We start from the raw sequence: 106,780 nt of genomic DNA on the forward strand, positions 1-106,780 counted from the left end.
AATTTTTTTTATTCAAATTTTGCTAGTTCTATAAAATTTTATTTGAATAAAGTTAAATTTTTTTATATACATTTAATTTTTAATTTTTATTATTTAATATTATTATTTATTATTTTTTTACTTGGCATTATTTTATTTGTTTTGTTTCGCTTTATTTTATTTTTTATTCTTAGTTTTCCCTACTTCTTTCCTTTTGTTTTATTTTATTTCTTTTTGTTTTTGATTTTTGGTTAATAGAATTTTCCTGATTGCATAAACATTTATTTAATTTAGTCGTTAGGCGGCCGCCGTAGCCGAATGGGTTGGTGCGTGACTACCATTCGGAATTCACAGAGAGAACGTCGGTTCGAATCTCGGTGAAACACCAAAATTAAGAAAAACATTTTTCTTATAGCGGTCGCCCCTCGGCAGGCAATGGCAAACCTCCGAATGTATTTCTGCCATGAAAAAGCTCCTCATAAAAATATTGCCGTTCGGAGTCGGCTTGAAACTGTAGGTCCCTCCATTTGTGGAACAACATCAAGACGCACGCAACAAATAGGAGGAGGAGCTCGGCCAAACACCCAAAAAGGGCGTACGCGCCAATTATATATATATATATAATTTAGTGTAATTTAATTTTACTTTAGTTATTAAATTTTTCATATTTTTTTGGGTTTTTTTCTTTTTGTTCTTCATTTTCTTTATTTCGCTTTATTTAATCTTTTATTCCCCATTTTTTTTATTATTCATTAATTTTTCATATTTTCTGTTCAATATTTTTTTAAATCTTTCCTCTTATTTTTTTATTTCGTTGTATTTTATTTTAATTCATTTTCTTGTTTTTTGTTTTTTGGAATTTTGCTAATTGTATAAAATTTTATGTATTTTATTTTATTTTTTTTGATATTTTTTCTTATTCTTTTGTCGTTTGCTCTATTTTATTTAATTGTTTAGTCTTTTTTTTTTTTTTGTTCAATTTTGTTAATATTTCCCTTTCTTCCCTTTTTTTAATTTAATTTTTTTTTATTTAATTTAACTTTAGTTCACTCAAATAACCATCCGCAAATACGGCACCCTGTAACCGCATTAAATTGCCTAACCGCCTGCCGCCTGACTGTCGCTCAGAATTCAATTTGCTCATTCCGGAAATTTCTGGACAGCTGCCATACATCTCCGCTTGAAAGATGCTTGGAAAACTACCCATCTACACAGAACGTTTGGTTCTGGAACCGTAAATTCCAGCTCCTATGACTTCTGGAGTTTCCTTTCAAATGCAGTCTACTCCAGTTTAACTATTATTCAGTTCAATTCTGAACTTCTTTTCGAATTTGATGACTTTAGTAATATCAATTCTTGGTAGTTTCCATGTTTTTAGATGATATTTCTTGTACATACAAATTCATACAGTATACAGTATTGGCCAAAAGTATTACTCACCCCATTAATTATTGAATTTTTCGTTTTGAAAACGGAATTAGTGATCGTTTATTATTAAAGCAGTACAAATAAAAGAAATTAGTGGTATTTAGTAGACGGACCCTTTGCTTTGATAACAGCAGCAGACTTCTGGGGCATGCTGCATTTGTTTTCCTTGTTCACTCCTCTCGGGAGCATAGAGCCTCGACAAGACTCAGTTTTACGTTGATTTCGTTAATCTATTTTGATTTCTGACTGGGTAGGTGATTAGCCTGCCGCTGCCAGTCCTAAATAGTGGGAATGCCCACCTGTCATTGCTTAGGAACATCGCCTTCTTACTACTTGGAGCCCCATCTATGTTTCACATTTTCTGCCAGAAAGATCGCACAGATGGTTGAGGACTTCGCTAAATTTGGTGTGTCTGCGCTATTACGCAATTGCCCGCTTCCTCTTGCTGGCGCCACTAATGCATTGTGTAACTGCGTGTTTTTCTTTGTTTTTGCTTATTTTACCAGGCACAATGCAAATAATGCACTGACTATTGTGCGCGAGTGAGGATGGAAAGGATAAGTTTGGGTTTGAGAAGTGAATGTTTGAAAATGTTTTTGGAATGGAAAATTATTAGAAAGAAGGAAAGTCGGTAAATTTGAAAAGTGCGTGGATAGTGCTTCCCGTGGGATTCGAACCTACAACCTCTGGGATGGCAGGCTAATGCACTTACGCTAGACAACTGAGGCCGCTGCTGTGTGCAAGCTTTGAAAATTCGACTCTACTTATGGCGCTCCATATTTTTTTGTCTAAATTTATACAAATCACAGATTTTTTTATTTACATTTATAACAAAGCTAAGGCGCACAATCAATTAAATTGCACTACCCGAAAAACTCTGCGGCATAAAATAACTCCGAAAATAAGGAGAATAAAACAGACACGAATTTTCAAAAAACACAGGTTTATTTGCACAAAAGAACAGTGCTTTATCAATAGGCAACATTGGGCATAGAAGGGTTAAAATATATATGCACTGGACGATATAAGTTAAGTTTCAAAGAAAACCCAATTTTTTTTCTTTACTTAAATTACAGCACTCATTCGCTTTCAGTTTAAAAAATATAAATATTTTACTTAAAACACAAAAACACTTCACCAAATTACCACTTCTTCATATCTCACATCTTTTTAAGTAAACTATGCATTAAGTGTTTACTTATGTTTTCCCATTTAAACACATTTTTATAAATTTTAAATTCTTTGCGTATTATTCATATTTCGAATTCCTTTTTTATTAGTAAAATTTAGTTTCCTTTACCGTTTTCTTGTGCGTCAGCTTGGATTTGAAGTATCCCTATGTAGCTTAAAGAAAACAGCAAAATGGCGGCTTTCATTTTTCAAATTATTTTTTAAGTTGAAGGTAGAAATTTTCAACTCCGTCCAGCACTGACAGACTCTTTTTCACGACTCGAGCTGCAAAATAACAAGTAAGCCTCTTTTAATGGCACTCGTTGGCTTCTGTGCTCTGCACGACTTACAGGGTGCGTATACTTTTAATGGGGCACCAATATGAATTGGTTAATTAAACACTAAAAAAAAAAAAATGGTTAACTAAAAAATTATAAAAAAAACGGTTAACTAAAAATTTTTAAATTTATGAAAAAAGTTCATAATTTAAAAAAAAAAATCATAATTTCAATTTTTTTTTTAATTTCAAATTCACTTTAGAAAAAAAAAGAGCAACTGAATAGAGCATAGTTTTTTGCTCTACATTTTGCGGAATTATGAGTTAGTTTAAATTTTGAACGAACATACAATTTCATATTGGTTTTATTTAGATGTCCACAGCTGTAAATTTATAAATTGTATTTTATTTTGAATTTTTGCTTTATGGATTTTTTTAATTATTATATCTTTTGCTCTATTTTATTTTATATTATTCAAATTTTTTATTATTATTACATAATATTTAAGTTTATTTTACTTTTATTGTAATTTTAGTTTGTTTTATTTATTTTCTTTTGCTCTATTTTATTTTATATTATTCAAATTTTTTATTGTTATTACATAATATTTAAGTTTATTTTACTTTTATTGTAATTTTAGTTTGTTTTATTTATTTTTTTTATTTTATTAATTTTTCATTTTTTTGTTATTGTATTTATTTTATTCTTTTTTTCCTTCTTTTATTGGAATTTTGCTCATTTTATAAAACTGTATTTTATTTATTTAAGTTTATTTTATTTTACTTATTTTATTATCAATTTTTTTGCTTTTTATTTTTTTATTTCGCTTTATTTTTATATTCTTTATTAATTTTTCTGTTCCTTATTTTAATTTTTTATTCTTATTTTGTTGTTTTTATTGGAATTTAGCTAATTTTCTAAAGTTTTATTCAATTAAGTTTCGTTTTAATTTATTTCATTTCAGAATTTTTTTCTTTTATTGGATTTTATTTAATTTTGTAAAATTTTATTTATTTATATTATTTAATTTTATTTAATTCATTCAAATTAGTTTAATTATATTTTTATTTATTTATTTCGCTTTTAATTGATTTATTATTATATTACTTTTTTCATTATTGGAATTTGTTTAATTCTTTAAAATTGTATTCAATTTATTTTAATTTTAATCAAATTTTTTTACTTCATTTTTTCTTCTTCATTTTTTTATTCAATTTAGTAAACATTTTTTATTTTCACTATTTTCTTTTTTCACTTTATTTTATTTTTGGTTCTTCTTTTTTTAGTTTTTCATTAATTTTTCATTTTTTATGTTTTTATTTTACTTTTTATTTTTATTTTTTCTTTTGTTTTATTTTATTTTATTCCTTTTTATTATTTGTTTTCTTTTATTAGATTTTTACAAATTTTCTAAAATTTAATTAAATTAATTTCGTTTCAATTTAATATATTTTATTCATTAATTGGAATTTTGTTAATTTTGTATAATCGTATTCAATTTATTTTAATTTTATTCAAATTTTTTTACTTAATTTTTTTTGTTCCTTATTTTATTTTATTTTATTTTATTTTATTCTTTATTCTTCATTAATTTTTCATTTTTTCTGTCCTTTATTTAATTTGCTCTTTTCTAATTTTTTCTGCTTTTATTGGAATTTTGTTAATTTTATAAAATTGTATTTACTTTAATTAAGTTTATTTTAATTAATTAATTTAATTTTTTTTTTGTTTTTTTTTATACCTATATTTTTTCGCTTTTTTTATTTGTTATTCTTCATTAATTTTTCTTTTTTTCTGTTCATTATTTCATTCCATTCCATTTTTTACTTTATTTCATTTCATTTTATTTCATTCAATTTTTTTTATTCAAATTTTGCTAGTTCTATAAAATTTTATTTGAATAAAGTTAAATTTTTTTATATACATTTAATTTTTAATTTTTATTATTTAATATTATTATTTATTATTTTTTTACTTGGCATTATTTTATTTGTTTTGTTTCGCTTTATTTTATTTTTTATTCTTAGTTTTCCCTACTTCTTTCCTTTTGTTTTATTTTATTTCTTTTTGTTTTTGATTTTTGGTTAATAGAATTTTCCTGATTGCATAAACATTTATTTAATTTAGTCGTTAGGCGGCCGCCGTAGCCGAATGGGTTGGTGCGTGACTACCATTCGGAATTCACAGAGAGAACGTCGGTTCGAATCTCGGTGAAACACCAAAATTAAGAAAAACATTTTTCTTATAGCGGTCGCCCCTCGGCAGGCAATGGCAAACCTCCGAATGTATTTCTGCCATGAAAAAGCTCCTCATAAAAATATTGCCGTTCGGAGTCGGCTTGAAACTGTAGGTCCCTCCATTTGTGGAACAACATCAAGACGCACGCAACAAATAGGAGGAGGAGCTCGGCCAAACACCCAAAAAGGGCGTACGCGCCAATTATATATATATATATAATTTAGTGTAATTTAATTTTACTTTAGTTATTAAATTTTTCATATTTTTTTGGGTTTTTTCCTTTTTGTTCTTCATTTTCTTTATTTCGCTTTATTTAATCTTTTATTCCCCATTTTTTTTATTATTCATTAATTTTTCATATTTTCTGTTCAATATTTTTTTAAATCTTTCCTCTTATTTTTTTATTTCGTTGTATTTTATTTTAATTCATTTTCTTGTTTTTTGTTTTTTGGAATTTTGCTAATTGTATAAAATTTTATGTATTTTATTTTATTTTTTTTGATATTTTTTCTTATTCTTTTGTCGTTTGCTCTATTTTATTTAATTGTTTAGTCTTTTTTTTTTTTTTTGTTCAATTTTGTTAATATTTCCCTTTCTTCCCTTTTTTTAATTTAATTTTTTTTTATTTAATTTAACTTTAGTTCACTCAAATAACCATCCGCAAATACGGCACCCTGTAACCGCATTAAATTGCCTAACCGCAACTGATAATATCAAACATTTATTTATCGGAGATTTCCAACTTCTTTTTTCTCTTCTTATTTTTGCGCGTTCCGCATTGCAGCTCAATTGCAAATTAAACAAATTAATCAGCGCCCACAGTTAATGTTTAATCAATTTTGTAACAAAAACAACAAAAGTGAAAAATCCCACTTAAGCTATAGAGATGTAAAGCAGCGAAAAACTTCACTTTTAATCTGGTGGCCTATCACGCCGAGCCAATATTTGACATGATAGCTCTCGATCAACTTAACGAATGCCACTGCGTATGACGAACATCAGACTCAGTTATGTAGACCGTCAATCAATAATAATTACATACCTAATATGTGTACCGTTATACCATATAGCAATCAATATTTGAAACAATTAAAATGAGTGAAAGGAAATAAACTACAAATGTACGAGTAGAACGAAATTTATTCATCGAGTAATCAGTGGGGTGTGGGTATAGATATTAATGTCGGTATGTGCGTGTGTCGAAAGGATTACTGCACAAAATGCTGATGACTATCGTTCAGCCCATATGAAATTATTAATGATGTGAACTCGAAACAATTGCTAGCATGCGAGCGACAAATTACGTGGGAACGCTGGCCAGTATCGTCGAACAGAGCGAAGGAGAGAAGTACAGGAGTTATGAATGATTGTAGGAATTGGATTTATTTAATTGGAGAATAGCTAACTCATACAAATTTTATTTATTTCATTATTTATATACACACTTGACATTGCTGAACTCTTATAAATATAATATAAAAATATGTGTGTAATGTGCTGGTATGAAGGTATACGAGTACTACATACTGAAATTCCTACGGAAGATAATCACGTAGACGATACATACATTTATACCAATATATAAAAGTATATCGGGAATAAAGAAATTCAAAACTTGTATACATAAATTTTATGTTATTTATATAATAATTCCACCATAGTTCCCTTCACCAAAAAAGCTACGTTCCATTTGGCCAAACCCACCTCATGAGCGACGAAAATCAAGATGTGAAATATCTGGGGTGCCTGTACCTCTAACAAAAGGCGCCAAGAGAATCCAAGTTCTTCTCCACCTAGGCTTTCCTCTTCCTCTGCGACCACCAGCTGGTGTCACATCGAACACTTTCAGAGCCGGAGCGCTTGTATCCATTCAGACGACATGACCCAGCCAACGGAGCCACTGAATCTTTATTCGCTGATTTTGGTGTTAACAATGGAAGGCAAAAAAAGAAAAAATTCGGTATTCTTTTACGCTGTATCGCCCGTAGTATCGCCAAGGAGCTAAAGATCGACCATAAAACAATTCAGACGCTAGCCAAACCAAAACCAACAGCAAGGAAAGTTGCTTCCGTATGGCCAAACACTAAATTCAAATCTCTACTGTCAACAACTAGACCATTTGAAGCTAGCGATTGACCAGAGTTAGCCAACAGAAAGGTGCTGTGTAGTGACTCGCCAAAAACTCCGAGAGTTTGGTTGGGAAGTTTTAATGCATCGACCATGTAGTCCGGATCTGGCACCAAGCGACTACCACCTTTTTCTCTCATTGCAAAACTTACAAACTGATAAGAAATTGGTTTCATGAGAGGATTGTGAAATTGGATTACAAGAGTTTTTCGCCGATAAGGACCAAAACTTCTATAAGAGAGACATATTTAAAATGGCAACAAATTATGCAACAAAATAGTGCATATTTTATTATTTATTAAATATCTTAAATAAAGTTTTAAATCTTAAGCGAAAATAATGGAGTTCGCGTATACTCGTTTTCACAGTGCAAATATATTGGGATGTGGAATAAGTTCGTAGCGTGTTTACCCAAAACTTTTATTTAAACAAAAAACAATAATTATATCAATAAGTTAATCAATTTATAAATTTCCCGCTGCTGTTTACAACGTTTTCCCATCTCTCGACCAATTTGTTGATGCCGTTCCGCCAAAAATCCCCTGATCTGGGTCAAAGAAGTTATTGATCCAATTTTTAAGAGCCTCTTTGTTATCGAAGCTAACGCCCTTCATATGGTTTGACAGGGAGCGGAAAAGCTAGTAATCGGGACCTACCATTCCAACTCTTAGAGTGCGGCTTTGACGACTTGAGCAACATGGGGCCTAGCGTTGTCGTGAAGCAGTAGGGCTTGGTCATTTCAATCAGGTCTTTTCTGTCGAATAGCCTCATTCACGCGGTGTAGCTGAGAAATGTAGAGCTCCTTGTTGACCGTGGTATTCTTTTTGAGCATTTCTTAGTGCACCACGCCCACCTAGTCTCACCAAACACATATCAAGATCTTTTTTTGATGAAGATCCGGTTTGACTCTCGGCTTTGGCGTATTTCCTGGAGCCACCCACTCCTTTCTTTGAGTCATATTGTTGTATAGAACGATTCGGTACAAAAAACGCTGTTTATGACCGCGTCTTGCTCAATTGCGGGCGAGATGCTGAGAGGCAATTTGAAGGTGACTTTCCTTCTTTTTTTCGTTGAGCTCGTGTGGCACCCAGGCTCCCAATATTGTAGTAAATCCCATTGCATGAACGTGATTGAGAATCGTTTTATGGTCACAGTCATTTTTTCCGCCAATTCACGATTGGTTTGGCGACCGTTCTTCGCCTTCAAAAGTGATTTGAGACGTTCTTCACGGAATTCAGAAGCCCTTCCGTTCCGCTGCGACATGTCATCCACGTCAAAGTCGCCACTTTTGAAATTTGCAAACCATTTCCGTGCTGTAGGCTCGCCTAAGACACCTTTTCCATACACGCCGCAAATGTCCCGGGCCGTTTCGGGAGCTTTTTGATCGCGATGAAAAGCAAAGAAAAGCAGGAATCTAAAATGCTGATTTTTGCCTCTTGGGTATTCCATTTCTATGCCTCAAAACTAATAAAAAATTAAATAGCTCAAAAATATTTGGTGCGCAACTAAGTTCCCGCCGGCAGTATGTGCTAGTCGATTCTAACATAACCTAACTAAACGTCATAAAACAAGCGTAGACATATAGTAAACAAACTGCTTCGACACATTAGTGATTTGGTTTTAGTATCATAGGTATACTTTTGGTTTTGTGAAAATGTCTGATTTTGTGCCGAATAGTCGTCATTTGCGGCAAGTGTTGATTTTCCTCTTTCATTCGAAAAAAAAACAGCGGCTGAAGCGCATCGAGAGGTACAATAAGTTTATGGAGTTTTACAGCAATCCAAAGAAAAGAAAGTAATGGGGACTGCTCGGTCATGCTTCTGCGTCGTCGCCTCGGCCGAATATTCACGCTGCAAAGGTTATGCTATGTATTTGGTGGGACCAAGTTGGTGTTATTTATTATGAACTGTTAAAACCAAGCAAAACTATCACTGGGTATCGACTCGTATCGACTTCAATTGATGCAATTGAGCCGAGCACTTCGCGAGAAGCGGCCGCAATACGCGGAGAGGCATGAAAATATGATTCTACAGCATGTCAACGCTCGGCCTCACGTTACCAAACCCGTTAAAACCTAGCTGAAATGGGAAATCCTACCCCACCCACCATATTCTCCAGATATTGCGCCGTCCGATTATCCCCTGTTCCGATCGATGGCACATGGTCTAGCTGACCAGCAATTCCTTTCATATGAAGACATCAAAAAATGGCTTGATCAGTGGATAGCCTCAAAAGAGCACTACCAGGAAGATGGAAAAAAGTAGTAGCCAGCGATGGGCAATACTTTCAATGATACACTTGTAACCATTTATCCAACATAAAGTTGTATTTTTATCCAAAAAAAACAGCGAGAACTTAGTTGCGAATTTATTCTATCGAATGAATACTTACCCTTTCCCAAACAGCAAGCAAATCGTTGTATAAAAGAGAAAATTTGAAAACGCTATGAACTTATTCTCCAACCCAATACATAGGAAGAAATTTGTCTATGTACAATCGACTTTCGTTTAATTTGGATAATTTGAAATTATGCTTGGTTATTTACTCTTATGCTTTGTGTTAGCATTTAGTGGATTTTTTTGGCTAAATAAAATAGTATTTAGCAGCTTTTTCAAATGTCGCTTTTATTTTCAAGTAATTTTTGTTTTAATGTAATTTTCGTCGATTTTTAAGGCGTTTTCGTCATATTTTTAGCAAAACTTTCGGACTTTTTTAGGTCACCAAAATTCAAGTCAAGGTAGTGGCATGTCCCCATTAATTGATTGCTTGCTTCGAACATAGCAACAGATATTTCCGATTATCCTCACGTTATATATAGGTATATATATATATAATTGGCACGTACACCCTCTTTGGGTGTTTGGCCGAGCTCCTCCTCCTATTTGTGGTGAGCGTCTTGATGTTGTTCCACAAATGGAGGGATCTACAGTTTTAAGCCGACTCCGAACGGCAGATATTTTTATGAGGAGCTTTTTTATGGAAAATAAAGAAATACACTCGGAGGTTTGCCATTGCCTGCCGTGGGGCGACCGCTATTAGAAAAATGTTTTTCTTAATTTTGGTGTTTCACCGAGATTCGAACCGACGTTCTCTCTGTGAGTTGCGAATGGTAGTCACGCACCAATCCATTCGGCTACGTACCGCGTATCGGTTACATATGACGTTATCGGTTTACATATGACTATCAGAGTACACAAACAATGCACTCATAATGCAGTCATGTAGGTGTAGAACTGTTTACACACAAATACAAGTAGAAGATGCATGTGTGTGTAAGAGTAAATGCAGGTGCATTACCGTACATAGCCTCTCGAAAGAGCTATAAATATTACCTCTGCCAATGGCAGATAATTTACATCAATTATATTACTAATATAGAAACATTTTAAAAATTATCTATAGGAAAATTTATAAACTTGTAAAGGTTAGCTTGTACACAATCCAATGGCAAACCATCCGGTCAACCTAATCAGGGCTAACTGATATTCGATAAATACAAAACAAATAAAATTCTAGTAATAAAAGACTGATAGAAAGGGCTGTTAGTCATGCCCTATTTTTAGGAAAATGAGGTATTCGATTGAATGTATCCACACAAAGGTAGGCAAATCGGTTTTCTTTCTCGATATTCAAGGTGAATGTAACAATATTACATTGGGATCTAACCACCGCAGAGACAGATTAGTCGACTGTTAATCTTGCCGAGGAAAAAGTAGGAATGTTTCGTAAGGAATCGCTTAATTAAGAAGAAAAACAGCTAAAATCCCAAGATGATTGATTATTAGGTTTGCCCAATAACTATGGTGAAAACTAAAATTGTGAGGGGAACTTCGGCTGCCACCTAACGAGCGCGATGCGCCAGTCGAGTTCTGCACGATCATTTCACATGTACTCGTATTCACACACTCGTCAAATCTGTCGTCAGACGGCATCGAAGTGACATTGTGTTAATTTTTTTTCGTATATCACTAACACATTCCTAGTACGAGGGGTGCCTTTTATGTGTCGGGACTAGAGAACAAAAACAAATTTTAATCATCGAAAATCACTTTATTGTTTTTCAAAATATTCTCCATGAAGATCTATACACTTTTGCATGCGCTTGAACCAATTGTCGAAGCACTTTTGCCACTCTGAATGAGGTACCTCCAAAACATGCATTCTGAATGCCGCAACCGCTTCTTCAGGCGTCGAAAAACGTTGACCTCTCAGTTTGTTACGTGTTTGTGTACGGGAATAAAAAGAAGTCATTCGGTGCCAAGTCAGGACTATACGGCGGGTGACCCATTAATTCGATGTTTTGGGTGATCAAAAATGCAGTTGTTTGAGCCGATGTGTGAGAGCTCGCATTGTCCTGGTGAAGAGTGATCCGTCTTGGCGATTGGTTTTCTTAATTTCTTGGAAGACAACTGGCAAACAAATGGTTGTGTACCACTCAGAATTTACTGTTCTGCATTGTTCTAGTGGTACGGTTGCGACATGCCCAGTTTTTCCGAAAAAACAGGCGACCATTTGCTTGGATGTGCTTCGTGCGCGAACAACTTTTGTTGGATTTGGCTCATCTTGAAACACCCATACAGTCGACTGCTGTTTACTTTCGGGCTCATACGCGTAAATCCATGATTCATCACCTGTCACGATGTCATAGACGTGTTTCGAAGCCCCGCGATCGTATTTTTTTCAGCATTTCCTTCGACCAATCGACACGAGCCTTTTTTTGAGCGATTAACAAATTGTGTGGGATCCAACGAGAACAAATTTTTTGACAGTCAAATATTTATGCAATATTGAATGTATGCTGGTCCCACTAATGCCTAAGATTGTCTCAATCTCACGATAGGTCACATGACGATCTTGCAATATCAGTTCGCGCACAGCAGCAATGATTTTTGATTTTGATTTTGGACGACCTTCACGAAATTCGTCTTGGAGTGAGCTACGATCACGGTTCAATTCCCCATACCATCGACAAACTCTGGTCCTTAATGGAGCTTCATCGCCAAAAAATGAATTAAGTTCATCCATGCAATGTTGCTGAGTTAATCCACGTCGAAAGTTGTGAAAAATAATCGCACGAAAATGTTCACGATTTAATTCCATTTTTGGACCGAGATGAATCTTTTAAGTTACTGTAAACAACACAAATAGCGCTGGTATTGCAAAACGTTCTGAGTACGTAAAAGCCAAAAAATGTCAAACTTTGCGATACAGCTGTCAGTTGCCAGATTGCAACACCAGGGTTACCAAACCCCGACATATACAAGGCACCCCTCGTATTTTCGTAAGCAAACTGATTGGTTGCCGGCCTACGTCAACCCATCTGCTAATTCTGTCAAATTCGCTGAGAGCCAGCTAACGATCTGATATTGGACACACCATTAAAAATCTTTTCCTAATGGCTAAAAGCGGCATCTCTGGGGCTGGAAGTTCATTTCCTAGACCATTAAGCTTCATGGTGAAAGAATTTCTGCCTCATATCAAGTGGTGAAAAGGGAATTTATCTCTCAGGTTAGTGAGATCTACAATCTGCATGTTTTGGTTAAGCGAATAGGTAGGAATTGCGCGGAGCTGAATCTTCAAAACACAACTAGTCCTGTTCGCGGGGCGATATAGTTACAGAACTCCATAACTTTATGGTGTTTATGCTCGAGTCTAGGCTAATCCTCTTAATTCCTGTAAGAGTGCGATTACTTAGTAAAAGCTGGAAGGTACTACCGCAGATTATAGATGGGATAAATACAGCTGTTGTAAAATCCATTCTCACTTGTAATGAGTAACGCCTAGCACCAAATCCCAACTGCTCGAAAGTATCGCATTCACTTCGGTCAACATTCAATGAATGAAAAAAAGGAATTTACTTCGGTCATATGACCGTCATAATATTTCCTGTAGGTGCTGTCCAGATGAGCTAGAAAAGATGTACGATTCCTCCACATATCGTATAATGCATTCAGGTTTCTGAAGAGTCACTTCTTCGAGCATTTGGATTTTTCTTCTTCTTCTTGATTGGCGCGATAATCGCTTAAGCGATTTTGGCAACATTTGGATTATTTAAGCAGAATCTCGCTGGAGAGATTAATTGACTTCGCCAAAGAATTGGGATGGTGCAGTACATGGAAGCAAGGGACTGGGAAAGCCTGGCTATCACAATAAGCTTCTGTCACATCGAAGACAGAAGAGTCCTACAAATTGCGGTTTTTTTATTGTCGTTGGTAAATATTTCCTATTTGTTTTGATTGTGCCGGTGAGGAAACAATTCATTTTTAGCAGTTCTTCAGCAAGGGGTATGCTTGTATAATACCTGTCGGTATACATATGATAATCTTTAGCATTAGGAACATTGTCCAATAGTTTTCTGTACGGTCTAAAGGAATTCTGCAACTGACAGGCAGATCAGGTCTTATGAGATTTTCAGAAGTAATACTGCCGTAATAAGGCAAAACCGAATAAACATAACCAGTAGTTGAGTCGGCCAGAACGTAAATTCTAATTCCCCATTTAGTGGGTTTAGCTGGATTATATGTCATAAAACATATTTTCCCCTTAAATTTTATAACGGATTCATCAACGCAAATCGACTGATACGGTATAAAATGTTCGGAAAATTTTGAGTTGATGTATTGTAAAAATTTATTAGCTTTTTGAATGCGAGTCCTTAAGCACGTATTTCTACTACTACTGGTGCATTTTTGTGTAAATGAAGCATCCAAAATATTTGCTGGAATCTATCTCGGGTAAATACGTCTGAAAAGAATGGAATTTTACTGGTGAACTTGGTACACCAATATTCCTGGAGATTTGTAACCGGCATGGTTCCCATATTCAAGATCACTCCGATGAAGGCCAGAAATTCTTTCCGATTAACATCACTCCATGTATTCCATATTGATCTCCTTGACAATTGCCTTCCACGCAGTCTTGAATTTGCGTAATCATTTGTCTCTTTTATTATGGAATCAATCAATGTATCCGTAAAATATAATTGAAAAAAATCTAACGGTTCTTTTATATCGTTGGAAATTTGTGGTCTGGCAATTCGAGGTGAAATATCGAAATCCATAGGAGATGGAATATTATCCACTTCCGAAACATCCATCCATTCGTAATTTCCAGTTGAATCTGTTGTGTCTTCTATATTTCCTTCTGTATCACTTTCAAATCCCTCAATATCACTTTCAATTCTCGGTATGTGTCGTCGTATTGCAGGAAATATATCACTATCATTAGAATCGGATTCATGGCTTAGTTCAATATTGTCTGCTTCATCACGGCCAAGAGCGTCTATGTTATTTCTGTAATGTTCACCATGAACTTCGAATTCTAATTCGTCGCTACTACTTTCAATATCACTATAATTTTCACAAATTTTTCTTTTATTTACCATATCGGGGATATAAATATGAATTCAAAATATAAAAACAACAGATAAACTAGAATCTGATATACACTCTACTGCTGAATAACACGACTTAACTCACTTGCATCCAAGTGCGGAATGCGGAATGTTGCTCAAACCGCGATTGTGTGCTGTTATCGAGAGCATAACAATCTGCGAGCCGCGACCGTTATTTGTCACCAACAGCGAAATATCCTATAACTAATTTTTGCGATTTGTTTTTGTTCTCATGTTAAAAACTGAAAATTATTTCCATTGTCTCCGTAGCGGAGCCCTCGACTTTGAAGACAAATTTTAAAAGGCTCCGCTCCGGAGCCCTCGAGTGCAAAGGGTTAATAAATGAATCTGTCGAAAAGACGCAAACGTTGATTTTTTTCCTGACGCAGCTTTTAAGCGGACACGGATGATTCAAAAATATCTGCATCGCCTAGACTTGACTGGTAGTCTTTATTGCCCAGAATGCTTGGACGAAAATTGATTAAAGGCTAAGGAATGATGCTAAATGAGCGAATCAGCAAGAACAACTACTATATTGATAAAAATGCAGCAAGACGAACAACAGACGGATGTATGCACTTCTATTCCGATCCATTTTCAAATTTAGGAATCAATTCTCCCTACTACCACCTGGTTTCCACTCGACTTCTTACCTTATAAATTTAAAAATTTGCTCGCTGTTGTTCTTTTTGCAGCTTAAACATTTCCCATACAAGAACGGGAAATGCTGCTGGAATGACAGTAACGTAGAACCGACTGCCTATGGAATCTTAAAAAGAACTCGTCGTAAACTCTGGTTTACTTCAATTAGAAGATGTGCTACAACATAAAGAGTCTTTACTAACCTCGGTGGCCTCGGTAGTCTAGCGTAAGGGCACTAGCCTGCCGTCCCAGAGGTTGTGGATTCAAATCCCACGTAAAGCACAGTTCTCATACTTTTCTAAAACTCCCTGTTTATAAAAAAAAAATTCTCATTCCTCAAACCCAAAAAGTTATCCTTTCCATCCTTACTCCCGCTCAATGGTCAGCGCATTATTTGCGTTGTGGCTGCTAAAACAAGCAAACACAAAGAAAAATACACAGTTACTCAATGCATCAGAGGTGCCAACAAGAGGAAGCGGGCAATTACGATAATAGCGCAGACACCACAAATTTAGCGAAGTCCTCAACCATCTGGGCGATCCTTCTGGCAGAAAAATGTGAAACACAGATGACGCTCCAAAGAAGTAAGAAGGCGTTGTTCCTAACCAACTATAGGTGGGCATTCATTCCCACTACTTAGGACTGGTAGCGGCAGGCTAACCACCTACCCTATCAGAAATCAAATAGATTAACGAAACCAACGCAAGACTGAGTCTCCCGAGAAGGAGTAAACAAGAACAAAAAAATTAACTTAATCATATAAGTTCTTAATTAATTAATGTATATACCCCAATTACCGTCTTCCATGATTTCTAGAAAACTTAAATTCATATCACATTATAATATATATTTGATTTCTTCAGCTTCTAGATAACAGTTCAATCACTATAATACATATTTTTGCCATTCTCTTATTGCGGTGTTCATTTTTGTATCAATTAAACAATCCTTAACAAATTTCCAGCTAACGACAATAGCACAACTGTTTATTTCAAGGGCGACAAGGCAAGTCATTTCCGCTCCCGAAGTTAACAACCAAGGAAACAGTTGTTAAGCCCAAACATTACGCCACATACTTATCCATAACCATACCATTCGTAGAAAATATAAAAATAACTGCACATGTAAATACGTATATACCATAGAAATTAAACTCACATTGAATTTCAAATAAGAGTCCACATAAAAGATCACATTATGCAGTTAAACCAGAGAACGCAGCTATATATAATGGTTTAACTTCCTCTTCTATGATCAGTCAGCGTCTAGCATTCAAGGTGTTTGGTCGTCATAGGTGCGCTATCGTTGTGTTATTCAGTGCGGGTTGTTCCGTTATATTTTTCTCTTCTTTGATTAACTAAAAGCATTGCATTATTTATTTCTAATAAAATATAAATCATAGTTTTATTCGGATTTGGTGAGTTTTCCTAATAGTGATAATGCCCCCCGGGGCAACTGATAACCGGGAGAATCGCTTTGCTTTACTCGCAAGTGATACCCCACGCAAGAAAAAGAAATTAAGTAATGGTTCATCAGTTAACATTCTCCCTGAATTATGGAGTGTTCCTGTGGCAGATCCTAAGTTTCTGGTCTTATCCTGCAGTGATGAAAATAAAAAAATTTCAGAATATTCATGTTTTGCCGTCCATAAGGCAATTCAGCTTATCAGTAAAGAGGTAAAATCGATCTCCGAACTTAGGGATGGTAACCTTGTGCTACTGGTAAAGGACAAGAAAACAGCACAAAAATTTTTGTCTACCACGCAATTACAAGGACTGTGTCGTGTCGCATTTTCATTTCATTCTTCACTCAACATCACCAAGGGGACAATCTATGCCCCTTATCTTAATAAAATGTCTGATGAAGAAATTATGAATGAACTCAGCAGCCAAGGTGTTACTTCTATTTATAAATTCAATAAAATGTTCAATGGAAAACTAACTCCCAGTGGTGTTATCCTACTATCTTTTGATTCTTACAAATTATTATACCTGACACAATTAATGTGGCATGGCATTCTGTAAAAGTTAGGGAGTGCATTCCTAATCCCATGCGGTGCAAACTGTGTCAACTACTTGGTCACACCGCAAAATGGTGCAAGAACCCACCAATATGTGTTAAGTGCGCACTACCTCCACATCAACCAGACGATTGCACTCGAATTATGTGTGCAAACTGTTCAGAACAACATCCTTCATGCTCCAACGAATGCAAAAAATTTAAACAAGCTAAAGAAATCTTAGCTATAAAAACAAAAAATAAATGCTCCATGATGGAGGCTAGAAATATCCATCGTAAACAAAATAAGAGTGGGAGTCCACTTAATTCTTCAATATCCTACGCCGCTGTCCTTTCATCAAAAGAAACTCCAAATGCCACAACTACCCAAAATACCTCTACTGCATTTTCATTAGCAGCAACCTCGCGTGCTCATCTTGCACAAAGTACCTCTACTTCTAAAACAATAGTAAACCAAGACAACAACTACATTAAATCACAGAATACTAAATTAAATAGCTCTCCAAATCCAAGAGTCTCCAACGATCAAACATTTCTCTGTACAAGCAACAACTTAGCTAATCAACAACATAAAGAAGAGAATGCTTCTCTTGTAAATTCAGAAAGCAGTAAAGACACCCAGTCGGACATAGATGATTGTATTCCTAGTTGTTCTCGTGACAAAACCAAAGCTATAACTGACAACAGCTTCAATAATTGTATATTCTCACCACCTTCATCTATAGATAAAGTTCTTTCTCTTACTCAGTCATCTAATTTGTCATAATATTCTGATAAATGATGCACAAAATAGTAAATTTCCAGTTACAAATAATTCTCTCAATAATTTCATTTTGTACCAATCACTATGTTAACTTTCTTGCAATGGAATATTAACGGCTTTTTTAACAATTACGATGAGCTTGTTCTACTTCTTTCAGATTTTAAACCCGATCTTGTAGCTTTACAAGAGACCCACCTTGCAGTTTCCAATAATCCTTCGCCTCCTTCGCCTTACACTGCCTATTTCCATAACTCAAGTATCACGAATAGACGCGGGACTGGTGTCCTTATTAAAAAAGGTATTTGGCATAAAAGAATTTATATTCAAACAAATTTAAACATTATTGCTTTTGAAATTAAAACCAATATAACCTTAACGGTGTTATCTGTTTATTTTCCACCTGGTATAGATTTCGATATGGGCGAGTTTAAATCAATTCTGACTTCACTACGTCATCCACTTATTCTTTGTGGAGATGTCAATGCCTGGAGTCCACTTTGGGGTTCTTCCACACAAAACAAGAGGGGTAAAGCAATTGAAGATCTAATTGTCACCCAAGATTTAATTGTCTTAAACGATAAATCTCCGACACACTTTTCCACACGTAATTCATTCACGTATATTGATGTTACGATATCCTCCAGCAGCATTTACCCACTCCTTTCTTGGAGAATTCTAAATAATCTTTATGGTAGTGATCACTATCCAATTATTTTCCACTTAAATTGTGAAAGGAGAAGTAAGACCGGTCACATACCAAGATTTAAAACCGATAAAGCAGACTGGTCAAAATACAGGTTTCAGTGCGACGAACAAAGTCAAATCCACCCTCTTAGTAATAATATGAATAAGGAAGCTAGTTCTATTAAAAAGATTATCCTCAGCGCAGCTACGTCATCCATTCCTCAATCCCGTCCCTACTTTCATAAAAAATGTGTCCCCTGGTGAAGCAAGGAACTTGCCGAGTTACGTACAATAAAGCAAAATGCATGGTATAATTTTCAGCGCATACGCTCCAACCAAAACCTTGTGTCATATAAGGCAGCAAATGCGAAGTTTAAACATTTTGCAAAAAGGGCAAAACAAGAATGCTTTATCAGCATCTCTAGCAATATCAATCCGTCATCCTCTCCAAAAAAATATGGAAAAGTATCAAAAAGCTGGCGGGCTCCTATAGCAATTTTACTGACCCACAACTTAATATAAACATTGGTCTGAGTACTCAGATAACAGAAATTTTTCTCGTGAATTTATTACACAAAAATCCAGAATTTTAAATGAAATATATTGTGCACCACAAAATCTCACTCACTCTGCAAGAGAGATTGACAATCCCATCACCATCCAAGAGTTTGATCATTTTGTTAACCAGGCCAGAGGCTCCGCTCCTGGTTACGACCGCATTAGTTACTCCATGGTTAAAAATCTACCTGATTCTATTAAAACTAGGTTATTAAAACTATACAACTCCATTTTCGCTTCTGGTATCATACCACAAAGTTGGAAATTTGCTTGTATATCACCTATTCCAAAGCATAACAAATCAGCAGATAAGCCGTCCAACTTTCGCCCGATTTCCTTATTGCCATGCACCAGCAAGATTTTAGAGAAAATAGTTGCTAACCGACTAATGTGGTTTGCGTCCAAAAATAAATTTTTAAGCCCCAGTCAGGTTGCCTTTAAGGGGGGGTAGGGTCACAAAATCGAAATTTTTTTTCTTCACTCATCTTATAGTAAATCATTTCAAGAATGTTGTGTCAAAATTTTAAGTGGATCGGAGCAGAACGTCATACTTTAACTGAAAAATTCGACTTTTTTAGTTTCAGATGATTCTACGACGAATGCCGATTGGCACCGCAGAGCACCTCTCGAAAAACATATCTCCAAAAAAACTCTGTCATGGGCTTATTTGTCAATATTTTATCTATACTAATATTATAAAGAGGAAAACTTTGTTTGTTTGTTTGTTTGTTTGTAACGAATAGGCTCAAAAACTACTGGACCGATTTTAAAAATTCTTTCACCATTCGAAAACTACATTATCCAGGAGTAACACGAATTACATTTTATTTTGGAAAAAATAGGGTTTCGTAAGATATTTGGATTTTTCGGACACAAATTGAAAAAAATCTTATATATAAAATAAAGTCAACTTTTTGTGTGTGTTCGCTAACCGGCCGTGTCTGCACCGAATTAAACCAAACTTACACACATTGCTAAGAAGGTATTGAAGATGGTTTCCGTATAGTTTGGATACCTATTGGTGGATAGGGCTCGAGATATAGGTCAAAACGTGGACCCGGGTAACCTTCGGATGTGTATGTACAATATGGGTATCAAATGGAAGCTGTTGGTGAATGCTTTAGTTCAGAGTATTTTTCATGCCGCTCGGAGATAGAGACCAAAACGTGGACCCTAGAATGTGTTTGTACAATATGGATATCAAATTGAAGCTGTTGGTGAATGCTTTAGTACAGAGTATTTTTCATGCCGCTCCGTGACTGGGGTCTCGAGATATAGGTCAAAACGTGGACCCGGGTAACCTTTGGTTGTGTATGTACAATATGGGTATCAAATGAAAGCTGTTGATAAGTGCTTTAATACGGGGTAATTTTCATACCTATTGATGACTAGGGTCTCGAAATATATGCCAAAACGTGAACCCGCCGTGTCTTTGCACCGAATTAAACCAAACTTATGCACATTGTTAAGTAAGTATTGAAAATGGGTTTCGTAAAGTTTGGTTGTAATTCGGAGCACTGGCAACGGGTACAGCGTTCTTTTGAGCCAGCCATAACGTCGCTTCCTTTTTTAACGCTTGGGACGGAACTGAACTGTGAAATTGACAGTGTGAGTTACAATGAGTCAATATTTCTTTCTGATTTGGATGCCATAAGGAAAAAACGTAAGTGCAACATGTAAAAATTGTTTGTGAATTTTTTTGGAGTGGATTTTGGAACAGTGAATAATTTCTTACGAAATTTGAGAATTTAATGTGAAATCCGAATGAAATTATGTGTTCGTGGAAAAAACAATTTTTTTGGTTTTTTTTTTTTTGAAAAATATAAATGGATAATGGTTAATAAAGCTCCAATGCTTAATAAAACATATAAATTGAAACGAAAAATTCATGGATGATCAGGAAAAAAGACGATTGTTTATTCATATGCGTTGATTTGAAATTTAAAAACAATCTTCTTTTTTCCTGATTTTCAATTTATATTTTATATTTACTCAAAAACAAATAGAAAAACAAAAAATATTGTTTATGCCAAAGCGCTTGAATAAAGAATAAAGAAATAAATAATATGAAAACCATATATTTTCTGTTCTAAACCATATCTATTCTATTTTAGTGTGCCCAGCGAAGGGGCCGGGTTTGCTAGTTATTAATATTTTTTAAAAACTTATTGAAAAGATGTACAATAACATGCAACTGATTTTATTAAAGTATCTTAAGCCATATTACTGTAAAAAATTCAAAAAAAAAGTGTTTTTTTTAGCGCTAAACCCTATCACCCCCTTAAAAAAGGACATAGCACTGTCGATGCACTTTTATCTTTCGACCATTTCTCTTCATGTGCCCTGTTTAATAAGAAACATGTTACAGCACTTTCCCTTGACTTCCAAAAAGCCTTCGATCGCATCGGGATACACATTATTCTAAGGCACTTAAGGAAATGGGTGGTTGGTCCTAAAATATACAACTTTGTAAGAAGCTTCCTTACAAACCGAAGATTTATGGTTAAGAAAAACGGCTCTTTTTCCGACAGATACAACTTAGAAAACGGGACTCCTCAGGGTTCGCCTCTTTCGGTGGTTTTATTTGTTATCGCGCTTGACGAAATAGGTAAAATCATAGATAAGCACAATATTGAGCATTGTATTAACGCGGATAATGTTTTGATATTTACTGAACTCGATAATTTAGAAGAAGAAGACAATTTAGTGTCGGTTAGAACCTTCGGTTAGAACCTTTAACCCATCTTCGGCCGCTACAAGAATTCGACATCATTTTTCCATTTCCTTTTTAGTCAGTGCTTATAGGACCATAATCAAGAAAAATTAAAAAAAAAAAAATTCTGACCATCGGTGTTTTAGATATGGACTGGTCGAAAAATCGACCGCTGGCCAAAAACCGTCAAATAAATTAAAAAACAAATACAACATTTATGAAAAAAGTTTAGCACACGAAGTCAATTTATTTCATTTTATTTCAAATACAAATATTTTTTTGTTGTTTTATTGATAGAAAAGTCAGCTACAAATTTTTATGATAATCATCAAAACATTTAGTATGTAAATGAATATTGCACTTTTTGCAAGTAAAAATAGTATGTTTCTTGCAAAATTTACACCGCCGAAATTTGTTTTCAATGCTTCTCATGACGGCATGTACCCTTTCATTGATCCGAATAAGGTTCGATGGACCTTCATCTCCATGTTTGTTTTCATACTCGTCCTCGTCCTTGTCGTAATTCAATAATTCTGTTGTGACTTTGGAACGAAAATCAATTTGTGACAGTGATTTTATCTTTTCAATTTTTGCTATCATACAATGAAGTTTCCATGCATTGACTATTGCGTTACCAAGAGCATTTGTCCATATTGGCCACCACCATTTTTTTCCTCTCATACATATTCTATAATTTGCGACCGCATTATCATAAAGATCCACACCACCCATGCCATGATTATACTCTTGAATAACTTTTGACTGCGGGATAGTGATAGTTTGTTTTTTCTTCCGACAATATCTTTTAGTGCTAATAATTGGATTGACTGTGGAGTTATTAGTTATAACATTGACTACAGCATTATCATTCCACCGAACAGTAAATATTTCTTGCTGATGATCAAATAGTTGGTCAAATGTTCCTCGTATTTCTTTTTTTAAATTTCTCAAAGGAGAATCGCCCATTCTATTTTCGCGTATAGTACCAGTTGCAAAAAATCGACGTTCGTTCAGAAGGCACATTAGATGGTATGAAGAGAAAAAAATTATCAAAGAAAATGATGTGGCACTCAGGGTCAGATACGTTGGCAAGCAAGTCTAAAACTGTTTGTGCGCCTAGACCAATAGTTTTATCGTGAGGGGTTGCTGCTGCTCCCCCGTACAATGAACTAGAAAATAAGTACCCACTTTCAGAGCGCAAGCACCATGTTTTAAACCCAAACCGGATTGGCTTTCCCTTGATAAATATCTTGCAGGAATGGCGTCCAAAATATGGAATCATCTGTTCGTCTATAGAGAGATTATGGCTAAAGACTCCAAACTGCATAAACTTTTTGTTGAGAGCGTCAGTAATAGGACGAACCTTCGCAAAACGGTCTGCTGCGTTTAAATTCGTGTTGTCAGCGAGATGGAAAAACTGCTTAATTTTTTTAAACCAATTACGACTCATAGCCTGCTTCACAATTGGAACTCCCATGTCTGGTCGAACAGACTAGTAGTGGTCAATGTGTGGCAAAGTATGGTACCCCGATAGGTACAATATTCCAATAAACCCCCGTATTTCGATTGGCTTGATGTTAATTGGAGCATTGTGTTGGTTTGCATACTAATTTGTGATAATATTATTATCAAAAAACAATGTAAAGAGATCATAGGGGGATTTTGAGCCTACAAAATAGTGCAGTTATATATACGTATACAAAAAGGATTGATTGCTTACCAATTTCAGAAAACATTTCTTCCAATTTGATTGCTTCCACATTTATTACGGCCCCTGTGCATTGAAAATCTCTGGGTTTTCGCCATATGGGACGGGCAAAATCCGATTTACTCAAGCGAAAAACTCTAGAACTAAAAATCTTAGCGGAATGCCAACATTCCACCGCTGCATCCCTTTTAGGATAGTTCGATATTAGACGAATGAGAACTAGTTCGATTTGTAGGTATTTTCTAATAGTCCCGTACCATCCAATATAGGACAGGTTCGATTTTGGAGGTAAGGTACTAGAGCTGAACTAGAATTTTGGTTCACTGGTAGTGATTTTCCCCGCAGGGGTAGTACCTTTCCTTTACCACAAAGATAATCACTTCCATCTCTTTCAATAAGAAAAAAATATTGCTAGATTTTGTTCTATCCTACATGACAGTTCCTGGCCAGCGGTCGATTTCTCGACCACTAAAGTTTACGTCCATGAAACAGTAAAAATTATTGCAATATCGATATGTTACTTTTCTAATTCTCTTAATTTCATCTTTTCTCTTCACAATAAATTAGTAATAATTATTTGTTTTTTTTGTTTTTCATTATTTTTTCATCTCGACAAAAAACACGTAAAAATAGTGATAATTTCATTCTTTTACAAAAATCTGCCCTGAACCTTTTTTTCTTAAAAAATTATGCTCTGGAAATTATTTAAATTCCAAATTTAAAACTTGTGAAAACTGATCAATAAATTTATATTTAGTTTCTGAGATATTGGAGTCCGAAGTTGGTGGTCGAAAAATCGACCAGCTGCCGAAAATGGGTTAACAAAATTCTTGAGGACATTGCTGCATGGTCGCTCGAATCTGGAGCGATTATATCATGCGAAAAATCCAATGTCCTTCATATTTGTCGGAGGAAGCGCTGTTCGGGTGTAAAACTAACTCACCATAATATACCTATAAGTAACGTGAGCCATTTAAAAATATTAGAATTTTTTTTTATTGTAAATACACTTTTAAATTGCATTGCAATTACATTAGAAATAAATTAATTGATCGTCTTAGCATTGTAAAATACTTTTCATCAAAAAAGTCCTTTGTACATACTTCTACACTTTGTTACATTGTTAAATCGCTACTTTTATCTGTAATTGACTATGCTTTACCAATTTATGGAAGCTGTGCCCAAAGCAACTTTAACCTTCTGCGTGCTCCATATCATGCTGCTGTGCGTAGAAGCCTACGTGCCTTCCCCACTACTCCTATTTGTAACACCTTGGCTGAATCCGGACTTCCTAGTTTAGGTGAGCGGGTGGAATATATGACTGCTGGCCTTATATACAAAGTGTTATCCTGCAATAATGATCACCTTTATAAAATCGCAATCAATGCAACAAATAGAAAATGTTTTCCAAAGAGCATGTCGGCGTTAGATCATGTGGTTGACTTAGCCAGAAAAATGAATATCCATTTTAAAGCTACTCTTCAAACTCACAGTAAGTGCCCACCTTGGCTTTTTTCAAACTCGTCATTTGTTAATTGCTTTCAAGATTATCGAAAGGAAAACACTTGTGATCTTAACTACCAACAAATTTTCCTTCAGCACAAACGAGATTTAAAACAAAAATCTTTTAAATTCATATTTACCGATGGCTCCAAAACTAACTGCTCAACCTCTTTCGCGGTTATATCTGAGGATCTTCAAGTTCTGAAAAAAGGTTTACTGCACAATCACTGCTCAACATTTACTAGTGAAATCTTTGCTATATATCCAGCCGCTCTAATAGCCTCCAAAGAGAAAGATAAATTTTGCAACTGTACCGACAGTCAATCGCCCATCGATGCCGTAAGAAATTTCAGCAATAACAGTGTTGTAGTAACTCATATTCGAGATTTACTTATCGAGCAAACAAACAAAATTAAATTGATGTGGATACCAGGTCACTGCGGAATTAAAGGCAATGAGTTCGCTGATTATGTCGCGAAAAGTGTTCACAAGGAACCGGCTCTGTATTTTGATGTTCTGGAAAAAACTGATGAAAACTTCTGATAAGGCAGCACCTACATACATACATAACAAGGCTCTATTGAAATGGAATGAGTACTTTCATCATTACGCGACAATTAATCCCTCCAGAGTAAAGCCTACCTATCCAACGGAATCTAAACATGCAGACATTTTGTTGTTCACACGACTTCGTTTAGGTTACACGCAGATCACTCACAGTTGCTTGTTAAACTCTGGAGATGCATCCTGCTGTTTTTGTAGGTCATCTAGAACATCAGTAAGGCATATCCTAGATGAATGCACCCAGTTTACCAATACCAGGCGAAAGATTTTTGGCACAGCTCGCCCATCACAACTTCTAGTAAATACAACATTTTTGAATGTAAATAATAGGTCGTAACTTGATTATTATTCCATCGATCCACATTTCCAAACATTCATTGGAGAGCTACTGTCGTAAGGCACAAACGTCAGTATTAGTTTTTTATTTGAAGCGTAAACAACAATATTTTTACCACACTTGAAAATGTCGAATTTCGTGACAAATAATGTGTTTTTGCGGGGAATTCTTTAATATGAAGAAAAAAGCAGCCGAAAGTCATCGTATCTTGGTGGAAGTTTATGGTGAGCATGCTCTAGCTGAGCGAACGTGCCAGAAGTGGTTTGCACGCTTTAAAAGTGGTGATTTTGGCCGCGCCGCCAAAGTTCATGGATACCGAATTGGAGGAATTGCTCGATCAAGATCCGGCTCAAACGCAAGAAGAGGTTGCAAAAACTTTGGGAGTTGATCAATCAACCATTTCCAAACGTTTAAAAGCCATGGGAATGATCCGAAATTCAAATTTCGAAAAAAAACCGCACGAACTTATTCATAGACCATTATCTAACTTTCTTGTACTGTGTAACATAGCTCATTTAATTTAATATACCTATACTTAGACATATTTTATATACTTGTATATATATAGGAATATATGTGTAATTCCTTATTGACGTGATAACGTCTTATAATTCGATTTAACAGGCTGCACGCACGAAAAAATGTGTCGTTACCTTACTCATTAGTGTTACCTTGCTCATTAGTGTTACCTTGCTCATTGCCGTTACCTTGCTCATATGTCGTTACCTTGCTCATTGCATTGCATGAACTGCAAGCGAAAGCGCGGAACGAACGACAAAGCAAACAAAGCAAACGAACGGCAACGTTCGACATCTTGCTCTCTCCTACTTAAGTGAGCGTATATGTGTATGTATATGCGCATATTATGTAATATACATATATAAATTCACGTATTTGTATTTGCATATGCCTTCTTATTGATTATTATTAATTTGATTTACTTAAAGAATTTAAAATAAAACCAAGTTTGTTAATAATACCTGTTGTTTTAATGTTAGTATTATTTTTTGACGTGATAACGTCTTATAATTCTATGTAGCCGGCTGCACGCACCAAAAAATGCGTCGTTATCTTGCTCATGCGTCGTTACCTTGCTTGAACAGCATGTTATGTTATGTTATGTTATGTTATGTTATGTTATGTTATGTTATGTTATGTTATGTTATGTTATGTTATGTTATGTTATGTTATGTTATGTTATGTTATGTTATGTTATGTTATGTTATGTTATGTTATGTTATGTTATGTTATGTTATGTTATGTTATGTTATGTTATGTTATGTTATGTTATGTTATGTTATGTTATGTTATGTTATGTTATGTTATGTTATGTTATGTTATGTTATGTTATGTTATGTTATGTTATGTTATGTTATGTTATGTTATGTTATGTTATGTTATGTTATTCATCCATTCAATCAGTATTTTCTTATGACGTTATCACGTTAAACTATCGTCAGTAAACCGACTTTACAGACAACCTCTTTTTTTTAAATATAAGATTAGCAAATATTGTAATTAATCCTAGTTTATTGTAAAACCAGCTGATGGCCTTGAGCTAGCGCTGTTCTCTGTTATTTTCTGTATATTCATATACTTAAAATAAAACATGATTCTAACTTCTTCTTCTTCTATTATTAAACGCTCGCATATACAAAAGTTTTAAAAGCACTGTTGCAATTATTTCGATATATGCATATACGACAACTCAAACAATTGAATTTAAGAAATAGACTTAAAAATAAAAAGAATTTATTGTTTCTTCACAAGTTTCCAAACTATGTACAATTTGTAGAAAATAAATTGATAAATTATTTCCAAATTTACGCACTTTAAGTTCCCGTGTCGGCGATAAATAGTAATCGATTGTAATATTACTCTCCATCATCCCTACCACAAATCAGCTGTTTACATTAATTTATTCTAATTGCAGTGTGTGTCAGCAAATAATTTAACTGCTTGTGCTTTACTAAATTGTTTAAGTTAGTTACACCAAAATTAGTAACAATGAGCACCAAAATCGTGAATCGCATAGTCCTTGTTACAGGTCTTATTAGTTTATTGCACGCCGCTTTTTCAGCAGCTCACCGTAAGTGTTGGAGGAATGTTCGAGTATGCAAACTACAACTCAATTTCAATTTAATTTATTATAGATCGCACTTATTTGCGGCTAACTGAACAGGATTGGACGCGACTGCCTATAGATGTGAGTACAATACATTAAATGAATAAAATGAAAGTTTTGATTCAATTTATTATCGCCTTTGTTTATGTTTCTCCAGATTGTCGTGCAGACCGTTGTTAGCTTGCTGGTGGTCGTTTACAATTTAATCCAAGTGGTTGGTAATTTTAAGGAAATACGTGCTACAGTTGACATGCAAGAGAAGTCTTGGGATACCTTGAGCAACTTGCCATCATTTTACACATTTAATCATCGTGGTATGGCGCTGTATCAAAACTACGAACAAGAAGAATCATCGAGCGCAGGCAGCAAGAGTAGTCTAGATGTAGAATATTAACAATGGAAGTTATGTATTTAGGTATATAATAGTATTTTTGTTTGCTTTCTGTGCAAGTGATGTTTAAAAATGCAATAAACCCTGCATATTTTTTAAGAAACAAAATTAACAACTGTAAATTTACGGAGATTTAATTTGGCTATTATTTAGAACTGTTACTTGTGCTATCCACGCCCTAGTTGACGACCGCATCTTTCACAAAACTTAGTAAAGTTTCAACAATTGATCTCAAGATAAAATAGAAGAATTGTAATCAGATCTGTTCTTGCTAACAAAATATTTTTCAGTTCATATACAGCACAAATTCCTCAATTGAAAATCCTCCAAAAAATTGAGGAACGGGCGCATGTAAAATTTTATTAAGAGGAAAAATTTATTTACTTAATTGTAAATACTCAAACGATAAAGTTTCCACTAATATAATTTAACTAAAAATTTCATGACCAAAATACGCGAAGATTCTTCGGAGATGTTTGAAGCTGTTAAGTATTTTTGAAAATTCCAATTATAATGAAAACAGGTTAAAAGGCATAGAAAAAAAGAGGTTGTCTGTAAAGTCGGTTTACTGACGATAGTTTAACGTGATAACGTCATAAGAAAATACTAATTGAATGGTTGCATTTTTCAAAAGAAAATTTTAATTTTATTTGTTTGATAGATATTTTGTATGGATATAGAGAATGAGTTAACATTAACATAACATAATACACTTTAACATAACATAACATAACATAACATAACAAAGCATAGCATAACATAACAAAGCATAGCATAACATAACATAACATAACATAACTTATCATAACATAACATAACATATCATAACATAACATAACATGCTGTTCAAGCAAGGTAACGACGCATTTTTTGGTGCGTGCAGCTGGCTACATAGAATTATAAGACGTTATCACGTCAAAAAATAATAATAACATTAAAACAACAGGTATTATTAACAAACTTGGTTTTATTTTAAATTCTTCAAGTAAATCAAATTAATAATAATCAATAAGAAGGCATATGCATATACAAATAAGTGAATTTATATATGTACAAATGCGCATATACATACACATATACGCTCACTTAAGTAGGAGAGAGCAAGATGTCGAACGTTGCCGTTCGTTTGCTTTGTTTGCTTTGTCGTTCGTTCCGCGCTTTCGCTTGCAGTTCATTCAAGGTAACGGCAATAAGCAAGGTAACGACACATTTTTTCGTGCGTACAGCCTGTTAAATCGAATTATAAGACGTTATCACGTCAAAATGAATAATTGTTTCGTACACTTCTGTTAGGTGTTTTACCAAGCTCCTCCTATTTATGACGTGCATCTTAAGGCTGTTCCACAAATGGAGGGACCTACAGTTTCAAATCGACTCCGTGCGGCAAATGGTTTTTTATGAGAAGCTTTTTCATGGCACCCGAAAGTTTGCCATTGCCAGCCGAGGGGTGACTGCAACACTTTTTCTATTATTTAATGTTCCTGCATGGAGATTCGAACTTACGCACTTTCGAATGGTAGTCACGCACCAACTCATTCTGTGGCCAAGCATAGAATATTGCTGTTGATTTACGATTTTTCTCACAATCAACCTCTAACTTTACAATCCACTTTATAGTCACGTTAAACGATTTTCGTTCTCTCTCAAGCGTCCAAGGAGGATAAATTATAAGCTTTGACCATCCAAAGTAAAATTGTGAGCGTAACTTTGGCTTTACTCTATTTGGCTCTGTTGTAAAAAACTACTGTCACATTCCCTGTTACGTCACCCAATCATCTGATTCCTTCAAAATCGGTGAGAGCCGGTTAACGACCTTATGCTGGCCATACCTTCTTTATTCTTTCCACCGTGTCTTGGGCCGGTATATTTAATAGTCAGTTGATTAGGTTAGGTTAGGTAGTGCTGGCTGATTTGTAAAGGGATCCCACTTAAACTTCCAAGGTCCATTATGTTATTGTCAGTTGATAATCTGTTTAAAATTTTGCTGCCAACTGCTGTTGGTCAAATTTTGTTAAGTGTGTAATTTTCAAATTAATTATGAACTCGTGCACTGCTATAGTTTCGTGAATGAAAAAAATTTTTTTTTAACGAACTGCGGAGCAAATCTGGGAATCTAAGGGCACTTTAAAGTGAGGCACATTTTTTCTAAGCTAGTAAATGGTTCTTCATTCGTACGATGAGGAAGCGATCTTTAAGGGGGTATTCTAGTCTAGAGGCCCGAATTTCGAGCATTTTTTGACGATGAATAAAAAAAAAGCTATTGATATTTTTACGATACATTTTTTTATCATTTATTTATTCACATATTAGGAGCACACAAAATAAATTTGAAAAAAAAAATGAATTTTCATGGAGTTATGCGTCCTTGAAGTGGAAGGGGGGGAAAAAAGGCAGTGTCCCCGTCGTCACGATTTCTACCCTTGTGGTCATCTGAAAAAAAAAATATGAAAATTCTTAATTAATATGAATGTCATTATCGTATAAACCAGAAAAAACGGGAAAAAAAATTTTTCCATAAAATGGCGGCTACTCAAAAAATTGAGGTCGATTTTTCTCTTATTTTTAAGCTTTCTCGAATTGTTTACACATATTAAAAAATTGAAATTTCCAGTTTTTCGAGCTTCATACAATAGAGATATATTTAAGGAATATTCATGACAAATTTCAAGCAAATCGGTTGATTAGAACTTGAGATATCGTGCCGACCGTATCGAACGAAGTAGTTTCGGGAAACACGCGTTTGAATTTCGCCGTCCGCTCAAACCAGTCTAGCTATCGCGTCACTAAAATAGTTGTAATTTCGAAAATAATTCGAATTTTGCAAAATCCTTTTAGGGAGATATTTTTGAATACCTAAACTATCGAATTTTGAAAAAAAAAATTTTCGATTTTTTCAAATTTCTAGACTAGAATACCCCCTTAAAACGGGATTTTAGCGCACTGTCACACACCCTGAAAATCTTGTCGGCAGTAAAAACTCAATAAGTTCAGACATAACTTCACTTAAGAACTTGGCAACTTTTTTTTTCTGATACGTCTGTTTATCTCTTTTGCATCACCGCTCGAACGGCGCGATGTACTCAAAATATCTTACGTTAATAATATCTTGCGTCGGCAAAACATTTACTTTTTGTTCTAATAAAAAAAATATGTTACAGGATTACCAAAATTATTTATTTTCCTCAAACTTTATTATTTATTTCGGATTATTTCGTTATTCGTGATAAGAGAGAGTTTTTGTTTGCCCGAACTGTTCCCATTTTAGTTATAAGAGAGAGCTTTTGCTCGCGCGTACTATTCCGCTCTTAGTGATAAGATAGAGTTTATGTGCGCGGAATATACCATCGAATAATGTAAAAGGGTAAAAAGTATGCTCGTTATAATTCCACATAAAATAAATTCTTTTCAAGTATTCTAAAATCGAAAATACGGCATGTCCGCTCTCCTTCTATGTAAAGCTATTTAAAGACTACAGCTTCCCACGTTTCTTAAGTTAAGTTAAGTTACGTTAATGCAGTATAGACTAACTGCGCTTTAAGTGTTGAAAAGATGAATTGTGAAATCTGGCAATACTAAGTGTTGTAAATTAATTTATTGTCAAGACGGCAGCCTTCGTCATATTAGAAAAGGCCAGTTCGACCAGTGTTGTGGTTTTCGTTTCATTACAATTATTTTGGTTGTTTCGTGTGGACGTACAATTTGTGTGTCGGCCGTTGTGCTGTATAAAGTAACGGATATTATTTTATAATCAAAAAGCGAAGTTGAATTTAAAAATAAAAATACAAAGATTTTTTTGTTTGTATTCGTGTTCTACCACCAATAAGTGAAATTTGACAAAGTGCGGTTTAAAAACTTACCATCGAGCTCACACATTTCGATTTCGCTACCTACTCATACTTGCGCTGCAACTGTAACTCGTCGAAAGTTTGTGCGCGTTTTGTATTTTTAAACATTTTCTGTATCATTGTTCCATCGTTGCCGAAAATCGAATAGTCAAACTGTTTCTCAGTGTCATTGTGCGAGTTTTGTCTGATATCCTTTTTGTCCTATCATTCGTATTCCTACGTGATAAGGGTGTGTACTTGATGACCTACCCGCTGTAAAAAAAATTGGAAGGAAAATATTAAAACAAACAAGCAAAACACTTGTGTACACCTGCAATTGCAGCGAACCGTAAAAGTGCAAGGAACAACGATTCGGGATATACGCCCTGTTTTAAGTGAACACTTCAACGCTACGAGACACAAATAGAATTTATTTGAAAAATGTCGGTGTCATCAAATGCCTCATCTGCATCCTCTTCGGTGACCGGTATACCCATCAGCAATGGCAGCACGAACAGGCCATCGCTGGGACGTCCAGGCAGCTGCGACTCCTCCGCAGGAAGTGATTCGTCAGAATTAACACATATATTGAATCGTAGGCAAGTGATTATGGATTCACAAGAGGCAGGCATTGAGGTGCCGCACCAATTCAAGGTGGTTAACGTCTACACGGAATTTCATGAGTTCTCAAGAAAACAAATTAAAGACTACCAAAAAACCTTTAACAAGTAAGTGAAAATGGAAAATATATGCAAGTTATTTTGTAAAATCAGTAAATGTTACGAAACAATTTTTACAACTTGCGCATCCTTATCACATGGCAAGTGTTTATTTTTATAAATCTCTAATGTCAATAACAGCCTGTGAATGTCAGCATCCTTGCCAAGGTCACCAACAACAAAACGCAGTAGCATTTCTCAACTGTAGTAGGCGGTAGACTTAGAGGGGAGAAAATGAAAAAAATGTACAACATGTACAACATACCAAAGCACTTTTCAGCCCCTGCCAAGCCACTGCAAATATGAACGTCATCAGGCACCTCCCACAACCCACCACCAATACCTTTCAAATTGCTGTGCAGTCACGAGACTGCAATGAGGCATATAAAAATTCACACCAACAGTAAACGAAAAAAGTGCAACAAACCAAAAAAAGAGAGATGAAAATATATGTATGTGTGTACACCGCTCAGCCGTCACCAGTGCGTTCAAATAGACGTCAGTGTTTGATGTAGTGGGCCGGTCGTTAGTGTATGTGTGGAGTCATTTTTTCGCTGGTTTGTTTGTTTTGTTGTGGCAGAGCGTGTCACATTTTTCTTCTACTACCGCTGCTACTTCTTCTGCCTGACTGTATGACATTGCATTTGCATTGTATGCACTTCCTCGACATGGAGACTGTTTAATAATTTATGAATTAACCGCACATATCGGGTCGTTCGTAGTCATTGGCAGTTTTAACATGACGACTCAACTGACTAACTGGTTGGCTGGCAGGCTGTTTGTCACTTTGTCAACAACAGCCTGCATTCACTTCTTATTCATATATCTCTACATTTATTTATGCATATGTACGTGCGCACCTGTGTGTAATCATCATTGTAATCACGATTATTGTCATGTAGCAGTCGGCGACAGCAGCAGCCAGACAAGCCGGCGCATTTATCAACGATTTTTTCGTTACTTAAGTTTTTTACAACGGCGCACGCACATTTATCGCCGCCGTAAGTGTGTGGTTGTGGATGCATACATAAATGTAGTTTTAGGTTTTGCATTATTGCCTTTCCGTTTGCCACAAAATTTACATAATTTCCATATGAGTATAATACTCAAATCATGCATAAAATTAACATTAATATATGAAAATTTGTATGTAATTACTCGTACGTTTTTCGTTGTAAGAGGTTAAAGTTTTGTTTTCTTGAGGAGTTTTCCAATTATTATTAACTTTGAGTGTCACTTTTTTATGCATATGTAGGCATGTATGTACATATATAGAAATGTAAACACATACATACAGATGTGGTCATTCAAATATGTAGGTACCTCCCACATTCATACGGAAAATGCAAGACTTTTATATAAATAATAAAAAATATTCAATTGCTGCGGTTTTTATTTCATAGATTCACACAAAAAATATAAACAATAATTCAAGGATCTTTTAAAACTTAAGCGGTTACATATCATACATATATCCAGCAGCGCCAAAAATGCGCAAAAAGATAAACTGTTTTTCGAAGGGATAACAATAGAAATAAATATAAAAAAATTTTCACATTGTTAATTACTACTTCAACTTTATAAAAAAAAAGTATTTTAATTTTTCTTTACAAAAATTCGTATATAAAAAATCACGTGGCCCAAAGTACAATGAAAAAAAGTTGCTCCACGGTCTGCATCATTTCTCCTTGAAATGTTGATGGATCTGTCTAAAGTTTTAGTTAAAGTCTGTCGAGCCGGATTTTTGAATTTCGAAAAATTTTGCAATTTACAGCATTGAAAAAAAAGTATGCGTTTTACGTCATAAATGTCACACTTTAATTATATTTTATAAAATTGTTTAATAAAAATATCAAAAATCCGGCTCTATATAGCTTGAAAACACTTTCGAATATTAAAAAAGAAAACCGCATCAAAAAATATTAAAAACTGTATGAGTTATCATGCAGACCCTACCGGAAAAAGTAGTTGCGAGAAAAACGAGTTTCAACTTTAAAGGACAGCTACCTGTGCACATCAAACTCTCGTCGGGCAGTTACTTTTTCTACCATAACTTTGTATTTATGGAGAATTTTTACAATCGACTTCCACAGAAATACGCCTAAAACTATAAAGAATAATAATCTGTAAAAAAAAATTGATTTTTTTTTAATTCTGGACGTATGTAACCCATTAAACTAGTGACAATATGAGCGTGTCACTCATGCGAAAAAGAAAGGGGTACGTTAGAACACCCCCCTTGCCACTGTCCTGCTCTAAGCAGAACTCGTCACAACTACCTAGGATCGGTATACTTTTCATCTTTAAAGGATATTGCTGACAAAAGTTGGAACTGTCTATTAAAACTCGCCAAGACATGTTTCACGAACTATGTTTAACGCGACTGCAACAACACTGGTAACGCTTGTGGTCTATGTGAGATCTATTCAGATAAGCCAAATAAACCTAACCTAAAAATAGGAACAAAAAGGAAATATTCATGTGGTTATTCAAATAGGCACGAAATAGAAATATATGTACATATGTAATACAAAAATAATTTGGTGATTTTATTAAAACTGCTATTTACATTATCGAAGTTTAATCAATAACCGCTGTGTCCAATCATTTTTTGTAGGTATTTGATTTGGCACAGAATTAATAATCCTACGGCAGGTTTCTGTGGGAATGGCATGCTATAGCTCTTTAATTTTTTGCCAGAAATCCTTCTTATTTTTGAATGTTTCCTTCCCGATCCGCTTCTTTAAATCTCCCCAAAGGTTTTAAGGTTTTTCAACAGGGTTTAGGTCGTGTGACTGACCTGCCCAATCCACAACTTTACCATTATTTTATAAAAACCATTGAGGTACTAATAGTGAGTACTTTGGGTCATTATCTTGCATAAAAAGCCTCCGAAGTGGCATCTGCTCCTCAGCAAATAGTAACATCACTTCTTGAAATATGTCCCTGTGAATAAATGTGTGCATTTTATTGGTTATGACGTCTGACATTTAGTCCAGCATCATTTCCAAATAACTTTATGTTTTTTTATTTTGTACCATTTCTTCATACCCTCTGGTCCACATCATGACTTGTGTTCTTGAGCAAAACTTTTCGTCTTCCTTAAATTGGCTTCATTTAACAGAGGAAATGTCTCTCGCTAATAAAGGGTGTTTTTTTTAGAGGTTAGGTTTTCAAGTTGGCACTACTTTTTTCGTAGATGGTCTTTTTGACAGCTGTCACTTGATTTATGCTCAGTTTGGTTTGCCATTTCATAATGAATAGACTTACACCTGAACAACATTTGCAAATCTTGCAAATTTATTACGAAAATAATGGTTCGGTTCGCGCGACGCATCGAAGAAAATCTTGTTCAGCGATGAAGCTCACTTTTGGTTGAATGGGTATGTCAATAAGCAAAATTGTCGCATTTGGAGTGAACATAATCCACAAGCCATTGCTGAGACGCCGTTACATCCTCAAAAAGTCACTGTTTGATGTGCTCTATGGGCAGATGGAATCATTGGTCCATATTTCTTTAAAAATGAAGCCGGCCATAATGTTACAGTCAATGGAGAGCGCTATAGAGCCATGATTAATGACTTTTTCGTGCCTGAATTGGACGATGTTGATGTGGACGACCTTTGGTTCCAACAAGACGGCGCTACATGCCATACAGCCAACGCAACAATCGATTTATTGAAGGAAACTTTTGGTGAGCGCATTATCTCGCGCCGTGGACCTGTGACGTGGCCTCCAAGATCGTGCGATATAACACCGCTGGACTATTTCTTGTGGGGCTATGTGAAGTCGCTTGTCTACGCAGATAAGCCCGAGACGATTGACGTCTTGGAAGAGAATATTCGGCGCGTTATTGCTGACATACGGCCCCAATTGCAGCAAAAAGCGGTCGAAAATTGGGCCTCTCGGCTGGAATTTATTCGAGCCAGCCGCGGCGGCCACTTGCCGGAAATCATTTTTAAAACATAATGGCAAACCCTTATCTTTATAATAAAGCTAAATTCTTGGCCATAACATTAAATTATATACGTTTTATTTCATCTTGAAAACCTAACCTCTAAAAAAAACACCCTTTACTTCGTTGTGGATTTCAGCTGCAGTGGTCTTTGATAGCTTAAAAGGATCTCATTAAATAAAGAGTCACAATTATGTGAATTTTTTGGGCTTAAGGGCATTAACAACAACAACATTTTTAAGTCGTCCAAGTGACTCAGCGATAAATTTGTACGATTTTTTTGATTTTCGAAGATTGACACCAAGTCTTAGCTCCTATGCTGAAACTGTGAAGCCAATAACGCAACTAAATAAAGGGTTTTCCAATAAGAGGCGTTATTTTGATATTCAAAGAAAAATGCTATTTTTTTAATGTAAACGATCGGATGTTTATTTCATTATAAATAGGAAGGTATACCGGTAATAGTGGAAAACAACATCAGGCAAATGACCACCACGACCAGGCTTACTGGACAATATCCTTTTCATGAAATTTTCCATAACCGAATTGCAAAGTAGCTGCCCTATGTCCTCGATAACCTTACAAATTCCATCCTTGAGGTCTTGAATCGACCCTGAGCTGTTGGCGTAGACCTTCTCTTTCACGTGGCCCCAAAACAAAAATTCAAAGGTGTTAAATCACAAGATTTCGGTGGCCAATTGTGCTCACCTCTTCAAGAGATAACACGGTCCGGAAACTTTTTCCGTAAAAGATCAATAGTTTCGTTGCTTGTGTGGCACGTAGCGCCGTCTTGTTAAAAATAAACGTTGTCCACATCAACACCATCCAATTCCGGCCATAAAAAATAGTTAATCATCTCTCGAAATAGCACCTGCTATTGGAAAACCCTGTCATGTTTTGCCTCAATTAAGCTGCTCAATGGGAAAAGTGATTTTTTTTTTATTTTTTTTTTTGTGTTTTTGTAAAAAAAAACAGAATTAAAGAAAGTAAAATTCAGATATTTAAGAATAATTAGTCCTCTTTCAATCTGTGTTTTTTATTTTTTTGATACATAATTTAATTATTACGCTACAGCATTCCATTCAATGATAGTTTGCTTGCGCCAACTAAGCTGGCACCTACATACTTAAATTTTTTATAATTTGTAGATTTGATTTATACATATATCCCATATTCAAAATAAAAAATAGAAAATACATTTTTTTTGTCATAAAATACGCTTTAAAAATATTAAACAGTTGTAGTAATTAACGAAGTGCAAACTTCCGACCTAATTGAGCTTAATTACAGTTAATCAAAAACGGGTCAACCAAAAGACAAAACAATGCATTGTAAGAAAAAATTATGCCGAAGAAAATGAAATATGTGTGTACATATGTACAATATGTATGTATATATGTATGTAGGTATATACCACAACTGATTTCTCAGCTGAAGTATACACCACAAACATTACGCTTGGCTATGTTTTTTTTTATTTATGTATGGATATGATTATTTGTATATATATGTGAAAACATGTAAGTACATACATACATACATACATACATTAGTACGAGTAACCACTGCCCAGACCTCTTCCTATTTTCCTGTTACAGGGTCGTCCAGCCTTTTTATCGCCTCTACTTGTTTATATTGTCGACTCTAGCGCACTTACCCACACATACATACATACATACATACATAAGTATAATATTTATCTAGAAGTACTACGCTTGTTTGCCTTTATCGCGACATGGCACCAGAGCGCTAACAACCACTTCAAGCGCCTGCAGTATCTGCTGCTCAGTATGAGTATTTATTTATGTATTACTTAACATTCATTCCACTTCTACTTTATGAATTATCTCGTTTCTTAATTTGTAAAATAAATTTCGCTTACCTTTTCAACTCTTCTGAATATAGCTAAACAATTTATGGGAAAAATCGTATTTACTTCAAATATTTGGTTTTGCCTTTTTATTATCTGTCGCTCTATATTCTTGCTATTTTACAAATACACCCAATTCTCAAGATCTTTGGCACCGATTTATCTAACTTAAGACTCTTTACAATCCAGATGCATTGTTGTTAAAAAAATTGTTGTTTTTGTTCTTGCTGCAACATCACAGAAAGCTCTCCTTATATTTTACGACAGTCCTCGGCCGGATATATGTATGTATGTATCTATTTATTAGAATTACAGTATGCATATGTATAGGTAAATTTTGGTGGCATATTTTTAAATTGATTAAAAACACAATATAAATTTATAAATAGTTGAAAACATATTTTATTTCTTTATTCTTTCATTGAATTTTTATTCACACCACAGCAAAGCATTGCAGTACCCTGTAAATATAGCAACCAGAAAGTCTGCGTACAGTTTTAAAACATATGGAAAACGCTTTATAAAAAATATAAAAACCCAAAACAAATTATTGGGGTGTACAGCAACGATGTTTTAGGACTTCACTCAATCTATTTGGCATTGAGTTTACTAACTTCTCTGTTTCCTCAGTTGTAATCTTCGCCCATTCTGCGGCCATAAAACTTCGCAAAGCCTTCTTACTTATTATTACAAGCTGTCGAAACTGTCGAAAGACCGGTGATTTTAGACCTGAAAATGACTTTGAGAGACGTGTAATAAAACTTCGAAAACTTTTTGAAATCAAATATATATTTGAAGAAATATTTTTTTTATTTAGTCAGAGTAAGTCTAATAGTCTCGTTCCCCGTCACCTACAAATGAGCCGATTTCTTTGAAAGTGGTGTAAGTCCATTTTGACAAAAAATTAGTTAATGATAAAAATTAATACAAATTACTGTCAACTTTTTATTTATACACTTTTTCCAAAAAAATTTGTTAAAATTTTCTTTGTTCTTATCATTAACTAATTTTTTGTCAAAATGGACTTACACCACTTTCAAATAAGACGGCCCACTTTTTTTACTTTCTGTTGACTTTGAAAGTGGTGTAAGTCATTCTAAAGACATTAAAAGTAAACATTTTTGTTAATCACACCTAAAAAATGATTACATTATAAATTTAAATCAATTTAATATTAAAAAAAGACATAAAATCAGTGCTTTAACATATTCCAATATTTTTCAAACCATTCAAATGCAAGCCCTTAAATAGCTCCATATAATATAAAATGGACTTACACCACTTTCAAAGAAAACGGCTCAAATGTTTAATGAAAACGATAAATCTCGTTCCCGGGCGCCATTGTGTTAAAATATTCAAATACCCGCATTTATGCATCGTCAATTCAATAAACACAACTTGCCGCGATTCACCCCCACGCCATAACTTCACCAGCGCCGTGCTTGAATGTACCAACAAAATTTTCAAGAGCAGTGCCTGATTTGCGCCAAGGAATTTGACGACCTCTTATCCCAAAAATACAAAAATTGCTTCCGCCTGAAGAAATGACTTTTTTCCTAAACTCAGACTAAGCCTTTATTTATATACATAATTATTAGCGAATTCAATGACCTTTCCTCTGTTCACAAGTGAAATAAACTGCTTTCTTCGAGTGGCTATACCATGGAAGCTACATACATAGCATTTTGTAATTTTTTTGTAATATTTTTAAATGTTTGGTTTACGTTTTCAACAATTTTTAATGATGTGATTCTAGTGTTAACCTTTGCCATATTCGTTATGCTGCGCTCTTCTCGGACTGATAGTGTTCTTGGACGCTCAGACCTGGGCTTAGATGTTAAATTCCCGATGTGCTTGTAATGGTTTACCACGCGCTGAACGGCGGAAAACATTCTCTCAATGGCTTTGCCAATATTTCGAGAATTATGTGTACCTTTCTACAATTTTATAGTTATTTTTCTTTCTGCTACACTTAATTATTTTCCTTTGGTTTCCATAAATAAATAAAATTTGCCACTGAGTTCGCTAACCGATCAATTATAATAACAAATAATGAAAAATGAAAAATGCGCAAAAACGAGAAAAAATCCTAAAAAATAACGGTATTATTAAAAGAAACAAACTGTACGCAGATTTTCTGGTTCCTACGTTTACAGGTGGCTGCAATTATTTACCGTTGTGTAAACAATTAAGTGAGGAACCTCGTTATTTTCTTTTGCTTTTGGAACTTTAGAAGGTAATGAAAGAATAAATAAACAAAATATTTTTTCAACTTTTTATTTTTTTTTTTATTATTTTTTTTTTAATTTGTATTGTATTTTTAATCAATTTAAAAATATTTGTAAGGTGTACGCAAACTTTGTGGTCTGCGTGTATATTAAAAGTCATTAGAACGAATTTAATGATTTCAGTTCTTAAATTTGCTGTTCTTGTTGCTGTCAATAAATAAACATTTCCCGCTGTTTCTATTGATTAGATTATTTTGTTATATAACGCAAATATAAAATTAATAGATGAAGAAGAAACCTTGAAAAATATCTGCAGCACATTTTTTCAACCTTGCGCACATTTGCCTTATCAATCTTATGCTTCTTTTTAAAGCACTGCCAGCTTAAACGCTTATCTATTTTCGTATTTTCGTAAGCAATTGCTCAGCAGCCTTTTTTATGGTAATCTATTTTTTCACTTGTCTCACAGAAAATTCCATAGAATTTATTAACAAATTTCCAGGTAGTCGCTATGAATACAAAAATATAGACACACATACATACATGTGTGTGTATGCACGACACAACTACACACATACATACATATACACAAAATTGATAAACTAAGGCAGAAAGCATAGTCGTCAAATCAGCGTGCCAGTTAACTGATTAGTAAGTCAAATCAGGTGATGATTCGCATAATCAGATTCGCATAAACAAAATTTAATATATAGGTATGTATTTATGTAAGTGTATTTATGTAAGTGGTCACATTAACAGCGCAGCGGTATTTTGCAAAATTTATTTATTATTTTATTTTTATAAAAATGTAGGTTATCCAATGATATGATAATTTTTAGAAGGTAATTTCACTTCAAAAGATTTGACAGACAGACTCGGTTGACAAATACGCAATTTTGCCACTATTACAATATTGAACTTGGGGTGTTTCTTAACTGATCATTTCATTTTTAGTGCCGCTTAAAAATATAGTAAATTATATAGACGAAAATGCAAGAATGCAATATTTCTTTTTTTGAGGAATTTTTTCATACATTGGTTGGTTTAAGTGGTGATTCTTTCAGAATCCAACCTGCGCTTCCGCACCTTTTTTCCATATATAATAGGACTATGAATAAGTTCCTTACGGTTTTACAACAGATGGCGTAACTTGATTATTATTCCATCGATCCACATTTCCAAACATTCATTGGAGAGCTACTGTCGTAAGGCACAAACGTCAGTATAAGTTTTTTATTTGAAGCGTAAACAACAATATTTTTACCACACTTGAAAATGTCGAATTTCGTGCCAAATAATGTGTTTTTGCGGGGAATTCTTCTTCATTATTTTAATATGAAGAAAAAAGCAGCCGAAAGTCATCGTATCTTGGTGGAAGTTTATGGTGAGCATGCTCTAGCTGAGCGAACGTGCCAGAAGTGGTTTGCACGCTTTAAAAGTGGTAATTTTGGCTTGGAAGACGAAGAACGCGAGGGTGCGCCGCCAAAGTTCATGGATACCGAATTGGAGGAATTGCTCGATCAAGATCCGGCTCAAACGCAAGAAGAGGTTGCAAAAACTTTGGGAGTTGATCAATCAACCATTTCCAAACGTTTAAAAGCCATGGGAATGATCCGAAAGGTAGGCCATTGGGTGCCGTATGAATTGAAGCCAAGAGACGTTGAACGCCGTTTTATGGCATGCGAACAACTGCTTCAACGGCACAAAAGAAAGGGTTTTTTGCATCGAATTGTGACTGGCGATGAAAAGTGGGTCCATTACGACAATCCAAAACGTCGGGCAACGTATGGATACCCTGGCCATGCTTCAACATCGACGTCGGCGTAGAATATTCATGGCCTGAAGGTTATGCTGTGTATCTGGTGGGACCAGCTGGGTGTTGTGTATTATGAGCTACTGAAACCGAATGAAACGATTACGGGGGATGTCTACCGACGACAATTGATGCGTTTGAGCCGAGCACTGCGAGAAAAACGGCCGCAATACGCCGATAGACACGACAAAGTTATTTTGCAACATGACAATGCTCGGCCACATGTTGCACAAATGGTCAAAACATACTTAGAAACGCTCAAATGGGATGTCCTACCCCACCCGCCGTATAGTCCAGACCTTGCGCCATCCGATTACTATCTCTTCCGATCGATGCAACATGGCCTGGCTGACCAGCACTTCCGTAATTACGATGAAGTCAAAAAATGGATCGATTCGTGGATTGCGGCAAAACCGACCGAATTTTTCACAAAGGGAATCCGTGAATTGCCAGAAAGATGGGAAAAAGTAGTAGCAAGCGATGGACAATACTTTGAATATTAAATTTGTAACCATTTTACGTCAATAAAGTTTCAAATTTCGAAAAAAAACCGCACGAACTTAACCATAGTCCTTATACTTGACCAAAAATATTTGTCCCCCATTAATAACTGAATTTTTCGTTTTAAAAAAGGAATCAATGATTTTTTATTAATAAATCAGTAGAAATAAAAGGAATTCCTGATAAAAATATTAATATTTAGTAGGCCCACCCTTTGCTTTAGTAATAGCAGCAATCCCCTGGGGCATGCAGCGTACAAGCTTTGCAAATTCGGCTCTACTTATGGCGCTCCACTCGTGAATTCAAGCATTTCTTGGAGTCTCTTAACCAATGCATCGTAGTCGCTAATTTGTGAGAAGCAGCATTATCTTGTTGGAATTGCACTCTTATCAAAATTAGTGTCGTCGAAAATGCGCGTTAACGCAGGCAAAACTACAGTTTATAATACATTTTTGTACTTTTGTCTGTCCATGCGACCCTCGCAAATGAACATTTCGCTAACATCATAACCAGCCAGCTTAGCAGTAGGCACCTCGCGATCTGGTTGGTATTCCTCGGCAACCCGTCGCCTCACGAATGTCACAGCAGGTGTGCCAAATACCTGTAGAAAAGGGGGAAAAACCGTCGTATAAGATTTGTGTTGTTCATTTTACTAGGGTAAGAAGCAATGGTTGTTAATATTTTCAAATGATGCAAACTAAACCTTTCTCGAAGTTCGATTCATCAGACCACAGAACAATCGACCAATCTTCCTCCGTCAAATATTGGTATCGGAAAACCCAAGCTAAAAGCTTTTTCGGTCTTTCTGAAAGCCACGTCTTTTCATCCACTGACTGATCAGTTATCTAATTCTTTGAATTATACCAACCTATCAGCAACCTCTCTAATGGTTTAATTAAGTATTTTTGAACAGCAAATATAAATGTTTTTCAGAATTAATGTATGCGCAAAACTTACATAAATATCAAATCCACCTTCCAATTGAATCGCAGAGCTTTTTCTATCAATGACTTGAAAAATCAACAAGCGAACACATTTCTTGTTCATTCATAGTCCAACACTGCGTAATTTAATACTTAAAAAATTTAAATATTTATGCCTTGGCGATTTTTTGTTTAAGTTTTTGTTAGAAGTTACAAAAGCGGTAGCTAAATCACATTTTTTTTTACTTTTTTTTTACTTTTTTTTTTGTGGTAAAAAAATTACCTTTATAAGCACGATAAAAGCCAAAGCAAAAGATTAACTGCTGCAACAACAACATTAACTAAGTATATACGAAATTAGTGGCTGCAGTTTTTATACAAATGTGCATACATATACATTTTTTTCTCAAACAGATACACCTTTACTTTACTGTTGTATGCAACTCCAAATGACATAAATGAGCGTGCACGAAAAGGTTGTGTGATTTTTTCTCTCATTATTATTTTTTTTGCTTTTTCTATTTTTAGTTTTTTTGTTGCCCGTTTTGACTTGATTTTAAGGTTGGTGTTATTTTTCCTCTCCCTATATATACATACGCGCATTTGTCACTATGCTAATTGAGATTACCTACAATCATTGTTAGAAGCTGTGTCGCCAGTGGCCAAAAACAAAACAAAGTAAACAAAAAATTATATGAAATGATTGCCAAGCGCGCTTTGCGTGGCATTGTCGTCACGGGTGCGAACATATGATCTGCGCTCAAATATTTGCTTGTAAATTAAGCAAAGATCACGTTTCGGCGCCGTCGCCAACTGGACAAACAGAAAGGCTTTGTTCACCTAATTAGCAGCAAATTCAGTTGGGATATTTGTTTTTAAAATTAGCAAATGGCTTTTTTTTAAATGATAACCAAAAAATTGTTATATTAGTCTCATCAGGATGCTCTTTTTAAAACGGTTTTATTGGGTTGTTTTTGTTTTTGTAATAACATAAAATATGCCCCATACATTTTTCATTCCAAGAACTTATAGGGTGGGCCATGTAAAATTTGCTTTTTGAATCGGCTATAAAAAAAAAAAATCAATATTTTTTCAAACTTTTTTTTTTATTTTGAAGATTGAACATTGTCATTTATGAATAAAAAATAATATCGTTCAAATAACTGCCACGACTGGCTTTACAGTAGGCCATTCGATCAACCCAACTTTTAAGCACATTTTCGATTGTTTGGGCTCCAATTTCATGAATGGCAACTTCGATTTCGTGTTTTAAAGCATCAATCGTCTCTGGATGGTTCGCATAGCATTTGTCCTTAACGGCTCCCCACAAAAAATAATCCAACGGGCTTAAGGGGTAACACCACTGTAGAAATTTCAAAAAATTGATATTTTTTTTATAAGCTTAAAAAATTCTTTGAACCTTTTAAAATACAGAACAAAAAGTTTTATACGTTACCGAAGTTTATTTCATAAATATTTTAAGCTTTTAACCAAGCGTTAGTGACTGCTACCTAACGACTTCTCCAAATTTCCAAACTTTTAACGCGTTTTTCTCAAAACACGTTTTCTGAAATTGGCACGCAGCATAACTCAAACAATTTTAAATATTTTTAATCAGGTTTTTCACTACGTCTGTATAATAACCTTCTTAAGAGAAGAGCGTAGGGGATTTTCGATAGATTAATTTAAATGATTGTTATAATTATTTAAGTGCCGTTTTTTTAGTCCAAAATAGAGTTTTTTCCTTCAAATGCTTGCTAATTCCACAAAAATAAATATTTTTTAAATCCCCTACGTGTTTCTCTAGCTATTCTTATCTAGATTAAGAAAAAAAATGTTTCTTTGTTCCAGATTAAAATTTGCACCCTCTATGCTGCGTGCCGCGGAGCTCCTTCAAGAGAAACCACATTACAAAAATGTCTCCAATGCCGCCATTTTGTAAAATTTTTCGATCAAACTTTGTAGTTTTGTATTTTAGTATATAGTACTTCCCAAATCAGACTGATTGTTTCCCCTTTCCTTCTATACAAAAAAAATTCTTTAAAAATCGTGTTTATTTTACGCGTGTACAGTGGTGTTACCCCTTAAATCACAGCTTCGAGGCGGCCAATTGATATCGGAATTTCGGCTGATTATTTGGTTTTCAAAAACGGTAGCTAAAAGTTCGAGTGTAATTTTGGCAGTGTGACAAGTTGCACCGTCCTGTTGAAACCAAATGTCGTTCATGTCATCCTCTTCAATTTTTGGAAACAACTCGTTGAGCATGTCACGGTAATGCTCGCCATTTACTGTAACCGCGGCTCCTCGCTCAATTTCGAAAAAAAAAATGGCCCGATGATGCCGCCAGACCAAAAACCGCATCAAACAGTGACTCGTTGTGGATGCATTTGCTTCTCTACAGGAACGTGTGGATTTTCTGAGCCCCAAATCGGGAAATTTTGCTTATTGACGTAGCCACCGATGTGAAAATCAGAAAAGAAGAAGAAGACTCACCACTTTGGAAATAGGTTTTCAATATTTCCCAGTTTTGTTCAAGCGTATAGCGTCCCATTTCGTAAATTTCAAACCTTTAAGTAAATTATGAACACATTTGAGATGTCATTTGTGTTACCATTCTCAAAAAAATAGGTGGTTCAAAAAGCAAACGTTATATGGCCCACCCTGTAGCTGTAAGATTTTTACTGGTGTGGTCAATATCACACTCCATTGATGGTATGTATAGTCTTGCTAGTTAGGTGTGTGCCACTGTATATACAGCAGAGACACTTGCTGAAGTTGAGGATATTCTTGCATTCCTAAACGCTTGCTTAAGCCTGTTCCTCTCCACTTAAGTTTCAAGTCCAACTGCTACAATGAAGAACTCCTTCAACTGTTCCCCCTTTCAAAGTTTTTCTAAATGAAAGTTTACTCTGGCTAAGCCTGAATTAAGCCACTTAGTCGTCTTTATTATTATTATTGTGAGGACATTTAGCATTGCGACCTGAAAGATCTAATGTGGCCCATTCATGGGTTCAGAGAATTTCTCTGATGATCTTCTTTGTTTTTCCTCTATTTCCTCAATAAGAGAGCAGAAGTTGCCCTTAGCCGCAAACAGTAACTTCTGTCATTTCGTTCCCAGTTCTTGTTTTTGTAACAGTAACATTGCCCACAAATATTTGAGGAAATCTGTTTGAGTGACTGTCTTTGACCGGATATAAATACCTGTCGTTCCGGTAACGTAGAACCTACAGTCGTGAGAACGAAAATGTACCACAGATAGAGCTACGAAACTGTCTTCGTTCCCAATCCTTAGTTTTGATCAAAAATATTAAGAATACAGTTTTTATCCACAACTTTGCGTCCTCAAACAGAGATCTTGCCGCATTTATTGTCTCGTTCCCATTTACTTTTCTAGTTTTGGGCAAATTTTTGGCTATGTTGATGTGTGCGAACATAAACTGCATCAACACTTTTTGTTCTGTTTTTTGTTGTTTTAGCATTTTATAAAATCCTACACAGTGCAGTGAAGTCATCGTCTATTTCATCTAACAGCCGGAGCAAGAAACAGGGTAGGACCGGAGAAATGGGCAAACACCCCTTTTGAGTGAGTGGATATTTGAAGTGGTGGTTAGTGTTACATGGGATACCTTCACACATATTTTAAGCATGCCCGGGTCAGTTCTACATAGATAAGTGGGAGTTTTACCTACTGCAATATCCAAAACGGAATTGTGTCAGGATTGCGTCATCACTTCCTTTTATGCTTTTTTTTTTGTGTTCAATTCACCATAGCTAGTCTTGAAACAACACTGTGCAACAGCATTTTTGCGAGCGCAATAATTCTAAGGCCGGATGGAAGAAAATTACTACATAAAACCTCAAAATCGTTTTGCATTCTTTGGTCAAATTTCTTTCCTATGGTTATTTTTAATTTGCAATATTTTGCCTAAGTGTTTTAGAAATAAAAAAAAAAGTTAAAATACATACTGAGGAAAAATATGTTGCTAAGAAATATTGTTGGTAAAATTTTACGAGAAATAATTTTGCAGAGCACAAAGGGGACCTTTTGTCCCCTTTTTTAGAAAGTCCGCATAAAATGGCGTTTTGAAGGTCGTTAGAGAGTTAAAATGTTCTAGAAAATTGTTTGTCATAAAATTTCACTAGGGGTTGCGTCACACCAAATCTTTGTACAAAGAATCTGTAAGTCCACAGAAAATAAATATATGCAACAACTTTTTATGCTTTATTTTCTTGCTCTTTTCGGCCGTGACGTTTTGGAGCGTGTAAAAGCAGCCGCAGCAGCGGAATCATCGCTGTTACCATAATCTGAGTCACACGCGATGCTCGTGTGGTTTCAATGCTGAATCTACTGCTCCAGCTTCAACTTCTTCATGATCAAGATCCTCCAACACGTGCTTACTGCACCAACAAATTTCAGCAAGATTTGCGTTCGGTACTTTCCCCCTATATCTGTTTTGAATTTTTCATTGGACTAAGTTCAAGTTTATTATTATTATTTTTTTTATTTTTATTTATTTTTACTATTTATTTTTACTATTATTTTTTTATTATTTTTATTTTATTATTATTATTTTTTTTGTAAGTATTTATTACTTCATTTCAATATGCGTTTTAACTATTTTTTTTAATAATTTTTTTTTTTAATATTATTTTTTTATTTTATTATTATTATTATTTTTATTTTTCTGTAAGTATTTACTACCTCATTTCAATATGCGTTTTAACTATTTTTATTAATAAATTTTTGTTTTAATATTATTTTTTTTTTTATTATTATTATTTTTTGTAAGTATTTACTACCTCATTTTAGCATGCGTTTTAACTTTTTTTATTATTATTTCTTTTATTATTATTTTTTTATTATTATTATTATTTATTATTATTTTTTTATTATTATTTTTTTATTATTATTTTTTTTTTTTTGTAAGTATTTACTACCTCTATTCCTCGTTTTAACTATTTTTTTAAATTATTTTTTATTATCATTTTTCTTTTATTGTTATTTTTTTATTAATATTTTTTTTGTTATCTTTTTTTATTATTATTATTTTTTGGTATATGGTATTATATGTTTTTATTTTGTTTATTAATTTACATTTTTCTAAAATTTTCTCAAATGTTATGCGATTATGTTCCGAACTACGATAAAAGTCAACAAGAGGGCTGTCACCAACCCCTCATTCACAGTTTTCCGTGACAAGTTGCTCGTTTACGACTGTCTGTGCCGATTCGAACCCTGTATCGCATCATTTAGAACCGTTTTCAAATTGAATTTTGGAGTGTTTATTCAATTAATCGCGATTTGTTTATCTTCGATGTACCAGACTGACGTCAATGATCTGTTCCAATTTCCGTGTGTATTCTCGCTTGAATTAAAATTTTCGTAAATATTAGCATAAATGATATTCTTGTGCGTAAATTAACGCACACTTGCTGATTGCTTTTCAGATACATTTTTTTCCTCAATTTCTTATTCTCGTTTTCTTCATTTTTTACACTCATTTACTTTTACTTTTTTTCATTTTTTTTCATAAGCACTTTTTTATTTCCAAAATATCTTTGAAATACCAAAATATTTAAATTATATTAAATTAAAGTATAAAAAAATATCGAAATATCATTTAATTGTATGGTGAGGTATTCACAAAGTCCACTGGCCGGCCTTTGATAATATCATATTTTTAATGGTTGCTCACAAAGTTTATACAGGGTGGGCCATATAGCGTTTGCTTTTTGAACCACCTATTTTTTTGAGAATGTTAACACAAATGACATGTCAAATGTGTTCATAATTTACTTAAAGGTTTGACATTTACGAAATGGGACGCTATACGCTTGAACAAAATTGGGAAATATTGAAAACCTATTTCCAAAGTGGTGAGTCTTCTTCTTCTTCCTTGGTTACAGTAAATGGCGAGCGTTACCGTGACATGCTCAACGAGTTTTTGTTTCCAAAAATTGAAGAGGATGACATGGACGACATTTGGTTTCAACAGGGCGGTGCAATTTGTCACACTGCCAAAGTTACACTCGAACTTTTGGCTCCGTTTTTGAATTCCGATATCAATTGGCCGCCTCGGAGCTGTGATTTAAGCCCGTTGGACTATTTTTTGTGGAGAGCCGTTAAGGACAAATGCTATGCGAACCATCCAGAGACGATTGATGCTTTAAAACACGAAATCAAAGTTGCCATTCATGAAACAATCGAAAATGTGCTTAAGAATTGGGTTGATCGAATGGTCTACTGTAAAGCCAGTCGCGGCAGTCATTTGAACGATATTATTTTTCATTCATAAATGACAATGTTCAATCTTCAAAATAAAAAAAAAGTTTAAAAAAATATTGATTAGTTATGTTTTATATTCGATTCAAAAAGCAAATTTTACATGGCCCACCTTATATATCTAAATTAATTTTATTTTTTATCATTTTATTTTATCATCGCCACCGTGTTTTTATAATTTTTTATGAATATACCAAAATTCTCAAAATTCCATTTAGCCCAATCGTTTGCATACATATGTACATACATTAATTTTATTACTATTGTTTCCGTGAGATGATTCATGCCGACGATTCGTTGTAAACATTTGAGAATTTCGAAATTTTCAGAACACGTACAATAAATTCTTTTTTCCAAAGTCACTTCAACACCTGCAGTGAATCAGCATTGAAATCGAGTTTGCAAATAAAATTTGCTCAGTTAATTAGTTGTTAATTACAAACCTGACTTGCTTGCGCAGACATTTACATACTCGTGTTTCATGTTTTTCTACTTTTGTTTTTTAATAATTTTTTTTTTTGAGCTAACATACATTTGTAGCAAAAGAATTAATTTCCACATAAGATTTTGTTACTGTGAAACAAAAATTGCTGAGTTTAAATCTACCGTAACTGTACTTTAAGAAGTCATCTTAAAACTGGTAGATATTGCAAATTTTAATTACTGCTTTGAAAGCTTGCAATTTATTACTTTGAAACCAGCAAAAACAGCTTAACTCTAACGGTTTCATCTAACACCAGTTCTATTGTGGTATGCGTGGGGTTAATCTGAACTTCGGGGTAAGTTCGTTTTATTACAATATTTTATTTATTAACGCTCAATGGCGGCTCATGTTTAGAAATTATTTTAAAAGCCTGTTGAGAATCGCAGCAATTGTGCCACGACTTGTTTTCACACTGTTAGATTAGGTTACGTCTGTGGTGGTCTAACAACAGGCGCCTTCGATTCGCACCTTTTCTGCTCGCTATCTCTAGGCTCTGCTCACTTGACGAAAAATTTGCATGTGAATGCATTGTAATAAAGTTACCGAGCAAGATTTCCCACTAACGAGTTCCTCATAAAACTGATATAACTCATAATTTTCAATGCTCCCAAATCTCTTTCAAAAGAGTTTGATTAGACCGCATTCATACGGGGATACTTTTGTTGTTTCAGCTGTGCGTTTTCTCATTTGGTCATGTTCATATACCTCGCAATTGTTAGTTTTTGGTCTACAGTGAATAACAACATTGAGAAGAACGAAGTTAAACGAGTAGAAGCAACAAATGTTTCCCTGTATGAACGCGGACATATTAATACTCCGTAGGAAATTTTAAACAAATGTAATTTTTGGCAGCTGTTTTCCAGTGCTACCAAGATATTTTTATTTATACCAGTTGCTTCATCTATTCGCCACTTGATAACGCTTGGCGAATAGTAGTGGCCAGTAGCATTTGGAGACAAAGACAACGAAGTGTTGCTGGCGACATTTAAAACAATTTTGAATTACGCTGCGCCCAATTGGTCGCCTGATACTAGGGATTCGTAGTGAACTAAGCTTCAGACCTGTCAGAATACTACCATCAGGACAGCCTGATGTCTCCCCTGCAACATCTTCACAACGAGGCTACTGTCATTTCGGTTAAAGAGCAGAGTAAGACGCTCAACAAGCAATTCCTAAGGGGGTTCCTACCGCAAGAACCACCCCTGTGGGCACTAGTTGGAGCCTGAGCGACCTTCCAGGAGAGTTATCAGGCATCTCTTTAACTAAACTGACGAAGTCCAGGACTGAGTACAACTATTGAACCAGACAGTTCATAGACAGATATTGAATGACATTCATTGGGAGTGTCTTACCATTTTCCTAAACTTCTCACCCCCTTATGCCGTCATCAGAGTCCGAACATCACCTATCGCAGACGAAGAGCTTCAGCTACAACTCGTCGAAAGGACATGTTTCCGGGGTCTATCGTTAGATGATGGCATATCGTTTTAGTCGATGACGAGCAATAACTACACCGCACTAGCAGGGCTTGATGACTTGTGCTGCAACAACAACAACTCCGACAGTCGTTACCAGATCAAGTCGGACTTTTATATGCAACCAGGAACTGCCACTTCAGCAGCAGTCCCCCAACTACTTTGCTGTCGTGTTCTATGATATCATAATAGCAATAGAAATACGAGTGCATTTCTGCCCAAAAATTCCATTGTTGGCGCCTGTATTTGTTTGATAAGATTGAAGAAAAGATTAAAGAAAAGCGGCCTAAAAAATTTAATGAAATGCTGATTTGGTATCCTAAAAATGATTTATTGGAATTGTTTGTTTTATAATAAATGCATTTTTGTTATTTTAGAATTCATTCAATCTGTTCCTGTGTGTTGACCATTACTTTTTTTTTTTTAATTAATACTTTTTTTCAAATTTTTGGGTATGGGAATAAGTTTCCGTCCTTTCCTTCCATCCATAGTTACGAATTATTGAAGGGGTTAGGGGTAGTCAGAGGCCCCAAAAAATGATGATTTTCAATAAATTTTCAGAAAATATTTTTCAGATTTTCGAGAAAAAACCAACAATTAATTATGTATTGAAAAAAATCGAAATTTTTGAAAAAAAAAATCCGTCGATCAAGCACGAATTTTTTATGTTTTTCAAAAGCAGATAAGATTTCCCAATTCAGTCTCTCAATATTTCTGTACTGATGCAGCAACGTGTGGCGTGGCGTTGTCATGCAGCAAAATCAGTTGTCATGTCTACCGTCCCAATCCGGCCGCTTTTCTGTGAGAGCTCGATTCCAACGCATTAGCAGCAGTCGGTAACGATCGCCTGTGATGGTTTCAAATGGTTTAAGGAGTTCGTAATAGATGACACCCTTCTGATCCCACCAGATGCACAACATAACTTGTAAAGCATGAATATTTTTTTTTTTCGCTGTCGATGGACCTGGCTCACCTGGCAGACTCCAACATTTTCGACGCTTAGGATTATCGTTGTATCTATTAAACATTTTTCATCGCCAGTGATGATGCGATGAAAAAAGAACTTCTCTAACATTTAAAAAAGGAACTTTACGCTTCAAACGAATGTCAACTACTGCGATCGAGGCCTCACAGATACACCTTCAAATCAGCAGTATTTTACTAAAGCGAACACATAAATACATAGTATCAGTAGCGACATCTCTTTTACGAGGACGGAAACTTATTCCCATGCCCAATAATTTAGAACTCGTTTTTATTGTGATAACAACGAGCTATTAAATTTATTTCTCCATCTTCGTAAACTTCCGTACAATAAAAAGGATGTAAGCACTTGCTTTCACTTTCATGGAAGTACCTTTTTACAAACCGCCATCAAATGTGTAACAATAGATCGGGATGAGTACTACTTCCGGTTGGTCTTGTGTGGCTTTTGTTATGCAGCTTCGAATGGCGGTAACAACACAACAACCAGCAGATGCTCTGAGGACTGTCAAAGCTGTAATGAACTACTTAAATTATATATGCATGTGTACGAGTATGTTGCATGCACCGGCAGACAGAAAATCCATGCAGCATCTGCTACGTGCATTCATGCGCAATTCTTGTTGTTCATATGGACATACATACATACATACCATACATACATACATAGGTAAGTATGTACAGAGATACCGAGATGTGGCACAAGGAGCATTCTAACGGTGCTACAATGAAGCAGCCAGTTGCTGAAGATGTGCAGAAGAAGGATGTTAAGTAATTCTATGAATTAGCCGCCCACTTTTGTGACATAAAAATTACGTTGAAGTGTATGCAGTGCCACTGAGACTAAAGAAAAAATGCATTTAGGAAATGAGAATTTTAGGTGAAAATGAAGAAATTCAGATTTTTACTAAGCACAAGCAAAGAGAAGAAAAAAAATTATGGAATGAAAAAAAGGGGGAAAAACATGAAAAAAATATATTCCTGCAACAAAATATATTCTTGGCGACAGAGTTAATCTCCGAAATCGCCTTTTTGATTCTCGTGGTAGATGAATTTCTGAGGAAATGTAAGACCTTGAAGAATAAAAAAAGAAATTATGTCATATGTAAACTATTGCTTTTGAAGGCACATAGGTGGTTTTTAATCAAATTTTATAAAAGTAACGAACTTTTGAAAAAAAAAGTCCACATAAAACCAATTGAATAGTGTTTTTAAGGTCCTAAACTGTTGGTAAGCCCAAAAATACTCATTTTTTTCAAAATCCTAGCGCTATTTTACCCCTTAATGCTGCATATAAGCCTCAAAATTGGGTGTAATTAGTCCCATTCGAGTCACGAAATGCCTCATAAGCGCCTTCTTCTACTTACGTAGCCTTCAATGAAATTAACTTTATATGAAATTGTACGCGAAGTCAAACAATAAAAGCTCTGTAGAAATCGCATGTCAACGCTCGCTTTATAAATTTTCATAAAATTGCAATTACGCAATCGCCAAAGTGTAGTGGAGTGGAGTTATCGTGTTGCTGAAGTTGGTGTGAGAATCACATTAACACTAATTAGCTTCAAATTGTGCGCAATTATTTATTCCTCCATGCATGTACGTGTGGATGTGTGCATGTATTAAATTTGGGAATAAGTACAAGGTGGCGCAAAATTGATCACCCCACCGGAAGAAATTTTTTTTAAATATAATTTTTTTACTTTTTCGCATAAAAACGGTCACTTTTTCCATTTGGCCCCATTCCTCCCCCAAAATATTTCGTAAAGGTATTAAGAGCTTCGTGAGCTGGACTGATCTGAAAACACCTCCTAAGATTCACTGTTTTTATACAATAAAAACAATTATCTCAAGATAATTTAATAATAATATTTTACATATAAAAAAATCTGAGATTATAAAAGAGTTTAAGTTTAACCCTTTGGGGACGTAGTTACTCGGCGGCCGAGCGTCGTATTGGAGTGCGCAGTAAAGCAAATAAACACAAGAAACATTTTTTACAAAATCAAAAAATAATTATAAACAAACTATCACTGCTAATGTTGAAATGCCTGAGTGGATTCCTTATTGCACGGAATTCACTTCCACTTGACGTAGTAATGCCGTCATCTTCCGTCTTATCAGATTCAAAGTAATATTCATCAGAACTGTCACTATCTAACGTATCATCTCTAGAACGCTTAGCAGTCGTGCGTAGGATAAATTATAAAATATATAAAAAGCCTGTGGGTTCCTCTAGCAGTGGCACTGAGAAACTGAATCGAAGAACTGAAATTAGTTCTGACTCTACCGCCGTCTCACATCGTAAGTTTGCATTATAAGGAAGATAAGACTTCATCGCTAATGGCCTCTAATTTTTTTTGAATGAAAACGTGACTCTTTTACTATACCTATGCGTATCTTATCGCTTAGAACGACAGACGTCGCAAGCCTTGTAGCTACGAACTAATTTGGGCGGCTAAATACAGACCCGCGTCTGGAACAATTGTATCACCAGTAATGGGTCGGAAAATTACAGGGAAAAATGGTTAAATTGGGCGCAAATGTAACAAGTATTGCTATCTGAGAGTAGTACTGACCCCTAAAATGAGCTTTCAAAAACACCCGATAAAGCGTAACACTTCAGCAAAAATTAGTAGAAATTCTGCTTGGACAAACTTCTTGTCGGAAAAAGATATAAATTTTAGCTCAAAATGGCAAATGTTTCAAGCCATAAGCCGTGCCACTCAAAGTTTACTGAAATATTAGCTGACTATATTGCGGAAACTGGCATTGCAGAAGAGCTTTTTTTTATGTTTTCTCGACCTGACAAAAGCTTTTGAGATTGTTTTTCTTAAAGATGTGATTGAAATTCTCGAAAAACCCAATATTGACAACAATGTCCTGGCAGTAATAAGAAATTTCAACACCACCGAATACACCGCTTCCGCCAAGACTAATAATGAAATATCAACCCCAATCCCGGCGGCAACAGGGATGACACAAGGCGACAGCTTAAGTCCTATACTATTCAATCTGATTATAGACGAGATAATATCTGCTGTAAAATCTACACGGACAAGAGGAAATTTGCTGGGAAATGCAGTTATAATGTCGCACAACGAAGACGACCTTTAGCGCATGTTGTGTGCTTTCAAGAAAGCTGTTTCTGTATTTAATATGTAGATATCGGTAGCCGCTCAGGTGTAAGCTCACAGTATACGCAAAGAGTATCGAACAGGTTATGGAATTCTGCTACCTGGGTAGCATAATTCATCATCGAAAGAATTAACAGCTGAAGTAAACAAGCACATGAATAAAACAACACGAATCTCTGGATATTGACGCGATGATAAATGGCGAAATAAGCATCTAAAAGGCAAAGTCCGAATTTATAAAACATGTGTTTGACCAGTACGCAACAATGCCGTTGAAACCCGCGCAGATGCAATTGCAACACAACAAGCAATGTCCACGGTTAAGATGGCAACATTGCGATCAATCACAGGGCGTAATCGCATAGATGTTCTGCGAAACGAAGAGATTAGAGGGATATGTGATGCGCAAGATATTGTCAGGTGGAGCCGAAAACGAAGAAGGGAGTGGAAAAGTCACGTGCTACGCATGCCTGACAATAGGTTGGTTAATGCATGCAATGATGGGGAAACCGAGAACTATGAGGCCAACCGGACGCTATACCAAACGCTGGAATGATTGTTCATTATCCAACTTGTAGACAGAAAGATAGGCTTAAGAAAAACTAGATTCAGTCGAATCATAACCGATTTAGGTTTCTAATGTATTTTTCATTTAAAAAAAACGTTTTCTTATCTTTTTCATTTCTTGTGAAATTAACCCATTCACATCCTACTTTTTTAATTTTGATTCTGTTATACCATTTTTAAAATTTTTCATGCAGACCTTTTAAGCTTAAGGGGGTAGTATGGTTAATTCGGTGTAAAACAAGCATATTTTTCGAAATTTTTTTTGTCGACACAGTTGATTTATTCAAAATTTTAAAATTACTTCATTATAAAGTCATATTTAAAGAATATTGTGTGAAATTTTCATTGATTTTTATGAAGAAATGAGTTGGTGGCAGCGAATCTTCGCGGACGTCTCATAAAAAAGTTTTATTGCGGTGTCCCTCAGAACTCATTACTGGATCAACTAAAATCAAAAAACCAAATTGATTTCATCAGCTAATAAAGTTTCGCAGGTAACAACGTCGAATTTTTTTTTTTTTTTTAATTTTTTAAAGCGCTTTCAAGTCAAAACACCGATTTTTCATAAAAAAAACTTGAAAACTTTGTTGTTTTAAAATATGACAAAATTAAAAAAAAAAACTCGACGTCATTACCTCGTGAATAAAGTAAAGAAACAAAAAAACCAAATTTGAAAAGAATCGGTGCAGTAGATATGAATCTACAGTGGACACCGACCGTAAAAAAGGCAAGTGTGAGAAAAACGCGTTTAAAGATTTGTGAAGATTGTGAAATCCGGTTGGAGAGGTAGATACTTAATCCTTTGTGTCTTTGTCAATTTTACTGTAATGCACTTCACACTTTCACACAATAATCTTAAGATGTTATAGAATAATTAAAAAAAAAAAAAAAAAAAAATGAAAAAAAAAAAATACCATACTACCCCCTTAAACTCCTCTGTCTTCCTTAATAGATTTTTTGAAAAAAAAAATATTTGGGAAAAGCTCAATTTTTGGAGAAGTTTTGAATTTTTGCAGAAATATATTTTAAATATTTCTGAGAAAGATTAAGATTTACTTCCAGTTTACGTAAATCTTAGTCTTTCTCAGAAATATTTAAAATATACAGGCACGTTTTCAAATCATACGACTAGAGTTCGGTGTAATTTGCAAAATATTTTTGAATATTTGTAATGAAATACAAACGGCTAAACCATATCATTTACGTTGTTGTTGTTGCATAAACATTCCCCATACTTATACGGGTAATTGTGCTGGAATGGCAAGTCCTTGGCCGCATATAAAACCGGGTCATTCCGGTAACATAGAACCGACTGATGTAGGCCCGTCATATCCAACGATTTAGTGCCAATTATTAGCCTCTTTGTTAAAAAATTTTCGAAACAGATTTTGTCAGTCGCACTAACTCCAAATCGTACAAATTACAGACAAATTCTACTACAATTCTAATAAATTTTATAATTTCGATTGAAAAAAGAGCAACTTGTTTTTTTTTTTTGGATAGGCACCCTAATGCACTACTTCAAGTGCAAGTCTAGAACGTGCGAATCCTCCTTGAACAGCCAGTCATAGCAGCAGTCACAGCAGCTGTTGCAGTGCAAACAAAATGTAATGCTACTTTAGACTTGCAATTTGAACGCTTTGGATTGCAGTTACTTAAACAAACACACATACATACATATTTATGAGTGTATTTGTAAACCTTGGTACTGTTTATTTTATTATATGACTAGCGCAGCATGGCAAGTGTTGTTCTGAATCACTTTGTTCACAAGTCTTTACGGTGTTTACTTAGGTTCGCATACTTTTGCAGTCGCATTTATAAGGTCTAAGGTGTAAGGTGCGTTTAATAAGTTTGCAAAAAAATGCCTAATGTCAACAGATGAAATCGGTTGTAATTAATTGTACTTTGGAACATTTGCGCAACTTCTAATTAGTAGCGCGATTTAGAATAAAATAGCTGTCACTCCGTATATGCATAGGTGTGTGTTTGTAGAGTTGGGCACATTGAAATCCAGACTCCAAAAAAATCATGTGCCATGATAACTCGAGTGAAAATTTTGATATCTGAACGAAATTTTAAACTTGTCCTCAGTTAGATTGGTATTGAAAATTAACAAAATCGGCAAAATCTGCAAGTAAAAGTGGTTTTCAAAAATGCCGGCGTTTGACATATTTCAATGATATCACACGAAGGAATTCGATTTTTTTAAATTTCTGGAAAATTGGTGAAAAATGGCAGCTAAAAAGTGCGCCGGTTATATAGAATTAGGTTTGGCTCTTCTCTAAACTGTAAAATGCAGTGGATGGCTGCCTATTACAAATCTGCAGAAGCAAGAGTTTAAACCGCGATATCGCGTTCTGGCGAGAGCGGGGCATTGGCAGAGGAATTGGGTTAAAAAATGTGTAAATTAAGGGTGTTCCATCTGGCCATGAACTTTTGAGTTGCAGATTTTGATTGTACTTGGTAATTTTGTTGTATTCGGAGTGTATTCGGAGTGTATTCGGGTTTGCAAAATTTTAATTTTTTTTTTTGTGTTACTGCTAATCAAACTTTTGAGTATTTTTTCACAAATTTTTGTCTCGAAATCTATTGACCATTAGAAAAAAATTTGTTAACAAGAGTTGTAGGGAATGAATGAGTAATCTGTAAGGAGCCTCCCATCAAACTTAAAGGCTTCTGGACCACTGTAGTGTTTTCCAAGCGGAGGTATCCTCAATTAAGGAAGCGGTGGACTGGTTGCTTACCTCGGTAATTACCGTTAAGGAAGTAAATATTTACTACGATAGCCAAGCGGCAATTAGGCTCTTGGGCTCGTTGTTTGTGCGTTCGAAATTGGTCGGGGAATGTCTGGCTTTTCTCTCGATTGCATCCGAATACTTCGACATCAGGCTCATTTGGGTTCCCGGTCACAGCGGCATAGAGGGAAACTGCTGGGCTGATGAGCTGACTAGACAGGGAACTTTGGAGACGGTTTCGTCGCGAAATGAGAGAATTGGGGTTCCCTTAAGAACCTGTGGTTTGCTCCTGGAAAGATCTGCCTCGAACCAACTCAGCGAGGGCTAGTGCGCAAACGTACAAGGTCGCGAGATCCTTCTGGCCACGGGTAGATCGGGGACGCTCGAGTGAACTCCTACGGCTGACAAAGCCCCAGCTCTTGAATTTGGTGGGTATCTTTACCGAACATTGCCCGTTAGGTGCTCATGCCGTGAGACTTGGGATTGCCTCAAGTCCGTCCTGCAGAAGCCGTCTGGAGGACGAGGTGGAATCATCTCAACACCTTCTTCTCAGCTGCCCTGCTCTCGTCTGGCAAAGATATAGACATCTGGGCTCTCATTTTTTCGCTACGCCTGCGGATATAGCGTGTCTAAATATAAATTTGGTGAAGTTCATCAGTAGCTTGTTGCGGCTAACTACGAACGCAAATCAGCCATCGTCGGCGCCGTCGTAAAATGCATGGTCATCATCGTCTCTAATCCCAAGGCCCCTTCTTCCTTCCCTTCTCTTTTTTCCTCTACCATGTATGGCATCACAACTAAAGTTTAATAATGTATTTTTTAAAAATAGGTAAACTGAATTTTTTTCATAATTTTTTCAAGTAATATTTTATGTTGTTTTTTAACCCAAGGAAATAACTAAAAGTTATAAAAACCCATTTTTATTATAGTTGTCTTTAAAAATTGTAATATTAAAACAAAGAGTGTTTTTTTTTATTTTCTCCAGAAAATAGCTTTAAAAAAATGGGAACCCCTCTGCTGCTAATAAAAATAAAAACCTATTAGTAAAAAAATTAATAAAATGAACCAAAACAAAATAATAGTTTGGGGAAAAAGAAATACATTACTTTTATTTTTTATTTTTCGCAAATTGTTTTATGGTCGGCCTTTAGTTCCTGAGCGGCGCTACGACTACTAACTAACAGCCGGTCCACTTCGATTATTTCTGTAGTCGATAAAATTTCCGACATTATCGACATTTTCTTTAGCATCAAAAATGCCTGAACGGAATCGACGAAATCAAATTTGCACGTAATTACCTGTCACCATTCACAATTTCAGCGGCCTAGCTTGAATTTTTGCCTTTATCAAAAAAAGAACTGTAAAATGTACCGTATTTTCTCTTTGTCGACTTCCATTATTAACACCCTGTACCTCACAACTAAATGAAACGAACAGAATTTTTTTAGTGTAAAATGTCACCTTGACAACGAGTATTAAATTTAAATTTTTTTATCGATACTTTAAGAGAAAATAATGGATATATTTTCCCCAAACTAAAATAAATTGTAAGCGTTCAAAAAGTGATGATCAGCAGGGAAAACGATCGATTGAGAAACGAAAATTCTACTAATAGGTTTAAACACGGAAAAACGAAAGCATTTAGTTACAGCAGCCCTAAACGGTGAGAAACCTAGGCCTAAGTCCCATGTAGATTATAGTAAAATGAATGTCTTGGTTATAAGCTATAAACGCTTAAGTGGAGAACTATGCTAAAAAAAAAAACTAAAAAATTAAAAAAAAAAAATTAAGGACCCCTATCTCCTTTAACTTAAAAATAGAGTTTTACAAGCAGAATGCGTTAGCAAATAGATCAATTAATTCTCAAGTCGACTTAAGCTGGCATTTATTGTGATCACATAATTTATGCCCCACGAATGCGTTTTAAGAGGGAGTTGCAGAAATTACATACCATTAGAGCAAACGTGCAGACAAACGCCGTAATTGCAGTAACACGAAATTCATATGAGATCGTATTTAATTGTGATTATTTCTAAAATATTATTAGTACGTAAGCCATTTTATTGCCAATTCGACTTTAATGCCTTCAAAGATCGCAAACGACTTTAATGACTAAAATTTATGTTAAATACTTTAATTATAAAATTTTTATGTTCTCGCTCATTCCTATTCTTATTTAAACAGAATATTCTCTATGTCTTGCATTAACTTCTTATGAAGTCCTTTGAAAGGTAGCTGTATGGCCTATGTAATGCCCTCCATTGCAATTTAGCATATCGCACGTTCAATACACACACACTCACACACACAAAGCAAATAAAAACTGGTTTCAAAACAAATATGCACAAAGGTTGAAGTAGAAAAGGAATTTCGCATATACAAATATACAAAAGAAGCAAAAGGTTCGAAGTCAGCGAGGGGCCCACAACTTCTACAGCTGACCTGTGATAATGGCAGACTGCCAAGTGCAATTTCGCCAAGCAAATGCTAAGAAAACGAGTTTGGGTAGCAAACATTTTAAGAAAAAAGATAAAAAAGATTAAAAAAAATAAGAAGAATGAAAAAATGTCCAAATACATATTTTACAAAGATACGTCGCAACGATGCACGACGAATTGTATGAGGAACAATAACAACATTCCCTAAAGTTGATTTAAAAGGCAGCAAAAATGTTTGTGCCAATTGTACATATTTTGTTACCCACATACATATGTATGTCTGTACATATGTAAATCTTATGCAAACTAACAGTTGGGCACATTTAAATCCATGCAGGTAGCCGACATGCACTTATTTTACAAACACCCAGAGCAACCAAATAAAAAAAATGAAAAAATGCACTCGAACTCTCTAGAAGTGCGGAGTTGTTTGCCAAATTTAATTATTTGTTACAGCTCATTTACTAAGCAGATGGTTTGAAAAAAAAAAAAACAACTAAAATGCAATGCAAACCATTTATTTTTTAAATATCAAAGCAAAAACGTATTTAGCAAAATTATTGCACTATCAGAAAACCAACTGTGACTTATTAGGGCTTCATGGCGAAGTATTTTTTACTATTGTAAAACTGTGACATTCCACACTAAAAAGCTCTTGCTGTTTTTTATTTGTTTCATTTAGTTGTGAGGTACAGGGTGTTAAAAAATGGAAGTCAACAAAGAGAACATTCGGTACATTTAACAGTTTTTCTTTGATAAAGACGAAAATGCAAGCCCGGCCGCTGAAATTGTGAATAGTGAAAGGTAATTAGGGGCAATTTTGGTTTCGTCGATTTCGTTCACGCATTTTTATGTTAAAGAAAATGTCGATAAAATCACTAAAATATCCGAAGTTGGCCGGCAGTTAGTAGTCGTAGCATCGCCCAGGAGCTAAAGATCAACCAGTTTTAAACCAGTTGCCGACATTGCTCATTCCGATGAAAATATGCACATATTTTTTAACTAAAAATTGTAGGACTTTTTAAATATAAAAAAAAATCAGGGACTTCCGCTATCATTAAATTAATTTGTTAAATTGTTAATTTTACCATCAGAAATTATATCGTTTTAAGTTGTTTGGCTTTTTTTTTATTTTGAATTTCAATTTACTTTTTCTAATAAATGAAAATGCTAATTATAGTAAGTTAAAAATAATAATACTTAAAACCATGAAAAAAATAACAAATAAAAAATTATAGGGAATAATAGAAATACATAACAAAGGAAACAATGTCGAAATATAATAAATTAAAAATAATAATAAAGCACAATGGCATACCATGACACAAATAAAATAATAATAAATAACAAAACTAAAGAAAATACAAATGTACTAAATATAAATAATAAAAAAAAAGCAAATAAAATAATGAAAAAAATACAACAAATAATAATAATAACAATTAACAAAAAAAACAATAATAAAAATTAAAACAAAAAAAATAACAATAAAAATTAAAACAAAAAAGAAGCAAATAAAATTAATAAAAAAAAATCTAAATATTAATAAATAAAATTCAAATTAAATAAAAACAAAAAAGCGAATAAAAATAATGGGAAATAACAATAATAACAAAAAAAAAAACACAAATAAAAATAATAAAACAAAACAAGTAAAAATTAAACCAAAAAAATTACTAGATGCTTTCCATTTCAATTCAACCGGGCTATTCGGGTCATGTTCTTCGATTTGGATGTAACTGAAATATGTTGCTCTCTGGTCAAAATAATGAGACACGTATTTTTTTGTTCGCCCGAAATTTTTTTTTTTTTCAAGAGTTATCGGCAATTTTGTTTTTCAGCTCAAACTCGATTTTTTTTTAATTATATAAGAAACAATTTTTTTTAAATGCCCATAACTTAGTCAAAAATGAACCGATTTTAATAATTCTGGGTTCAAAATGATCGTAATTACTTACACGAGTGACTTCATGTAGAAACAATTGCAAAAAAGTAGTTAAAAATTTTTTATTTAGCAAAAAAGAAAAAAACTTGAAATTTTTTCGAAATTCAATATTTCAAAGAGTGTATTTTTGTTTTTTTTATAACTTGTTCCAAATCAAGAGGACACCGCAAACTTCAATTAAGCTGAATGCCCAGTAGCTAAAATGAGTTGTTTTTGAGTAATGAATTTTTGAGTAAAAAACCTGTTTCGCACTTTTTGTTTTTTGCAAAATAAAAAATTTGCAACTACTTTTTTGCAACTGTTTCTACATGAAATCGCTCGTGTAAGTAATGACGATCCTTTTGAACCCAAAATTATTAAAATTGGTTCATTTTTGACTATGTTATGAGCATTTAAAAACAAAATTATTAAAAAAAAATCGATTTTGAGCCGAAAAACAAAATTGCCGATAAAGCTTGAAAAAAAATTTTTTCGGGCGAAACAAAAATACGTGTCTCATTATTTTGACCAGAGAGCAACATATTTGAGTTACATTGAAATCGAAGAACATGTCCCGAATAGGCCTTTTGAATTGAAATGGAAAGAATCTATATAAGAAATTTTTTTTTAATTACTCATAACTTAGTCAAAAAAAAGCCGATTTGAATGATTCTGGGTTCAAAATAATCGTAATTACTTACACGAGCGACTTCGTGCAGAAACAATTGCAAAAAAGTAGTTGAAAATGGTTTATTTTGCAAAAAACAAAAAGTGCGAAACAGGGTTTTTACTCAAAAATTCATTACTCAAAAACAACTCATTTTAGCTACTGGGCATTCAGCTTAATTGAAGTTTGAGGCGTCCTCTTGATTTGGAAAAAGTTATAAAAAAAACAAAAATACACTTTTTGAAATATTGAATTTCGAGAAAATTTCAATTTTTTTTCTTTTTTGCTAAATAAAAAATTATCAACTACTTTTTTGCAATTGTTTCTATATGAAGTCGCTCGTGTAAGTAATTACGATCATTTTGAACCCAGAATTATTAAAATCGGTTCATTTTTGACTAAGTTATGGGCATGGAAAGCATCACTAATCAAAATAATAATCAGTAAACAATAAAAATTGAACAAAAAAAAAAAACAAATAAAAATAATAAAAATTAAACCAAAAGAAAAAAAAATTAAACCCAAAAAGCAAAAACAAATCAAAATAATAAACAATAAAAAATACAACTTAAAAACAAATCAAAATAATAATCAATAAACAATAAAAATTAAAACAAAAAAAGCAATAAAAATAATAAATAATAAAAATTAAAACAGAAAAAAAATAAATGAAAATAATAAACAATAAAAATTAACAAAAAGAAGCAAATGAAAAAATAAAAATTAGAACAGAAAAAAAACAAATGAAAATAATAAAAAATTAAAATTAGAACAGAAGATAAAACAAATGAAAATAATAAAATAAATAAAAATTAGAACAGAAAGAAAAAATAATAATAATAAATTAAACAAAACAAAAATAAAAAATAAACAAAAAAAACAAATCAAAATAATAAACAATAAAAAATAAACCTTAAAAAACAAATCAAAGTAATAATCAATAAAAAATTAAAATTATAATCAAAAAAGCAATAAAAATAATAATAAATGAAAAAAGTTTAAACAAAAAAAATACTAAAAAATAAAAATTAAAAATTAAAACAGAAAAACAAACAAATGAAAATAACAAACAATAAAAATTAAAGAAATAAAAGTAAAAATAATAAAAAATAAATATTAAAGCAAAAACAAATAAAAAAATAAATAATAAATAAAACAAAAATTAGAAAAAAAATTAAATAAAAAAAAATAAAATAAAAATTAAAACAAAACAGAAACATATAAAATTAATAATAAATAAAACAAACGAAAAAAAACAAATATCGAAATATTTCAACTTTTTAAAAGTCATCAGAATGTATGAATAGCGACGTACAGCATCCACAAAAAATGTTAGCCCTTCTATTGTCATCCATTCAAGCCTTTTGCCGTAAGCTCCACAGTCTCGTACGCATTTTTGATTAAAGTTACTGCGTCTGGGATATAATTTTTTTTGTAATTTTACATAGTACAACATGCAAATGCGCCTGAACAGAATTTATTTTTATCTCGCCATGGCCTTTTCCGCCTTATTTTATGACGAAGTTAAATGGCACCAATTCTTAAGAATTGTAGAAAGCTTATAGTATGAAAACCACCAAGCTACACATATGGATTTGCCTATATAATGTATATATGTATGAAGATAACAAATACGAATGTGTAAAATATATATGTGTGTATGTATATTTCATATGTGATAAATATATTATTTTTACTTCCGAGCAGTGCAGGGTAGTTTTGATTGTAAAATAAAACTCGCAACTGACAGCAGCGGATATTTTTTACCATTTTAAATCTTAATTGTGATACATATATGTACATAGGCATAGATTACGCGTGGCGAGTCCCAATGTATGCTTGTATGTAGGTATGTGCGTGAAATATACATAAAATTTGCATGCAAGCGTAGTTTGCTTTTGAATAGCCAGCAGCAACAAATCACCCTCATTTTAATGGTACTCTTAGTCTTATGTGTACAGTATTTTTTATTTAATTGAAAACGTACTGCAACTCACTGATAATAAATTTATAATACGCACCCTTCGCTTGCTTAAATGTGTACTTGCATACATATTGACGCTGGTATCATTTTTGTTCTGCCATTCGAATGCACCCACTTGCTTTATCGTTCACCCACAACTACTCAAATTCGCTTGGTTACATCCTTAACTACTCGCACACCCTCTTTGCTCTAATACCCACTTATTTGCATGCACACATGCCCATCATTTCACAATTCATACTTTTCTTCATCCGGTCAAATGCGTGAATGCAGTGTAACACGAGTGGTATTTTGCAATAGGCGGCAATCGATTGATATCATTGCTGCAGCAACAGTGCGCTTTATGATACAATTGCACACGTATATATTGTATACATGCATACATACATACGTGTGTGAGCATTTGTATATGTAAATTTACCCCTTTGAAATGTCAACTCTTTGTGCTTTCTGCTGTCCACCATCAAAGAGTTCAAGGAGACTCATCGATGCGTCTTTGGCGGTATTGGTGGTGGATGTAATACAGTGTTTCTAATATAGGAGTATATATGTATAAGATGGCGCAAAATTAATCACCCATCGGAAGATTTAGAACTTTTATAAATGGCGTCGAACGTCAATTATATTATATTTGGCTCTTGTGAACTTGACAGTTGCAGTGTACGAACAAACAAACAGTGGCGTGTGTAATGGTCAAAATGAAGAATATTATTATTTATTATTTTTTATTTAGTTCAAAAAATGTATCAAGAAAACTATTTGATGATTAATTTTGCGCCACTTTACATTATTAACCCTTAACGGCCGAGGGCTTTTTTTTGTTATACTCGCCCTAAGACGACGGAAAATTAGAAGAAATTCTAAAACTTTTATAAGGACGAAAACTTAAACTAAGCATTTAAACTGATGTATTTAGATATGAATTCAATATATTTACTTGATTTATAATTTTATATGATCAACAAAACAGTGATGTACAAAGTTGCAATATTTGTTAAAGAAAACTACAGCGATGATAAATAAATGAAATGAAAACTTAATTCTTTTCATGTCCCCGTATTGGGGCCTTTCGTTTTCTGTCGCATAAGTACTACATATGTAAGCCGTTCGGCCGTTAAGGGTTAAATACCCAATTCTTCTTCTTTCTTAGCATGACAGTCCTGGGTGGGCCACTGCTTCCGCTCTTGAATATGTACACTCTTGGACAATAAAATAGGTGTGCGATATTTTGACCAATTTTTACTATTTTACATTTGTTTAGTTGGTGTTTTATTTTTTTAACTCCTACAACAAAACTCACATAAATCAGTTTTCAAAATTTGCGAAAAAATTAAAAAAAATAATTAAAAGTGTGATAATTCTGATAATTTTCACCATAATTTAAATTTTTTTAATCGACATATTTTTTATTTTAAGGAAATTGGTTATCACTGTCAACAGAAAAAATTGCAAAAATCAACGATATTTTGTAGTCACCTAAAACTATTATGTATTTAGTTTGACAGCAGTCACACATGGTTTTTCCAAAAAACCCTAATGGAAAAAGTACCTCTTTACTAAAATTTGATGGACGGCACAACTAGAAAAATTCTAAAAATCCTGTTTAAAAACTTGAACATTTTATGGTCACCCATAAAACTGCATACCCAAAAAAGTTATAAAGGCCTTTCCAATAAGAGGTGTTATTTTGATATTCGTATTATGGTTTCGATGTAGTGCCATCTTGTTGAAAATAAACGTTGTCCAGATCAATACCATTCAAGTCCGGCCATAAAAAATCGTTAATCATCTCTCGATAGCACAATCCATTCACCGTAACTGTTGCTCCAGCTTCATTTTCGAAAAAGTATGGTCCAACGACTCCGCCGGACCATAAACCGCACCAAACAGTCACACGTTGAGGATGGAGAGACTTTTCAACAATAACTCTTAGATTTTCTGAGCCCCATATCCGACAATTTTGCTTGTTGACGAAGCCACCGAGGTGGAAATGGGCCTCATCACTGAAGATGATTTTTCGATGGATCATTTTCATGCATTTCAACAACCCAATCAGCAAAGACACGACGTTGTTGATGATCGGCCGCCTTGACTTTATAAGGCTTAAGACCCAAATCTTTATGCAAAATACGGTGTAATGGCGTTTGTGAAATGCCTAATTCCAAAGAACGACGAGGAATGGACAAACCTAGGTTTTCTTCAACACTTTCGGCTACAACAGGAATATTTTTGGCTGTTGCATGGGTTTTATACCTCACATCACTAACTTGTCTCAAGAGCTCGAATTTTTTCACCAATTTCTGTATTGCGGTCCGAAAAGGTGCTTCACGATGACCCAAAAATGTTCGAGTTTTACGAACCGTCTCTGCCAAATTTTCACCATTTTCATAGTGAATTTTAATCATTTCCATGCGTTGTTTATTAAAGGCGTAGTTTCTACTTGTCAAATATCAAAAAATGACAGCTACAAAAGTGACATTTACCGAAATAGCGGGATATTCGAAGTAACACCTGTTATTGGAAAATCCTTTAGAAATTCTAGTTAGAAAGTTGAAAGTTTGAATGAAACGTAACAAAAAAGTTATTTAACAAAATTTAATTTTTTGATTTTTGAAAATTTTGTTCAAAGTTTGAAACTTTGCGTTATATGGTTTATGTTGTCGTATGAACTATATTTTTATAAAAAAATATGTTTCATAAAATTTCGTATTGAGAATTTTGAACGGAATGTTCATCTGTATATGTGAAGTAGTTATTACGAGATATGCAAAAAAATAATAAAATATGAAATAGAGAAAAATTAAAAAAAATTATCAACTTAATACAGTGCACAACACACTGTATAGCTGAATAAGGTTTGTGTGTAGCTTTCATTAGGGCCAGTCAAGTGGTGTGCGCGCATATTCAAAGCTTAACAAATGCGAGAGGGTAGTTCCAATCAACCTTGGCTCGATTTATGCACTTTGCTTAGTTCATGCATATGTAGGAAATAGACACACACACACACACCCATACCTACGAGTATTAAACAAATGGTTGTAACTTGTAGTAATTGATGATATTCTCCCGCAGTGCTAGTTTTATGATTTATTTTGTGGTATAGCAAATTTCGCACCACTTGTTTTATTTCCATATATTTGCCATTCAACATTAATCATCGCCATGTAATGAAGACTCAATTCAATTAATGTCAATTTTGAATTTTATTTCATTACTGCGCTGATTTGTCGTTCACTCTTGAATTTATGTTTTTACTTGTTAAATATGCCCATTAATATTTATTTTCACACTCATTACAATGACTCAACCGCATAACCGCGCAAGCTGGTTATGAGTCATCAACGAAGCTCGGCGCTATTTTCTTTGGTGTTAGTTTTTTATGTCATACTCAGCACTTACTGTACTTGCAAGTGCTTTAAATAACAATAATTTTTCACAATTAAATAATTGAATCACTGCAAGCGAATGCGTTTTATTGCACTTTCGAATTTGCCTTAATGCGCCGTAAGTTATAAAATCGCCCGTACAGCCCAAATAGAGGGCGGGTATTTAAAACTAAACCATTGAGTATTTAAAAAGAAAGAAAAATTTATGCAAGTGCATAGGAGAATAGGCATTTCAAGCGCATAGTTTGGAAGAAAGCAGAATTGTACGCGCGCCAACTTTTTACCAGCCTTTTCCGTCACCATTCATACGAGCCGTGCGTCTGCGCACAATCGCACTCAAATACGTACAGGGTTGCAAAAAGCTATAATTGCTGAAATTATTGCCTCTTAAAAAGTCCAGTATATAATCACCCTAAATTATCCATTGATTGTGAAAAGCAGGTGGAGCGGGGTCTGTAATTAAATCTGAAATCTCCCTCTATCAAAGAATATACGATTTTACTGACGTAGAAAATCAAAACTGGCAAAATTACGGGCGGAGTGTGTAGCAAATTAAAAGTAATGGCGTGCCCGACCAAACTCACTCGCCTCGTTCCCGCCTTCAGTCGGTTCGACCTCGCCGGAAAAACCGGATTTAAATCGTGCCAAGAACTATCACTTCATCTGTATTCACAAAATTGTATACAAAATGCTGTATGCCGTTACAAGACATACCCACCGCTTTTGCTGGCAATTTGATGCTATCGGCCCACAATTTTGAAGCATCCAGATCTTTGAGGCTCAAGCCGAAGGAGTTAAATAGAAAGAGAAAGTTGGGAAAATAGGAGCCACGGTTATTCATGAAGTATAAAAGATATTATATATATTTAAATTTTTTTTACACGAACGAATGTACAAAACTTCGAATCGCAATTACTCAATAAAGACCTCATCGTTGTAGAGTATAGCCTGGCATTTTCTCGGCATGCTTTGAACCAACTTTTCTGCGTAGTTCGTCGACAAACAGGACTAAATTTTGCGAACTTGACGTACAAGATGCTTTAAATCATGGACTGGCCTTCCCGCAATGGGGTTGGCGTCTGGGGACTGGGAAGGCCAGTCCAATACTGTGGCGCCATTTTCTTGTTCTGTTGTTTCTCAATGTGTTTTTCTGAGAGCAGTGGTTTTGATGATGTGAGACGGCAGGATATGTTCGTCTCCTTCAGTCGACTTGCGATGGTGTTGATACTCACATCTATTTCGTTTTTAGCAAGAACTGATCGCGCTTGGCGTAGTCACAAAGAAGGGTCCCGCTTAAAAAGTTGCAACCGCGGCGCAAGATAATTTCGGCCCTTTCGAATGCGTGTATAAAAATACCGCCTCAAAACGCTTCGCGTACTTCTCACTCATTTTTGTTCGTTTACGTTTACGGGAAAGTTTCGAACGACACTAACCTGAGTTAGCACTGGCGTCGTAACCCTTGAATGGGACTATTACGCAGCAAAAAGCAGAGCGAAATATATCTTGAAGCTATAGAAAAAAACCGGTTCTTTTCTTCTGACACAGACTGTACTTGTTTATACAACAATAACAATAATATTAATATTAGTTTGGCGAAAAGAAATCCATTATGTTGGCGTAAAATTTTTGCTCAAATGGTTAAAACTGTTTTATGGTCGCTCTTTAGTTCCTGAGCGATGCTGCGACTATTAACATGTCGTTCAACTTGAATTATTTCTGTGATTTTATCGACGTTTTCTTTATTTATTTGTACCATTACATATAAAAGAAAGTTTCGGATCTAATTGTCAATAGTTGAGCGCCTACATAAGCTTTTGCAGAATAGCAATTTGCAGTTTTTGGCTAAACGCTTACAAACTAGGTAAAGATATCATATCTATGTATTTGGTATACATCAGTTAATTGAAATTTCTTAAAACTTACCTTTACTATTGTTCGCTGCACCTTCAATTTTATAAAATACGGTATGTACCTACATTAGGGTGCCTCACCAACAAACAAGTTGCTATTTTTTTAAAGGAATTATTAAATTTGGGTTGGTGCATGACTACCATTCGGAATTCACAGAGAGAACGTACGTTCGAATCTCGGTGAAACACGAAAATTAAGAAAAACAATTTTCTAATAGCGGTCACCCTCGGTAGGCAATGGCAAACCTCCGAGTGTATTTCTGCCATGAAAAAGCTCCTCATAAAAATATCTGCCGTTCGGAGTCGGCTTGAAACTGTAGTTCCCTCCATTTGTGGAACAACATCAAGACGCACGCCGGAGGAACTCGGCCAAACACCCAAAAAGAGTGTACGCGACAATTATATATATATGTATATATATAGTTATTAAATTTATTAAGTTTAACGACCTCCGAAAATTTTTTTTTTTTTTTTTTGTAATTTTTCTCAAATCATAGTAGAGTTTCAGCTTAAAAGGTCTGCATAAAAATATTTACAAATTTTAACAACCTAATCAAAATAATGATATTTTTTATGCTGTTTTTTACTTTTTTTGGAAGAGAGGTTTAAGAAAAAAATGAATAACTCAGCCAAATGTTAGAGGTGTTGGAGATGGTATATATTCCCATAGACTTAGAATTGAAAAATATGTGCGACTTCCGAATATTCACAGTGTCTTCCAGGAGGAAGTACTGGCAATAGGGAAGCTTGTAAGCTACTAATCGCAGATTTCGCTTTCTTGCAATATCGCTATTCTTTCGGATAGTCAAACCAGGAACTAGTTCGGCCACAGCAACTATAAACTGGTGGAACAAAGCAGAAATAGCCTTACCATCTTGAATGTAAACCATAAAGTTGCCTTAATTTGTGTCCCGGGACAACAGAACATTGAATGAAACGAAAAAGCCGGATGAACAGGCAAGAGTTGGATCAGATATGAATAACATTGTTGCAGAATGGGTATTCACATCAGTGGGTGCTATCAAAAATACTATACTATTCAAGAATGCAATCTCGCCAAAATACCTACAAATAGCGAAATGTAGATGGAGGGATCAGACAACATGCAAAATTACAAGAACGTTATGGCCCACCTACAAATATTAAACGAAGGGATGTCTGCAGACTCACGGCATTGCTAAGTGGCTTCTGGTTTATAGAAGAGCAAGCAACCAAAATGGTAATTCTTCAAAATATATAAAGCCAGAGTTGTAATCAACCCGGAGAAAGAGGAAACGATTTTCCATTTTCTCTGTGAATGCCTTATGCCTTATGTAAGAAGAGAATGTCAACCCTTGGCAAACCACTGTTCGAGAGTCTCGAGCAACTGTCTGGCTTAGACGTCAACAGCCTAATAAAGTTCTTAAACCAGCCAGCCTCTACGGCCATAGTCATGCTGTAAATAACCGTTAAACAAGTTGTTAGCGAGGTTGCGGCAACACAATGATGCGGAAGCGCTAGTAGGATTCTAGATGAATCACTACTTTAACCAACCAACCAGCCAAATCTTGACCAATTTAGACGTTTAACCCTTTGGTATCACCGCTCGAAAATACTCAAAATACCTTGCATCGGCAAGACTTTTATTGTTTGTTCTAATAAAAAAGAATATTACAAAATGATTTATTTTTCTCAAATTTTAACAAAAACATAATTTATTGCAGATTACTCCGTTATTGGTGATAAGAGAGAGTTTTTGATCGCGCGGACTATTTCGCTTTTGGTGATCAGGATAATTTGGCATTATTGTTTTTATTTCCACTTTTGAATACTGGATTAATGGTTGTTACTTTCCAGGCATCTATGAATTCTCCTCGTTCATGGGATTTTTTTAAACATTAATAAAAGTGGATAGGCGATTGCAGAGCAGTTTTTTAAAAGATACGAAGAGAGCCCATCTATATCAGATTTTATTGATGTTTTGAGTTGCCGAATGCCATCTTCAATATCAGAAAGCATTAAGGTTAACGAACCAAAATTGATTGAGGAATTCGTGTTCGAGTGACACTCATGCATTAAATCAGAGTCTCCTTGAAAATTTGAACAAAAAAAATCTGCAAAAAGATTGGCTGCATCTATAGAAGTATGTTCTTCGTTATAGAAGACAACAGAAGGATGATGGTGATCAGAGATAGTTTTAGTTTCGCGGATTATTCCGTCGAATGATACATAAGGGTAAAGGTATAATTGGAAAGTCCTTTCATACACTTTTCATTTCTTCAAAATTAATTAATTATTAACATATAGCAGAACTGCCACAGTCATGCTGCGTAAAACACCAATTATCTCTTAAGGCTCTCAATGGTGAATTGTTAGCAGTTGCGTGAGTAACGCAAGTTCTGTGGTTCGTCTTCTCTTACTTCGTCCATCACATGATTTCAATGGCGGGGACGTTAGGTATTACCCCCATAAGACAACATTTAAAGAAAGCCCTTCAAAATGTAATTAACGCTCACTTTCAGCCGCACCTTGTGATGGGCAGACCCTGAATGATACATCTTATTTACTTTAGGCTTCCAAATTTTTTTCGCAAGTGTCATTATTTTAACTTTTTTGATCACGTTTTATGCGGAACTTTTAAGCTTGAACTCTTCTATCTGAGATGATTTAAAAAAAAGATTTTTTTTATATTTAAAGAAAAAATCTGAGGCGGGTTTTTGAGAAAAATATTTTTAATTTTATAAAAAAAATCGTTTTTTTCATGCCGATCTTTTAAGTTTAAGCTCTTCTATCATCTGAGGTGAATTGTTGGGAAAAATATTTTTTTTTATTTTATAAAAAAAACTCGTTTTTTTATGCAGACTTTTTAAGCTTAAATTCTTCTATCATTTAAGCTGATTTTTTGTAAAAATATTTTTTAATAAAAAAAAAACTTTGTTTTGTGGTATTGCCAAATCGGTTCAACTCCCGTAAATCTTAATATTTTCCCTAAATATGTTGGAGAAGTCTTGAATTACAAGAAATTTTATAATTTCCATAGAAAAACTATACCATTCGTTTTTATTCTTGTTATTTTTTTTTTTGTTTTTTTTTTTTTTGTAATTTTTTTTCTTATTTTTTTATTTGTATTTTCTTTTTTTATGTTTTTTTTTTGTTTTTTTTTTTTTGTAATTTTTTTTTGTTATTTTATTATTTTTTTATTTGTATTTTCTTTTTTTTATGTTTTTTTTGTTTTTTATGTACAGTAATCCACCCTAATGTTCATACATTGTAACATTTTGTGCTTAAACTCATTCATACCCACTCGGTGCCAAAGTCGTCAATTTTGACACATTCACCACTACTCACTCACTCACTCACTCACTCGCCAGCTTGATGTTACCCACGCACTTGGCACTTAGCACAACTTGGTTCATTGACTTTAAACATTTCTGCACGCTCCGACTTTATTTTCATTTGACTGCACGCTTTTCGTTGTTATGACAAAAATTAATTTAATTGTAACTTTTTTTCTTACCTATTCTTCATGCCCATTTTGGCCGCATGCATTTTTGCATCATATGCCACATTTGCTTTCTTCATTGTTATGATTTATTGTACTTTTTTTGTGTGTGTATGGTTGTTGCTTTAGGGCCACCACACAAATGCGCCCATCCGTTCAATAACATGTCCGTGTCAGTCCGCCCCGATGGCCGCTTTTAGTAAGTGTACAAGTATTTTTTTACTATTTTTTTGCTAGTTGTTGTACAATTTTTATTGCTTTCCATATAAAAAGCTACAAAAAGAAAGAAAAAATTATTAAAATAAAACTTGTATTTATTATATGAAGCGTTGCTTTTCGTAACGACCAATGTCCAAAACATAACACCCGTATCCATATGAACCTTACAAAATTATACCTTTTTTTTTTTATTTTTTTTTGTGCACATAAATGTTGCTGACCCCGTTTACTTGCTTTGCATGCCATCAAATGTGTACTTGTACTTATTTGTAGAAGTATTTATGTATGTATGTAGGTGTATGTGTGTGTGAACATTAATCGCACAATGCGCGGCCGCCTATGCATATTTACAACTCAATTATTATGACAATTTTGTCAACATACCCAGTGGCGTCGTATCCAAATGCCCAAACGTCGCGTTTGTTGGCTGCTGCACCGGAGGAGGCGGTGTGGCTTTGGTCGGTAGCGATTTTGTACTTTTGTTGGTCGTTCATCACCCCATGGCACTCATACAATACTCTTTGTTATTGTACTATGCTTACTACCCGTGGCGATTAATCAGTTACCGCAAATAACAAAAGGCGGAATATAATGCATTTATATTTTTTACTATAATTTTCTGCGTATAAAATATATCTGCGCTTTTTATCACATTCAATTTTTGCTAAAAAAAAAGTTGTTGAGTAATGTAATGTTCTTGCATTCGTTCCGAATTCGTCAAGTATTTAAGCATATTTTTAATCACAGATTATTATTTTTTTCTTTTTTTTCATTTCATTTTTCTTGCGAATTTTCGCCTTTGTCCGGTTCCTTCCCCTTTATTTTCCTCTTCAATGGTATCTCAAAGGAGTAATTGATTTTTCGTCCAATCGGACCCTGTCTTGGGGTAATCTCGGTATTCCTTGAGAGCCGAAACTCCGAACGGACGGCAACTCTGATAGTTGTGTCTGTTTACCTCACAGTATCAGGGCCAGCTCTTCAAGTGATAAGCGGTTCAATACCGATAGATTTACTAGCCTTTGAGAGGATAAAGTTGTGGGCGAGAGAGGATGGAAGAAAGATATGGCAAGACCGCTGGCAACACGAAACGCGCAGTAGATGGACGACCAGGCTAATAAAAGACGTCCCTACTTAGTATGTATAAAAAAGCCCAACCTGGCCGCAGGCTCATAGGCATAGACCTTTGAAATGAGGAATATGGAACGCCACTCTGAAGCAATACGAAAGCGATTCCAGGGTGGGCGACGGTTCCAAATTATGGGACGTTTTTTAGGCTCCCGACATACCATTGTTACCACGCCACCTTTGATGACATCATACATTAGGCATTTTAAACCCCCTTCAAAGAAAAAACTCCAAAATACGTAGATCTGTTCCAGCATGGGCTTGATATGGCTTTTGCGTCGCGAAGCAGCTAACCTGCGACCTGAGAAAATAATTAAATATAATTGGAATCGCTCATTGTAAGTCAAGAGCCCCATGCAGAGCTCAGATATGAGCCTTAGGGTTTTGCAATATAAGCCACTAAGTCAACGATTTGTTTCATAAGTCTTTTGATAAATGTAAAAATTAGAGCAAGGCAACGAAACAGGTACATTCGCCGTAACGTCCATTAAAAGCAGCCAGAAATTCGAGAGCTGAGACTAAGTTAACTTTAGAAGTTTCCTCGAGAGCCTCCGATCCATGCGTCACCAAAAGAATCTTGCTACCTTGCTAGTTTGAGCATTCACCCAGAGCGCGCTGAGTTGACGCAAAGCCCATATTTCCAGGAGCAAATCACTGGTAATAAAAGGATGCCTTATCTAACTAGTTCATTCACCCAGCAGTTTCCCGTCATATGTCCCCGTCATATGTCCCCGTCACGCACGGTTAACAAATGAGGGTAATTTCAAAGAAATACGTCGAAAGGTAAGCCAGGCATTACCAGACCAATTTTGAATGCTTTATCATCGAGTCCAGGGTTCTAATTGCCGCTTGGCTGTTTGAGTAGATACAATTTACTTCCTTAACAGTTGTTACACAAGCCAGTCAGTTGCTTCGTTGATTGCTGCCACCTTCGCTTGGAAAACACTACAGTGGCCCGGTAGACTGAACTGAAGTTTGATTAGGAGCTCCTCGCAGAATACACCTCCACCAACCCTAGCATCTAACTACGAACCATCCCTGAACAGATTCACCAGGTCCTACTTCCAAAAGTTAAGCCCTGCGCACTGTTCTTTCGCGAGTATTGGAATTGATATCGAATACGAGCATCTTGTGAGACGTATTAACATCTAACAGGACTGCCAAAACCATGCTTCGTAAGACATCAATTATCACTTAAGGCTCTCAATGGTAGATTGTAGATTATTAGCAGCTGCTTTACCAGCGCAGATTTTGATTTAGGTTTATTGGAGGTTTGCACTTCGATCTCATGGTCTTTGGTGGCCTAACGCAAGTCCTGATGGTCTTATTATCTTACTCCGTCCATTGCATGTTTTCAATGGCGGGACGTTAGGTTTTACTCCTATAAGGACATCAGAAGGCAAAAATTAAAGAGCTGTGTATTCCATCAAATTGTAGTTGAAGCCTTTGTTTTCTTTCTGCGAACCACTTGCTCTAAAACGAGCGCTCGCTTTCAGCCACACCTTGTGATGGACAGACCCTATCTAGTTCGTCTTATTAACTTTAGACTGCCCGAAAATGGTTACTACAATATTTACTTAAAGGATGTTTGACCAAAGTTGTGAAGGAATTATTTTTGGCTACTGGGAAGTGTGAGTGAGATATGTCGAAATTAAAGTTTTGGAAATCTAAGTGGACATTTGCGATGCTGTTGTGTGGAAGTGAAAGCTTAAGAAAATCTCCCCTACGTATGAATTTATACAATGTGTTGATTAAAATAGTTAAGATTTGGAGGTTAAGAAAAGAGTTCTCTTTACATATACCCGTTGACAACTAATTGATAACTCTTGGAAAAGTTCTGCATCGGGCCGAGATGATAGAAATGACTGAAAATCTAATTATTTAAAAAAAACAAAACTCTTACCGCTAATAATATAATACAAGGTGAAGTGCAAAATGAACAAGACAGGCGTCATAAAAATGTTTTGATGGCGCCATCTTTTTAATGAGTTAGTACGTTGGAAGGTACATCTCTAGCTGACTTCCAGTGAAAGCTTGGTGACATTCGCTTCAGTGAAAGCGAAGTTATTGCGTCTAAAGTGTCAGTATGTTTGCGTCATCGGTACAAAAATGAGTTTCGAACAAAGAGCTAAAATTAAATTTTGTTTTAAAATCGGTAAACGTTCACCAAAACATTTGAATTTATGAAAAAAATGTATGGCGATGATTGTCTATCTCGTACCAGAGGCTATGAGTGGTAAACAGATTTCAGAGATGGTTGTGAGGGCATAAATGACAATGGACATACATCATAAATTTGTCAAAAATGAACCGAAATAGTCGTTGAAATTCATGGAATCGGAGTTGAATATCTCCAAAACATCGATTTATCGTATTTTAAGTGATCATTTGGGCTTACAAAAAGTCTGTGCAGACTTCATTCCGCACAAGTTAACTGAAGACCAAAAATTGCTCAAAATTCTACCTTCAAAGACCTCATTAAAGAGGCGAGAAAAGAGAAAAATGAACTTCCTTTGCAACATCGTAGCTCGTGATGAAACGTGGTGTTTCCAACATGAACCTAAAACTAAGCGTCAAAGTGCCGGGCTAAACGTCAAAGTGCCGAACGGAAGACCCCAGACGAGCCGCCACCCAAAAAATCGCGTTTGGAGAAGTCGAATTCAAATCGATGTTCATTTGTTTTTACGATTCCAAGGGAATTGTTCACAAAGAGTTCGTGTCGTCAATGCAATTTTCTATCTTGGCGTTATGGACGTTTGTTGCATCACATTGGTCGAGTTTGCCCTGATTACCGCAAAGGAAGAAGCTGGCGCTTATTGCATGATAATGCACCATCTCCCCGATCCACTCTTGTGACTGATTTTTTGACTAGATATTGCATTTTAGCCATCAATCACTCACCGTATTCGCCTGATATGGCTTCGTGTGACTTCTATCTATTCGGAAAACTGCATTTGGCCATGAAAGGAAAACCTTTTGCGTTCGTCCACAAGGCCATCCAAAAGGCTTGTACCGACATCCTGAATTGCATTCCGGTCAATGAACTGAAACGTTCTTCCGAAAAGCTTTTAGATCACGCAAAACAGTGTATCGAAGCCAGAGGGGGCTATTTTGAATAAATAAACTCGAAGTGATCAGAACAAAACTCCTGTCGTTTTTATTTTAGATCAGTCTTGTTTATTTTGGACTTCAACTTATTTAATATGGGCACCCAGCTTCACACCTCCATATCAAATAGGAATGAATGATTGAAAATGAGGTTTGCACTTCGGCCTCTCTGACTTTTGTGTCCTCTACTCATCGCAGTACCTCATCCAAACTCAGTTCTCTTAATAAACCTAAGACAGAACTGGATTGGGGTGAGCGTATGCGCTTTTCTTCCGGTCGACGTATCTTATCCGTCTAGAACGTCTCTTACATACCTAAATAATTTTATTTTTAAATAACTTATTTAAATAATTTTTACTTATTACTCATAAGCTGGATTACTAAGGCTCAAACACCTGCCCCATTTTGTTCATTTATGTGCCGTAGAAGATCTTACAGTCGTTTGTTGTGCAGCTCATCCAAGGTCTATTCACCTTTCATAGCTAATCAACTATTATAGTGGCTGCTAGCAAACAAGAATATACTAAAATTACAATCACTTTTACAAATACAAAATATGCTTATACACACACATGTGCGAGTACATTTATTGAGCTCTGTGTATCTGAGTAATGCCGCAATATTTAATGCAATTTAAGTCACTATTCACTTTTAAAGTGCATAAAAAAATTCGCTTTATTGCAAACGTGACTCATTCACGTCCATATTGATAAAGTTGAATATGGAGAGACTGACGGAGCTGTGGACTCGGTGTGCATTTTTATGAATCTAGAGATATATGTATGATCACATACGCACATATCTATGCATGTACTTGGACATTGTGTCGCTGTCAAGCTGTCGTCAACCAGTCTGCGCTTGTGTTCATTATAAAAGAAAATTGGCGCGGGCAAAGCAAACGTGAAACTAAATTAAAAGTCAACAGTGACAAAAAAAAGAAAGTAAACACATCGCTACTATCAGCTGTGCAACATTGAATATGTAAATCACAGTAGAGCAGAGTCCAGTAATGGTGGCAGACTCGTGTCTGGCAATTACATTGGGTGAATTCATTGAATCTCACTAAATGGAGGAAATGTCAAATAAAATTTGAATAAAATTTGTTTGCGTTAAAATGTTGTTTTCGTGGAACAAACTAGAATGAAGGAATATTTTTTTGTTTAGTTTTTTCTGAATCAGAAAACAAATTTTATACATAATTTGGGTTTTCTTTAGGTAGAATCGTAAATATCGATTCCGACAGCAAGCGGCAATTAAGGACTTGGACTCCTTGTTTGTCCATTCGAAATTAGTCGGGGGATGTTTGACTTCTCTTTCGATTCTGCTGAACTGATGATCTCACTAGACTGAGGACCCTGGAGTCGGTTTCATTCCAAAACGAGAAGATTGGGCTTTGTTGTTGAAAAAAGTTATTGAAAAAGAATAATATTCTTGCACTCGTCTAGAATACGTCAAGTATTTAATCACAGATTAAATTTTTTTTCTTTTGAAATTCTTTTTTCTTTCTGAGGACTCTGGAGATGGTTTCGTCGCAAAACGAGAGCGTTGGAGTTCCCTTGTGAACTTGTGGTCTACTCCTGGAAAGATGGGACTCGCGTCAACTTAGCGAGAGCTGGGCTAGTGTTCGAACGTGCAAAGCAGCGAGATCCTTCTGACTACGGGTAGATCGGGGAAAGTCTAACAAAGCTGTAGCTCTCGCATTTAGTAGGTAGGTATCCCTACTGAACATTGTCCGCTGGGTCTCCATGCGGTGAGGCTTGGGATTGTTTCAAGTCCTTTCTGCAGAAGCTGTCTGGACGACGAGGTGGAATTATCTCAGCACCTTCTACTCAGTTGCTCTGCTCTCGTTGGGCAAAGATAAAGACATCTGGACTCTCACTTTTTTACTACACCTGCGGATATTGCGGGTTTAAATATCACACACCAGGTAAAATTCATCAGTAGCTTAAAGCTATTAATACGAACGTAATTAGCCACCGTTGGTCGTCATCCACCAATTCTTCTTCCAAAGATTCTTCTTCCTATTTACACCTTTTTTGGTTATTTTCCTTTTGGGAATGAGGAAGTAAATGACAAACAACATTCCCACGACAGTGGGTTTGACATTACCGGAATGACCCGGACTTATATCCGGCCAAGGACTTGTCACTCTAGCACCACTTCCCTTACGTGAATGGCGTACGTTTATGCTGCTAGAACTACAACAAGCAGCAATCGACCCTTCCGCCGGCACTGAAAAGTTAGTCCGCGAACTACCTGCGTGGTCAATAATCGTCAGTAGTATTTCGAGATCAAAAATCAAAGCAGGGAGTGCCGCAGTGTGGTGCCCTTACCTTTCAATTTCTACATTTCGAAGCTTCCTCAACCACCAGAGGGAGTTTCACTGGCCTCATATGCTGGCGAGTGCTCCCTGATGGCGTCCGGCAATGACATTGTTGGCTTGTGCTCCGTAGTGAACGACTGTCTCTCAAGCCTTTTTCGCTTCTTCACTACGATGAAACCCCAACTTACTGTCAATGTAAATCTATGGCGACCCTATTTACCATCTGGATGAAGAAGGTCAAACTACAGCTACAGTCGGCCACCCACCAACAAAGACCGTAAATAACCACAAACTTTTGGAGGCCCCCGTTGATAGTTTGCTCTCCTTCTCGGCACACCCGACCGCAATTGCCACTAAGGTACAAAACCGCAATAAACTCCTCAAATCGCTAGCCGATAGCACTTGGGCAACGACAAAGAAATTTTGTCCGTGACATTTAAAGCAATTGGCCGGCCGTTTCTGCATTATTACTGCTATCAGGACAGCCACGGGATGTATACTGATGTCTTCCCTACAACATCTCCACAGCGAGGCTACTATAATCCCGGCTAAGGAGCATTGTTAGATGCTCAGCAAGCAATGCCTATTGTTCCTAGAATTCTTACAATTATTTTGGTACAGTTGCGTTCAGGATGTTGTAGTAGGTTAAATCGATACTTATCCAGATTTGATCCCGACATACTGAACATATATTCGGCATGGAAGGGTACGCCGCAAGGCACTAATATATTCACATCCCTCTACCTTTGGACCCAACCCGTCGAAACAGCATGTTTCCTGGCCCACCGTTAGATGAAATAGACGGCGATAAGCACACTGTACTGGCAAGGCTTGATAAACTTCTAGAACAACAACAACAAACAAGAATCTGGACTTACTGCATTCCTTCTGGAAGGGAACTATTAAACACAATTTGCAAAAAAAAAACAAGTACATTCAATCAAAGTCTTGTCTTCCCGCAAGTCAATATTCTTAGCAACTCGCGTTGGGATGCCTCAGCAATTTATTTGTTCCTCGAAGACATCCAGAACTTCTGTTTGAGAGAATTCGCAAGGAACGACTGAAAGTGAATTCTACATGATGACAGAATGAATTTAATGTATTTTCAAATATAAGAAGGATACCATCAGGAATTCTCCAAAATTACCATACATCTCACATAACTTTTTTCTCTTATTTTAAAAATGAATGGCAAGCGAGTCACAGGCTGTGAAGGCTCTTGATTTATAAGAATATTGTAAATGGTCAAAGGGTTCACAGGTAGGGCGAATATATTTTTCTTTGAACAAAATCCTTTCATAAGGTAAAGGCATCACAGAAGAAGTGCCGAAAGCAGAAAAACCTAGCAACTTTGCTCATGGCCACCGACCTCATTATTTTATCCAACGATTGTAATAAAAGTAAATTGTAAAATTTCATTCATGAATTACATAAAAATTCTTAATTAATAAACTGAAATTAGCCGAGGCTTACGATTCACCAAATTATGTACTGAATATTTACTTGACCTCAAACGCAATCACTTTCCACAATGCGTTGGTTACGAAAGAACGACCAAAACATAAATTTTATTGCAATAGTGTTTGGGTAATTTTACGTTGCTGTTCCAATTTCCAAATGTCATTTTATTTTTAAACACACCTTCTCGCTCGCCACATACCACGCACACGCGCGCAGGTTCACTCGAAAAATCCGTTCACACAACTTCAACATTGCAAGTGGCGAAGACGCTACTTATGAGTGCAGGTATACTTGCACGTACGTACGTGCGTATGTATGTATGTATGTATATCTTGTGCTGCCACGATGCCCGCAATGTGTTGAAATCATAGTGCGTAACGATTTTATGTTGCATTCATTTTTTTTTTCTCTAATGTTGCTGCTTTGATTCACTTTTCTTTTTTGAGAAACCATCAAACACTGAAACAGAAAATTCTTTGAATGCTCTTATCTGTTGCTTTTCGCTTGCTGCTGTGCTTTGGTATCTCTTCATTCGTTTCCTCATATAAAACTTCAAAGCTGTTTACACGTAAAAGTGCAACAAATTTTTATAGTTCACTGAAAAAATTGCGGAAAGATTTCAACACTAAATCAAATATGAGTATTTACTTGGCCAGTCGCAGATGTGTGGGTGAGCAACCAATACAAATGTTTTGCTTCCAAAATTCTTCGCTTTCAATGTTTTTTTTTGTTTTTTTTTTTTGTTTTTTTTTTTTTTTGTTCATTAAAACGATAAAAATTGTTGTAATTTTTACAGCTAAAATTTTATCGCTATTATCCAGTTGCTACAATAGGTGATTGTAGACGAGTTTATGGCAGTCATTGTTTGGTTTCAATGAAAGCGAATGTGATTAGTTTACCGGGTTAACTGCACGTAAAAAAGCGATTTCACGCCAAACAGTGCTACCTGATTGTAGTACATAGAAGCTCTAATTAATAGCTTTATTTGAAATTTTACGGCTTTTTGGCGACACATTTTTGATTTGGCGAAAATGTTTCTTTAGCGGTTATATAAAAAAAAAAACTTTATTTTTTGAGTTGGCTGAAGTTTTTTTGTGTGGATTATATCGAAAAAACAAGATTTTTTTTAAATTCTTTTTTTTTTTTGGAATCAACATTTTTGTGCATGTTTTGTATTTGAAACAAACAAAATAATATATGCAATAATATATACATACATATATATATATATTTTTTGTGATTTGGCTGAAAAAATTTTTTATATGTTATTCAAAACAAAAAAACAATTTGTTTTGGCTGAAAATACAATATTTTTTATGGATTATTCGAAAAGAAACCAAACAATGAATCATAGGTGTAGCGAAAAACACAAAATTCAATTTTTTTTTATGAGTTGTTCGAAAAAAACGACTTTTCTGTTTTTTGATTTGGCTGGAATTTACGGGTTATATCGAAAAACAGAATTTAATTTTTTTTATTTTTGGGAATCAGCTTTTTTACGTGCTTTGTGTTTGAAAAAAAAAAACAATATATGTACATATATAATTTTGTTTTTTATTTGACTGTAATATTTGTATCATAGTTGTAGCGAGGAATACAAAAACTCATTTTTTTTATTTTTGGGGATCATTTTTTTTTTTATTTGGCTTAAATATTTTTTATAGGTTGTTCGAAATAAACTAACGATTCTTTTGTTTTTTGATTTGGCTGTAATATTTGTCACAACTTTAGCGAAAAACACAGGATTCAAATTTTTTTTTTTTTTTTTTTGGATAATTTTTATTTTTGATTTGGCTGAAAATATTTTGTATGGGTTATTCGAAAAAAAACCAAACGATTGTATTTTGTGCAATTTTTTATTATAGTTGTATCGAAAAAAAACGAGATTTGATTTATTTTTTATTTTATTTTTGGGTATCAATTTTTTAATCTTTTTAAATCAGCTTTTATTTATGGCTTATATCAAAAAAAAACACATTTTTTTTATTCGCCTGCAATATTTTTATCATTGTAATATCTTAAAAAAAATGATTCTATTCTTGTATTTTTTTTTTAATTAAGCAATTAAATTTTTTTTGCGTGTTTTATGTCTGAAAAAAACACGATGTTGTGTTGTTTTTTTTTTTGTTTTTGTTTGGCTGAGATATTTTTATGGGTTTTGATTTGGTTTAAATGTTTCTATAATCGCTTTTTCGCAAAAACAGAATCTTATTTTTTTTTTGTTTCATTTTGGAAATCAAAATTTGTATGCGTGTTTTTTATTTGAAAAAAAAAAACACATTTTTTGTTTTTTGATTTAGCTGGAATATTTTTTTACGAGTTACATCGAAAAACAAACCCTTTTTTGTTTGTTAGATCAGAATGGTGCGCATATTTTACAATTTTTGGCGTAGAATCTCACTTTCGAAAAATCCATAGCTTTAGTTCCAATTTAATTAGAAACTGCTTTTTTCTCATTTTGATGTTAAGGAAACAAAAGGAATTTTAATTAAATGTTTCTGTTGCTATAAACAAATTAAATGTTTAAGGACGCCTTCTAGTAGCGACTTTTTAGAATAATCACAACAAATCCCTAGCTCATAGTGAAAAATAGAGAAATCCAGTTTTTCAAATTTTCCAGGAAAGAATGAAACAATGTCAACGCCATTTTTACTAATTTCAAATAAAAGGTTTCTACTAAAAATAGTTTTTAATAAAAGATTAAGGCAGTTTACAACAATAATATTTAGCCGCAAAATAATTTCTATGTAAGAAATAAAACATCCTTTGCTATGGCAACCGTAAAAAGGTATCCGCGAACAAATAAAATTATTTTCCGCTATGAAAACTTAATACTGCTTCACTTTGGTTTCCAAGGTCATTTTTAAAACTCAGTTTAAATATCCGCAGTATCTTTATTCAATTATGCATTTAAATCGCTGCCCGCGCCTCGACCTTTGTGTTTAGCAACAATTGTCTCTGCCATAGAAAAGCAGGCATCTATCGCGGCATGGGTCAATTAATTTCGAATTAGTTACAACTTTTGTATATGTATGTACTTACATCTGCGAGACCACTTATATATGTGAGAACGTGGCAACATTAAGTTTTACCTCCCCTCGGCAGTTCACGTCATCACCATCACCACTTCTGATGCTCTTCACTCATAAGACGACGCTGAAGCATATTTGTCAAGTTACATTGTACATACATACTTACATATGTATGTATGTATGTATTAATTGTATGGCGAGTAGTTGTTGTTCACTCGCCCCTGCGCTTTTGTGCGTGCTCCTTTCCCGCATTGAGTTCATTCTAAATTTAGGCGCAATTGTAGGGCATTCGACGACGAGGTGTTGGCTGCCTTTGCTGCAAGCTCACTGCGCTCATTTTCCAAGCCCACACGTGAAGCATTCCCATTTCACAATTTCTTTTTATAGTAGGTGTGCACATATTATACAAACACTTTTTTATTGATATGTTCATATGTATTTATATAAAAAATAAAAATAAATATGTGGATACATAAAAAGTACTCTTTCAGTAGCTACTCGGCGTTATTGGATTTTATGAGGTGCTTATTGCTGCTTCTTGAAATTCTCGGAATGAAATTTTATTTGATACGAGCACTTATGAAAATTATGGATATCAAATATATTAAATAGGAGTATGTGTAATTTTGAAACTTTGAGCTGATTAGATGTGTACGTTGGATAGTTGAAGAAATTCTAATTTTTTTATTTAGCCATGAAATAGATATTTATATGTCCGTTTAGTTTAGGTTTAGGTTCTATTAAGCCATAACGCACTCTACAACCTCTGATGTGGTCTGTTATGCTTGTCTCCGAATCTATAATTGCAGGCTTCTAATGAGTTTGTGCACTTTCTCTGACTTTTTGTTCCATATCACGTGTAGATTTTTGGAGATCATTTTTCTTGTTTCTGCAAGTATTTTTTCCTAAAATGGCAATGAAAACTACAGTATCCGGTATAGTATCCAAAAATCCTCTCTATCCAGGTTTAGTTGGCTACTAAATGCCCTTCTTTATTTATTTAAGTCAAACATACAACCAAACCTTATTTTTACAGTGGTTGACCTTAAGAATAGCTTAGATAAGTAAATCCTAGATAAAAGAAGTAACAATGATATCAAAATTATAGTTAGAAGTTCAAATTGTAGAATTGCCTGTCTGAACTTTCCATTTAGTATCGTATGCTTCCGTGACTTCCCGGTCGTTGATAATTTCGTTTATGTGAGCTTTGGTGAGCCCACAAAAGCGGTCTGGTCCATGGAATTTTGAGGATGCGTACTTTAGGGAAAAGCTTAAACTTCTTTTAAAAAATTGAAATTTCTGTATTTTCTTCAATTCATTAAACAAATAATCTGACATTCTGACTTTTCAAATAGAATGAAATGCTCAGCGATAGACAGTCGTAGGCTACAATAACATAGTTTTCGGGACAGCATTTTTTATAAACAAAAAAATTGTTTTATCTAAAAAGGTAAAAAATTAAAAAAAAAAATATTTTTTTTATTCAAATTTATTTATAAAAAAAAAAACAAAATGATTAAAAAAAAATAATAATAATATAGAATATATGTAAGAAAAATTTTATTTGCATAAAATTTGAAACTTTGATTTAGATGATTTTTGTAGGATAATGAACTATATTTTCGAAAGAAAATTACTAAATTAAATAAGAGTCAAAAAAATTATCAATGCTTATTAACAAGTCTCTGTGCTTTTGTGATTTAACGCACTGTATTTTTGATAAGTATGTTACTGTGTAAATGAGAGCCGAGTTTAAAAAAGAGTTCACTCCGAGGGCACAGAGACCCAAAGTGGCGACCAGGACAAATTTTCCCGGTCCTATCCACTATAGGCCGCCGTAGCCGAATGGGTTGGTGCGTGACTACCATTCGGATTTCAGAGAGAGAACGTTGGTTCGAATCTCGGCGAAAGACCAAAATGCAGGAAAAGTTTTTTCTAATAGCGGTCGCCCCTCAGCAGGCAATGGCAAACCTCCGAGTGTATTTCTGCCACGAAAAAGCTCATCATAAAAATATCTGCCGTTCGGAATCGGCTTGAAACTGTAGGTTCCTCCATTTTGTGGAACAACATCAAGACGCACGCCACAAATAGGAGGAGGAGCTCGGTCAAACACCAGAAAAAGGCGTACGCGCCAATTATATATGCATACATATATACATAGTGATACTATATAATTTTTCTAAAAATTATGAAAAAAAGTTGGAAGTTTGGATGAAAATGTTTTTATTTTTAGTTTTTTTTATTTATTTAAATTTTTTTTTATTATTATATTAAATTATTATATAAAATTAAATTTTAATATTTCTTAATTGTTTTTTTTTTTGCACAAAATTTATTTAATTTTTTTTTTAATTTGCATAAAATTTTAAATAACCATAAAAATTGTTGTAGGACAATTAACTGCATTTTCATAAAAAACATTAAAATTAAATAATAAAGATTCCATAATTATTTAACGCACTGTACATTTATGAATATTAACAAAAACTTGCATAGCCCCTTTAGTTCTAAATAAACTTTAATGCACGTGCGCTAAGTGGGCGCAAAGCGGTGAAGAGCCATTATTGCAACATTGCACGTTTTCTCCGGTTTCTCTCTGCCACAGCAATTTACGAATTATTATTGACTTTGCTTTGCAATTTTTGCACAGTTCACCAACTAAAGAGGTCAATATAATTTTTGCATTTTTTGGTTTTTTCTTTTCGTTTCGTTTTTTTTTTTTGCATACACCCGACTTGCATTGTTGTGTAGGCAACAATTTATTGTTTTCTCTTTTTTCGCCAATGCAATTTTGCGTTTTCGTCATAGTTTCCTCTACTCTAGTTGAGCCAAATGTAACGTGTCTAATGGCAGACACATACACACACACACCTATAACCAACTGATTTAGTCAACTGTAGGAATTTTTTTTATTTTTTTTTCTTAGGGTTTCCGTTTCTCTGCGTTTTTTTGGTGCCAAACGTTTATTTTTTTATTTTCATTTTTTTATTTTTGTTTTTCCTCATCATTTGCTCGTTCATTCATGCGTTCTTTTTACTGGCCAGTAGCCACTAGCTGTTACAGTGTGTCATCACTTCGTCTTTAGTCTGCATATTAGATTTGTTCTTATTGTTGTTACGGTGCCACCAACGGTGTGTGGTCATAATTACCGACCGTCTAATGTGTTGCAATGAACTGTTGATGACTTTAGCGGCACTTCGAATGCAGGTTAATGACTGCCATTCTATGTGTACTTGTGCGTGTACATACAATTTGGGTGTTTACTATTCGCTCACAGTGTATGTAGTATACTGCTATATGTATGTATGTAGGTGCTTGCGCATCATTGGACTTTCGATAATCCAGCTTATAAGTCAGATTATAGTCATTGTTTTGCCCCCTGAGCCCCAATGTACTTGAACCCTTTTTGTGTTGCCTTTGTTTTTATCATTTTTTTGTTTTATATTTTACTTTTTTGCGTTCGTTTTTCGTGAAATACGCTAATACGCGCATAAATCGAAATTAGTGCACTTAAAATTGTGTAATTTGTTTATATCTTAATGATTGGCGGAAGTAAGATTTAAATACTCGGTGCTGTTTATGTGGTAAGAAGTCAGTGTGTCTGTGTGTACAAATGTGTATTATTTTAATTGTCGGGCTTATAAGGAAACTCGCTTCATAATGTAACGAACAAAGTGTCTAAAATTCGTATCGAAGCTAAGCAATAAAGCGCAAAGTTGGCAACTTAATTATGGTTATGCTTCTATTTATAGGGGTTTTAACCCTTTCACTACCGTATAATAAGCAACAAATTTACATTTTTTCGGATGGATATAATACACAATAGCCCACAAAAAAAATCACATCTAGCATCCTTCTGCCGAAAGACACGTCCTGTGATATTTCGCACTGGGTTATTTGCCAAACATTAAATGTCCGGTTGCGCATATCAGAATATTCAGAGCGCAAGGGAGCTTTGCTTGCAAATTGAACAAAAATCATGCAACAGTATTTCTCACTCATGAAAAAATCGTTATGTATGCGATACTGTAAATCGATCGTAGTAAACCTGTGTTTTTAGATTTTCCCTATCAGCCCAGTATTTTTATTAAACGACCCCAAAGTTTAGGTTAGGATCCAGCATTAAAAAAAATTATTCTAAGTATGGGTATCAACTGAAAGAAGAATGTCAAGAGAATTCAAAAGTTTTATTTGTTTTTCATAACGATCCCAGCCAGAAAATGTTAAAAATATTTTTTTAGAATTTTCGTCGTAGGTGGCGCAAAATAAGTCATCCAGTTTTGTGTGAATTTTTGAAATTTTTGTCATAAACATACAAGGTGGCGCAAAATTAATCATCCAATTTTGTGTAAATTTGTGATTCTGGCCATAAATGTTAAAAATATTTTTAGGACTTTCGTCGCAGAGATACAAGGGGCGCAAAATGAATCATCCAGTTTTCTGTAAATTTGTGATTCTGGCCAAAAAATATTTTTTGAAATTTTCGTCATAGACATGCAGGGTGGCGCAAAATTAATCATCCAATTTTGTGTAAATTTTTGATTCTGGCCAAAAAATATTTTTTTGGAATTTTCGTCATAGACATGTAGGGTGGCGCAAAATTAACCATTCAATTTTGTGTAAATTTGTGATTCTGGCCAAAAACTATTTTTTAGAATTTTCGTTGCAGACACACAAGGTGGCGCAAAATGAATCATCCAATTTTGTGTAAATTTGTGAACCTAGAATTTTCGTCATAGACATGAAAGGTGGCGCAAAATTAATCATGCAATTTTGTGTAAATTTGTGATTTTGGCCAAAAATGTTAAAAATATTTTAGGACTTTTCGTCGCAGATATACAAGGTGGCGCAAAATGAATCATCCAATTTTGTGTATGTATGTAAAAGTATGAAAAATGTTTTTTGGAATTTTCGTCATAGCCATGCAATTTTGTGTAAAAACTACTCTGCATTCACTTCCAGTCCGACCTGTTCCGTCCACTTGTAGATCTCTCTAAGCGTCCTTGTGAGTATTTCACTCATCGCTTGTGGCCACCTAACTGAAATGATAAAACAACCAAATAATCAGCATATGCCGTCCGTTTTGGTCCGCTATTCCCAATTTTATTGAAAATCTGATTTATCACTTGGTGCCATAGCAGACGAGAGAGTACTCCTCCCTGTGGAGTTCCTCTGTTTCCTTTTTCGAGATTATACTGGTCGCCCATCACTATCCGACAGTTTAATAGGCTGCCGATCCAGTGTTGAATAGCAGGTTCCACACCAGTTGAAGCCAAACCCTCTGAAGAACTGTTTCAGTGGACTTCCCTTTCGGGTACCCATGCTGATTTGGTTACAGTATGCTGGGTTCAGTTCATTCCTTAATGTACGAACCTAGCGGTCTTTCGAAGCTTTTCAATACAAATGATGTGAGACTAATTGGCCTAGAGTCCCGGGGATACAAGTGACTGCTTTTACCTGTTTTAGCTATGAAAATAGCCATTACAAAGGGACGTAATTTATCCTCAGAGAGTACAGGAATATTCTTTCAACTGAGGTATCAGCACGGAGCTTCCTTTCTGCAGAAGATTTCTGGGAAGATTCCGTCCAGACTCGGGAGTTTAAAGGGGTCTTCTAAGTTCTCGTCACTCCATGGCGGATAAATACACCAGATTCGTACTAGCTCGATCTAGAAAAGAAACCAGAACTGTCATGGGTATACTGACAGATCACAATTTACTAGTGGCACACGCATACAAATAAGAATTACAAGCAATGATAACTGCAGATTTTGCAATGAAATGGAAGAGAGGGAAACTTTATAACACCTTCTATGGTCGCGCGCTGCATTAGCTAGAACACGAATGAAATGCTTAGAAGCTCTACAATATGATAAGCTGGAATGTATCTCGAGGTTAGAGCTTCAGAGTTTACTTAGATTAGCAAAAGACGCAGACTTATTATAAGATGTCTACTAAAGAGAAACGTAAAGATCTAGCTCAATCTGGTGCCACTAAGGACCAACAGGTTTATGTGATGGCCTTCAGCAAGCCAGGTCAACCTAACCTAACCTTTGTTATATGCTTTGTTTGTTGTTTTTTTTTGTTTTTTTTTTTTGTGATAATTTATTAATCAAAAAAAACTTTATCTGAAAAATATAAAAATTGTGTTATTAGAAATCAAATTTTTACTTCATAATATTTTCCTATTTATTTTTCGTTTTGTTTAATAATGACATTGCGCATATTTTTCAATTTTTTTATTTATATAATTTTGTTTTTCAATGCTACTCAAATTTTAGACAATTCACGTAATATTTATTTCACAATTACTTTCACTCTCATTTGCCGCGAGTCATAATGTCCACATACCAATACTAATAGAAAATGTACACCGATTGGAGTCAGCCGACCAAATCATCTCGGCTGACTGGAAAACTGGTGCTTTCGCTGGTTGTTGACAAACACCAATAGCTATGACGCATCACTTGTTGTCAATTTTGTTTTAAAAAAATTTTTTTTTTTGTCCATTAGCTGTTTTCTTAGCGTCAATTAAATAACAATAGTTGTGAATTCGTCTAACCAACAAAGCGAGGGAGATTGACGAACATACAATGCATGAACTTCTGCGTGTTTGATATCTTTGTTTGCATGCTGCATGGATGTATGTTTGTATGCAGGTGTAGAAGTGACAATTGTCCCAATTAACTGTTATGACTGGACGTTTTGTCAGTCGGTGTCAATAAAAATTTTCTTCAATTATTGATTTCCAAAAGTGCGATGATATTCCTTTATTTTTACCCGCACCTGTACGCTCCTCTTCATTTGCGCCCCCAAGTTAATAGATAATTTTTCAAGCTACTGTTCAGTCGATTTTTCCATTTATTTATTTACATGCATACACATATACTTACAAACATGTGTGTTTGTGTGTATGTATGTTTTACTTTTCCTGTTAATTGCATGCTTGAATTGAAGATGTACACTTGAAATTCATTGGAAATTGAAATCGAAAGCGTCGGGGCGCAACAGGCCAAATAGAGGTGAGCTTAGCTAACCAAACCATCAGCCGCCAGTCGACATGCTGGTGTGTCTGGTAGCCACTTGTTTGTATACATTCACGCTTAGCCTGTGGCGGCGCATATGTTGGCTAAATTGCGTGAGCTTGGCTAGAGTATTACGTTAACATGGACTTATTTGTTGCTGTTGCTGTTGCAGTCAGACAGGTGGCGGGTGGGCAGACATGCGCAGTATGTACTAAATACATTGCAACGCCGCAACACGCCACAAACGGCCAAGTCTGCTTCCGATGTGCGAGTCGCAACCATTGACCGTGGCCTTTAAAAACCTATACGTGCATATATACAAAATTGCAAAACTGCAAAATTCCTTTTTCCACCGTCAACTGGTTTTTCCTGCTTTTAGTAGAGGCTTACATGGATATATATGTAGCCTTTGCAGCCATGTATGAGTGTACAATATGCACCACATGTTTAAACATGTATTTGTACGTAATCGTATTTTGTTTGCACATCCCTGCAGGGAAGTCTTCCCGCTCCAAACTAGAACTAGTGAATTAGTAAACATGCGCCTTTTACCTTTTGTTCCCATATTAAGAACTGATTTTTTTTTTTTGTAATAAAAAATTCCACGCTACTTTTCTCTCGCCCAATTGGCACGAAGAGCGCAATTCGGCTGACGTATGGATGCGCCATTTTCTGCTTTTCTCCTTTTTGTTGTGAGAGCTAAAACTTTCCAGCTATAACTTCCCCAGGTGACTTAAAAATCATTTGTTGAGTGAGAATGGTGCATAAAGCAAATAATTCAGAACATGTAGCCAAGATCAGACCGTTAACCGCCTCTCAGCGAATTTGAAAGAATCATCTGATTGGCTGTGATCACCGGCGTGATGACAGCAGTTAATTCGCGAAAAACTTCGATTGTGTTGGTGATATACGAAAAAAATCAGCACGTCTGCGCTCATTTTTTGCTTTGTTGCCATCTCAACAATAACTAATTGGACGAGTGTATGAAATACGTGCCAAACCTGCATCATTTTCTGAAGAGTGTAAAGCAAGTTCATTATATGAAAAGTGCTGGAATGAAATAAGACTTCAAATCTTAGTGTAAATATCAAAATGGTTCACTTAATTCACAATCGATTTACGTGGTTTAAGAATAGGATAAATAAAGTAGCTCGGCGTTCGAGAGGGATCAGTAAAGTTAATTTCTGCCAGCATAGATGGACTATAGTTGGACTCTCTAAGCAGTTTAGTCATAAATATAATATTTTCTATATTATTTCAACAAAATAATATTTACAAATTAATGCAATATTTGTCTATGTCTAGGATAGAATGTACGTTAAAATAGAAGAAAATTTGTAATTTTGAAACAACTAAATTTTGTAAATGGGATGATTATATAAAGTTTCGCTTAAAAAATTTCTTCTTAATACAGCGCGCGTTAACGCTAAAAGTTTGGCATGATGGTGTCCCAAGTTTCAATTGTTCTCTGGTGCATCCCTTATTGATAGTTCGGACAGTTCGATTAGTGTTAAAAATTATAAATTATATTTATATGTAAGTAATAAAACTGCAATCTAGCGCACTTTTATAGCGCCATCGCGGTAGATGAAAAGGTACAACGTAACAAAAGCATTTAAAAACTCCTAAGTTCGATTCTTCTCTAGGCAGAGGTGCAGGCATCTTATAAGCCTCCCTAAGAACAAATGTTCACTGGCATTGTTGCTGTTGTAGCAGCATAAACATTCCCCATACTTGTGCGGGAAATGCTGATGGAGCGACACTCTTTGGCCGGATATATATTAATTCCGGGTTGTTCCGGTAACCTAGAATCGAATGTCGTAGGAACGGTTTCACTACGCAGTGATCTGTATAGCCTCGGGATGTGGTCCCTCGACTCCTTTCGTTTTTGTGGTAAATTTCCGGACACTTCTATACACCTTCTTCCCGAATGCGATGCCATAGCGGGAAGACGGAGTTAATATTTCGGCCAGTTATGACCAGAAGAAAGGAACATACGCTCAGCCCAACTCAGCTCCGTCTTAGATTTACTCAGAGAACTATGGTGGGGGTATTGTGATGAATAGAGAACACAAAATAAAATAAGATCGAAGCGCAAACCTCAAGTTTTTAGAATTCTAGTTCTAATTCTCTGGGCATTTGAAAATATTTTCCGTTTTTAATTTATCATTCCTATGAAACCGGAATTCGCAAATAAATAGTGCAGGTAGCGATGACGTAGTATGAGTATTCGAACTTCAATATACACGCATATTTTGACCTTTGTTTCGGCTTTCACTAACAATATCCAGTGTATTTCATAAGAAATTTATCACAAAAAAAATTTTGTTAGCCCACCTTTTATGTCGGTGTGTGTGCTTTCAAATTACTATAAAGGCTAGCATACTTTTGTTCTACAATTTTAAGATTTGAAAGAGGCTTCTAAATTGTTACAGTTCAACGCCACCGTCAAAAGTTGATCGTATTAAACTGCGCCTTACTCCAAAAAAGGCCAAAATATAAAAAAAAATGCAATACAAAGTGATTGTTTACCTTGATGACAATGCACCTCCTAAAATGCGCAAAACTCGCCAAATAAATGGCAGAAAATGCTTGACGGAGCTGCATCAGCAAAGTTAGATACACGTGAATCACCTTCTATTTTTGCCTCAATCCCACTCTATGCGAAGTGATTCATTATTGACCTAAATGTTACTAGTCCCTTCCTTTATTAGTGTCATTTTACCCCACAGGTTTATTTGAACAAACATATCCTTATGGTTTCTGGCATCGGTGGTGTTCGGTCCCTCACGTGTCATGCCCCGTTGCATACGCGGCATCACTAGTTATTTTTAAGTCGAGCGTGAACCTGTTTTTCTAAGTCAACTGCTTGCTGTCGCATTGACTGCGTTATTGATTCTGCGTCTGCGACTCGATTGTCTGGCAGAAAACGCGCCTGCGCATCTTCACTTTTTCACAGTTGCCTGTGCAGTTGCAGTTTATTTGTACATTTTTCCGCTTAATTTATTTCTTTGCTGTTTTGTTTTCACACATGCTTTGCGTGCTCGTATATATGTGTTTGTATATATTTATACTCTTAATTTTTATTTCATTATGTATTTTATTTGTTTTTATTTTTTTAATATCTTTTTTTTTTGCACACGCTAACGAATTCATATGCATCTCCCTTAATGGCCGCGTGCCATGCCTGTCGATTATAAAAATAAAAAAAACAAAAAACACATTGTGCACTTCACCGCAGAAGTTCGTTTAATTTCCCCCATTTACGATTTTTGTCTGCTTTTATTTGTCTTTAATTTTTATTTTACCACCAGCCAACTACCACCAATTATAATTTACCTGTCTATGGTGGTTTTCCTATATTACATAAATTGTTGTTATTATGTTTTTTTTCGCTTTTGCCAAATGCGGTTTCCCCTTTGTGTTATGCATGCATGTACTCGTATATATGTATGTATGGATATTACTTTCAGTACTTAACACCGTACATTATGCTTTGCTTTGTTTTTGGCGGAAACTTATAAATTTTGTGGAAAATCGAAATGGTCGAAATTTTCAAACTCATAAGTCTTTAAGTTATTATGTATTTCGGTGATTCGATCGCATTTCGAGTATGCGGCGTCCATTTGGGAACGTCTAATCAGATAATCAGATGGCCATAAATAGAATAGAACATGTGCAGAATTTTTTTTCTTAAATACGCACTTCGCTCTTTAAACTTTTCAGATGGCATACCATACCGTCGTATTGTTCTCGTCTAATGCTCTTAAATACTAAGTCTCTTGTCTCTATCTTTTACTTACGCCGTACAGTATTGTTGCTTATCCTTACCTATTGTAACGGATTAGCTTTAATTTCCCCAAGCGATTTCTTCAAAATTTTCTGCCATTTTGTTGTAGCAATGTGAGAACACAATATATGTACTTATTTGTTGTACCATTAGAGAATGGGCATTAAATGCAGCAATGATGTCCCGCTTTATTTTTCTCTGTCAAAGGTAGTTTTTTTTTAAATATCTTGAATCCTTATTTTTAATGGTTTTTTATTTTAATATTATATTTATATTACGAATTTTTTGTAATCATTTAAAGTTATTTTGTACTCTATACAGTCTATAAAGTTGTTACACTATAGACTTGATAAATAAATAAATGAAAATATAATTGAAAACTATTTGCATCATAATCAGCTTTTATATATTACTAGCATTTCCCAGTGGGCTTCGCACCACCATACATAAAATGTTTTTTTTATATCGCAAGAAATTTTTCATATGAAGTTTTCTTTATAGAACTCGTAAAATGTTTAAACAGTTGAATTAGTTGATTTTTTTCATTCAATAGCCTTTTCTGTACTTTTTTAAAATTTGATTGTGGTGGTCACCTATGTATATACAGGTAAGGTGAAAGAGCCGATAAAAACTTGTAATTAAACTTTGATTCTTTAATTTCCATTTCAATTTTTTACGCTAAATAAATTATGCTAAAATAAATAAAGTTAAAAATGTTTTTCCAGTTCCTTGAATGCTCCAGTTTTTATTATATTTTCGTTCAAAATTAATATTAACATAATACACTTACAACCACAACAGTACAACAGAAACGCTCATAAGCGGCTGTGTATTTGTTGTTGTTTTTCCCATACAGGCATTTCACATAAAATGTCATAACTCAGCAACGGCTGCACCGATTTCAATCAAACTTCACACAAACCACCTCCTCAAAGATAGAAAAGAACTCTAAAATTTTTGTGTCAATCGGTTTGGCGGTTCTTGAGTTATAAGATTACCAAGGAAATGTAACTTCTTTTTATATATATAGATTTCTTAAAATTATTTAAAGAATGCGAATAAACTGGTTTAGAGTTTAGATACTTATTTATTTATATTAAGCCCACAGTACAATGTGCTTTAAGATCTAGTAGTTGAGATCTAATAGAAGCGTGACCGCCATAACTTATAAACTATTTGATCAATTCGATAACTTTTTTCTCTAACAGCAGTCGCCCCTCGGCAGGCAATGGCAAACCAAACGAGTGTATTTCTGCCATGAAATAATTCTGCTCCTCATAAAAAAACCCTTTGCCGGCTTAAAACTGTAGGTCCCTCCCTACAGAAGTGTACGCACCAATTATTTATTTGTATTTTTTTTAAATATTCAATAAAATATTTATATATTTAGTCACCACCATTAGTTATAATCATGGTGAAAAGATTTTTAGAGGTGTACTACCTAGCAGACCGTTATTCGGCTCTGGGTGAACTTGACAGATATACCGACGTCATTCGTTTTGTGTTTCACTAAGCTAAAGCAAAATTTTGTGAAACTCCAAACGAATTACGTAGAATCCAAAGTTCCTCTCAAAAAAAATTTTTTGACCATTTTTTTTTTTAACGAGCAACCCTGGTATCTATCATCCTTGAGCTATAAAGGCTTCACATCTTCGAATTTTACTTTGTGTTAACTTCAGCACAAATTATGGAGATATTCGCCTCCAAATCAGCCGAATTTGCTTTGATAACTGTTTGGTCGGTTTGCCTTTGAATTTTTGCTTAAATATTTTCCAAATATTTTTAATAGTGTTGAGACTATGCGACTGTGAAGGCCATTCTAACATTTCAATCCCATTTTTCACTCTACACACCTTCGGCTTTGATGCTTGGGATCGTCTTCTTGTAAAATCCAAGGTTGGTAAATTCTTTCAAACATCTTCGCAGCGGTAATAATGCTTTTTGGTAAATTTTGTTCATCAAAACTATTCAAATTGGCGGTGAACACACAAATAAACATGAGAATGAGTTTTGTTGTTGTTGTAATAACATAATACATTCCCCATAAATATTGGGAGAATGTTGTTGAAGTGAAATCGGTGGTCTTCCATAGTAATATCTGGCACCTTAACCACACTTTCTTCAGTTGTTACGCTCTTGGACACCCAGTAGGTTCATTGAAAAAAGTTTAAAATCAGCTATGGTATTTTTTAGTGCAGCGTATAGAGAACCCTTTTATTATTGAGCCACAGCACATTTTGTCAAATCTTTCATATCCAAAAAATACCAAAACTCCTCTACTCCAGACATCTATAAAAACCAAAAACCCAAATGACAGATGGACTGGAAATCTAATCTGCAGCCTTATGAAAGGTGAAACTCTAAAGAGGTACAGTTAGTAACAGAAATAGTTATACACCGGATAGGTTTTCAATTTTCCCCCCAATCGATTCCTTCAAACAACCTAAGTTATAACAAATTTGTGTTTTATTTACATGAATGAAATACAAAAATCATATTTAATGTCCATAATGGCAAAATTTAAAAAAGGAACAAAATTATAGCTTTTTATATTAAATTTTATAAAAATTCATGTCTCAAAAGTAAGTATACAGTTCATCATATTATTAATTTGTGAAATCAAAAACATAATTAAAATCAAATCCTAGTATTTGGTAGGATAACACAGTGTAGTAATACATTAATTTCTTCGTTAATAAATGCACTCAAAGAATATTAACAAATATCTTTAATTTTGTAGTAAAATTATGCAAAAAAAATTTGTTAAAGTTAAAAAAATGATAAAAAAAAACACTTTCTCCAGGTTTAATCAAATAAAAATCAGAACTAACTAGTTTGAATAATTACTTGTTGTACATCATTTGAAAGGTCTGACAATATCATTTTCAAAATATATAAAATATTGAAAATCGGTGAAAAAATGACCGAGATATCCGTAGATTACCGCGCAAAGTCTGAAAAAACGGTTTTTTATAAATAAATAAAAATTGGAGGGTACAACAAAAATAACAAAAATATGTTTATGTATTATTCGACCATATAAACAACCTACAGTGTGTAATATGTCAGGTGTATTTTCAGTGTTGCACCGTGTAACCATTAGACTTTACAATCGCTTTAAGTCGTGATGGCATTGATTTCACCAAGTTTTCAGTTACAGCTGGTGGTATTTTATTCCATTCCTCTTGAAGGACGTTTTTCAGTTGTTCCTTATTTCTAATCGGATGTTTACATATTTGCCGCTTTAATTTTTCCCATAAATGTTCGATTGGGTTGGTGTCCGGGGACTGTGGCGGTGTTTTCAGCTGTTTCCGCACATTGTATAACAGCTACTCTCGTACAATGTTGGATGTGTGCTTCGGGTCATTATCCTGCTGGAAGATAAACGTTCCTCCAAGGCCTAATTTCGAAGCGCTATTTTTTAAATTATTTTTCAAAATATTTAAATACCCATATCGGTCCATAATATTTTCGATAAATACCAAGTTTCCAACCCTGTTTGCAGCCATACATCCCCAAACCATCACAGAGCCCTCTACATGCTTCACAGTGCCGGTCATATTGTTTGTATCCAATTCCGCATTAACTTTTCTCCAAACTTTTTCACGGCCATCAGATCCACAGATCCACCATACTGAACTTACACTCATCAGAAAATATGGCTTGGTTCCAAACCGTTTGGTCATATTTTTCATGATCTTTTGCGAATGAAATCCGTTTACTCCGATTGACACTACTCACGAAGGGCTTTTTCCTAACACTGCGCCCATGATAACCAGCACTATGCAAAACCCGGCGAATAGTTTGGGTGGTAAATTGTTTTTCAGTCTCATTTTCAACTTCAGATTTCAAATTGGGGGCACTTATTTTGGGGTTTGCCCTGATTTTCCGTACGACTAAGCTTTTTTCTCTGGGACTTAAGAGTGGCGGACGCCCACAACGCTCTTTATTAGTGGTGCTTCCCGCACTTTTATATTTATTCACAATCTTTTGAACTGTAGCAAAACTCCTATCTATCAAACGACCGATTTCTCACAATGATTTATGTTCCTTGTGATATTTTATAATCAGTTTTTTTAAATCATCAGAAAGCCCTTTTCCTTTTGGTGCCATTACTAAAAATGTCGCAAAAATTAATACAAAATGTACTTCCCTAAATTTTTATACTCACTTTAATTATTTCCTTTTAATAGCTTTAACATTTTAATCAATGCGTAAAAATAAATTTTATGCTAACTGAACAATCGTTTGCCGTATACTAACTTTTGTGACATAAATTTCGCTGGCATCAAAGACAGAGCAAAGCGTGGATAACGGTACCTAAAATTTACAGCTAAATTAAGGCGCATATTGAAGCTTATCCCAACACTCAATTATCATGTATAAAATATTTTGATTACATATTAAGGAAAGCTTTAGCGTCGAACAATTCCATAAATCAGGCTCCTGTATACTTATTTATGTTACTAACTGTATACAGAATTTTGTTCAGAGTAGAAACATATTAGGTACCCTAGTAAGAATCATACCCTCACAACTCGTCTCATCATACCTTAATATGTAAAGAAATTAAAGATTAAAATATTTGTTTTCATTTTCCACTCATTGGCTAAATTCGATTTCTGCAGGCGCCAACATTACTGAAGCCGAGACTTTCGCTAAAAAGTTGCAGGCAGCAATTTCACTATGACAAATTTAACGTTTTAATAGGCGCGCGAGTCCATTGGCATTAGTAGGCTTTCGTTTTTGGCTTTATTGTTATGATATAGTAAAAATGTGCAACGAAATAAATAAAGTTAATGCAAGCGTACCTTCTGCACTGCGCTTATTCAAGCATTCAAATTGTGTGAAGCCATCAATATAGAAATGCAACAGTTTTGTAGGTACTTAATATATGTATGTACCTACATACATATGTGCATGCATATATATGTGAATGTGTGTATTTGTAGTAAGTAAAAGTATGTAATCGCCTTTCGCTCGTCAATCTTTTGCAACGAATGCAATTCGTCAATTTGCGTCGCTTCAAATCTTTAATTAGTAGTGAATCGATTGAACTCAGCCAAGCCTTTTTGTTTAATACTTGGCTGGCATAGGCTTAATATGCATTCATTTTGGCTTAATATGCATTTTATTTTGGCTAAGTAAAATTAATCCAACTGCCAGACGCGTCAACTTAGTCTTCATCAGCGGTAATTGCTTCATAAATTGTTTTCCACTTTTTTCTATGAAATTCATTTTCTTTAAATAACCCATTTACCGCGAAGAACGGAATTCAATTAAAAACTCTGTTACGTTTTAGAAATATCAAGCGTTTCCGCCGCATTAGGGTTAGCTCAAACAGCTGATTTTTGTTTACATTCGAGGTTTTATGCCTACAGAAGGAATGTACCAAAGCTGTTCGTATTTCCATAGTGAAGAGATTTTTAGAGGTGTGCTCTTTAATAGACCGTTATTCGGCTCTGAGCGAATTTCACAGTCAGCTCATGGGCTTACATCACTTGGGGTGTATTTACTAACAAACCCGAATTGTGTTGGTGTTATACGAAAAAATCAACCAATGACACTTTAATGCTATCTGAACAACGGCTGATTGGACGAGTGTGTGAATGCATGTGAAATGATCGCGCAGAATTCGGCTGCCGAATCTACCAAATGACGTTAGAGAAGTGAACTTCCCCTCATAATTTTCTTGTTCACCCTAGTTAAAGAGAAAACCTTGTAATTCTATTATTCTGAGCTTTTTAAGCATTAGCAAAACTCAGGTCGGAAAATTAACCATACAAAAGTCATTTTTCCCAATTTGATGCTTATTACTTGGCGTTTATATGGGACAGTTCTGCAAGGCAAGAGGAATACATTCACAATTTTTTACTAATCCATACACAATTCGCTTTTGACTTCGTCACTGTCTCTGATTTTTCGATGACAGTAAATTTGGCACATGATTTCACATAAGGTCTGTTCATGTAAAAATTATCCAGTAACTTAATTTCCGAGAATTCTTTCTCAAAGAGAAAATTATCAAAAAAAGTACATGAACGCAAAACCAGTAACAATTTGGAATTTTTAGGAACAGCTGTGTAAATTGTTGGCAAGAAAAATCATAAAAATTTCAAATTTCAAAAATGTTTTCACTGGAGCTACCTCGTATTAAATTAAAAAAAAAGAATAAAGCAAATAAAATGCAAAATACCGAGCTTTAGCATCACATGATTTTATTTTGTCCACAATCATTTGTTGCATTTCCGCAACACTATCAGATGAAGAACATTCCATTAGCAATTTCAATTCGTTTGTGTTTGTACTTTGCGATCAGCTGAATTTCTCACTTGCAAATTCTTACAAGTAAAAATTGATTCAGTAAAAATTTGCAACTTCCCCTCATAATGAAATGTAATTTTGCTCTCTCACTTTCCCCTACTCTGCAAAATTTTTGGGTACATGAACACCAAAACGAGATAATTTGTAACTATTTGCTTTATGAACAGACCTATAATAATTGGCAATTCAGCTACGCAGACAATTTTCCACCTTTTGGACAGCTAAAATGTATTTTCAATCGTCTTCACAGCATTTTCGCGTTTAAACCCAGAGTTAAAACAAAGTGGCTTTCGTGTGGTGAAAAAAAGCTTATAAAATTTTGGTAGCGAAACCAGCTGGGAATTACAGCTTCTTGCTTTTATATGCTATTTGCATAAACTACTATTAATAAAGTTCTATAGAAATATGCTCAAAAATATGCACCTATTTTCAATTCACATTTAACTCTGGTTTATTTCTTTTTCTCCAGATATGACGTGGGTCACGACGGCTACTTAGATTTGACCGAATTAAAATTTATGATGGAAAAATTGGGCGCACCTCAAACACACTTGGGCCTCAAGCAAATGATTGCCGAAGTCGATGAGGATCACGATGGCAAAATTTCATTCCGTGAATTCTTGTTGATCTATCGCAAGGCACAAGCCGGTGAACTCGACAACGATTCAGGTCTGAATCAATTGGCACGTCTCACCGAAATCAATGTGGACGAGGTTGGGGTTACCGGCGCGAAAAATTTCTTCGAAGCCAAAATCGAACAGCAATTGCGAACGAATAAGTTTCACGATGAAATACGACAGGAACAGGAGGACCGCCGTCGCGAGGAAGAGGAGCGTGCCAATCGGCGTTTACAATTCCAGCAGCGTGCAGCGATTTTTCAGTAAACCGAGATTGTATTGCAGATACACGCACGGCTGGCTGGTGGCGGGGGGGAAGTAATGGGAAAATTTTGAGAAATTTTTAAGATCTATCATCACTTTATAGCTTTTAAGGATATCATTTAAGCACATCAACAAAGCACTGAATGGAAATGTGTTATAAAAACAAAAAGAAACAAAGAAAGAGAAAAACATGAAGAAGAACCACTCATACACATCGCATATCGCATAAATATTTTATAAGATTCAAGTAACTAAACATGAATAATTGTACGTGAAGCAAGCTTAAGCGTGCGCAACAAGAAAAAATAGCATAACGAACAAAACAAAAAAGAAAAACAAATAGGTATACTATGCTAATATATACATATTAAAGTGCATAAATACTTTTTTCTCTACACAAGTATTGATACCAAATTGTGCGTGCATTTAGAAAGCGCCACGTTAGTTTTTAGAAACAGTTTATATATAGCACCGTTCGTGCAGCATTTAATTGCTTTGCTTTAGTAGATGGCGAGCCTAAAAGTAGACTATAACTTTATGTGTGCATATGTATGTGCAAATACTCTGTAAAATCGAATTGCATGAAATTGTTGTTCCATCCTTTTTCCTCACAGCTGCATACACTTTCGTATGTATTAGTGAGCTGTTCGTATACTCAACTTTAGGCGCTCAGAATGTCGCTGATTATACTGAAATATAGACGCGTGAATAACAGTTAATTCGTTCAAAATGTTACTTTTTAGTTTAATACAACCTAAAAGTTTGCAAATAATTCAAATTTGTACTAACTAAAAATTAGCGAATACATTTGAGTTGCTGAGTCCCAAAAGAGCAGTTGCTCTCCTGAAACTTAGGAATGCAAAGAGGATGCTTTGAAAAAAAAAACAACAAAAATTAAATTTCACAAAGTAATTCTTGTATCGCTTTAGCAAAGCAATTGACTATTGTGCGTGCGTGTTTAGGGTATTCGCTTATAAATAGGGTGTTAATTTGTGTGCAAAAAAGTTTGTTTTACTTTAAAAATGAAGATAAAAATTCGCAAGCATAAATTTTGCGTAAATTTCCACTTGTGAATGTTTCATATTGCAATTTGCACCCGAATTTTTATAAGCAACCTCCTTGGGTTTTTTTAAAACAAAACAACAACAACAAAACTAGTAACTTTGTAGCATTGCAAAATCTTTTTGTAGCCGTTTAGTGTAAGCTAAATTAGTTGTATGTACTTGGCAAGCAATAATACGCACCATATAAAAATAAATACATACATATATACAAATAACCATACCGTACAATTAACAGTCTACTCGTATATATAAATATAAATATTTTTTATTGTAAACAGTTTTATTTTCGTATTTTGGGATTTTGCAATATTTTTTACATAGAAGTATTTTGCATTTTCTCTGTAAGCAACAACTGTATGAAGTGTCTTTAATTTAATAGAAATTTGATTTAGTGCCATTTTTCTTTTCCTTCTTGCTTACATTTTTTTATTGTTTATTATTTTTGTTTTTAGTTTATTATTTGTATTTTATTTATATTTGTTATTTTAATTTTATTTATATATGTATATATATTTTGGATA

The 106,780-nt window shown here is 34.6% G+C and overlaps 2 protein-coding genes across 2 annotated transcripts; both read left to right on the top strand.

Annotated features, from left to right (window-relative positions):
• The first annotated feature begins 28,000 nt into the window (after nt 1–28,000).
• LOC129247807 (ER membrane protein complex subunit 5) lies at nt 28,001–28,742 on the top strand. The gene is made up of 3 exons (XM_054887120.1): nt 28,001–28,193; nt 28,258–28,310; nt 28,387–28,742. The coding sequence occupies exons 1-3, from the start codon at nt 28,112–28,114 to the stop codon at nt 28,621–28,623; spliced, it is 372 nt and encodes a 123-aa protein (XP_054743095.1). The 5' UTR covers nt 28,001–28,111; the 3' UTR covers nt 28,624–28,742.
• A 3,537-nt stretch (nt 28,743–32,279) lies between these two features.
• LOC129247892 (EF-hand domain-containing protein D2 homolog) lies at nt 32,280–106,527 on the top strand. Its single transcript, XM_054887253.1, has 2 exons — nt 32,280–33,172; nt 104,784–106,527. The coding sequence occupies exons 1-2, from the start codon at nt 32,886–32,888 to the stop codon at nt 105,196–105,198; spliced, it is 702 nt and encodes a 233-aa protein (XP_054743228.1). The 5' UTR covers nt 32,280–32,885; the 3' UTR covers nt 105,199–106,527.
• The last annotated feature ends 253 nt before the right edge of the window (nt 106,528–106,780 follow it).

This window comes from Anastrepha obliqua, chromosome 5, assembly GCF_027943255.1.
Source record: "Anastrepha obliqua isolate idAnaObli1 chromosome 5, idAnaObli1_1.0, whole genome shotgun sequence".
Taxonomy (NCBI): domain Eukaryota; kingdom Metazoa; phylum Arthropoda; class Insecta; order Diptera; family Tephritidae; genus Anastrepha; species Anastrepha obliqua.

Excerpts from the sequence above, each read along its gene's own strand:
- LOC129247807 (XM_054887120.1), top strand. The coding sequence starts at position 28,112 with ATGAGCACCAAAATCGTGAATCGCATAGTCCTTGTTACAGGTCTTATT. Across the intron at positions 28,194-28,257 it reads CGCTTTTTCAGCAGCTCACC|ATCGCACTTATTTGCGGCTA; the intron begins GTAAGTGTTGGA and ends AATTTATTATAG. Across the intron at positions 28,311-28,386 it reads GGACGCGACTGCCTATAGAT|ATTGTCGTGCAGACCGTTGT; the intron begins GTGAGTACAATA and ends ATGTTTCTCCAG.
- LOC129247892 (XM_054887253.1), top strand. The coding sequence starts at position 32,886 with ATGTCGGTGTCATCAAATGCCTCATCTGCATCCTCTTCGGTGACCGGT. Across the intron at positions 33,173-104,783 it reads TACCAAAAAACCTTTAACAA|ATATGACGTGGGTCACGACG; the intron begins GTAAGTGAAAAT and ends CTTTTTCTCCAG.